At 42.6% G+C, this 132,158-nt stretch overlaps 5 protein-coding genes across 10 annotated transcripts; 4 read left to right on the forward strand and 1 right to left on the reverse strand.

Annotated features, from left to right (window-relative positions):
- Positions 1–9,084: 9,084 nt before the first annotated feature.
- On the forward strand, positions 9,085–85,132 carry myom3 (myomesin 3). Of its 3 annotated transcripts, none has more exons than XR_003872354.1 (37): positions 9,085–9,330; positions 12,018–12,144; positions 25,963–26,067; positions 35,696–35,855; positions 36,393–36,550; positions 37,123–37,215; positions 38,279–38,367; positions 39,432–39,476; positions 43,472–43,612; positions 44,588–44,749; positions 47,257–47,398; positions 53,579–53,778; positions 54,260–54,313; positions 58,749–58,876; positions 61,587–61,770; positions 62,033–62,207; positions 62,518–62,639; positions 65,144–65,331; positions 70,212–70,338; positions 71,245–71,429; positions 71,558–71,672; positions 71,856–72,012; positions 72,316–72,422; positions 72,505–72,549; positions 72,779–72,915; positions 73,940–74,084; positions 74,422–74,481; positions 76,771–76,838; positions 76,976–77,083; positions 79,873–79,960; positions 80,777–80,815; positions 81,741–81,846; positions 82,830–82,993; positions 83,281–83,392; positions 83,540–83,562; positions 83,680–83,735; positions 84,033–84,095. XR_003872354.1 is itself a non-coding variant. In XM_029737665.1 (37 exons), the coding sequence occupies exons 2-37, from the start codon at positions 12,038–12,040 to the stop codon at positions 84,297–84,299; spliced, it is 4,287 nt and encodes a 1,428-aa protein (XP_029593525.1). In that variant the 5' UTR covers positions 9,086–9,330; positions 12,018–12,037; the 3' UTR covers positions 84,300–85,132. The 3 variants fall into 3 exon arrangements, 2 of the variants coding, with proteins under 2 accessions (XP_029593525.1, XP_029593526.1); XM_029737665.1 differs by having other exon boundaries at positions 9,086–9,330; positions 83,281–83,317; positions 84,033–85,132; XM_029737666.1 differs by lacking the exons at positions 9,085–9,330; positions 12,018–12,144 and adding an exon at positions 22,595–22,768 and having other exon boundaries at positions 83,281–83,317; positions 84,033–85,132.
- A 738-nt stretch (positions 85,133–85,870) lies between these two features.
- LOC115177126 (fatty acid-binding protein 10-A, liver basic) lies at positions 85,871–87,227 on the forward strand. Its single transcript, XM_029737667.1, has 4 exons — positions 85,871–86,045; positions 86,347–86,519; positions 86,820–86,909; positions 87,113–87,227. Exons 1-4 carry the CDS (start codon positions 85,979–85,981, stop codon positions 87,161–87,163), a joined length of 381 nt encoding a protein of 126 aa, XP_029593527.1. The 5' UTR covers positions 85,871–85,978; the 3' UTR covers positions 87,164–87,227.
- A 12,017-nt stretch (positions 87,228–99,244) lies between these two features.
- Positions 99,245–104,120, forward strand: LOC115177128 (serine/arginine-rich splicing factor 10). The gene is made up of 6 exons (XM_029737668.1): positions 99,245–99,449; positions 100,712–100,816; positions 101,766–101,869; positions 102,764–102,953; positions 103,079–103,129; positions 103,307–104,120. Exons 1-6 carry the CDS (start codon positions 99,385–99,387, stop codon positions 103,533–103,535), a joined length of 744 nt encoding a protein of 247 aa, XP_029593528.1. The 5' UTR covers positions 99,245–99,384; the 3' UTR covers positions 103,536–104,120.
- Positions 104,121–112,010: 7,890 nt separating this feature from the next.
- Positions 112,011–116,503, reverse strand: LOC115177129 (proline-rich nuclear receptor coactivator 2). Its single transcript, XM_029737669.1, has 3 exons — positions 116,345–116,503; positions 115,530–115,751; positions 112,011–114,997 (listed from the first exon to the last, which is right to left on the reverse strand). Exon 3 carries the CDS (start codon positions 114,971–114,973, stop codon positions 114,503–114,505), a length of 471 nt encoding a protein of 156 aa, XP_029593529.1. The 5' UTR covers positions 114,974–114,997; positions 115,530–115,751; positions 116,345–116,503; the 3' UTR covers positions 112,011–114,502.
- A 7,054-nt stretch (positions 116,504–123,557) lies between these two features.
- On the forward strand, positions 123,558–130,420 carry cnr2 (cannabinoid receptor 2). 4 transcript variants are annotated; one of them, XM_029737673.1, is made up of 3 exons: positions 123,558–123,897; positions 128,639–128,753; positions 128,943–130,420. In XM_029737673.1, the coding sequence occupies exons 2-3, from the start codon at positions 128,672–128,674 to the stop codon at positions 130,040–130,042; spliced, it is 1,182 nt and encodes a 393-aa protein (XP_029593533.1). In that variant the 5' UTR covers positions 123,558–123,897; positions 128,639–128,671; the 3' UTR covers positions 130,043–130,420. The 4 variants fall into 4 exon arrangements, with proteins under 4 accessions (XP_029593533.1, XP_029593531.1, XP_029593534.1 ...); XM_029737671.1 differs by having other exon boundaries at positions 128,642–128,753; XM_029737674.1 differs by lacking the exon at positions 123,558–123,897 and adding an exon at positions 127,460–127,961.
- The last annotated feature ends 1,738 nt before the right edge of the window (positions 130,421–132,158 follow it).

The following is a 132,158-nucleotide window of genomic DNA, read 5'->3' on the forward strand; positions in this document are numbered from 1 at the left end:
ATGGTTCATTGGATCAGAATAAAACCTTGCACATACACTGCTGCCATCTAGTGGCCAAAATCTAAATTGCACCTTGGCTGGAATAATACATTATGGCCTTTCTCTTGCATTTCAAAGATGATGGTACAAAAAAATACAAAAGAACGGTTGTTTTTTTCTTTGTATTATCTATTGTGTTATATTATACTACATTCCTTTCACATTTCTACAAACTTCAAAGTGTTTCCTTTCAAATGGTACCAAGAATATTCATATCCTTGTTTCAGGGCCTGAGCTACAGGCAGTTAGATTTGGGTGAGTCATTTTAGGCAATCCGTAAGATTAACAGTCTTCATTATAATTTGACTTTAGGCAACTAACAACAATAGGGCTTTGTGTTGGAGACTATTTCTTCCTAAACACAAAGAGGTAGCCCTACCTGTTTGACAGACAAAATTATAGTCTACTATCCATAGACTTTGTCAGCCAAATCCATCGGTGTCAGTGAAAGGCTTGGTGTGTTAATTAAGAGTCTATTGACGCACCCATACGTCAATCTAATTAACAAATAAAAAATCCTCATCAAAATCTGTCAGTTTAAGCTAGAGATATCAGTTTTTTTGCATGGGCTGCGTCTCAGTCCACCACATCCGCCTTCTGCATCTGTGGTGGAAAGTGGCAGAGAACAGATCAGGAGACTTCCCGAAAATTGGTCTTCTCACAAAAATGTCTGTAGCGTGATGGTGTTCCCCGTTTTGCTCTACGACCCCCCAAGTGTCAAGGGGCGGTAACCCGGTACCAGTTGAAAAATGTTATTGAAGTATGGAGGTAATTTTGTGCCAACAAAAAAAAGGGTTTAAAAATGTGTCAAAACCCAAAAAATATTTCCAGAGCTTTCTTACATCTCCTAGATATAGGACACCTTATTCATTATGATACATTTTTTGACTGACTGTTTTTCCATTGATGAATGTGTTATTCGATATGTTTCAATGGCCTTTAGTAGTAAATGCCAAATTCAATTTATGTATAGTTTTATAATTTATGTATAGTTTTATAGTCTACAGGGGTCCTAAAATTCCAAATCAAATATCTAAATGATCCATTGTATGACCATCCTAAAACAATTCCATATGTTAGCTTAGTAGACCTCCCCCACGCACTAAAGAAAATGGCTGAAAGCATAGGCATACCGCTTGTTACTTTAAGATTCAAAATAAATGCTGGACCTGATTATATAAAGCGATCTATAACGACGCTTTAATCCGCGATGCTTTATGCTAGAAACAACGTGTAAAATGCAGGGAAAGACGTGACTCCGATGCACATGGGATATCTTTGATTTAGCTCTATGACATTCAGAGGCTGCGCTACAACCTTCTATTGTGGACTACACAAAAAAATGTACTTTGCTTGGGAAGTAATGTGTGATTCTGTCGCTATCAATTGATGTTCAACATTTCAACAGGCTATTAAACAACATATGACATCTAAATCAGTCAGGAGCAAGCCAGGTAGCCTACAACATTCGCAGAGTACGACCCTGCCTCACACAGGAAGCGGCGCAGGTCCTAATCCAGGCACTTGTCATCTCCCGTCTGGATTACTGCAACTCGCTGTTGGCTGGGCTCCCTGCCTGTGCCATTAAACCCCTACAACTCATCCAGAATAACGCAGCCCGTCTGGTGTTCAACCTTCCCAAGTTCTCTCACGTCACCCCGCTCCTCCACTCTCTCCACTGGCTTCCAGTTGAAGCTCGCATCCGCTACAAGACCATGGTGCTTGCCTACGGAGCTGTGAGGGGAACGGCACCTCCGTACCTTCAGGCTCTGATCAGGCCCTACACCCAAACAAGGGCACTGCGTTCATCCACCTCTGGCCTGCTCGCCTCCCTACCTCTGAGGAAGTACAGTTCCCGCTCAGCCCAGTCAAAACTGTTCGCTGCTCTGGTACCCCAATGGTGGAACAAACTCCCTCACGACGCCAGGACAGAGGAGTCAATCACCACCTTCCGGAGACACCTGAAACCCCACCTCTTTAAGGAATACCTAGGATAGGATAAAGTAATCCTTCTAACCCCCCCCCCCCCTAAAAGATTTAGATGCACTATTGTAAAGTGGTTGTTCCACTGGATATCATAAGGTGAATGCACCAATTTGTAAGTCGCTCTGCTAAATGACTTAAATGTAAGGAATGAACGTGTTATTTAGGCTATATTATTATTATTATTTCAAGGCTATAGCCTGCCATTTAAGAAATACATTGTGAAACATTTGTGACACGCTAGAGGCTGGCAGGAGTGTTCAGCATTTCAACAACACATCAACAACAGCACTTCAACAACATGCCTATAAATGTAGCATTTAGGCTCTATAAAATGAAGGAAAAAAAGTGAAAAATGCTTAGAGTTAAATAACAATTAAACTAAAAATGCCTTATACATTGCCTTTGAATTAACTTTTAGAAACACAAGTTTGGCCAGTATCTGGTTTGAGGATCATACGGTGTGCATACAAGTGCATGAAGGTCTACCTGATGATATGCGGCTGCTGTGTTAAAAAACAAACGTCTTTTTCCTCAATTCGTTGATGATCAGATACTTCAGTAGTAACTGGTTCTGTTGCGCTACATTTTTACAGTTGTTAAAGAACTTTAGCTCTGTTCCAAACATAGACTATCCTCTTTTTTAACAATAGCCTGTATACAAATGAAAATGTAGTGAAAATGTAGGGAAAGAGACTGTAACCATCCTGACAATGTGAGAGGTGGAGTAAGGATATAGGAAACTGTCCAGCCCCTTGGCAGGTTTTGCAGACTTTTATTCTTACTTTGACTGTTTCCCTTTGAACAGATATCAAGACTATTGAAACTGTGTTCACTTGCAACAACACTCTGACAGAAACTCCACTCTCTCTGTCAGACATTCCCTCTACACATCCTCTCCTGCCTCCTTCTCTCCATACCCAAGAAGAAAACAGAGAAAATTGCAGTGATGACCCTCTGGTCTCTTCTAACATACAGTAGTTCCCAAATCTCCATGAACTTTCTCAGCGGATCCCAAAATAGTTTTTTGAATTAAGTGCAAATTGCATTTCAAACTGAATTGAAAAGTGTCACCGCCTGCCCTCGATCAATTGATGCGGTGAGAGTTTTACTCACTTAGAAAGAATTTTCAGGTATTAATAACCTGATGTTAGCTCGTACTGACCCTATCAAAGGATAATGTTTCTGTCAACTTCTCCTCAAAAACAAAACAGCCAGGTGGAAAAGCCAGCATTTGTATTTTTCAAAAAGTGCAACCAGGAGACGATGGGTGGAAAATAAAGAGGTTATCTACGAGAAATACAGTTCCTAATACTTTTTGGCTTTTTGTTGTTTCATAACTTATCATCTTACATATTTATATAAAAATTACTTAATAGTTCCTTTGGGGGTTGAACTCAAACCTTCTGTTCCAAATTTCTTTTTTTGAGAGTGGGCATTTTGATGGGCTCACTTAGCATATTCTCTGATCTGAGGCAAAAGGCAGCCTCTCAAAAAGATACAGCTTGACGGGGGGGGCAAACTCAATTTTCTTTGAAGTAATGAAAATCTTATCAGCTAGCGTTTGAAGACTTTGATGGGCCTAAACAAGGGGAACGGGTACATTTTGGTATCTTTTACAACACACTATCACCCCAATAGTCTCTCTTGGCAGTGGCTATCTTTTTCTCTACTTCCGCACATTAGGTTCCGCTCAGATAAGGTGGACCAATTCAAAACAAATCAAATCAAATTGTATTAGTCACATGCGCCGAATACAACAGGTGTAGACTTTACAGTGAAATTATAACTTACAAGCCCCTAACCAACAAAGCAGATTCTAAAAAAAAATGTGGAGAAGAATAAGAATAAGAGATAAAAGAGCAGCAGTGAAATAACAACAGCAAGACTATATACAGAGGGGTACCGATAGAGAGTCAATGTGCGGGGACACCGGTTAGTTGAGGTAGTATGTACATGTAGGTAGAGTTATTTCAAGAGAGTAGCAGTGGTGTGAAGAGGTGGAGGTGACTAGATGTTGATATTTTCTTTGACTAGATGTTCTTATGGCTTGGGGGTAGAAGCTGTTTAGAAGCCTCTTGGACCTAGACTATGACTATGAACAGTCTATGACAAGGGAGGCTTTAGTCTTTGACAATTTTTAGGGCCTTCTCTGACACCGCCTGGTATTGGGGTCCTGGATGGCAGGAAGCTTGGCTCCAGTGATGTACTGGGCGGTTCGCATTACCCTCTGTAGTGCTTCGCGGTCGGAGGCCTAGCAGTTGCCATAACTGGCAGTGATGCAACCAGTCAGGATGCTCTCGATGGTGCAGCTGTAGAACCTTTTGAGGATCTGAGGACCCTTGCCATATCTTTTCAGTCTCCTGAGGGGGAATAGGTTTTGTTGTACCCTCTTCACGACTGTCTTGGTGTGCTTGGACCGTGTTAGTTTGATGGTGATGTGGACACCAAGGAACTTGAAGCATGCTCCACTGCAGTCCCGTTGATGAGAATGGGGGCATGCTCAGTCCTCTTTTTCCTGTAGTCCACAGTCATCTGACCTCCTCCCTATTGGCTGTCTCATCGCTGGTGGTGATCAAGCCTATCACTGTTGTGTCATCGGCAAACTCAATGATGGTGATGGAGTCGTACCTGGCCATGCTGTCATGAGTGAACAGGGAGTACAGGAGGGGACTGAGCACGCACCCCTGAGGGGCGCCTGTGTTGAGGATCAGCGCGGTGGATGTGTTGTTACCTACCCTTACCACCTGGGGGCGGCCCGTCAGGAAGTCCAGGATCCAGTTGCAGAGGGAGGTGTTTAGTCCCAGGGTCCTTAGTTTATTGATGAGGTTCGAGGGCCCTATGGTGTTGAACGCTGAGCTGTAGTCAATGAATAGCATTCTCACATAGGTGTTCCTTTTGTCCAGGTGGGAAAGGGCAGTGTGGAGTGCAATAGAGATTGTATCATCTGTGGATCTGTTGGGGTGGTATGCAAATTGGAGTGGGTCTAGGGTTTCTGGGATGATGGGATGATGGTGTTGATGTGAGTCATGACCAGCCTTTCAAAGCACTTCATGGCTACAGACAAGAGTGCTATGGGTTCGTAGTCATTTAGGCAGGTTACCTTAGTGTTCTTGGGCACAGGCAGTATGGTGGTCTGCTTGAAACAAGTTGGTGTTACAGACTCAGACAGGGAGAGGTTGAAAATGTCAGTGAAACCACTTGACAGTTGGTCAGCGCATGCTCGCAGTACACGTCCTGGTAATCCATCTGGCCCTGTGGCCTTGTGAATGTTGACCTGTTTAAAGGTCTGACCTGTTTAAAAGTTACTCACATCGGCTGTGGAGTGCGTGATCACACAGTCTTCCGGAACAGCTGGTGCTCTCATGCATGTCTCAGTGTTATTTGCCTCGAGGCGAGCATAGAAGTAGTTTAGCTCGTCTGGTAGGCTCGTGTCACTTGGCAGCTTTTGGCTGTGCTTCCCTTTGTAGTCTATAATGGTTTGCAAGCGATTCGATCTTAGTCCTGTATTGATGCTTTGTCTTTTTGATGTTTCGTCAGAGAGCATTTCTTATAAGCTTCCGGGTTAGAGTCCCGCTCATTCAATGCGGTGTTAGCGCCAGCCTCTGACTGTGGTGGTATGTAAACAGCTATGAAGAATTCAAATGAAAACTCTCTCGGTAGGTGTGTGGTCTAAAGCTTATCATGAGACTTCTTTAGATATCGTGCACCAGCTGTTATTTACAAAAATACATAGTCTGCCACCCCTTGTCTTACCAGATGCCGCTGTTGAATTTTGCCGGTAGCGGCAACATTATGTACAAAATAAGTTACAAACAACGCAAATAAAGAAACAAAAAAACACAATCAGCTGGGAGCACGTAAAACGTCTGCCTTTTTCTCCGGCTCCATCTTACTTACTTTAGCTTGCACCATTGGAATATATGCATGGCTCGTTGCTAATGAAGTTTTGTTCTGATCTGACAGTTTGATCAAGGAGCAAGCTGGATCCTTTAACTCTGTTTCTCACACAGTTGCCTGATATGATGGCAAGATGCCAACTTTGCCCATGAAATATAACGCTAATGCTAAATTGATGTCTTTCAACAACTACAAAAACAAACACACAGGATGAGGAGCTTCATGTCTGGTTGCCTATGTTTGGTAAGTTTGTTAGGTTGAAGATATAGAGCAATTTTTGGTTTACAAGCAAAAAAGACATGTTCGAGTTATGTTTGTGCATCCTCGCAACCAAAAGCTGTATACGGATGTCGGGATCTTGACAAACTTAGCAGTGAGTGAGTCATGACCATGAAAACACACAAGACGGATGGCTATAGATATACTCAACAAGTATATTATTGTCCTGTTTTTTTGTAGCTCTATTTGTGATACTTTACCTTGCCTCGTTGGCTTGTTAGCTTGCGAGGTAATCAAACCTCAAAAGACATCTGTGATGTTGTAATGTCGACAATAACCATCTGATTACCTGTTTTCTGACTTCCATGAACTGCACCTGAATTTGGATGTGATCGTATTTACTTCCATGCAAACAAACCGCTTTCTGATTCGGAACTGTGCTTGCAACTTTTCATGACGTGTCCGGGAAATGGGTCTTTGCACTGGCAGTCAGTGCCGTTTACGATGAGGGAAGACAATAATTTTTTCATGAGCATGGGCTTATTTCTATTACAGCATGTTGGATAACTGTCATTCATATTCCATGCACCCAGTTCAATGTAACATCGATAGTGACACTCAAATTTTCCCTATACCCATCATTCGGTCGCTACAATCTAGCCTATGAATGAAAGTTTACAACGTAGGTTCACACAGGTCGAGAGAAACATTTGAGATGACAGACAGTGACACATGGACAGATAGTGACACATTCAATACCGGCTTTCACACTCTTACCTGCATCTAGCTTATCTAGGGTGTAATCATTAGTCCAACAGTTGCAAACAAGAGTTTCTATTGGACAAATTCAGGTATTTTTATCGCTGTTTCGTTTGCTTCTGTTTAAGAAACGTTTTCAACAGAATCAGCGGAATGAATACACCCCTGATCAAAACAGCCACATTGTATTCATTCTAGCCTCTATGCACTCTCCTCCTCTCACCTTTTCCCTTCATTTGTGGACTTCAATGTACAACATATCAGCTGTATGTGACCAGGCAAAAAAAACTTTCCAAACCAAACCATATCATAACTGCTACACGCAGCCTACATCGTTGCCCCCATATTAGCTAAAGTAACGTCCTAGTCAACATAGCTAATATAACTAATGTGTTAGTAAACCCACTACAATCATGCAGTAGCATTACAGTGTACAGTCAGTAAGCAGTTACACCAGCGGGCTTGAGGAAGAGGAGGATGTTGAGTGTCATCTTGACAGCGGATGGGTGCCATATTGGAGAGAGTTGTAAAAGAGGGGAGATGTAGAACCGCTAACTCCTTTCTCAACACGGTCTCATTAGAATGTCCAAATAGTGGCATTTAACCATTGTAGCTCTACAGTACGCCACTGTAAGCTGACATATTAGTTGTGTCACCTAAATTGACATATCACTTGTATGTCACTATAATGGTGTATTTATAACATTACTGATTGACTGATCACTGATTTGTACGGTAAGGGGAGCTAAATTCTCCATTACAACAGTAACTAATAAAGCTGGTCTCTTCAGCTGCTTTGTTCTGGCAGTGGCAGTCCAGTTATTCTTAGTCAGAATGTCACTGGTGGTATATGATGAGACGAGGGGGCTGGCAAGTCCAGCTTGCATTGTTTACTGATATACCAGAGGCAGGTGTGGACGCTAAATGCTTTAAATAACCCCCCAACCCGGCACACAAAGAGATGGCCTTGGATGAAGCCTGTTAGTGTCTTTTTAAACCCTATCACACAGCGTTGAACTATCTTAACACACGCACGCATACACGCACAAATGCACACACACACGCATACACTAAAACACATGCATACGTGCATGCGTGCGCACACACACACACACACACACACACAAACACTAGAGCTGGGACGATAAATCAAAAATGATCGACACAGACCATAGCGGTCGCAGGCATTTTGCTGATATCGTTCAGTAGTGAAATGTTATAGTGAAATAGATTTTATATCGCCCAGCTGCCATCTCTCTCTCTCTCTCTCTGTCTGTCTCAGCCAGTCTGAGCTCCATGTTTAATAGTGTAGAACAGTGTGCAAGCTTCAAGGACTAATCAGAGATCACTGTAAAAGGATAAAAGGAGACAGAGAAGGGGGGGTGAGGGAGGAGGGGAAGAAAGAGAGGAACTTGGATCAGGGGAGAGACAAAAGTGAGACGGGGAGTGGAGAGGGGAGGGAGATACGGGCAGGGGAGGGGGGTTGATAGAGAAAGAAATCAAGGACGGAAAAGTAGTCTGCGAGATAAAGGGAGAGGTTTGAACGGAGGAATGGCGTGACTGGATCTCAGGTGCAAACACAGTCACTAATAACCCTATAGCCCTTGTTTTTTGAGAGGGTGTTCAAGGCCAGTCTTTCAATAGAAGAGGCTCTGTCTTTACCCATCTCGCCCTTGGTCTCAATTATGAGACAATACCATTATGGGGCCAGATGAAAAGGAACACAGAGAATGGACTAGCCCCCACCCCCCATTTTCTGTGAATGTTCAACTACCAGTAAGTGTAGGATGATCTTGTTATATAGACACATTCGTTATAAAAAGTCAACCATATATTCACACTCACCCCAACATGACAGTTACTGATCAGACAGTTGGTGGAATACCTTAGGCATCGTTTCCCCTGTGGCCATTCCAGCTGTCGCTTTCAGCTGCCTAGATCATACAGTCCACTCAATCCTCACTCCTATTGTGTTGTTCTGTTGTTGCTACTGTGGCATCCTTGGCCGCAGATCTGCAGTGCTGACTGTAAGTCTATCTGGCTGGATGGCATTGACCGGTGTGGGTGGGGGTTTGGGGGTTAGTGGTGGGGGCACCGGAGGGGACGTGTCAGTAGTCTATATTTACCACCTTGAGTGCATTGTGTTTGGCCACATTCTCTTTGTGAAGGACACTTGGTGTCCAGGGCCAGGTTCACCTTCACTGCTCATACAGGGAGAGGCAGAGCGAGGAGCACGGGAGACAAAGAATAGAGGTACTGTAAAGAGAGGTGAGACAGGGAGATTAAGAGAGCGTGAGACAGCAATTGAGAGAGACAGACAGTGAAAGGTGACAGGGGACAGAGAGAGAGAGAGAGAGAGAGAGAGAGACGTGTGTCCTTCATGCTCATCTTGAGGGCCTGTGGAGTATAACCCTTTCTTCAAAGACAAACGTAAGTTGCTTTTTAATTCATCCTTACGGTACACCGTGATGTCATGATGTAATCACTTCTTATTTTCTTTCCAGCGTAGTCTCATCCACAAGGACGTGTTAAGGATACATTACAAGGGTCATAAACATCACATTAATATATAGTGAAAACCAATACTGGGAAAGTAACCCAATGACAATTAGCGTCTGGTGACTTAATAAGTAAGGGAGAATGATGGACTTTTAATTAAGCCAATGGCAGTGGTGCAAAGTACTTTAGTAAAAATACTTTAGAGAACTACTTAAGTCGTTTTTTGGGGGGTATCTGTACTTTACTATTATTATTTTGGACAACTTTTACATTTACTTCACTACGTTCCTAAAGAAAAGAATGTACATTTTATAATTTCCCTGACACCCAAAAGTACTCGTTACATTTTCAATGCTTAGCAGGACTTGAAAATGGTTCAATTCACGCACTTACAGTATCACGAGAACATCCCTGCTCATCCCTACTGTCTCTGATCTGGCGGACTCACTAAACACACATGATTCGTTTGTAAATGTTGTCTGAGTGTTGGAGTGTGCCCCTGGCTATCCATACATTTTAAACAAAACAAGAAAATGGTGCCATCTGGTTTGTTTATTATAAGGAATTTGAACTTATTTATACTTTTACTTTTCATGCTTAAGTATATTTTAGCAATTGCATTTACTTTTGATATTTAAGTATATTTAAAACCAAATACTTTTAGACTTTTACTCAAGTATTATTTAACTGGGTGACTTTCACTTTTACTTGAGTCATTTTACACTTTACTTTTACTCAAGTGTACTTTTTCCAACACTGGCCAATGGGATGGCATATGTGTTCACAAAAATGTTTGACTATGTTTCAGTGTTTGTATTATTTCTTAATTTTTCCTCAAATTCATGTGGTAGAACGTCATCCTCTTCCTCCATGGAGTAGTCTCAACGGCCTCCATATGCAAATAATTTGTGTTACTATACTGCTGAGCTTTGCATAGTCTAGGAAATTTCCCTTTGTCTCCATGAGATAAGTCTTTTTTAAATTGAACCTTTATTTAACTAGGCAAGTCAGTTAAAAATACATTCCTATTATAAAAGACAGCCTACTGGGGAATAGTTACAGTGGCTTGTGAAAGTATTCACCCCCTTGGCATTTTTCCTATTTTGTTGACTTACAACCTGGAATTAAAATAGATTTTTGGGGGGTGATACCATTTGATATACACAACATGCCTACCACTTTGAAGATGCAACATATTTTTTCTTGTGAAACAAACAAGAAGTAAGACAAAAAAAAAAACTGAACTTGAGCGTGCATAACTATTCACCCAATTTTAGTCTTCTCTGACCAGAGTACCTTCTTCCATATGTTTGGAGAGTCTCCTACATGCCTTTTGGCGAACACCAAACGTGTTTGCTTATATTTTTCTTTAAGCAATGGCTTTTTTCTGGCCACTCTTTCCGTAAAGCCCAACTCTGTGGAGTGTACGGCTTAAAGTGGTCCTATGGACAGATACTCCAATCATATCTCAAGCTGGTTGAGTGTCAAAAGAGTCTCTACTTTTGGCAGCCTTCATAAATATAAGTTGAAATGACTTTCTCAGGACGATTAGGTAAAGCTCACGTGTTGTTCAGACAATCCATGATCTATCAAATAACAAATAATTCATCCCCATGTTACTTTGTCTTTTGTCATCAGAGAGTTGGACTGTGCAGTCTACTTCAAGACATAGGGGAAATTGCACTGTGAGCAGAAAGAACATTACTCTCCACTTTCTCCACAGGGGTCCCGGGTATCCAGGGGTCCCGGGTATCCAGGCACGCACCAGCTAAGACAGATGCATTTTAATATGCTGGAGGTTGACCTTTTTACCGCCTGTGTACAAACAACCATTTAGTTTTGCACAACAATGAGCCATGAAGGGAAACCAGTGAGGATGCTATCCTGTTGAGGCGTTTGTCATTAGCCACTTGCTAACATCAGACCAGCTGGCTCACTGCAATGTAATTCTAAGAATTAAAGCATTAGACACAAGCCACTCGCTAATGTTAGCCCAGGTCGTCCAATGTAATTTGAACAGACCAGAAGGAAAAACAAATTAGGATGTTTATAATGCTAACGCGCTAACACTGGTAACAGTTGCTTGTGGGAGTGGGTGAAGGAAGCAATCACTCAGGCTCTGGCCTGGTTCTGTTGTTTGGGCGAGCTGCAGTGTCGGCCTCCCCCTGAGCAGAGAGTGATTAATGACTGCTTGGGTGGCAGGCAGCGGCATGGTGGCAGACCTGAACTAATGAATTAGAACCCGCTCAATGGCCCACAAAGGGCCAGTTCATTTAACAGAGGCCTGAAGCACACTTTTCTCCATGCCACCTGCACCTGTCTTTACTTCAAACACAAACAACACATTGGATTGTGTTGTTGTTGTTGTGCTAATATGATATTACATGTTTTGGATGCATTTCCATTGACACCTGGCTATTTGAGATCCACCATGAGCATAATTACTACGGTCATAAATGTACATATTCCTCACAGTGAAAGTGAAAAGAGATCTCTGTAGCATTCCTTTGCGAGTCTCCAACATGTCAACCCACAGAGTGGTCCTACTGTGCAATGTTAGATGATGCATCCTCCTCCCTTCATCCCTCCCTCATCTCTCCTACCTCCTTCCTCCACAGGTGTTGGTCAGGGGTTCACCATGGCAACCAAGACGCTGATGACACGGATCCAGGAAGAGCAGTCCCACCAGATGTCCCATAGCATGGCACTGGCCTCGCAGATCAAGAAGAAAACCTTCACCTCCAGGTAAAGGCACCCTGGCACACACACACCCTGCTTCCTCATCATAACGCAGATCATGTTCATCCAATGCTTTTTATAAAAAATTTGATAGAATAAAGAATTTCCAGAAGATATCTAGTTGAATATGGGGTTCTGTATATACACTATATATACAAAAGTATGTGGACACCCCTTCACATTAGTGGATTCGACAATTTCAGCCACACCTGTTGCTGACAGGTGTATAAAATTGAGCACAAGGCCATGCAACCTCCATAGACAAACAATGGCAGTAGAATGGCCTTACTGAAGAGCTCAGTGACTTTCAACGTGGCACCGTCATAGGATGCCACCTTTCCAACGAGTCAGGTCAACTGTAAGTGCTGTTATTGTGAAGTGGAAACGTCTAGGAGCAACAACGGCTCAGTCGCGATGTGGTAGACCACACAAGCTCACAGAACGGGACCGCTGAGTGCTGAAGCGCGTAATGCGTAAAAATCATCTGTCCTCAGTTGCAACACACTACCAAGTTCCAAACTGCCTCTGGAAGAAATGTCAATACAAGAACTGTTTGGCAGGAGCTTATGAAATACGTTTCCATGGCCAAGCAGCTGCAAACAAGCCTAAAATCGCCATGCACAATGCCAAGTGTTGGCTGGAGTGGTGTAAAGCTCTCTGCCATTGGACTCTGAAACAGCGGAAACGCGTTCTCTGGAGTAATGAATCATGCTTCACCATCTGGCTGTCCGACAGATGAATCTGGGTTTGGAGAATGCTACCTGCCCCAATGCATAGTGCCAACTGTAGAGTTTGGTGGAGGAAGAATTATGGTCTGGGGCTGTGAAAGTAAATCTTAACGTTACAGCATACAATGACATTCTAAACGATTCTGTGGTTCCAAATTTGTGGCAACAGTTTGGGGAAGGTCCTTTCCTGTTTCAGCATGACAATGCCCCTGTGCACAAAGTAAGGTCCATACAGAAAAGATATGTCAAGATCGGTGTGGAAGAATTTGACTGGCCTGCACAGAGCCCTGACCTCAACCCCATCGAACACCTTTGGGATGAATTGGAATGCCGACTGCGAGCCAGGCATAATCGCCCAACATCATTGCCCAAACTCACTGATGCTCTTGTGGCTGAATGGAAACAAGTCCCTACAGCAATGTTCCAACATCTAGTGGAAAGCCTTCCCAGACAAGTGGAGGCTGTTATAGCAGCAAAGGGGGGAGCAACACCATGATTTTGGAATGAGATGAACGACAAGCAGGTGTCCACGTACTTTTGGTCATGTAGTGTATCTCACACTTACTTTATGGAAAATGGCTTGCATGGGAGTAAAGTACAGTCAATATTGACCATCCAAGTATTACTGTATGTTACCGGATATGTGCATAGCTAGACAGATGAAAAGTGCCTGTATATAATGGAGCCCTGGTTTGTTGTGGGTTGTGGGATGACATTAGAGCTTTTAAATAAGGACATGGAGCGGGTAGGGCAGTTATTCTGAGCTCATTGAGACAGCAGAGCATTGACGCAGTGTGTGTCCGGGAGTGTGTGTGTGTGTGTTTGCTTAAGAGCAGTATTAGAGCTACACTTACATGCACAAACATGCGGTACACACAAGTCCATGTGGATAAAGTAGCCTTTGCATTACACTAATATACTGTATGGAGGCATACACATTCACATACACATGTCATTGAGACCCTCTCCAGAAAGAGAGACACGTTGCCGCTTTTATTGATTTACCTACGGATGGGCAGTCAACCTTGTCTGCCTCTCCCTGCCAAAGTTAGCCTTCAATCCCCAGAACAGCCCCAATTCACCACAGAGCTCACCCATGCTCATATAAACACACACCAACCAAACAACATTGACTCACAGACTGCCCACACACTCCGCACACAAATTCTGCACACACATGTACAGACAGATGACTCACAGACAGACACACACACAAATATGCCATACCATTATGTGTATGGCGCCATAAGGCTACCGTTTTACAGGCTCCTAACCAATTGTGCTATTCTGTGTGTTTTTTTTGCGTTATTTGAAACTTATTTTTGTACATACTGTTTCTGCCACCGTGTCTTATGACCGAAAAGAGCTTCTGGATATCAGTGCAGCGATTACTCACCTCGTACTGGACAAAGATTTTTTTCTTTAACGAGTCGGACGGGAAGGATTTTCTTCAGACACCGCACAAGGCCCAAATCCCCATAATTCGCATAAAGAAGAGATGGAGATATCGGGGAGGTAAGTCGGGGTGCCTTGTAAGGATCCGACGGTGAGTGGGTAATCCACCTCTACCATCAGTCCTATTAGCCAATGTGCAATCATTGGATAATAAACAGGATGAGCTCTGATCAAGACCATCCTACCAACGGGACATTAAAAACTGTAATATCTTATGTTTCACCGAGTCGTGGCTGAACAACAACATGGATAACATACAGCTGGCTGGGTTTTCCATACATCGGCAAGATAGAACCGCTGCCTCCGGTAAGGGGTGGCAGTCTGTGTCTATTTGTAAATAACAGCTGGTGCACAAAATCTAATATTAACGAAATCTCTAGGTTTTGCTCGCCTGAGGTAGAGTATCTCATGATGAACTGTAGACCACAGTATTTACCAAGAGAGTTTTAATCTATATTTTTCGTAGCTGTCTATTTACCGCCACAAACCTATGCTGGCACTAAGACTGCACTCAACAAGCTGTATAAGGCCACAAGCAAACAAGAAAATGCTCATCCAGAGGCGTCGCTTCTAGTGGCCGGGGACATTAATAGAGGGAAACAAATCAGTTTTACCTAATTTCTACAAGCATGTTACATGTGCAACCAGAGGGGGAAAAAAACTCTAGACCAATTCACTCCACACTCAGAGACGCATACAAAGCTCTCGCTCGCCCTCCATTTGGCACATCTGACCATAACTCTATCCTCCTGATTCCTGCTTACAAGCAAAAACTAAAGCAGGAAGTACCAGTGACTCGCTCAATACAGAAGTGGTCAGATGACACAGATGCTAAGCTACAGGACTGCTTTGCTAGCACAGACTGGAATATGTTCAGGGATTCTTCCGATGGGATTGAGGAGTACACCACATCAGTCACTGGCTTCATCAGTAAGTGCATCGATTGCGGCGTCTCCACAGTGACCGTACATACATACCCCAAGCAGAAGCCATGAATTACAGGCAACATCCACACCGAGCGAAAAGGGTAGAGCTGCCGCTTTAAATACACATTCACATACACACTCTAACCCAGACGCTTAGAAGAAATCCCGCTATGCCCTCAGACGAACCAACAAACAGGCAAAGTGTTAATACAGTACTAAGATTGAATCGTACTACACCGGTGCCGACACTCGTCGGACGTGGCAGGGCTTGCAAACTATTACGGACTACAAAGGGAAGCACAGCCGCGAGCTGCCCAGTGACACGAGCCTACCAGACGAGCTAAACTTCTTCTATGCTCGCTTCGAGGCACCAGCTGTTCCAGATGACTGTGTGATCACGCTCTCCACAGCCAATGTGAGAAAGTCTTTTAAACAGGTCAATATTCACAAGTCCGCAGGGTCAGACGGACTACCAGGACGTGTACTGCGAGCATGCGCTGACCAACTGGCAAGTGTGTCTTCACTGACACGTTCAACCTCTATCTGGCTAAGTCTGTAATACCAACATGTTTTAATCAGACCACCATAGTGCCTGTTCCCAAGAATACTAAGGTAACCTGCCTAAATGACTACCGACACGTAGCACTCACGTCTGTAGCCATGAAGTGCTTTGAAAGGCTGGTCATGGCTCACATCAACACCATCATCCCAGAAACTCTAGACCCACTTCAATTTGCATACCGCCCCAACAGATCCACAGATGACATAATCTATTTTGCACTCCACACTGCCCTTTCCCACCTGGACAAAATAAACACCTATGTGAGAATGCTATTCATTGACTACGGCTCAGCGTTCAACACCATAGTGCCCTCAAAGCTCATCACTAAGCTAAGGACCCTGGAACTAAACACCTCCCTCTGCAACAGGATCCTGGACTTCCTGACCGGCCACCCTCAGGTGGTAAGGGTAGGTAACAACACATCTGTCATGCTGATCCTCAACACGGGAGGGCCCTCAGGGGTGCGTGCTCAGTCCCCTCCTGTACTCCCTGTTCTCCCATGACTGCATGGCCAAGCATGACTCCAACACCATCATTACGTTTTCTGATGATGCAACAGTGGTAGGCCTGATCACCGGCAACGATGAGACAGTCTTTAGGGAGTAGGTCAGAGACCTGGCAGTGTCGTGCCAGGATAACAACCTCTCCCTCAACATGATCAAGACTAAGGAGATGATTGTGGACTACAGGAAAAGGAGGACCGAGCAAACCTCCATTCTCATGGACGGTGCTGTAGTGGAGTAGGTTGAGAGCTTCAAGTTCACTGGTGCCTACATCACCAATGAACTATCATGGTCCAAACACACCAAGACAGTCGTGAAGAGCTTCCTGCCATCCAGGACCTCTATACCAGCCTGTGTCAGAGGAAGGCCCTAAAAATTGCCGAAGACTCCAGCCACCCTAGTTATAGACTGTTCTCTCTGCTACCGCACTGCAAGTGGTACCGGAGCACCAAGTCTTGGTCCAAAAGGCTTCTTAACAGCTTCTACCCCCCAAGCCATAAGACTCCTGAACAGCTAATAAAATGGCTACCTGGACTATTTGCATTGAGCCCCCCACCCCCATTTTTACGCTGCTGCTACTCTCTGTTTATTATCTATGCATTGTCACTTTGCCTCTACCTACATGTACATATTACCTCAATTACCTCGACTAACCTGTGTCCCCGCACATTGACTCTGTATCGGTACCCCTTGCATATAGCCCCGCTACTGTTATTTTGTTGTTGCTCTTTAATTATTATTATTTATTTTTTTTTCTTATTATTTCTAAATACTTTCTTAACAGTAGTTTTTCTTAAAACTGCATTGTTAGTTAAGGGCTTGAAAGTAAGGATTTCACTGTAAGGTCTACACCTGTATACGGTGCATGTGACAAACACATTTTGATTTAATGTGATCATACTTCGTAACTATTGTGTTGTGTTTCTACAGAAAGGAATAACCAGCCAGTGGTCCAAGTTGATTGGTGTTTATTCTGATGATAGACACAAGGAAGCACATTAGACATGCAGGACAACAGTCTGTTGGGTGTGGCAGGTAGCCTAGTGGTTAGAGCGTTGGCTCAGCAACTGAAAAGTTGCTAGATCAAATCCCTGAGCTGACAAGGTAAAAATCTGTTGTTCTGCCCCTGAACAAGGCAGTTAACCCACTGTTCTTAGGCCGTCATTGTAAATAAGAATTTGTACTTGCCTAATGAAATAAAGGTTGAAAAATATGTATTTTGATGGCTGTAGATTTGTGATTCAAAGCATGCATGTCAATATCAGACTGGGTATTTTGTATTCAAACATCATAACAATGACAAAAAATTTACAAAATACAATAAAGGGAAGTACCTGACGATAAACACAAGGAAACACATTAGATTTGCAGGCTGTAGATTTGTGATTTGTCTGTTAGCATGGAAATAACTATGTATTACCAGGTAGCTAACGTGACCATTACAATTAGAGCATGCTAGCTAACTCGTTCTTATAGCAATAACATATAAAAGCCCCCAATATCTAACAGATACTATACACAGTATAGTGGTTAGGGCGTTGGGCCAGTAACCAAAAGATTGCTGGATCGAATCCCCGAGCTGACAAGGTAAAAATCTGGCATTCTACCCCTGAGCAACGCAGTTAACCCACTGTTCCCCAGGCACCGAAGACGTGAACGTTGATTATGGCAGCCCCCCACACCTCTCTGATTCAGAGGGGCTGGGTTAAATGCAGAAGACTGATTTCAGTTGAAGGCATTCAGTTGTACAACTGACTAGGAATCCCCCTTTCCCTGTATACACATCCGGAGATATACACTACCGTTCAAAAGTTTGGGGTCACTTAGAAAAGTCCTTGATTTTGAAAGAAAAGGACATTTTTTGTCCATTAAAATAACATCAAATTGATCAGAAATACAGTCTAGACATTGTTAATGTTGTAAATGTCTATTGTAGCTGGAAACGAAAGATTTTTAATGGAATATCTACATAGGTGTACAGAGGCCCATTATCAGCAACCATCCCTCCTGTGTTCTAATGTCACGATGTGTTAGCTAATCTAATTTTATCATTAAGGCTAATTGATTATTAGAAAACCCTTTTGCAATTATGTTAGCACAGCTGAAATCTGTTGTACTAATTAAAGAAGCAATAAAACTGGCCTTCTTTAGATTAGTTGAGTATCTGGAGCATCAGCATTTGTGGGTTCGATTACAGGCTTAAAATGGCCAGAAGCAAATAACTTTCTTCTGAAACTCATCAGTCTATTCTTGTTCTGAAAAATTAAGGCTATTCCATGCAAGAAATTGCCAAGAAACTGAAGATCTCGTACAACGCTGTGTACTACTCCCTTCACAGAACAGCGCAAACTGGCTCTAACCAGAATAGGAAGAGGAGTGGCATGCTCCGGTGCACAACTGAGCAAGAGGACAAGTACATTAGAGTGTCTCGTTTGAGAAACAGACGCCTCACATGTCCTCAACTGGCAGCTTCACTAAATAGTACCCGCAAAACACCAGTCTCAACGTCAACAGTGAAGAGACGACTCCAGGATGAGAGTTCCTCTGTCCAATGTCTGTTCTTTTGCCCATCTTAAAATCTTTTCTTTTTATTGGCCAGTCTGAGATATGGCTTTTTCTTTGCAACTCTGCCTAGAAGGCCAGCATCCCGGAGTCGCCTCTTCCCTGTTGACATTGAGACTGGTGCTTAAAGCTGCAATATGTACATTTAGGGCAACCCAACCCGTTCTGTTATTGTCATTGAAAGCAAGTCTAAGAAGCAGCAGATATGTTCTATGTGCACTATTTCTATGCTTCCCATTATGAAGTTTTGTTTTTGAGGCTTTTATTTTCATTTTTTTACACCAGCTTCAAACAGTGTAAAATACAATATTTTTGCAGTTGCGACACAACATAATAATAATAATAATAATAATGAATTACAATTGTAGAATGCTTTTCATTAACAGATGTAAATCACAAAGTTCTTTGCATTGAGAGCAACCATTAAAATAAAAAAGCTTTAAAAAAAGAGCTATAAACTTTCAAAGATGTGGTTTAGTACTATACAAGATACAGAAAATAATGAAGGAATCGACAAGGACAAAACAACAGAACTCTAAACTAACACATAAGACCAACAACAGACACCACATGCTCTTGAATATAGAGTGGGTAATATCAATCGTAGAAATATAATTAATATATCCTGTCCCTTCAGACCACCGCAGTTTAGCTGGTACACCATTGAAATTTTAATTTAATTGAACATTTCACTTCTAATTACTACCACAAATATGGCATCCGGTCCACCCACCATTAAATGTTCTATTCTATTATCTATATTTCTATGATTTCAATAGGTTTCTTATGGAGGATTGACAGTATAATTTAAAACAACAGACATTCCCATTCAAGTCAACATTCTCTGTTGTGTGGACCTCCATCTTTGTGGTACCATTTGAAAGTTGAAATGTCCATTTTATTCCCATTTTAGTACAGTTATCAACCAAAACACGACACCCACCCTGTATTCAAGACCATGTTGTCTCAACCGATGGCGGGCACAACACAAAAACCTCAGATTATGTAAAATAGGGTTTAAGATACAACATATGTGAGTTTACACCTTTTTTGATCATTTACATTTAAGGTAAAACAAATCACAGCATTTTTATTTTAAACAAATGTTTTAATGAAAATATAAAATACTCTGTAAGCTTTTAACCAATATCAATCTCAACCGTTTATCTGTTCCAGTAATGAAGACATTGATGTGTCGTGCTATGGTGAGGTATGCAAAATAGGTCCACTTTGAGCACCTTCATCACCAAAAAGTCACTTTCTGAGCACTTCTACAATGGGCAAATATGTATGGAATGTTTTGTTCAAATCAATACAAATGGATTCACCCCGTAGACAAAACACACTGACACATACTCACAAGGACAACCTAACTAAAGCATCAGCTGTCCACTTAGACTATCAATAAACTAAGTGCCCTCTTATACCCCTATAAACAGTAAAGAGAACACTTGGTGTTTAGGAGGCAAGTCGAGACAATAAAGTTGGAAGGCATCTTAAAGTAGAGCTGCTAACTTTTGCTCAACATTTATCCACAAGGGTCCATTACACTCTAACAAGAGCAACTATAGCTGCATTCAGGAGATATTTTGAGAGATAATGCTTATATCAGGTCTTATGTGGGCTGCTTGGCCTATTTTGGGGGTTTTGAATTGCCCCACACTACAAAACATTTCTGAAAGTCAGAGTTTATTTCCCCCCACAAAGTGAATACAGCCAGCTAATATATGTAGCCATATTGCTTCAGGCACTCCTTTCAGAAAGAAAGCCTACTTGTGATGACAATGCAAATTGTTGTGACTTCCCCATTTTATTTTGCTTATTTGCTGGGACAGTTCCCCATTTCACAGAGCTCAGAGACAGCAACTTCTGCTTTTTCTTTTGTTTGGTTCCTGGACCGGTTCCACAGCGTGCAGAGAGAGAGTGATAGGGTGTTGTTGAATAATGTAGCACGGAGCCTAAGGCTGGACAATATCACTCTGGCTCTGGTCCACTAAGCACACACAGTAAATATAGGCCTGCTCCTTCAGAAAAGTGTGTGGTTTCGAGATTGATATCATTACTCCACAAAATGTTGCTGAAAAACAACACGAGGGGGGATAAAACACACTAGCAAAACTTTACAGAGTCATAGTGTAAATTCATAGATGATATGCTTTCAAAGGGATCAATATTCATGCATCTCTTTCCAGTATAGAACAAGATACATGGGCATCCTATGAGATACACGACATGACCAAAAGTATGTGGAAACCTACTCGTCCAACATCTCATTCCAAAATCATGTGATTAATATGGAGTTGGTCCCCCCTTTCCTGCTATAACAGCCTCCACTTGTCTGGGAAGGCTTTCCACTAGATGTTGGAACATTGCTGTAGGGACTTGTTTTCATTCAACCACAAGAACATTGGTGAGGTAGGGCACTGATGTTGGGCGATTAGGCCTGGCTCGCAGTCGGTGTTCCAATTCATCCCAAAGGTGTTTGATGGGGTTGAGGTCAGGGCTCTGTGCAGGCCAGTCAAATTCTTCCACACCGATCTCGACAAACAATTTCTGTATGGACCTCGCTTTGTGCACGGGGGAATTGTCATGCTGAAACAGGAACGGGCCTTCTCCAAAGTTGTTGCCATAAAGTTGGAAACACAGAATTGTCTAGAATGTCATTGTATGCTTTAGCGTTAGGATTTTCTTTCACTGGAACTAAGGGGCCTAGCCCGAACCATGAAAAACAGCCCCAGACCATTATTCCTCCTTCACCAAACTTTACAGTTAGCACTATGGTAGCATTTTCCTGGCATCCGCCAAACCCAGGCTTGTGTGCAGCTGCTCGGCCATGGAAACCCAATTCATGAAGCCCCCAAAGAACAGTTCTTGTGCTGACGTTGCTTCCAGAGATAGTTTGAAACTCAGTAGTGAGTGTTGCAACCGAGTATAGATGATTGTACGCGCTACGCGCTTCAGCACTTCAGCTGAGACGTTGTTGCTCCTAGACGTTTCCACTTCACAATAACAGCACTTACAGTTGACCGGGTTGGCTCTAGCAGAGCAGAAAAGGTTGACGAACTGATTTTTTGGAAAGGTGGCATCCTATGACGGTGCCATGTTGAAAGTCACTGAGCTCTTCAGTAAGGCCATTCTACTGCCAATGTTTGTCTATGGAGATTGCATGGCTGTGTGCTTGATTTTATACACCTGTCAGTGTGGCTGAAATAGCCTAATCCACTAATTTGAAGCGGTGTCCACATACTTTTCTATATACATAATCGTGTAAAAAGCTGTATTCAAGTCTTTCCAACATAGAACAAGCCACAAGGACATCCTAATACGTAAAATATACCAGTAAAAAGATGTGGGATCTTAATTTGAGCCAGTTTGCTACAGCAGGAAAGCAATCCTGCAGCAACAGGAAATGTGAATTATTATGTGGATTATAATTAATAGACCTTTTTTGTAGGGGTTGAAACATTTTTCGTTTGGTCATATCAGGTCAGATTTTTGGGGGTGGACATTATTAACTTTAGAAGCCTTTTTAAACCTCATGTACACTACATGTTTGCATTTCCTGCTGTGCAGGACAATTCCCAGCAACAAAAGAGTGATCAAATGAAGATCCTACAGTATGGACTCATTAGCAGTCCTGTCTTAGAGATCTACCCAATGGCTTTCACTGTTTTTCTCTTCACGCCTCAGAGACATTTAACAACGTCTTGTTGGCTGTACCGAGACAAATACGCCCTCTGCACCTGGTCTCACACCTCTCTGTAACAGGGTAAAAATGAGCTATCCAACCAGCCTAAGGCAAGTCGATGGAATAATAGCTTGTTTACACTAGTACCCCAAGGACAAATTTGATCTCATTCCTTTTGTTCCCTCATCCAGATTGCAGACCTGCAGGTTAGTCTAATTTAATAACTCCAGATGAAACCGTAACAGTAGAAATTGGGCCCTGCTAAATATGAAGGCAGATTTGAATTGAGACAATAAGGGTGGCTAGCTGTGATCCCTACTAAACCCTCATTGGTATCTGCTGGGTATTTGATTTGATTTGATTTTATTTGGATCTCTTTTAGTCCCCATTTGGACTAATCTTCCAAGAGTCCTTAAATATTAAAATACAATTTATATACGAACACATTTTCACATATAACACACTATTACAAACATACATAATATACTAACGTAATAAAAATAAATAATCAATCTAAAAAATATGAATTCTTCATCTACTGTAATCCCACAACATTTCTGTGTATTATATTTAAATTGTTTTAAAATAATGTTTAAATGTATATATTGAAAGGTTTCTGGTTTGCTCAGTTAATTTATTCCATTTCTTTATTGCTCTAAATCGAAATGTTCTTTTGCCTATTTCTCTTTTCTGTCTGGATAACGCATAGATGGTGGACAATCTATTCCTAGTATTTACGGAATGTCTGTCTCTTACCAACTGATTGCCGTTGTGAATTGTACTTGGCCGTTTTAAATGATGTATATTATGAAATAAAATAAGCATGTTTTTTTCAATTATCTTGTCGATTGATGACCAACCAAGAACATTGCGTATGACTGCAACAGAAAAACCATATCTCCACCGTAAAACAATCCTTGCTGCTTTGTTCTGTGCAATCTGCAGCCTCCTAATTTCACTTGATGATGCATTTCCCCAGGGCCTTTGTGTGCTCATGTGGAACTGCTACTCCTCTGCCCACTGTTGTGCCACTGCAGTGTCAAATCAAATCAAAATGTATTTGTCACATGCTTCGTAGATAACAGGTGTAGACTTATTTAATAGGGAATCAGTGAAACGCTTACCGATGGGTCCTTTTGTGTGTTTGCGTGTGTGTGTGAATGACATTGGCCTAGCTCTAGATAGCTGAGAGGCACAAGAGACACAAAGAACACTTTTGAATTAGAACAACTACTGCGTTTTTCTGTCACGAACAGGCACAGAGCCGTGGCTACTGGCGCATCCCCTGAAGGTCCATGACACCATTTGTTTTTTTAAAGAAAAAATTGTTACATGGGAAATGACGGCATGTGATCATGCAACAGCAATTGAATACAATGCTGCTGCGTCTTAATTAAGCACATGTCTACACAACATGCACTGGATTCAAAGCCAGAGGTCCACAAACAATCCTTATGATTAGTGACCCTGTCGCAATTGTTAAGAGCTGGGTTGTATTCATTAGTCCACACCGTATCAAAGTGTTTTGAAACAGAAAAATAATTTAAAAAGCGTTTCCTATTGGACAAGTTCTGGTTGTCCCTTCCTGTTTTATTTTGTTTTCTTTTGTTAATTGCCAAATGAATATGACCCTGGGGTCAAAACATTGGCTGTTCGTTCCTCCTGGCTCTACAACCTCCCCACAACAAAACAACATGGCTTTTATGCATCACTGAAAAAGAGGAACAAAGCCGATTAGAACTAGTAGAACAGAAGGCAGCAGGTGATTATAACATTACTCTCAGTTGAGAGAAAACAGGTCAGCCACAGTATTGCCTGACTAGATTTCAGCTCGGTTAGGACCCCCATGGGAGCACCCATCTCAACCAGATATCACGTCAGCTGCAGTTACTGGCTGGGTGGGTGTTTTGTGAGAATTTTTATTCATGATCCATAAAAACAGGATGAACTCGCAGGGATGTTTAAAGATTCCACATGATGCTCATTTGTCATAACTGAAAAGGCCACAGAGAAGATTTATGCACAATTGCTACAGCTGCCATACTAAATCAAATCAAATCAAATTGTGAGGTCTATACAACAGGTGTAAACCTTACCGTGAAATGCTTACTTACAAGCCCTTAACCAACAATGCAGTTTTAAGAAAAATAAGAGTTAAGAAATTATTTACTAAATGAACTAAAGTAAAAAGAAAGTAACACAATAAAATAACAATAACGAGGCTATATACAGGGGGTACCGGTTAATCGAGGTAATTGAGGTATTATGTAATGTACTGTAGGTAGGGGTAAAGTGACTATGCATAGATAATAAACAGCGAGTAGCAGCAGTGTAAAAAAAATGGGGGGTAATTGCAAAAAACGAATATTGTATAATCTCGTTAGAATGTTACCGTGGTAATAAATCATCAGACAACTGATTTATTGTTCTTATTTTACCCTCTTCTTACATTGGTATGGAGGTTCCCGGGTTTAGCACTGCTGTGTTCCCTTAAAATTGATATGACGAAAGGCCCTGTATGTGTTACTTAAAAGCAAGAGATAACAACTTCAAATCTTACATTGAACAGACTTACACAATGCATCCGGAGGTGATATCACAAATTATTTTACAAACCATTCAATAGCGACTACTGACGAGTGAATACAATGCTGCCTCTTAATTCCCTCTCTACCTTTATCCTGTATCTAGTCGCTGATCCAAATAAAGGCCTGTAGTCCACTCTAGGCTGTGGAGCTAGTCAGGTGGTCTTAGTTTGGCCAGCGACATTGACATCGTTATTCACAGAGGTTATCAGTCTCTATTATCAGGCTGAACTTCAGCTCTATCTCAGCTGTTAATATTGCCTTTGTTTCTATTCAGCTGTTATTCTCAACAGCTTGTTCTGTTGGTAAGTAATCAGAGTCCAGAGTACTTTGACAATTGCTGAGTGTCACAGGAACAGGAAATACTAAAGGCAAATGTAAGCAATGTTTCCGCATTTCATTTGACATTTTAATTTTAAAAGCCAAAGCCATGTCCCCAGTAAAAAAAAATATGGTTGAATAAAACAATGTGCTTTTAATTTAGTTTTGTTCTTTAATAAAGGTCACCTATGAGCGGATCTCCCTCTGGTTGTGTGGCCTCCCCTGGTGGTCAGATTCAGAATTGCAGGACAGTTGTAACTACACCTGACTTGGGGCTAAGATTTACTGTAGATGTCTGACACCCTCGTAAAAATGACACCATCTAGCTTCAGATACATGAACCCTGTCCCACAACTCTTGTCGGACAAAATAACCTATTTTTTTCTCCTCATGATTTATTGATAATTTATTGAATTATCTGATTTCTACTTTGATTAAAATACCCAATGAATCTAATATGTTGTTGTTTGTTCTATGTCCCTGTGATGCACCAGTGATGAGGAGGCTTCCTACTCTGAGTTCTATCCCATCATTCCCGGTGATGTGATGTCGGTCAAGGAGATCCTGAACATCGGCAAATTCCCACGGCATAGGACATGGTATGTTGAGAAGAGTTACGCAGGTGTTAGGGTGTCTGATATATACAGTAATACAGCAAGCCTTGTCCGATCCAGAATGGCCCATAGGGCATGATCCTATGTCCTGTTCCTGTTTCTGAGGTAGCTTCATGTACAAGCACACCCCCCTGCATAGGACGCTAGTCAATATCATACAATTGGTACAATTCGTAACAACAAATTATGGTTCTAAAATGCATTTATGCACCAGCTGTTGAAACAAGAGCACCCTGAGGTAAGGTCAATTAATGTTATTATGAAACAATGTGTCAAATTGATGGCAAAGTCAGAGTTGAGGCAACGTTCAAACTGAACCGTCTCAATCTGCAACACCTCAGCGAGCACAAAGCAAAGACATCGCTGCTGCATCTTCTCCTGACTAATTCATCCCTGCCTGGTAGTGTTTCCAGGCTTATCTCTCCTGTGTAGAGCACATCCAGAGTGAGGCGTGGTTGGTAGTCCAGCAGTCTAGGTCGCTGCCTTCAGAATACATGTACCGTTGCTCACATGGGTTTGAATCTGACCCACTGCACACTCTTTCTTTCTACTTTTCCTGTTGCAATCACTTCTGTATTTAAATCCCAGCCCCCGTCCCCGCAGGAGGCCTTTTGCCTTTTGGTAGGCAGTCATTGTAAATAAGAATTTGTTCTTAACAGACTTGCCTAGTTAAATAAAGGTTAAATAAAAATATATATCCAATCAAATAGAGAATAGACTCAGAACATGACTGCAGTCAGCACAGTCTCTGACTCTCTGCGGACAACTATCTGTATGATACATAGCGTAGGCCTCTAAGTTAGCAACGTCAGCTATAAAAATCAATGGGACGCCATGAAATGCCAAAGCCAAAGCAATCTCTGCATCCTCCCACTCCACCGTCCATGAAAAGATGAGCTCAAGTTCCACTGGCGCTGGCCCTTAGTTCAAGGGCCATCCTTCTGAAGCATCAGAGATTGACGATAAAACAAAGATTCCAATCATGCCTCTTTTTTGATTTTCACTCTTTTTTTTCTCTGTCATTTAAAACTCCAGCTGCTCTATGACCTCATATACTGGCTCAATAAGTTTATATGTGATGCCAATAAACTGAAAATAATCCCTGATGACAATTTAGTTGAGGGCTTATTAACGAGCAAAGACGTTATAGAGGAGGGAGGGAAGAGAAAAGAGCTGCGGAGGATGTGAATGGGATGAAGTAGGTTGCATCTTTAATTTAAAGATTATATCACAAGCTTGGGGATTTCATTACCAGCTGTCATGGTAGAGAATGTTATACATCTCAAAATACATAGGGCTCCAGACTGGAAGGTTTAGGTCACAGTAAACAGGATGGGAAGGGGGAACATTGCGTCTCATAACGCCCTTATCCAGGGGCACCTTGCCCTGTCCCTATTGTTCATGTGGCTGATATTGTGATTCGATGTGATTCAATGTAGGTCGTCATTGTAAATAAGAATTTGTTCTTAACTATTTTACTTCAGCTTGAAGCTGGGGTTTTGCTAAGCCAATCTAAAAGGAGTTCGATTTGGCATCTCCAAGTATAATGTAACTGGAAAAAATGGTTGAAACAAAACATCAAGACCTTTGAGATCAGGTCATGCCATCACAGTACAAAGTTTAAAGTATGAAATAACTGATCTGTGACAAACCAAAAAATATGCTTGTTTGATCTATTCAAAGCATGTCAAAGCAGTACGAACCACGAAAAGTAAACGCACTGAAATGAACTCTTACACAGTGCTATGAACTCTGGTTCCTCTCTAACAGGAAAGCCAAGAAAGTTTAAGAAGCAATCTGGCAGTCACTGGCAGTGATGAATAGAGAGATCGAGTGAAGAGGACCTTTTCTCCTTCAGAAAAGAGGACAAGTGTTTGACAGCAGGAAGATAGAGATGCAGACTGAGAGGAAGAGTGAAAAAGAAAGGAAAGTTGTGGATCACTTGAGAGAAAGCCCATGCATCTGACAGCAGTAATACGCCTCAGCTGTGCAGACGTGCCCGCATCTCGTAGTCATCTGAGTGGCATGCTCTTTCATGCCCTCTCGTCCTCCCATCAAGTGGAGTGCCAACCAGACCTCAGCCTGCTAACGTGCTTAGCTCTAATTCCAAGGCCCAGGCTCACCTTTTTATTTCTCTGCCTAGTAATCCCTTTCGCTCAGACATTAACAAGGTCTTTCTCCCTTCCAAAGTATATTTGCTGCATGGGAACCTAAAGCCGTTCCACCCAGGAGAGGAGCCGGATAGAAAGGGGATATTTTTGGGAGGAGAGAGTAGAGACTGGTGAAATCCTCCTTGAGTGAATTTGGAAGGATATGTGGGATGGATTCTAAACCCCTTCATGGATTCGTTGAGTCTATTTCTGGGACACCTGAACGAACACCCCGGGGATATGAGATTGGCATGACATTTGTTTTGATTCGATAACAACGTGAACACGATGCTCTCTCTCTCTGTATCTCTCTGTCTCTAACCCCCAATTAGAGGTGTGAGATTCTTGTTTATTCTGGTTTCACCTCTCTCTATTTCCCTCTCTCCCTCGCTCTTTCCTGCAAATCCAACCCTCCTATCTGGGAGGATAGCGTAAATTCAGGACAGTATGTAAATGTGCTGGATGACTCATAGGACTTAGCTCTTTTGTGGGGAGCTCAATACACTTCCAACACTGTGAAATGATCTTGAAATGTCCACTTGGAGCAGAGTAAGCCATAACACTGCAGTTTCAGATGGATGTATTTATTGCCCAGCCCTGACTGACAGCCACACAAAATCATCCCCGCAGCACTGAGTGTGTGTGTGGCACGTGGTTGTGTGCCACGTGGGTGTGTGGTACACGTGTGTGTGTGGCACGTGGGTGTGTGGCACGTGGGTGTGTGGCACGAGTCTGCACAACGGTTTGTGTCAAGAACTGCAACGTTGCTGGGGTTTTCGCGCTCAACAGTTTCGCGTGTGTATCAAGAATAGTCCACCGCCCAAAGGTCATCCACCCAACTGTGGGAAGTATTGGTGTCAACATGGGCCAGCATCCCTGTGGAATGCTTTCAACACCTTGTAGAGTCCACGCCCCGACAAATTGAGGCTTTTCTGAGGGTAAAATGGGGAGGGGGGTGCAACTCAATATTAGGAAGGTGTCCTTAAAGTTTTGTACACTCAGTGTATATGCATGCATGCATGCATAAATGACCACTTTTACAATCATGCATGTGAGAATAAGTAAAGTGTAACTGATGTGTGTGTGTTCACACTACCAATTTCAGAGGACTATCACTGTCAGTCAGTCAGTCAGTCAGGCAATGGGACACCAGGATGGAAACCCCTCTAGAGATCAGAGGGAGCCTAGGAGTGTGGGTGTGATAAAAGGCAGATGGAGACCTTGATCGGGGCATGTGTGGGGCGGGATGGGCCACCAATCAAAGTGAATAACTGAATATCAACATTGCATAAGAACCAGGGCAATGAAACAGCAGTTGTACAACTGAATGCCTTCATCTGAAATATGTCTTCCAAATTTAACCCAACCCCTTTGAACCAGGGAGGTGCGGCAGGGGCTGCCATAATCGACAGCCACGTCTTCGGTGCCTGGGGAACGGTGGGTTAACTGCCTTGCTCAGGGCAGAAGGACAGATTTTTACCTTGTCAGCTCAGGGATTCGATCCCCAAAGCTCTAACAACTATACTGTGTAAGTGTACGGTATCTGTTAGATATTGGGGGCTTTTACATGTTACCTGCCGTCTTGACAGTACTGCAGCACAGCTCAGTAGTGATTTTCTTGAACTAAAGCTATAGACCAAAAGGCTATACACTGAGTGTACAAAACATTAAGAACACCTTCCTAATATTTGAGTTCCACCCCCTTTTGCCCTAAGAACAGCCTCAATCCGTCGGGGCATGGACTCTACAAGGTGTCGAAAGCGTTCCACTGGGATTCTGGCCAATGTTGACTCTAATGCTTCCCACGATTGTGTCAAATTGGCTGGATGTCCTTTGGGTGGTGGACCGTTCTTGATACACACGAGAAACTGTTGAGCATGAAAAACACGGCACCGTTGCAATTCTTGACACTAACCGGCTCCTGGCACCTACTGCCATACCTCGTTCAAAGGCACTTAAATATTTTGTCTTGCCCATTCACCCTCTGAATGGCACACATATACAATCCATGTATCAATTGTCTCCAGGCTTAAAATCCTTCTTTAACCCGTCTCCACCCCTTCATCTACAATGACTGAAGTGGATTTAACAATTAACATCAATAAGGGATCATAGCTTTCACCTGGATTCACCTGGTCAGTCCCATGTCATGGAAAGAGCAGCTGTTCATAATGTTTTGTACACTCAGTGTACATCCAGCATATTGAGCATCATTTTCTTATTGATCTTGATTATTAGAGGCCAATCTCTCACCAAATCTCCAGGATCTGACAGCTATCTAGAAAACCTGATCATAAGCAGAAATAAGGTTTGTCCGATTTTTTTTACTCTACCCCAGGAGATTTTCCAAGGCTACTGTTAGCTAATGTTGAATCGAAACATGCTTTTGTAATACTTCTGCAATGTCTCATTTATCAATATTGCATTGCTGCTATTGTTTTTGTTTCATGTGTGTTGTGGTTTTCATTGTTGGTCCGTGGTGTGTAATGAGGAGCAAACAGGCGCTGTACTTGACACATTTACGAAATTGCTTATTCTAGTTACTAATAAGCATGCACCCATTAAGAAAATGACTGTAAAAACGATTGAATCTGTGTGGATTGATGAGAAATTTAAACTTGCAAATTGAGAAATCATGTGACTAAACTGAATAAAAAGAAGAAGAAACTACACTATGAAACAAAGATTAATGACATAAAGAATGATAGTAAAAGCTTTGGAGCATCTTAAATTACATTTTGGGAAAAAAGGCAAACTCAGCTCCATCATTCATTGAATCAGATGGCTCATTCATCACAAACCCGACTGATATTGCCTGCTACTTTCATGATTTTTTCATTGGCAAGATTAGCAAACTTAGGCATGACATGTCAGCAACAAATGCTGACACTACACATCCAAGTATGTCTGACAAAATTATGAAAGACAAGCATTGCAATTTTGAATTCCATAAAATGAGTGTGGAAGAGGTCCAAAAAATATTGTTGTCTATCAACAATGACAAGCCACCGGGGTCTGAGAACTCGGATGGAAAATTACTGAGGATAATAGTGGATGATATTGCCACTCCTATTTGCCATATTTTCCATTTAATCCTACTAGAAAGTGTGTGCCCCCAGGCCAGGAGGAAAGCAAAAGTCATTCCGCTACCTACAGTAAGAATAGTAAAGCCCCCTTTACTGGCTCAAATAGCCGACCAATCAGACTGTTACCAACCCTTAGTAAACTTTTGGGAAATAATGATGTTTGACCAGATACAATGTTATTTTACAGTAAACAAATTGACAACAGACTTTCAGCACGCTTATAGGGAAGGACATTCAACAAGCACAGTGCTTACACAAATGACTGATGATTGGCAGAGAAATTGATAATAAAAAGATTGTGGGGGCTGTTTTGTTAGACTTCAGTGCGGCTTTTGACATATCGATCATAGTCTGCTGCTGGAAAAACTTATGGCAATGGCTGCTATATTGTGGATAAATAGTTACCTGTCTAACAGAACACACAGTGTGTTCTTTAATGGAAGCCTCTCCAACATCATCCAGGTAGAATCAGGAATTCGTCAGGGCAGCTGACTAGGCCCCTTACTTTTTTCAATCTTTACTAATGACATGCCACATGAGTAAAGCCAGTGTGTCTATGTACGCGGATGACTCAACACTACACACGTCAGCTACTACAGCGACTGAAATGACTGCAACACTTAACAAAGATCTGCAGTAAGTTTCAGAGTGGATGGAAAGGAATAAGTTAGTCCTAAGTATTTCTAAAACTAAAAGCATTGTATTTGGGACAAATCATTCACTAAACCCTAAACCTCAGCTAAATCTTGTAATAAATAATGTGGAAATTGAGCAAGTTGAGGTGAATAAACTGCTTGGAGTAACCCTGGACTGTAAACTGTCATGGTAAAAACATATTGATACAACAGTAGCTGAGATGGTGAGAAGTCTGTCCATAATAAAGCGCTGCTCTGCCTTCTTAACAGCACTATCAACAAGGCAGGTCCTACAGGCCCTAGTTTTGTCACACCTGGACTACTGTTCAGTCGTTCAGCCACAAAAAGGGACTTGGAAAATTGCAATTGGCTTAGAACAGGGCAGCACAGCTGGCCCTTGGATGTACACATAGAGCTAACATTAATAATATGCATGTCAATCTCTCCTGGCTCAAGGTAGAGGAACGATTGACTTCATCACTACTTGTATTTATGAGAGGTATTGACATGTTGAATGCACCGAGCTGTCTGTTTGAACTTCTGACGCACAGCTCGGACATACATGCATACAAGACATGCCACCAGAGGTCTCTTCACAGTCCCCAAGTCCAGAACAGACTATGGGATGCGCACAGTACTCGCCTTGGCAGCAACTAATGGGGATCCATAATACAAAATGACATAGAGACCTGTAAATTAAGCCTGCAAGGTTACTAACCTCCGTAATGACTACAAATGACAATCCCAACAAGTTCTCACAATCTCGAATCAGATTTAGATGTTCATCCGTGTTTCTCAAACGTCAAATTTCAAAGTTGTTCGAAACGTTACATTTCGAAGTGTTTAAGGTTAAGTTTAGGAATGAACTCCTCATTTTTAGGGTTAGTGTTAAATTTAGGCATTAACTTGAAATCTTAAGGTTAGGCATTAACTCTGTTATGGTTTAGGATAGGCAGATCTTAAGGTTAGGCATTAACTCAGAATGGTTAAGGTAAGGGTTAAGGTTAAGGATAGGTTAAAACTAAAATCTCAAAAACAACTTTGTATCTCTGGATCCGAACATGCAACTTTTTGGCACCAGAGGTAAAAGCTTAAAACAAAAATGTTAAAAATGATTTTTTATCACTGGATTCAAAAACGCAACCATTGGCAACAGAGGCAGATTAATAAGCATATCAACCATCCCCATCCACAAAGCCTTAGCAAAGCCAAAACCTACTTGAAGGTGATATATTGTATTTTTGGGGTGGGCATGATCAGTGCGTTTGTCAGCAGACAACAAGAAAACATTTGTATTGAGTCTATATGAGTGCAACACAATAGAACTACAGTATTGGCAAACCTACAGGACATGCACAATTTCTACAATATCAGTGATCTACAGTTCCTTGCAAAAGTATTCATCCCCCTTGGCGTTTTTCCTATTTTGTTGCATTACAACCTGTAATTTAAATAGATTTTTATTTGGATTTCATGGAATGGACATACACTAAATAGTCCAAATTGATGAAGTGAGATGAAAAAAATAACTTGTTTAAAAAAATTATAGAAAATTAAAAACGGAAAAGTGGTGTGTGCATATGTTTTCACCCCCGTTGCTATGAAGCCCCTAAATAAGATCTGGTGCAACCAATTACCTTCAGAAGTCACATAATTAGTTAAATAAAGTCCACCTGTGTGCAATCTCAGTGTCACATGATGTCAGTATATATACACCTGTTCCGAAAGGCCCCAGAGTCTGCAACACCACTAAGCAAGGGGCACAAGCAAGCAAGCGGCACCATGAAGACCAAGGAGCTCTCCAAACAGGTCAGGGACAAAGTTGTGGAGAAGTACAGATCAGGGTTGGGTTATAAAAAATATCCAAAACTTTGAGCATCCCACAGAGCACCATTAAATCCATTATAAAAAAATGGAAAGAATATGGTACCACAACAAACTTGCCAAGAGAGGGCCGCCCACCAAAACTAACGAACCAGGCAAGGAGGACATTAATCAGAGAGAACACCATCCCCACAGTGACGCATGGTGGTGGCAGCATCATGCGGTGGGGATGTTTCTCATCGGCAGGGACTGGGAAACTAGTCAGAATTGAAGGAATGGTGGATGGTGTTAAATAGATGGAAATTCTTGAGGGATACCTGTTTCAGTCTTCCAGAGATTTGGGACGGAGGTTCACCTTCCAGCAGGACAATGACCCTAAGCATACTGCTAAAGCAACACTTGAGTGGATTAAAGTGAAAACATTTAAATGTCTTGGAATGGCCTAGTCAAAGCCCAGACCTCAATCCAATTGAGAATCTGTGGTATGACTTAAAGATTGCTGTACACCAGCGGAACCCATCCAACTTGAAGGAGCTGGAGCAGTTTTGCCTCCTAGAATGGGAAACAATCCAAGTGGCTAGATGTGCCAAGCTTATAGAAACATACCCCAAGAGACTTGCAGCTGTAATTGCTGCAGAAGGTGGCTCCACAAAGTATTGACTTTGGAGGGGTGAATAGTTACGCACGCTCAAGTTTTCAGTTTTTTTGTCTTATTTCTTGTTTGTTTCACAATAAAACATGTTTTGCATCTTCAAAGTGGTAATCATGTTGTGTAAATAAAATGATACAAACCTCCCAAAAAATCTATTTTAATTCCAGGTTGTAAGGCAACAGTATAGGAAAAATGCCAAGGGGGTGAATACTTTCGCAAGCCACTGTACAAGGAAATTCTTGAGGGAAACCTGTTTCAGTCTTCCAGAGATTTGAGACCGGGACGGAGATTCACCTTGCAGCAGGACAATGATCCTAAGCATACTGCTAAAGCAACACTCGAGAGGTTGAAGGGAAAACATTTAAATGTCGTGGAATGGACTAGACCTCAATCCAACAAAGAATCTGTGGTATGACTTAAAGATTGCTGTACACCAGCGGAACCCATCCGACTTGAAGGAGCTGGAGCAGTTTTGCCTTGAAGAATGGGCAAAAATGCCAGTGGCTAGATGTGCCAAGCTTATAGAGACATACCCCAAGAGACTTGCACCTGTAATTGCTGTAAAAGGTGGCTCTACAAAGTATTGACTTTGGAGGGGTGAATAGTTATGCACGCTCAAGTTTTCTGTTTTTTGTGTTATTTCTTGTTTGTTTCACAATAAGAAATATTTTGCATCTTCAAAGTGGTAGGCATGTTGTGTAAATCAAATGATACAAACCCCCCAAAAAATCTATTTTAATTCCAGGTTGTAAGGCAACAAAATAGGAAAAATGCCAAGGGGGGTGAATACTTTTGCAAGCCACTATATTATAAGATTATGTATATGTAAGGTGTCCATATTAGGACCATAAAAATATCATTTTAAACTGGGTGGTTCGAGCACTGAATACTGATTGACTGAAAGTTGTGCTATATCAGATCATATACCATTGGTATGACAAACCATTTTTTTTACTGTTCTAATAACGTTGGTAACCAGTTTAAAATAGCAATAAGGAACATCAGGAGTTTGTGGTATATGGCCAATATTCCACGGCTAAGGGCTGTATCCAGGCACTCCGTGTTGCGTCGTGCTTAAGAACAGCCCTTAGTGGTATATTGGCCATGTACCACACCCCCTCGTGCGTTATTTCGTAATTCTATTTCTATGATTAGGACAGCCTCATTGTCACAAGGAGTTGGTGTATGTACTGTATGCACGTTTGCCAATAGGCCTTTTCTCAGTGGCTTTCTAACAGGGAATCTCTTGGTTCTCTGGTCCAATAGGGATGTCCTGAAGGAGACCATGGCAGCGGATGAACAGGGTCTGAGAACTGGAGAGAAGTGGACCCTGTTTGGAAATGAGGCTGAGAAAGTGGAGGTGGAGGTGCTCAGGGAACAGCGTTATGTCCGCCAACGCTGTGACCACATGGCCTTGCGTAGGCAGGTAAGAGTCTGCTCTGATCTCATCCCATACAGATATACACGGACACTCCGAACACTGAATTATATTGTGAATTCAGTAGGGCCAAATGTATAAAAACAGTTGCCCAGTTGAAAATCAACATGGTCTCATTTAACCATTGTAGTTTTATGTCGCCAACGCTGACATCCCTACATTTCCCCATGGCTTACTGAGAATTAAGTTTCTTTGCCTTATGTCAGTTGACCAGTAATCAAATCAAATTAAACTTTATTTGTCACATGCACCAAATACAACAAGTGTAGACCTTACCGTGAACTGCTTACTTACAAGCCCTTAACCAACAGTGCAGTTCAAGAAGAGTTAAGAAAATATTTTCCAAGTAAACTAAAGCAAAAACAAAATGGATTAAAAAGTAGCATAATAACATAACAATAACGAGGCTATATACAAGGGGTACCGGTTCCGAGTCAGTGTGCGGGGGTACAGGTTAGTTGGGGGTGCATTTGAATACCAGCTATAAGTGCATTTGGATACCAGCTGTGTCTATCTGTGTTCCAGGCTGAGCAGAAGGCTTCCATCCATTTGAAGTATCTGGAGGACCTGAGTCATAAGGCCCCAGACTTCCCTATCCCACTGAGAGCCCACATGGTGTGGGAGGGCATGGGGGTCAAACTCTCCTGCACCATCCAGGGATGCCCACCACCTAGGGCCACCTGGTAAGCACTCACACTTAAGGCTAATGACCTCCATTGAAAATCTCTGAAGGCGGATAGGTTACAGTATGCTTATTATGTAGCTACACAGGTTTTGCCATGTCAACCTTTGATTCCTGAGTTGGAATAATGCTCTGATATTTGTGGGTGAAATTACCTCATTTGCTTCGGTATTAGCCTTGGCAATGTGTGTAACCATCACCCTTGATAAGCAGATGCACTAAAAGACTAGCTGATGAAAAGAATATGTGTTCAGTATTCATGCCTGAGCATAGTCAGAGCTGTGGACCAGATGACCTGCGGCTTATGAGTTGAACAATCCCAGATGGGACGCATGCATCCCAATGAGCTCCGAGAGTCTTGACTCGACTGAGACGGAGCTCAAGAAGAAATGTGAGATCAAAAGCCATCTATATGCTAAAGGAGTCATGTTAATTGTTGCGTAGCATAGATTAGCATAATTAGCAACGGGCAGGAACATTGAAAGCATAACAGTGGTCATGTTTACATTTAATTGGGATTTTTGTTAGTTTATACCTAGACATTTGGACTGTTATTAACTCTCTCCTTCCCAGGTATAAGGACGGGGTACCCCTGAGTGCCTATGGCCAGGCCTGGAACTACAGTCTGAAGCAGAAGTTTGGCCTCAACACGCTGGAAATCAGAAGGTAACCGAAAGGATTTTGAAATGTATGCCTTTAGCACACTGCTGTTCAAGACGTTGTAGTTACTTCCACTCCCCTCTTCCATTTCCTCCCCCTTCCTTCTGAGTGAATGTGAGAGTGAACTATAGTTTCTTCAGAAAGTATTCACACCCCTTGACTTATTCCACATTTTGTTGTGTTACAGCCTGAATTCAAAATGGATTAAATCGGGGGGTTTTCTCACCCATCTACACACAATACCTTGTATTTTAGTGCCTTGTTGCAAACAGGATGCATGTTTTGGAATATTTGTTATTATGTTGATCCATCCTCAGTTTTCTCCTATCACAGCCATTAAACTCTAACTGCTTTAAAGTCACCATTGGCCTCATGGTGAAATTCCTGAGCGGTTTCCTTCCTCTCCAGCAACTGAGTTTGGAAGGACACCTGTATCTTTGTAGTGACTGGGTGTATTGATACACCATCCAACGTATTATTAATAACTTCAACATGCTCAAAGGGTTATTCAATGTCTGCTTTTTTATTTTTACCCATCTACCAATAGGTGCCCTTCTTTGCAAGGCATTGGAAAACCTCCCTGGTCTTTGTGGTTGAATTTGTGTTTGAAATGCACTGCTCAACTGAGGGACCTTATAGATAATTGTATGGGTGGGGTACAGAGATGAGGTAGTCATTCAAAAATAATGTTAAACACTATTATTGGACACATGCAAGTCCATGCAACTTATTATGTGACTTGTTAAGCACATTTTTACTCCTGAACTTGTTTAGGTTTGCCATAACAAAGGGGTTGAATACTTATTGACTCAAGACGTTTAAGCTTTTCATTTTTAATCAATTTGTACAAATTTCTAAAAACATAATTCCACTTTGACATTATGGGGTATTGTGTGTAGGCCAGTGACAAACATCTACATTTAAACCATTTTAAATTCAGGTTGTAACAATACTTTCTGAAGGCACTGTCCATGAGAATGTTGACATGTCTTGTGATTTAGCTTTGGGCTCAGCCTGGAGTCAAGATGGTGGCACAAACACATGAGTCATCACCCTTCCCCATCCCCAGGTGCTCTGTTGAGGATGCTGGGGAGTACAAGGTGGTTGCCAAGAGTTCTCTAGGTGAAGCTACTACCATTGCCACCCTGGTGGTCAACTGTAAGTAGCTGCTGATTCTGACAACTGTCATGGACATGGTATTCCTAATATGGACACCGTACATGCAGATTGCTCCTCTGCCTCAAATTCAGATAGATCATGTTAAATTGGTAACCATGTCACATTTCCCCCTTTCCTACTCCATTCTAGTCCATACTTGTTTTACTCAAGTGAGACAAGGGGACGCTCATTCATACTTCTATGGGATATAAATCACCATTCATCCATACCAATTATTTCCAATTAATCTTGATCCAATTTCCATCTGCAGTGATGGTTTGCACCTAGATGACTGGCGTTCTATCCCATATCAATAGCCTACACCTTCAATCTAAACTGATTAGTCCAATACATTACATGCCATTACGAGTGAAAAAAAAACAGGTGTAGCCTAGCGCTTAGAGCATTGGGCCAGTAACTGGAAGGTCGCTGGTTTGAATACCCTACCAGACAAGGTCAGAAATCTGCCAATGTTCCCTTGAGCAAGGCACTTAACCCCAATTTGCTCCAGGGTCGCTGTACTTCTATGGCTGACACTGTAAAACAACACATTTCACTGCCCCTATAAAACATCTTATTATTAAATGGGTTAGTCCGCGTGTTAACTAACCAAAAACCCACGGTGTCTGCAGTCTACTGCCCACATTAACAGAACGTCAGACCATTCGCTACACCACCACAACAACTCTGTAGACGGAAGGGATGTTAATAATATTACAAGAGCAATTCATTAATTCAACTGTGAACCTTTTCCCCAAGCTTCTTAATGGCCTAGAAACAGTCTGAGGGTGCCCTGACAATACCGGGACACTCCTTCTACTCGTAGATCAATTAAATGGTGAAGGGGGGCCAAGCGCTCCTATTCACCTATCATCCATATTTCACATGCTCACGTTCTCCTTTCGATTGTTTGAAATAGGCTCAAGGGAATATTAGTTGTGACGTGTATAAAAGTGGCTTCGCCAGGATTGATTTGTCTCTCTTTCTCCCTCCTTTCCCTCTCTCTCTCTGCACTCTCCCCACCCCTCTCTCTCTCCTCCTTGTCCCCCCACTCCACGATTCAGCATATCAAGGAGCCGAGGCCGCAATCGAGCAATCCAGGACCCCATGTAAGTATAACGCAGCGTCTAATGAAAAATGTCCTTTTTAATTTCTCTGCCGCCTTTTGAAGTTCACTCTCTTCTCTTCCGCTAAGACTAAGACTGAGCCTTTGAAGACACTGACAACTCTGATGCTCTGCTGCATGCGCTCTGAAATGGTTTGGCTGACTGGATACAAGGATGGATTGGATGGCAAGGGGATGCTTATGGTTCATCGGAGTGCGTGTTGAGAGAGTGTGTGTCGGGTGTGTGTGTGTGTGTGTGTGTGTGTGTGCACATGAGTGTTCACATGTGTGCGCCTGTATATAAAGAGGTTGATTGGGAGGGGTAGGTGAACAAATCGCTGCCATTTCAGCGCCAGTCAGAGTCATGTATATTTCAGCACAGAGAGAGAGAGTGTGCGATTTCTTCACTTTTTGCTGGCAGCTTAGGAGCATTATACATATAGTCTATTATTCTCGTTATTCTCCAGATATTGAGCAAGTAGAGAGGCTGGTTGCACCCACAGGGAGACCATGCAGAGTAGTGATTAGACACTGACTAATAACCAACAGCTTACTTATCTAGATTGTTTAGCACTGCTCTGTTGCCTTAGTAAATGACTTGCTCTTCCTAGATTGTGTCAGCATCACACACAACTGGATCAAACTGTTATTGACAATATCACACACTGTTTAAAGTGGTGTGCAAGTCACAATCAATGGACTCAGACAGTGGTGTCCTCTGCATGTTTGAAACGAAATAGCAATCATTCTGAATGAAGCTTTATCAGCATGTAATGCCATCCATACACACTGGCTGAGGAGAAAATGGGATTTGAATTGCAGAATGACATTAGTGTGGTGCTGAGACTTCATTTTGTCATGTGGAGCAGGGAGACGGATACTATTATCCGATGTGGATTACTCCCTAAAACAAAGCGCAAACCCAGCACATTTATCATAATCATGATGGGGACATGCAGGGAATGACTGAAACAGAGAGAAAGTTGAGGAGAGATGGGGAGTTATTAAATTGATGTGCATCCGAATGATTGCCCTGGCCTGTTATTTAGAAAAAGATCATTATGGAAACATGTCGGCGACCTTTCAGATCTGTTGGTGGGAATGGGAGCTGACAAGGCCTGGGAGTTTTCAGTTTTACCTCACAATTAGGCGAGACCCTGTTTTGTCGACGGAAAAGGGGAGCTCCGAAAAGGAAGAGTTTCGTGTTCGTAAATGAGCTTTTATTGTATAAATACATTGTGAAAGAAATTGGTGTGTTTTTCACTATTTAATCATGGCATGGGGTTGTTCAATGACAGACATGTATTTGTTTAACATCTATAACTTGATGGTTTTGTTTCAAAGAGACGAATAATCATGTTTTTTTGCTAAATGCTATACATCCGTCTCACTCTCAGAGAAACAAGTAGTACTGATAGGTTTTACACAATCAAATGTAACAAATAACTACATTGTTTATAAATTACTGTACGTATGAAACATACAATATTCAAAACATGTTTTTAAAAACATTAATCTATACAGTAATATGAGATCTGCATATAAAACATTTACATTTGACATTTTAGTCATTTAGCATATGCTCTTATCCAGAGTGACTTATAGTTAGTGCATTCATCTTAAGATAGCTAGGTGAGACAACCACGTCACAGTAAACTATACAGGATACAAACATTCCATTCAAGCTACATAATGGATATATAGCGTTTTGCAAAAAAAATAAAAAGATTCATACTCATCTAAAATCTGAAAACAGTAATATTTTACACACATACGAAGGTACCCATAAGCAATCATTTATGATGAAAAAACACAAATGTGAAACAAACTTTTCATACAGTGCATTTGGAAAGTGTTCAGACCCCTTGACTTTTTCCACGTTTTGATTTATTACAGCCTTATTTTAAAATTGATTTAAAAAAAATGATACATCTTCTCATAAATCTACACACAATACCCCATAATAACAAAGCAAAAACATAAAAAATTGAAATATTATATTTACATAAGTATTCAGACCCTTTAATCAGTACTTTGCTGAAGCACCTTTGGCAGCGATTACAGCCTCAAGTCTTCTTGGGTATGACGGTACAAGCATGGCACACATTCTTCTCTTCAGATCCTCTGAACCTCTGTCAGGTTGGATGGGGATCGTCGCTCCACAGCTACTTTCAGGTCTCTTCAGAGATGTTAGATCGGGTTCAAGTCCGGGCTCTGGCTGGGCCACTCAAGGACATTCAGAGACTTGTCCCGAAGCCACTCCTGCATTGTCTTGGCTATGTGCTTAGGGTTGTTGTCCTGTTGGAAGGTGAACCTTCAGCCCAGTCTGAGGTCCTGAGCGCTCTGGAGCTGGTTTTCATCAAGGATCTCTCTGTACTTTGTTCCGTTCATCTTCATCTCGATCCTGACTAGTTTCCCTGTCCCTGCCACTGAAAAACATTCCCACAGCATGATGCTGCGACCACCATGCTTCACCGTAGGGATGGTGCCAGGTTTCTTCCAGATATGAAGCTTGGCATTCAGGCCAAAGAATTCAATCTTGGATTTATCAGACCAGATAATCTTGTTTCTCATGGTCCGAGAGTCTTTAGGTGCCCTTTGGCAAACTCCAAGCGGGCTGTCATGTGCCTTTTACTGAAGAGTGGCTTCCGTCTGGCCACTCTACCATAAAGACCTGATCAGTGGAGTGCTGCAGAGATGGTTGCCCTTCTGGAAGGTTCTCCCATTTCCACAGAGGAACTCCAGAGCTCTGTCAGAGTGAACATCGCATTCTTGGTCACCTCCCTGACCAAGGCCCTTCTCCCGCGATTACTCAGTTTGGCGGCCAGCTCTAAGAAGAGTCTTGGTGTTTCAAAACTTATTCCATTTAAGAATGATGGAGGCCACTGTGTTCTTGGGGACCTTCAATGCTGCAGACATTTTTTGGTAGCCTTCCCCAGATCTGTGCCTTGACACAATTCTGTCTCGGAGCTCTACGGACAATTCTTTTGAACTTGTGGCTTGCTTTTTGCTCTGACATGCACTGCCAACTTTGGGACCTTATATGAACAGGTGTGTGTCTTTCCAAATCATGTCCAATCAATTGAATTTGCCACAGGTGGACTCCAGTCAAGTTGTAGAAACATTTCAAGGATGATCAATGGAAACTGGATGCACCTGTGTCTAATAGCAAAGGGTCTGAATTCTTGTGTAAATACGTATTTTTTTTGAATGTTTTTTTAACCTGTTTTCATTATGGGATATTGTGGGTAGATTGATGAGGAAAACAATGCATTTAATCTATTTTAGAATAAGGCTGTAACATCACAAAATGTGTAAAAAGTCAAGGGGTCTAAATACTTTCCCAAGGCACTGTATAATGTCTCAAGAATAATGTACCTTTTCAGAAATGGTCAAATGTTTCTCTCAATCGCATGTCTCTCATTAATCCTATGTTACCCCCTTGTGAGGGAGGCCTTTTCAGGAACAAGGGTGCATGTGTGCGAGAGAGGGAGTAACTGTGTGTGTGTGTGCGTCCTTCGTGCTTCTGTGCGTGCGTGCGTGCATTCCTGAAGATGAAAAAAATATCCCCCCTTCCATTACTAGTATATGCCAGTTGGCGTATCTGGGCCTTCGTCCAGTTAATTAAGGTTCCTCTTTGCTTTCTGCATTTTCACTCTGCTGCCACAAGTGAGAGAATCTGAGGGAGAGCAAAGCTTGTTACTCATTGCTTGCTGAGAATAATGGGATAACGCTAGTGTTCTCCATAGTACGCTGATGGCAAACCTCAACTTCATCCGACATAACGTCATCATGAGGCTGGAGATGTTGGGAAAATTAGTTCTCATCTCGGTGGATTATTTCCCATCTATATGTTTGTTCTTGCTTATTTCTCATCTTCTTTTTGCCTTCTCCTCCTCTTCTTTGCCCCAACTTTCCCACCTCCACCTCCCTTTCCCTCTTTCTTTTCATCTGACTCTTCCTCCCACCCCCACCCCTACTCCTCCTCTTCCTCTGTAGTTGCAATGCTGGAGCAGGAGGCTCTGTTTGATTTCAGCTTCCCTCCGACCTGGGCGAAAGAGGGGGAGAATCTGACCCTGCAGTGTGCCTTCTCCTCGCCCCTGCTGCCCTTCCAACAGGACGTGGCCTGGTTCAGAGATGGTGAGTGGAAGTGGGTATTAGCTTTGTCTGTTATGTTTGTGCGGTCTTGTCAACTCCTATTGACAATGACTATAGGAGTTGGCAAGACAGTACAAACAGATCTGGGACCAGGCTAGTATGAATCCTTCCCCAATATCAACTAGCATTGGCATTGTTGGCTGTATCGTCTGAACTGTACACAAGCCATACTTCATACACTGTGTACAAAACATTAGGAACACCTTCCTTAAATTGAGTTGCATCCCCTTTCACCCTCAGAACAGCCTCAATTCGTCGTGGCATGGACTCTACAAGGTGTTGAAAGCGTTCCACAGGGATCCTGGCCCATGTTGACTCCAATGCTTCCCACATTTGTGTCAAGTTGGCTGGATGTCCTTTGGGTGGTGGACCATTCTTGCTACACATGGGAAAATGTTGAGCGTGAAAAACCCAGCAGCGTTGCAGTTCTTGACACACTCAAATCGGTGTGCCTGGCAACTACTACCATACCCCATTCAAAGGCACTTAAATATTTTGTCTTGCCCATTGACTATCTGAATGGCAAACATACACAATCCATGTTTCAATTGTCAAAAGGCTTAAAAATATTTCTTTAACCTGTCTCCTGCCCTTCATCTACACTGATTGAAGTGGATTTAACAAGTGACATCAATTAGGGATCATAGCTTTCACCTGGATTTACCTCAGTCTTATGTCATGGAAAGAGCAAGTGTTCTTAATGTTTTGTACACTCAGTGTTAATTCAGGTGAATCTCCAAAAGCCTTCCCACTGGGCACAGACGTCAATTCAACATCTATTCCACGTTCGTTCAACAGAAATGACGTGGAAACGACATTGATTGAACCAATGTGTGCCCAGTGGTCTGTTTTTTATTGCCTCAGCTTCTTTGTATTATTCTGATGCACATCACTTGCTAGAAAACTGGTATAAATGAAGTAGGACCCGCACACAGGAATGCCACCTCACTTCCACAGGAGTCCAACTGCGCCAGTCCAGCAGGGTGGAGCTTCAGACTGCCCTTCGCTCCGCTTCCCTCACCCTGAAGGGCGTGCACAAGGAGCAGGAGGGCATGTACATGGTGCGTCTGCGTACCTGGGAGGGGGTCAAAGAGCATAAAGCCTACATTTTTGTCAAAGGTAGGTTCTGGGATGTTTCGTGTGTATCTGTGGGTCTGGCGTGAGGTTGCATATTCACTATAACATTCACAATAGCAACTCTGAGTTTGGAGTGTTCATAGTTTTTCTGGTGAAAATGTGGCCACCATACCTTTGGTGGCAGTGGTGAGATTTCCGTGCCAGTAGGGGCACCATACCAACATCAAGGCAATAATAAGAAACCACAATGCCAAGAGCAAGGCAGCTGACAGCTGACATGCTATGATCTTCAAGCAACTAGCCAACACTACAATCAAGTAGCTTCTTCCCAAAGCTGCCTGGAGGCCTTGAGATACGTCTGGGTCCCACAGGTGTCTGTGGTTGGGTTGAGCAGCACTGTGTTTTGAAACAAACCTAACACTTCCACACTTAATTTAAACCCACCAGATTCACAGTCACTTCACAGTCCCGTACACTGAATGTTTCATGACTCCAGTCACCCACACCTCCCCAGCCCCTTGTCCCTCCTCTCTCCCTCATCCCCACCACTGCAAACTCCCAGCCAGAGTAAGACCTCAGTATCATTAACAACCATTGCACTGCATTGTACTTTCTGTCTTATTAAAAAATCTTGGTCCTTAACTCCTGCTGGAGTTAGAATCATTAGGGAGTGGAAGTGGAAGTGGATTTTTTTCTGAATTTGCATTACAAATGGGAGGTAAGAGAGAAGAGACAAGGGCCGTGTTTGGTTTAGTCTTTTAGCTTATCAGAGGGAGAGATGGAGGGAGGGAGGACAGAGGGAGAGAGGGTGAGAGACACACATAGGGACCTCTTCACCACCGACTACAGCAAAGTAAAATGACAGACTGAGTGTGTCTAGTAGTTCAACACGGTCTCAATAGAATACGTCAAAATAGCGAGATGTCTGACATTTGACCGCAAGGACATTTATGAACAGTCATACTGATACCTAGGCAATTGGTCGCGACTCATTGGCCTTAAAGGTGAGATCTGCGAAAGGTGAAACAGCGCCACTGGTCGCCCAAGGCAGATTTGTTATTGTTTTGTTTAACAAACGGAAGAGATGAGCATCCAACGCCGTGTTAAAAAAAAACACAGTACCTACTCCGCTATTGTTGTAATATCGCAAACGGACGTGGCAGTTCCACCGCAACGGATTCCAACTTCAATGTCTCGCACTTGCAGCATAAACTGTAAGAAAGTTGGAAAGACATTTCTCCACTCTTTTGTTGGTGCCAAAGCAACAGTCTCTCAAGCCTCAGAGAATAGAAAACGGGTCTAACACACGTCACATCTTATCTCTTTAATCCTCTTAACATAATTCCCTCGTTCCTTCTCTCTCTCTCTCTCCTATCTCTCACTCCTATCTCTCTGTCTTTATCTCTCACTCTATTTTTCCCAGTCTCTGTTTAGTGCTCTCCTTTGCGCTGTCTTTATAACTAATGCAGATTTGATGACCTGTTCATCTTACCTCCAGACAACGCACCTTGCTTTGACATGGCTGCTCCAGACAGACATCGTGGGAGGGTTTAATTGCACTGCTGTGGATTACATTACCTTGCTGGCTTTTAATCCTCCCTCTCTACCTCTCCCCCTCTAATTTTTACTCCTTACACTTTCTCTGTCTTTCTCTTTCTCCTTTTGTTCCCCATCTCCATTTCCCTCTGCGTTTCTCTCCATGTCCCTGTCTCCCTCTCCTTCTCTCCGTGTCCTCTCCCTCTCCAGCCTTTTAATTCAATTTCAATTTAAGGGGCTTTATTGGCATGGGAAACATATGCTTACATTGCCAAACCAAGTGAAATAGTTAATAAACTAAAGTGAAATAAACAAAACAGTAAACATTACACACAAGTTCCAAAATAATAAAGACATTTCAAATGTCATGTTATGTATATATGCAGTTTTGTAATGATGTGCAAATTGTTAAAATACAAAAGAGAAAATAAATAAACATAAATATAGGTTGTATGTAGAATGGTGTCTGTTCTTCACTGGTTGCCCTTTTCTTGTGGCAACAGGCACAAATATTGCTGCTGTGATTATACACTGTGGTATTTCATCCAATAGATATGGGAATTTATCAAAATTGGATTAGTTTTTTTGAATTCTTTGTGGGTCTGTGTAATCTGAGGGAAATATGTGTCTCTAATATGGTCATACATATTTGGCAGCTCAGTTTCCACCTCATTTTGTGGGTAGTATGCACATAGCCTGTCTTCTCTTGAGAGCCAGGTCTGCCTTCGGCGGCCTTTCTCAATAGCAAGGCTATGCTCACTGAGTCTGTACATAGTCAAAGATTTCCTTAATTTTGTGTCAGTCACAGTAGTCAGGTATTCTGTTTAGGGCCAGATAGCATTCTAGTTTGCTCTGGTTTTTTGTAAATTCTTTCCAATGTGTCAAGTAGTTATCTTTTTGTTTTGTCATGATTTGGTTTGGTCTAATTGTGTTGCTGTCTTTCTCCCCCTCTCCCTCTCCCTCCCACTCCCCTCCCCTCTTCTCACGCCTTCCCCATTCCCTCCCCTACTCAGATGCGTCTGCAGTAGTGTCTGGTGGTCCAGGCTCTCCTCTGGACCTGAAGGTTTCTGATGTACAAAAGGACTATGTCTTCCTCACCTGGGAGCCTCCCAGTGCTGATGGAGCCTACCAAGTGGAGGGTTACTTTGTGGAGAGGTACTTTTCGACTGTAACACCGGTGTTTCACTAGTGTATACACCGTTATGTTATACTAGGGAAATTGTGTTTCCATAGCTAGGGCTGACAGTGAGGACTTGTGAAGAGCAGAATCACCACCACTGCATAATCAAAACAATTGCTCTGTGAGAAGGTGTTAAACTTCACAGTTAGCCATTGTTATTTAAATGTAAAGAGAGGCCTTTAGGGCTATGTATGAATACCGTACAAAGGACATAGGTTGAGTACTCATATAACCTTTTCACACTACCGAGCCAAGCTGTAAGATCAAATAATCAAATGGATGAGTGATGGCCGTGCGGCATAGGCAAGATGCAGTAGATGGTATAGAGCACAGTATATACATATGAGATGAGTAATGTAGGGTATGTAATCATTAAATAAAGCGGCATTGTTTAAAGTGACCAGTGATACATTTAATACATCCAATTATTAATTATTAAAGTGGCTAGAGATTTGAGTCACTATGTTGGCAGCAGCCACTCAATGTTAGTGATGGCTGTTTAACAGTCTGATGGCCTTGAGATAGAAGCTGTTTTCAGTCTCTCGGTCCCAGCTTTGATGCACCTGTACTGACCTCGCCTTCTGGATGATAGCGGGGTGAACAGGCAGTGGCTCGGGGGGTTGTTGTCCTTGATGATCTTTTTGGCATTCCTGTGACATCGGATAATGTAGGTGTCCTGGAGGGCAGGTAGTTTGCCCCCAGTGATGCGTTGTGCAGACCGCACTACCCTCTGGAGAACCTTATGGTTGTGGGCAGAGCAGTTGTTCTGCCCACAGGATGTTCTCAATTGTGCATCTGTAAAAGTTTGTGTGTTTTCGGTGACAAGACACATTTCTTCAGCCTCCTGAGGTTGAAGAGGCGCTGTTGTGCCTTCTTCACCACGCTGTCTGTGTGGGTGGACCATTTCAGATTGTCCGTGATGTGTATGCCGAGGTACTTAAAACTTTCCACCTTCTCCACTACTGTCCCGTCGATGTGGATAAGGGGGTGCTCCCTCTGCTGTTTCCTGAAGTCCACGATCATCTCCTTTGTTTTGTTGACGATGAGTGTGAGGTTATTTTCCTGACACCACACTCTGAGGGCCCTCACCTCCTCCCTGTAGGCCGTCTTGTCGTTGTTGCTAATCAAGCCTATTACTGTAGTGTCGTCTGCAAACTTGATGATTGAGTTGGAGGGGTGCATGGCCACACAGTCATGGGTGAACAGGGAGTACAGGAGAGGGCTGAGAACACACCCTTGTGGGGCCCCAGTGTTGAGGATCAAGTTTGGAGGGTACTATTGTATTAAATGCTGAGCTGTAGTTGATGAACAGCATTCTTACATCAGTATTCCTCTTCTCCAGATGGGTTAGGGCAGTGTGATTGCGATTGCGTTGTCTGTGGACCTATTGGGGCGGTAGGCAAATTGAAGTGGGTCTAGGGTATCAGGTAAGGTGGTGGTGATATGATCCTTGACTAGGCTCTCAAAGCACTTCATGATGACAGAAATGAGTGCTACGGGGTGATAGTCGTTTAGCTCAGTTACCTTAGCTTTCTTGGGGACAGGAACAATGGTGGCCCTCTTGAAGCATGTGGGCACAGCAGACTGGGATAGGGATTGATTGAATATGTCTGTGAACACACCAGCCAGCTGGTCTACGCATGCTCTCGGGACACGGCTAGGGATGCCGTCTGGGCCAGCAGCCTTGCGAGGGTTTACACGTTTAAATGTTTTACTCACGTTGGCCACGGTGAAGGAGAGGCCACAGGTTTTGGTAGCGGGCCGTGTCAGTGGCACTAAATTGTCCTCAAAGTGAGCAAAGAAGTAATTTGTCTGGGAGCAAGACGTTGGTGTCTGCGACGGAGCTAGTTTTCTTTTTGTAATCCGTGATTGACTTTAGACCCTGCCTTTAGACCCTGTGTTTGAGCCGTTGAATTTGGACTCTGCTTTGTCTCTATTCTGACGCTTAGCTTGTTTGCGGAGGGAATAGCTACAATCTTTGTATTCGGTCATGTTTCCGGTTGCCTTGCCACGATTAAATGCAGTGGTTCGGGCTTTCAGTTTTGCGCGAATGCTGCCATCAATCCACGGTTTCTGGTTTTAATATTCACCGTGGGTACTACATCACTGATGCACTTGCAAATAAACTCGCTCACTGAGTCAGCATATACGTCAATGTTGTTGTCTGAGGCTATCCGGAACATATCCCAGTCCACGTGATCGAAGCAATCTTGAAGCGTGGAATCCGATTGGTCGGACCAGGGTTGAACAGACCTGAGTACGGGCATTTCCTGTTTTAGTTTCTGTCTATAGGCAGGGAGCAACAAAATGGGGTCGTGGTCAGATTTACCGAAAGGATGGCGAGGGAGGGCTTTGTATGCGTCGTGGAAGTTAGAGTAGCAATGATCTAGAATGCTGCCAGCTCGAGTCAAACATTCGATATGCTGATAAAATGTAGGGAGCCTTGAATTCAGATTAGCTTTGTTAAAAGCCCCAGCTACAATAAATGCAGCCTCAGGATATATGGTTTCCAGTTTACATCAAGTCCAGTGAAGTTCTTTCAGGGCCGTCAAAGGTATCTGCTTCGGGGGATGTACACGGCTGTGATTATAATCGAAGAGAATTCTCTTGGTAGATAACACGGTTGGCATTTGATTGTAAGGAATTCTAGGTCAGATGAACAAAAGGACTTGAGTTCAAGTATGTTGTTATAATGACACCACGAGTCGTTAATCATAAGGCATATGCCCCTGCCCTTCTTCTTACCAAAGAGATATTTGTTTCTGTCGGCGCGATGCGTGAAGAAACCGGGTGGCTGTACCGACTCTGATAACATATCCCAAGTGAGCCATGTTTCCGTGAAACAGAGAATGTTACAATCTCTGTCTCTCTGGACGGCAACCCTTGCTCGAATTTCATCTACCTTGTTGTCAAGAGACTGGACATTGGCGAGTAGTATACTCAGGAGCAGTGAGCAATGTGCCCATCTACAGAGCCTGACCAGAAGACCGCTCCGTCTGGCCCTTCTGTGGCGCCGTTGTTTTGGGTCGCCTACTGGGATCCGATCCATTGTCCTGGGTGGTGGTCCGAATAGAGGATCTGCTTCGGGAAAGTCGTATTCCTGGTCGTAATGTTGGTAAGTTGACGTTGCTCTTATATCCAATAGTTCTTCCCGGCTGTATGTAATAATACTTAAGATTTCCTGGGGTAACAATGTAAGAAATAATACATAAAAAAACAAAATACTGCATAGAAGAACGCGAAGCGAGGCGACCATCTTTGTCGGCGCTATCTTGATGGCATCGGAGAGGAAGGCAGCCGTTTAATGCGTCCTCGACCGATTGTGTTTTTTTGTTTGTTTATTTGCGTTGTTTGTAACTTATTGTTTTCCTTATTTTGTACATAATGTTGCCGCTACCGTCTCTTATGACCGAAGATAACTTCTAGACGTCAGGACTGCGATTACTCACCACGGACTAGCAGAATCCTTTTTTCCTTTCACGACAATGACAAGCCCGACGCAAAGGATATACTGCTTCCTCAGGAACAGGCCCAGATCCCCGCGATTTGTGTGACGAGGAAGCAGAGAAAAAGGGGTCAAAGTGCAGGCTGCCTTCTGAGAATTCGTAGGCGATCGAATAAACCCCCACTTCCCTCCATTCTGATAGCAAATGTGCAATCTTTGGAGAATAAAATCGACGAGCTACACAGAAGATTAAACTACCAACAGGACATTAAAAACTGTAAAATTGTATGCTTCATGGAGTTGTGGCTGAACGACAACACTATCAACATACAGCTGGCTGGTTACACGCTATACTGACAGGATAGAACAGCAGCGTCTGGTAAGGCAAAGCGCGGCAGACTATGTCTTTTTTGTAAATAACAGCCGGTGTACAATATCTAAGGAAGTCTCGAGCTATTGCTCGGCTGAGGTAGAGTATCTCATGATAAGCACACTATCTACCTAGAGAGTTTTCATCTTTATTTTTCGTAGCTGTTTACATACCACCACAGTCAGAGGCTGGCACTATGCTCGCTTAGAGGCACCAGCTGTTCCGGAAGGCTGTGATCACTCTCTCCACAACCGATGGAGTAAAACCTTTAAACAGGTCAACATTCACAAGGCCGCAGGGCCAGACGGATTACCAGGACGTGTACTGCGAGCATGCGCTGACCAACTGGCAAGTGTCTTCACTGACATTTTCAACCTCTCCCTGTCTGAGTCTGTAATACCAACATGTTTTAAGCAGACCACCATAGTGCCTGTGCCCAAGAACACAAAGGTAACCTGCCTAAATGACTACCGACCCGTAGCACTCACGTCTGTAGCCATGAAGTGCTTTGAAAGGCTGGTCATGGCTCACATCAACACCATCATCCCAGAAACCCTAGACCCACTGCAATTTGCATACCGCCCAAACAGATCTACAGATGATGCAATCTCTATTGCACTCCACACTGCCCTTTCCCACCTGGACAAAAGGAACACCTATGTGAGAATGTTATTAATTGACTACAGCTCAGCGTTCAACACTATAGTGCCATCAAAGGCTTCTAAACAGCTTCTACCCCCAAGCCATAAGACTCCTGAACATCTAATCAAATGGCTACCCAGACTATTTGCATTGCCTCCCCCGCTGCTCTTTACACTGCTGCTACACTCTGTTGTTGTCATCTATGCATAGTCACTTCAATAACTCTATCTACGTGTACATACTACCTCAACTAACCGGTGCCCCCGCACATTGACTCTGTACCCCCTGTACCCCCCTGACTCTGTACCCCCCTGTACCCCCTGACTCTGTACCCCTTGACTCTGTACCCCCCTGACTCTGTGCCCCCTGTACTCCCCTGACTCTGTACCCCCCTGTACCCCCTGACTCTGTACCCCCTGACTCTGTACCCCCCTGACTCTGTACCCCCCTGTACCCCCTGACTCTGTACCCCCTGTACCCCCCTGACTCTGTACCCCCTGACTCTGTACCCCCCTGTACCCCCCTAACTCTGTGCCCCCTGTACCCCCTGACTCTGTACCCCCTGTACCCCCTGACTCTGTACCCCCTGTATATAGTCTGGCTATTGTTGTTTTACTGCTGCTCTTTAATTACTTGTTACTTTTATCTCTTATTCTTGTTCGTATTTTTTGAAACTGCATTGTTGGTTGGGGGCTTGTAAGTCAGCATTTCACTGTAAGGTCTACACCTGTTGTATTCGGCGCATGTGACTAATAACATTTGATTTGATTTGAACCTGGCCTGCTTACCTGTACGTTCAGTCTAAACGATAAGAGTTATCTTAGACATAAGCTATCTTTGTTTACTCCAAATCAACAGCACACAGCAAACAAGACTAAACTGTTGGGCCACAACTTACTCGGATGTGTGTGAGGAAATTGGATCAGGGAGATAAAACCCCAGCCAACTTTGATGTAGTATCCATTTGGCAAAGCCCAAAGAAGATGGATGATATGCGTGATAATAATTCAACATGGAACACAGCGTTAACTGAATCAAAGTCCTCCCATAGGTAACAGGTGCTCACTAATCACTGAAGCTGATCGATGCGCGGGCGTGTGTGTGTGTGTGTGTATGCATACTTTCATCATACATACACATCTTCTCTATTTAGCATGTAGAGGGCACATTAAAATACTAATGTTAGGTCTCACTGTGATGTATTATATGAGATATATATATATATATATATATATATATATATATATATGCATCAGAGAAAGACATCAGAGAGACCTAACCTTCCAGTCGCCTAGCAACACATACACAGCTTAATGTTCTCTCAAGCTATTTGCTTTCTTTGTTTGCTTTCCCAGGTGGCATTGCTTCTTGTTCAGTATTGATTTATCAGAATTCAATGGCTGCTTTTCTTCACATTTTCTTATAAATGAGTTGTGAGACTTGTTATTTTGAGATGATGTATTTGGTTTGAAAAATGATTGTCCTTTGTTGGCTGAAATGTGTTTTTCTTTTATGCAATCGAAAATGTTTACAAATGTATTTTATAATGGCAAAATTAGATTTCATGGAGAAATAACGAAAATGGGGAATGTTGCGCTAAAAACTATTTTGAAAGTCATAAAGTTGTGAAATACATTTTTTAAAATCTCTGATCTTTCCCTTCTCGCTCTCCCTCGCTCTCTCTCTCCCTAATCCTAGGTGTGACATTGGTAGTGGGCAGTGGGTGCGTTGTAATGACACCATTCAGAAGGCATGTCACTACCCTGTGAGAGGTCTGAGTGACAGCACCATCTACCAGTTCAGGGTGTGTGCCGTCAACCAGGCAGGTGTAGGACGCCCCTCTAAGGCCACCGAGCCTGTCATCACCACCGACCCTTTAGAACACACCAGAACTATGGGTAATCTGCACACTCAGATCTACACACAGCAAACATACTCTGGGTAGAGGTCATTAGATAGCAAGAGACATAACATAGGCTAAATAGAACACATAGAGTGTATATAACACATGCGTGTGTCTGTGTGTGAGCTAAGTTCATGCACGAGAACATACAGTATGTGTGTGTGTGAGTACGTGCGCCCATGTGTGCTCTGTGGGTGGGGGCTATGAGAGAGAGAGAGAGAGAGAGGAGCGGAGAGGAGAGGACAGATGGGTGCGCTGGTCAGATGCTGTGGATCATTAGAAACAGATGAAGCACAGCCAGAAGGTTGGCTTGCCTCTGACTGTTTCCCCCAGCTCTCTCTCTCTCTCTCTACTTCTCTCTCTGCTGAGCCCTGGCATGCTGGCATCGTATGGACGGTGTCTTCCATGTTATCTACTCACTGTGCTATCATGCATTTCATTTCTTTATTTTTCTCTCTCTTTTTCTTCTCAACCAGTTATCAAGGTGGACAGAGGTAGAGAGATCACCATCACCAAAGACCAGCTGGAAAGTGAGAAACCACATACATCATTGTAGTATTATTACTAACAGTGTTCGTAGCTATGGTACTACAGAATTTGCTTACCCTAGACCGAATAGTTACGATACAGTATCACTGCATATTTCTGCTTTCCCCTTGGTATTCTTTTGACATTTGAAAACACATGTTCTGTAATTCTATACAGTTTAATAATTTTTTTTTGTATATGGAGGGGTATTTTGAAAACACAGTATAAGTGGAAAGTGATTTTTTGTTTTTCTTGTTTTGGTAAAAAATGATTTTTTTGGGGGGGGGGGGGGGTGGAAACAGTTAACTTCAACACTTTTGCCATGGGGTAGAAAGAAAATGTTGCCGTTTAAAATGGTAACATTTGTCAACTTCCTATTCATTTCCAGCACCACCCCAACATCAACATACAGTGGGGGGAAAAAGTATTTGATCCCCTGCTGATTTTATACGTTTGCCCACTTACAAAGAAATGATCAGTGTATAATTTTAATGGTAGGTTAATTTGAACAGTGAGAGACAGAATAACAACAACAAAAAATCCAGAAAAACGCATGTCAAAAATGTTATAAAATTATTTGCATTTAAATGAGGGAAATAAGTATTTGACCCCTCTGCAAAACATGACTTAGTACTTGGTGGCAAAACCCTTGTTGGCAGTCACAGAGGTCAGGCGTTTCTTGTAGTTGGCCACCAGGTTTGCACACATCTCAGGAGGGATTTTGTCCCGCTCCTCTTTGCAGATCTTCTCCAAGTCATTAAGGTTTCGAGGCTGACGTTTGGCAACTCGAACCTTCAGCTCCCTCCACAGATTTTCTATGGGATTAAGGTCTGGAGACTGGCTAGGCCACTCCAGGACCTTAATGTGCTTCTTCTTGAGCCACTCCTTTGTTGCCTTGGCCATGTGTTTTGGGTCATTGTCATGCTGGAATACCCATCCACGACCCATTTTCAATGCCCTGGCTGAGGGAAGGAGGTTCTCACCCAAGATTTGACAGTACATGGCCCCGTCAAATGATGTGGTGAAGTTGTCCTGTCCCCTTAGCAGAAAAACACCCCCAAAGCATAATGTTTCCACCTCCATGTTTGACGGTGGAGATGGTGTTCTTGGGGTCACAGGCAGCATTCCTCCTCCTCCAAACACAGCGAGTTGAGTTGATGCCAAAGAGCTCCATTTTGGTCTCATCTGACCACAACACTTTCACCAGTTGTCCTCTGAATCATTCAGATGTTCAATGGCAAACTTCAGACGGGCATGTATATGTATTCTTGAGCAGATGGACCTGCAGGATTTCAGTCCTTCACGGCGTAGTGTGTTACCAATTGTTTTCTTGGTGACTATGGTCCCAGCTGCCTTGAGATCATTGACAAGATCCTCCCGTGTAGTTCTGGGCTGATTCCTCACCGTTCTCATGATCATTGCAACTCCACGAGGTGAGATCTTGCATGGAGCCCCAAGCTGAGGGATATTGACAGTTCTTTTATGTTTCTTCCATTTGCGAATAATCGCATCTCACCAAGCTGCTTGGCGATGGTCTTGTAGCCCATTCCAGCCTTGTGTAGGTCTACAATCTTGTCCCTGACATCCTTGGAGAGCTCTTTGGTCTTGGCCATGGTGGAGAGTTTGGAATCTGATTGATTGATTGCTTCTGTGGACAGGTGTCTTTTATACAGGTAACAAGCTGCGGTTAGGAGCACTCCCTTTAAGAGTGTGCTCCTAATCTCAGCTCGTTACCTGTATAAAAGACACCTGGGAGCCAGAAATCTTTTTGATTGAGAGGGGGTCAAATACTTATTTCCCTCATTAAAATGCAAATCAATTTATAACATTTTTGACATGGGTTTTTATCAATATTTTTGTTGTTATTCTGTCTCTCACTGTTCAAATAAACCTACAATTAAAATTATAGACTGATCCTTTCTTTATCAGTGGACAAACGTACAAAATCAGCAGGGAATCAAATACTTTTTTCCCCCACTGTATGTGAAAATGGCGCGTTTCTATGTTTTGTAGTAAAAAAAGATACACGTTTCCAATGACATCATCAACCAATTAGCAGACAGGCAATGCCTACTAACAATTGGTCAAAATCACACTGTGCACACCGTTGTCATTGGAAACACTTATCTTTCACTATCTTTTTTTACTACAAGACCCCCGTGGCAATTTTGCCTATGGTATTTAATACACTGCTCCAAAAAATAAAGGGAACACTTAAACAACACAATGTAACTCCAAGTCAATCACACTTCTGTGAAATCAAACTGTCCACTTAGGAAGCAACACTGATTGACAATAAATTTCACATGCTGTTGTGCAAATGGAATAGACAACAGGTGGGAATTAGAGGCAATTAGCAAGACACCCCCAATAAAGGAGTGGTTCTGCAGGTGGGAACCACAGACCACTTCTCAGTTCCTATGCTTCCTGGCTGATGTTTTGGTCACTTTTGAATGCTGGCGGTGCTTTCACTTTAGTGGTAGCATGAGACGGAGTCTACAACCCACACAAGTGGCTCAGGTAGTGCAGCTCATCCAGGATGGCACATCAATGCAAGCTGTGGCAAGAAGGTTTGCTGTGTCTGCCAGCGTAGTGTCCATGGAGGCGCTACCAGGAGACAGGCCAGTACATCAGGAGACATGGAGGAGGCCATAGGAGGGCAACAACCCAGCAGCAGGACCGCTACCTCCGCCTTTGTGCAAGGAGGAGCAGGAGGAGCACTGCCAGAGCCCTGCAAAATGACCTCCAGCAGGCCACAAATGTGCATGTGTCTGCTCAAACGGTCAGAAACAGACTCCATGAGGGTGGTATGAGGGCCCGACGTCCACAGGTGGGGGTTTAGCTTACAGCCCAACACCGTGCAGGACGTTTGGCATTTGCCAGAGAACACCAAGATTGGCAAATTCGCCACTGGCGCCCTGTGCTCTTCACAGATGAAAGCAGGTTCACACTGAGCACATGTGACAGACGTGACAGAGTCTGGAGACGCCGTGGAGAACGTTCTGCTGCCTGCAACATCCTCCAGCATGACCGGTTTGGCGGTGGGTCAGTCATGGTGTGGGGTGGCATTTCTTTGGGGGGCCGCACAGCCCTCCATGTGCTCGCCAGAGGTAGCCTGACTGCCATTCGGTACCGAGATGAGATCCTCAGACCCCTTGTGAGACCATATGCTGGTGCGGTTGGCCCTGGGTTCCTCCTAATGCAAGACAATGCTAGACCTCATGTGGCTGGAGTGTGTCAGCAGTTCCTGCAAGAGGAAGGCATTGATGCTATGGACTGGCCCGCCCGTTCCCCAGACCTGAATCCAATTGAGCACATCTGGGACATCATGTCTCGCTCCATCCACCAACGCCACAGACTGTCCAGGAGTTGCACCACAGACTGTCCAGGAGTTGGCGGATGCTTTAGTCCAGGTCTGGGAGGAGATCCCTCAGGAGACCATCCGCCACCTCATCAGGAGCATGCCCAGGCGTTGTAGGGAGGTCATACAGGCACGTGGAGGCCACACACACTACTGAGCCTCATTTTGACTTGTTTTAAGGACATTACATCAAAGTTGGATCAGCCTGTAGTGTGGTTTTCCACTTTAATTTTGAGTGTGACTCCAAATCCAGACCTCCATGGGTTGATAAATTGGATTTCCATTGATTATTTTTGTGTGATTTTGTTGTCACCACATTCAACTATGCAAAGAAAAAAGTATTTAATAAGATTATTTAATTCATTCAGATCTAGGATGTGTTATTTTAGTGTTCCCTTTATTTTTTTGAGCAGTATATAACAACGTCATGTTTCTTCATATCTTCCATCATGTAATAGGTTTGTGAAAGCAATGTACTTTGTTCCATTTGGTGGACTATTCTCTATGGTGTCCTAGTAAATGCACATTATAGCCCAGGGTAGTCAGAGTGCTTCTCTCTGAATAGAGATCCTAACATGACCCTGATGTAGCTCAAAGAGGGAGGAGGAGGCAAACACCATGGAAACACCAGGGAATGGTGTACTATTATGATGAGAAATAAAGTACTATCTCAGCCTCAGACTGCCATACTCTCTTTTTCGAGGCACCCTGGTACAACTTTAGGTTTCAATTCATCAATAACTGTGTGTGTGTGTGTGTGTGTGTGTGTGTGTGTGTGTGTGTGTGTGTGTGTGTGTGTGTGTGTGTGTGTGTCATGACACAGTCTGTGCGTTTCTCAGAAAAAAACATATTTTATATCTGACCCTTGCTTGGTCATGTGATCCAATGCTCTGGGTCTTGTTTAGCAGGGTACACCGTAGCAAAACTATTTGCAATGGAAAATGAAAATATGTGTTCCTATTGGACAAGTTCAGATAGTATACCTCCCCGTCTCAAAATGTTTTCTCCTTCTGACCATGACCCTGTTGTCTTTACTATCTTCTACACCCATCCTCCCTTCTTCCCTCTGACCTCAGGTCAGATTAAAGTCCCATTCCCTCCCACTGGTGTCCATGCCTGTGAGGTGAGTGACAACTACGCCGTGCTTAGCTGGACTGAGCCGGAGCCCAGAGGCAAGGAGCAACTTACCTTCTATGTGGAGCGGGTGAGTTAAGGCCTGTGCTCCTACTCATACACACAATACAGAGAAACACACACACACCTGTTTTACTGTTGTAGCCTCGGAGCCAAATTAATGAAGAGCTCTGACCATTATGCTAATTAAAGATTAAAGGGGAGGGGGAAAAACACTTATATGGCTGCCGGTGTCAGTTTAGGTGGGCATCGGTGCACTCGTTAAAAACTGAGAGACCTTGAAGTTGCTCTCTTGTCACTAGTTAATTTGCTTTCTCATGAACTAACAACAAACGTTCCTGTGATGTGCAAGGAATGATTCCAAGAGACCATTCCCTTAATGTCAAATAGAACATACCCAGAACGCGGTTACCTTGTTCTCAGAACTTAAGATATTAAGTGTACAAAACATTAGGAACACCTGCTCTTTCCATGACATAGACTGACCAGGTGAATCCAGGACAAATCTATGATCTCTTATTGATGTCACCTGTTAAATCCACTTCAATCAGTGTAGATGAAGGGGAGGACATGGTCCCGTGTGGCTCAGGTGGTAGAGCATGGTGTTTGCAACGCCAGGGTTGTGGGTTCAATTCCCACGGGGGACCAGTACAGAAAAAAAACAATGTATGAAATGTATTCACTACTGTAAGTCGCTCTGGATAAGAGCGTCTGCCAAATTACTAAAATGTAAAAAATGAGGAGACAGGTTAAAGATGGATTTTTAAGCCTTGAGACAACGATTGTGTATGTGTGACATTCAGAGGCTGAACGGGCAAGACAAAATATTTTAGTGCCTTTGAACGAGGTATGGTAGTAGGTGCCAGGCGCACTGGTTTGAGTATGTCAAGAACTGCAACGCTGCTGGGTTTTTCACGCTCAACAATTTCCTGTGTGTATCAAGAATGGTCCACCACCCAAAGGACATCCAGCCAACTTGACACAACTGTGGGAAGCATTGGAGTCAACATGGGCCAGCATCCCTGTGGAACGCTTTCGACACCTTGTATAGTCCATGCCCCGACGAATTGAGTCTGTTCTGAGGACACAATGGGGTGGAACTCAAATATTAGGAAGGTGTTCCTAATGTTTTGTGTATGTTCTAGACACATTTCATTGGAACGTTGCAAGATATTTAGGTATCCAGTTTTCTGTTGGGTGAGGAGAATATTCCATCAAAGTCCCACCAAGCATACACAGAACATGGTGTCCATGTTCTCAGAACATAAGATGTTCTAGACAAGTTAAATGAGAACGTTGCAAGAACATTCATGTGCCCTCCAAATCTTGTACACGTCACTTATTGATGCCGAGCCAATCAAGGCCCTGATTGGTGAGCCACTGACCCATTCATAGCTCTTTGTCTGTTGGCAATGTTAGGGATACTCACTCACACAGGTGCTTTTAACATAGTGTTTTCAACTTACATATTTAACACACATGATTATATTGTGCATGTTCATTTATGCAGTAATTATTATTCAACATGTGCTGACCTGGGATTTGAACTCACATATGATCAATAAAATGTTTTCTTGAGTGTACTTTTAACAGAGCTGAGATTTACTTCAAAGTGTATTCACCAAACCGGTTGTTTCAGATCTACATAAGTGCTTAGGGAGGGGGGTTAGGGTTTTGTCTGGACAGGGCCTCTGGCCCAATAAGCACATGTCCTAAAGACATCGAAACGTTGATGGAATATTCTCCTAACCCTCGAAAACTGGACGCGTTAATGTTCTTGCAACGTCCCATAAAACACGTCTAGAACATTAATGTTGTATAATCTGATACATTCTGTTTGACATTAAGGGAATGTTCTCCTAACCTTAACACCAAAACATGCTGAAATGTTTCTCACAAGGTTTTAGCTAACAGATAGAATGTTCCCCTAACTAACGGAAAACTGGACAACTGGACATTATTACCTGTAACATTACAAAAACGTTCTCTCTCCCCATAATTGTTAGCTGGGTCAAAGCTCTCTCTCTAGGCTTTGGGGGTGATTAAAAGTATAACTTTTGGTTTTCTAGGTTCACGGTTGTGAATTAGCCACAGTTTTTCTTCTGGTTTAGTTTTAACGTCAAGGAGGTTTTATAGTACATGTTGTGGGTGTGTTCGTACATGGCCACCAAACTATAAAGGACACAAGCGGTCCTATTTTGATGAATGTCTTACAATGACTAAAGTTTGTCAAAGTTCTGGTTTATCAAAGTCCTGGGGGGGGGGGGGGGGGATCATTCATTTTACATCTCCCCCAAAGTGCCCCAGTTCTTCAATATCAACCAGGACTCTGCATGCTAGATGCCCAACAGCTTGCAATTACAATAATGAGAAGAAAAGCGGCAAACTGCCACAGGAAATTGCTTTTTATTGGACTTTTATAAGTAACTCTGTAATAAAACTGTCCAATCCATCAAAAGCATCTGAAATTACCAAGATCTCCCGCTTCTGTTCTGCCCAGGAATATTCAAATATTCAAATATTCCTGGGCTTGCCCTTGGGCTTGCGCTTTATAATCGCTGATCTCCTTTTAACACTGGGTTTTATTCAAATGTACATTTTAAAAAGGATTAAAAGATATGGGAGCCAAGTTAATGGAGCAGGAGAAAAGATAAATAATAGTGAGAAACAATTTGATTAATCACTGTATGTCTGTCTTTCTGCCTACTTCTCTTTCCATCTACCTCTGTGTCTCTTTCTGCCTGTCTCTCTCTCTGTTCGTACTTCCTTCTGTCCATCAGTCCATTGCAGGTAAAAACAGCTGGCAGCTGGCCAGCATGGACATCACGGTGGGCTCTCCCAGGTTCCCCATGTTTAACCTACAGAAGGGGAAGTCCTACTGCTTCCGGGTGCGCTCCGTCAACAAGTTTGGCGTGAGCGAACCCTCAGAGCCGAGCCCGCCAATCTCACTGGGACAACCCCAAGGTGAGAGAGAGGAATAAACGTATTCTTTCTTTAATGTTATACTAGTTCCATTGATATGGATTTGTGTATTCTCTTATAAATAAAAAACAGTTCTAGGGTTATTCTACAGGGACAATGTTAATCATTTTCATCAAGGTTGGTTCTTCCTTCAGTACCTTATCTATGGAAGAAAGTTTTTCAAACAGGGATGGCTTTAGATAGAATGTTTTTTATTTTCCTAAGAGTGTGCCAATCAGCTGAGCTCACTGTGTTATCCTGTTAGCTGCTCCTGCTCCAGCCACCTCCGTCTTGGCCATCCGAGACACAGATTCTGCTGTCCTGCTTCAGTGGCAGGAGCCCAAGGAGAAAGAGGGCATTCTGGGATACTACCTGTACTACAGCGAGGCTGGGAAGCAAGAGTGGAGGACGGTCAACAACAAACCAACCACCAACACCACGTACAGTGCTGAACTCACTGTGCCATTTAAATGAACTGAGCTCCTCTTTTTTGAAAGCTGTTTATATTGTGCATTGGATAAATGTTGTAGTTTACTCTCTTGCCACTAATTCTACAACAGAACATGATGGGACAGTTTCCAGGACACAGATTAAGCCTAGTCCTGCTCCATTGACATTTCCAGTTAAATTGCTTTTTACTCCATAGAACCATCCCAATGTAGAAAGAAATGCTTAGGCATTAGGGCTATATGAATAGTCAAATTTGACATTGCAACACCTAGGCCTAAATGAGGTGTTTTTTCCTCTCAGGTTTACAGTCCATGGTCTGAAGTCGAAGAAGGAGTATGTGTTCAGAGTGAAGTCTGTGGGGCGAGCTGGGAACAGTATCTACTCCAACGAGTCTCCCCCTATCCTGGTGAAAGCAGCTCTCAGTGAGTACCAGACAAAAACTGCTGACTGACCCACAATGGTGGACATGCTCCTGGGACATATTCATTAGGGCAAACTGAAATAATGAAACAAATAGAACTAGTGTTTCTTATTGGACAAGTTCAGATAGTTGCTCCCTTTTTTCCCCGTCTGTTTTCAACGAATCACGGAATAGTAATTAACTAGGAAGTCAGGGCACCACGGAAAATTTTTGTTTTTAGAGTGTCAATTTCACGAATATATCATATCTTATCGATTACAGTCTTCTAATAATGTATTATTACCTCATCAGTCATATTCTGAATGTCGCAAACCCTTGGATATCTGCACGAACTCTAGCACAGATCATGAATCAACGATATACAAATTGGCTTAATTATTTATTTACTAACTAACTTAATCAATCACAGAATTACATAAACACACACACACAATAGGTCATACATTGGTTATAGAAAAGTCCCTAGTGGGCTAAGCCGATATTACAGCTTGGTAGACAAAGGAAAGGGGTGGGAACAGTTCAAGAGTAGGAAGCTCTGAGAGTATTCACTGTAATACAGTTGATAACTACACTCATAGAAATTGCTAATACTTTGAACATGAACAACCATTCATTCGAAATTAAATTGCAAATGTCATATTTACGAGTGTATGCCTTTGCTGTCCCTCTCTGCGATCGCTGGTCTGTCTGCTGGATAGTCAGATGACAGAAAGCCTCTGGTTTGTCCACCAGAGATCAATGTCTGTTGTAGGTTGTTATAATGGATACTTCAGAGTACCATTAGGAAATGTTCTCAGATCGGATGCGTTTACCAGACTAAAGTATTTAAACAAATCCAGCTTGAGTAATTGTTCTTTAGTTTGTAGATTTCTTAGCCAATTCAACGTGGGAATGATCTCCACGTTCTCTGGTCTTGTCCTTTGGTAGAGTTGCCAACCATTTCAACATGTAGCGACAGCTTCCATGTTTTCTGGTCTTGTCCTGGAGTTGTAGTTTAAACCACTTCACACACCAGCGTCACCCGGCATGTTTTGGTCTCTAGAGTGATAGCCATTCCAACGTGGGGACCTCGTCTGGCATTATCTTGACTCTAGTTTGTAGATTTCTTAACCATTCGAGACGTCCAGCTTACCGTGGGTCTCTTTGGCATCGAGTAGTACTTCTTCTCTGTTGAAAGTTTCAGAGTTCCAGCCATTTCAACGTGGGAACTCCCGTCCCTGTGTTTTTGACTAATGTACATTTTGTCAGAAGTCCTTTATAAGCACTCGCCTTGGAGGGCGGTTCCATGACACCTGATGTAATGTCTGGGCTCACAGGGGCGTTCTAAACAAGTATCTCGTTTAGAAGGCCAACATCACATTACATCTTCTCACAAATAGTTTCATATTCAGTCATATATTTTACACAACCATCAGACGCAAACCCCATAATTGAGAAGTGGACACAAAGAAAGACACAGTAATGTGTGTTTCCTGTCCTTCATAAGGTCACCAAATGAAACATACTCGACATGACTGTCCCTTAAGTGTCGACGGACCATTCCCACATTGTCAAACATAGAAATATTTTTTAATTCTCAAATTTTGGGGATTAGGAGTTTTGTCAAGAAGAATGTCTTTGTGCTCCCTCAATACTCCATGGCAGCAAAAAGAGTTTCTCCCAGGAATTTACGACCGTTGTAAAACCTGTGGTGGGAGAGAGATTGAGAGGGGGAGGGGTCACGATATACACCCAAAAGGGCCACGTCATGACACAGGGAAATGTGTTTATACCTGTGAATGCTTTCGTAGTGATCTCTTATTTACACTTTCACTGGCTAATTTAAGTGATCATGTAAATAAGTTGGGGTCCATTTTCTTTTTCAGTCAGTCTTTGTTAGTAGCCAAGGCTTGTTTCTCTGTATTCTCCTTTCTCTTCATCAATCTATTCCTGATCTCAATTCACCATTAGTTCATAACAGCCTCATGAACCCATTACATGATGACAGGTATTAGATATAATGGGTAGGCTCCTGATTTATTTTGGTTTGTCCACAAACACAGTGAAATGCATAGACTTGTGATGAGGCAGGAACCTGATCAATAACTACGGACTCCTCTCACTGCTGTCTCACCCTATAATAGTATGTCTGATAATAATAATAACATGCACTCTGCAGGCTGCTACACTGTAATGACCGCTCATTTTAGCTTGCCACTCACAGTGATGCCAGATTCCGAATCTGGACTCGGATCAGTTGATGTTATAGCTGAAGTCCAATACTTTGTGTCTGGAACCCTGTGTGGCCTTAAATTAACTGACCTGATACATGGAAGTGGCCAGAATAGAATAGAATGGAATGGAATACAGAAGAATAGAAGCTGATTTGCTATTTATTCAAAACACTATCCATCTAAACTATCTATGTAAATGTAAATGTAATACTTTTTTTGTTTGTCTCTGGGCAGCTGGAGGAAAAGTATAGCATGCCCAAATTTTCTTCTCAAATACATCTCCCCTTCCCAGTCGCCCCATCCCCTTCCTCTGCCATTGCCCTGCTGCTCTGCACTGGCTCTGAGATGATTCTCACCTGGAGAGCCCCTGCTAACAATGGAGGAGACCCTGTACGAGGCTACTACCTAGACCAGAAGGACAAAGAGTTGGACGCCTGGAGAAAGGTCAACACCAAGCCTGCCAAGGAGAGGCAGCACAAGGTGAGGAAGAATCTGGTGCCAGTACCCAGGTTTCACTGCCGTTAGAATGTTGGGTCACATTTGACATGACAAAGGCCCTCTACCAGAGTAATGTTAAGGGATAAACGCTGATGCTCTGTATATTATCTTGTAAATAACTGACGACTTTTATCCCGCTTATACTACAGTTGCCAGAGAAAACAATACAGAAGCACATATTTACCGGTAGAAATTACATGTTTTAATTGATAGTAAATTCATTCTTTTTCATCCTCCCACCAAACCTGGTCATTAGTTCTATCGGTTAGGTAGCCAAGATAGCAGGAGGAAGATAAACTTCTGAGCGGAGTTCCCACATCCGGTTTTCAGAACATCTGGTTGTTGGCAACTCCACTAAGGCTAGTTTGCCAAAGACATGACCCAGTTGTCCATTCTTTGCGATTTTTGTCCTTAAGGAGACACTGTTCATTACAGTAGAGGAGATCACATTTGCATATCAAACACTAGGCTAGAAGCTACTGTGGCTAAATAGTTTGTTGCTAGCAAATCTGCCAATATGACAAACAAATTCAACAATACCAGTTGGTGAAAACAGCTGGTCAAACTACAAACACGTGGGAGGATTTGACATCATAGCTTCAACTGCGTCATGAAGAACCGGAGAAATGCATGTTCATCCCTCACCACGGTAGATCATCAGATGCTGCAAAATAATTATATGCAAAAGCAAATGAATGCTATCTAGCTAGCTAAGTTTTCCCTCGCTGGACCGGCGTTTACAATGTATCCTATTTCGGTTTGCTTGGCTGTTTTGGCTTTCTGTAACTTTGTAGCAAGTATGGTCTGCTTGGTGCAATGGTTTAGAATGGGGAAAAAGGCGCCCATTGTTGGAACTACTTCAGAGGTGTCCAATATCTTTTCCAACTGTCCTGTATATCTACATGTAATGCCCACTCTAGAATGCCTTCCTAGCTAATTATTCAACAATGCCATGGTATAACTAAAATGTAATAACCAACAGGGGCACAACTTTCACATTCTGAAATTGCATTTTTGTCCCCTCTGGAATACACCCCATTAGAACTAACGTCTTTGTATCTACGTAGAAAACAGAATTAGTGGTGGTCAGAGAGCTGAACATAAGGCTCCAGGGGAGGTATACTGGAGGAAAAAAACACATTCCCTCTCCTACCTTAGCTGTGTTACTAGGCAACGAGTGGTGGTGCCAATGGAGACTAATGGAAATTGTCACCTGTCTCTTTTTGCAAAGGAAATGACAGGTGTCCTGTAATTTTATGGCGTGCAAAAGAGTTATAATTAAGCAATAAGGCCCGCGGGGGGTGGGGTATATGGCCAATATACCACGTCTAAGGGCTGTTCTTAAGAACAACGCAAAGCGGAGTGCCTGGTCAAAGCCCTTAGCCGTGGTATATTGGCCATATACCACAAACCCCCGAGGTGCCTTGTTGCTAATATAAACTGGTTACCAACGTAATTAGAGCAGGAAAACGGTCTGATAGTCCACGGCTGTCAGCCAATCAATATTCAGGGTTCAAACCACCCAGTTTATAATGTTGTTTTTAGAGTCAACAGAACAAAGCAATTCAAAGTCTGCCATACTGCAAAATAGTTCAGAAGTTTGGAGCAAACCGTGCTTTTTCACTAACCTGGGTCTTGTTCAGGAGGCAGGGATGTAATGTCCAATAAGAAACATTTGTTTTCGTCTTCTATTGCAAAACATATTGCTACGGTGGTGTGCCCTTATGTCCAAGGTATTTAACATTGATCTGCTTGCAGGCATTAATGAAAACACAGTGGTCACATGCAGTGCCCTCTGTTGGGCGAATCCAGGCCCTACAACTGCCCAGTCTTCCAATAATAGTTCCTCCCATCTCTGAGTTCGCTTTTTGCTCTTATTTTTACAAGCTGCTCACTTGCTGCCTCCATGTAAATTAGATTCATTAGAATATTGATCCAAGGCGTCATGCTCGGGACACTTTGGTCTTCCTGCTTGTGTAAGTAAGCCAATGTAAATTATTTTACCCCCTGAATCCTTTCCTTTCACCACCACTGGTTTAGCAGTCAGGCAGGCATGTCACCTATCCAGCCTCATTAGAAGAATGTCTGAGATATGAACCCTTAGGATTTTTAGTTATCTCACTTAGTTTGGAATTCCACCACCATTTCGACCGCAGTGCCTTTACTTCCACTGATTCAGAATCAGGTGAACTGATTCCATCTGGTGGCAATAAGTTGAATCGACAGACACTTTGGGACGAACGCACCTTATCCCCTACCCCCGCTATTCTTCACCGCAGAGCTCCAAGCAGCACTGACTAGGTATTGATTTGATGAAGAGGCTTTTGTTGTACCTAAGTAGGGCTAGCCTAGTGACCAATCTATAAATATAGGAGGCATCGTCTTTCGATGGTGTGATTCCTATCACACTTAAATAAGCCCCTCAGGTTTGTCTATTGGTAGCCATTGTCCAATGGCTCAGTCCCCCTAAAGCAGAATAACTTCATAGGCGATAAGGACTTTAAAGGCTAAGTGGCTGTGAATAAAGGGTTGGGATCGATGATGTGAGTCCCCTTCCTAAAGCCAGCCAAACTACACTGGCAGAATTTATACTTTGCTTTACAGTATGTGGCTCAGTTAGGATTAGCCGAGTTGTTCTCAACTGTACAATGTACACTACCGGTCAAAAGTTTTAGATCACCTACTCATTCAAGGGTTTTTCTTTGTGTTCACTATTTTCTACACTGTAGAATAATAGTGAGGACATCAAAACTATGAAGTAACACATATGGAATAATGTAGTAACCAAAACAGTGTTAAACAAATCAAAATAAATGTTATATTTGAGATTCTTCAAATAGCCACCCATTGCCTTGATGACAGCTTTGCACAATATTGGTATTCTGTCAAACAGCTTCATGAGGTAGTCACCTGGAATGCATTTCAATTAACAGGTGTGCCTTGTTAAAAGTTAATTTGTGGAATTTCTTTCCTTCTTAATGCGTTTGAGCCAATCAGTTATGTTGTGACAAGGTAAGGGGGTATACAGAAGATAGCCCTAATTTGGTAAAAGACCAAGTCCATATTATGGCAAGAACAGCTCAAATAAGCAAAGAGAAACGACAGTCCATCATTATTTTAAGACATGAAGGTCAGTTAATACGGGAAATTTTCTTGAATGTTTCTTCAAGTGCAGTCGCAAAAACCATCAAGCGCTATCATGAAACTGGCTCTCATGAGGACTGCCACAGGAAATGAAGACCCAGAGTTACCTCTGCTGCAGAAGATAAGTTAATTAGAGTTACCAGCCTCAGAAATTGCAGCCCAAATAAATGCTTCACAGACTTCAAGTAACAGACACATCTCAACATCAACTGTTCAGAGGAGACTGCGTGAACCAGGCCTCCGTGGTCGAATTGCTGCAAAGAAACCACTACTAAAGGACACCAATAATAAGAAGAGACTTGCTTGGGCCAAGAAACACGAGAATTGGACATTAGACCGCTGGAAATTTGTCCTTTGGTCTGGAGTCTAAATTAGAGATTTTTGGTTCCAACCAGTGTGTCTTTGTGAGACGCGGTGTGGGTGAAGGATGATCTCCGCATGGGTATTTCCCACCGTAAAGCATGGAGGAGGAGGTATTATAGTTTGTGTGTGTGTGGGGGGTGCTTTGCTGGTGACCCTGTCTGTGATTTATTTACAATTCAAGGCACACTAAACCAGCATGGCTACCACAGCATTCTGCAGCGATACGCCATCCCATCTGGTTTGTGCTTAGTGGGACTATCATTTGTTTTCAACAGGACAATGACCTAGCACACCTCCAGGTTGTGTAAGGGCTATTTTACCAAGAAGGAGAGTGATGAAGTGCTGCATCAGATGACCTGGCCTCCACAATCCTCTGACCTCAACCAAATTGAGATGGTTTGGGATGAGTCGGACCACAGAGTGAAGGAAAAGCACCCAACAAGTGCTCAACATATGTGGGAACTCCTTCAAGACTATTGGAAAAGCATTCCAGGTGAAGCTGGTTGAGAGAATGCCAAGAGTGTGCAAAGCTATCATCAAGGCAAAGGGTGGCTACTTTGTTTAACACTTTTTTGGTTACTACATGATTCCATATGTGTTATTTCATAGTTTTGATGTCTTTTTACAAATAAAATAAAAACCCTTGAATGAGTAGGTGTTCTAAAACTTTGACCGGTAGTGTACATCACATCAATGGAGTTGAGTAGAGACGAGAGTGTACGGACTGTATCTCTGACTACATCGAGTCGCTGTCAGTCGATAGTTCTAAAAATGTAAATACGGAAACCCTTACCGTGTACCTATGTTTGTCCTCTGTAGCTCCGTGCCTTTCTTCATTTGCTGAAATCCATAATTTCTTATAAAACGTTAATCAAATGCAACCACTGACTGTTTCCTCGTCTCGACTGACAGCGTCTCGATGTAGTTGGAGGTACACTCCTTCCACAGTCGTCGCAACCCAACTCCACCGACTTGTCCTTAAGTGTGGAGTTGAGAAACCCAGCTAAATTAGGATGTGAGAGCACAACCTCAGATTTAAGATATAATCTCTGAGAATATGCCCGAGGTAATCCAGATACTGTGTTGCATTATCTTTAAAAGGTACCTTTTTTGTTTTGTCCACTGTTTGTCCATGCAAGAACTGATGTACTGAAACTCAAAGCTAGCTGACCCTTGTTTTCTCAATGACCAGGGTATTGTTCAGTAGGCACCAAACAGAAAACCTGACCAATAAGAAATGCTCATTTCTGTTGCAATTTTTTTTTCTCAATGTTTTTCTAAGGTGTGTCCTAATGAACACAACCCTGGTTGTAATTTGTACAGTAACTGTTCATTTTGTGTTGTCTTATTTACAGGTCTGTAATCTGGATGGGGGGCATTACTATCAGTTCCGGGTTTTTGCTGCCAACGTGGTTGGTGTCGGTAAACCATCTGAGCCCAGTGAGGCTTTCCTGTGTGAGGAGTGGACCATGCCTGAGCCGGGTGAGGATGATGCAATCATCATGAAAACACACACACTCACTTCCGCATGCACATACACACGGACGCACACACACATGGTCGCTGTACACACACGCAAAGAGTACGCACACACACACACACACACGTTTACTCTCTAAAACACACACACATTCACACGTTTGCTCTCTAAAACACACACACACTCTCTCTCTTTCTCTCTCTCTACTCACTCTGCCGTTCGGTAATGGAGCAGTTCAGGGCTCAGCCGTGGCCAGCTGTGTTGGCCCCATGGTCTTTCTCATATAATGCTGCCTGTTGGGATATTCATATTGGAATTGGAGAGAGCCACACACCATTTATCCCACACAGACCATTAATCCAGCTGAATCCAGCCGGCTCTCCCCGTGTCGTAAATCATTTAAATGTGACTGAAAATCGTTACGCAAATTAACTACCGTGCACTGGCACTAAGAACGAAGGGGTAGATTAAGCAAAATCACTTTACTTGTTTTTTAAATGTTATTATTATTGTTTGTTCATTTCTTTATGATGGCCTGTTCTGTCATGGACAACTTGGCTGTTTATGGGTGATTATAGAACACGGGAAAGGGATAAATATCAATATTCTCCCTGTTTTAGCATGATTTTAAATCATGTGCTTGAATAAGCATGCATGTTGCAATGTGACCAATAGAAAATTCCAAAAAGTGCAGACCCTGCCCACCTAGCACTCCAGTCAGGATGAACCAAACACTGTTTTCAAATAGTACTTGTACCCAGACTGGTTGGTATATTTCTAACACAGTAGACACTTATCAATCCATGTACTGTATAGAATGAAAGACTGTATGGCTTGATACAGATAAACAAATGTGTTTTTTTCCATATTTCTCTCTTTGTGTTATTCTAACCCCACTCATCCTCCAGGCTGCCCTTATGACCTGGAATTCAGGGAGGTGAGGCAGAACTCTCTGGTCCTCCTGTGGGCAGCGCCTCTCTACGAAGGACAGCAAGGACCAATCACAGGGTACCTGGTGGAGCTGAGCGAGGGCGACCAATCACAGAGCTGGACTGCTGTGAATGAAGAGCCAATTGCAGATACCTTTTTGAAGGTTGGTGAGATATACTTGGTTTATGTAATAAGGATATAGATACATTGAAATAGAGTTAGTATGTTCTTGTTTTTGATAAGATGATAAAATGTATCAAATATTTCATTTTGGTGTGATTGTGTTCCCAGGTGTCAGGTCTCCAGGCAGGTCGGACCTATCGTCTCAGAGTGTGTGCCTTCAACAAGGCTGGAATGGGCATCCCTTCTCTGCCCTCTGAGCTTATCAGAGCCCAGACCCAACCAGGTGAGTCATTTTAGGGTTTTAGTTAGCCTGGTTCAAGGTCTGTTTGTGTTTGGCGTAAAAATGACCACAGGAGTTGGCAAAAGAGCACAAACAGGTCTGGGACCAGGCTTGATTTTAGCAATACAGGTCCCTGATGAACAATATCACCAGAATGACTTTTGATTCATGTTCTTTCTCCATCAGGCACCAGAGACATAGAGATTGGTGTGGACAATGATGGCTTCATCTTCCTGGCCTTTGAGGCCACTGAAATTACGGAGAAGAGCACGTTTGTCTGGAGCAAGAACTACAAAGAGGCTATTGAAGCTGGGAGAGCCAGGGTACTGTGGGAGAACAATAGGTACTGCAATGTTGTGTGTGTGTGTGTGTGTGTGTGTGTGTGTGTGTGTGTGTGTGTGTGTGTGTGTGTGTGTGTGTGTGTGTGTGTGTGTGTGTCTTTTACAGAGAAAGAAAAAAGTGACCTGTAGAGTTGAGAGAGGGCATGTAACCCATGAAAGTCTTGTTTACAATGCAAAATGTACTCCCTTTTCACTGAGCACTATGGTCCCATTCAGGCCTACTGAGTCCCCTGGTCTGTCCTTTAAGCCCACTGTCCTTCTAGCCGTCCTTTTAGCTAAGTGTCCTTCCTTCTGTCCCTCCCCAGGTCCATCCTAACCTTCACAAACGCCACTAAAGAGGACCTGGGCCTGTACACAGCAGAGATGAGTGACAACCCAAACATCTCTTCCAGTTTCACCTTTACTGCGGAAGGTACTTTGTACTCCAAGCTAAAGAAGACCTGCGCAAAAGATTGCTGCTCCCTGTAATTCTCCCTCTCTTTCTTTTCCCATAGATCTGGACAGACTGACCGAGCTCGGCTGGCACATCTGCCACCCATGTAAGACTTAGTTACTGTAATAATACAAGTCTCTATCACGCTAAAACAATCGATAGTATTCCTTTTCAAATAGAAACAGGCATTATAATATATTGTTCAACATCCCAATTTCAACAATCTATTCCCTCAGATGTTTTCTTGGGTAAGCCCTATTTTTCAATTCCTGTCGTTGTTGAGCGCCCTTCCTAGATTATTTTGTTTGCTGAAGCATTGTTCCCTCCTCCTACAGTGATAGCCCTGCGCTCCAAGTGGCAGGTGGAGGTGTCAGAGAAAGGAAACGTCCGTCTCTGGATGCAGACTGAGAGCCTGAGCAACGCTGCAGAGCTCCGCCTCATTCTCAACGACAGAGAGATCTCCAGTACTGCAGTAAGGAACACTTCAAAACACAGCCTATATGTTCTAATCTCAGAACCCAGAACTAAATCTTGTGCCTGCTAGTTGTCAGGAGAGAGTGTGTATGTCTCAAATGAATACTAAAACTAGCTTGGGTGTCAGAATGTTCCTGCTTTAAGCGATGGTGCAGTGATGTATGAATAGGAAGACGATGGCAAGTTGGTTAAAACAGAAATTGACCGATCCAGGCAAGTTATAGCATGTCTCCCAGAGGTGTGTATAACGCATAAGCTACTGCATTTTGCATACACACATTTATTTCTGAATATATGCAGATGGTTATCTGTTCCCGGATGCAATTTCATTTCCAGTGAAAATCTCCATAAATCAACGAAATGTAGATGTGCCACAAAATAGCTAAATGTTTATATTTTCCCATTCAAGTTTGCATTAGTAAGAGGTATTGACTGTATAGAAAGAGAAAGTCATCACAAACAATCCCAATTAAAAAGGTTTACACACACCATCATACTTGCAATTTCATTTAAACACACATCACCTTCATAAAGATTTTCACCAGAATATGCATAGCAATATGATAGCAATGTTGATTTGTTACGAAATCAACCTAAAAAATAACCACAGGTTGGAAGTCTACTGTCGGCAGAGGTTGTTGCAACAGATGTGGATTTTCCATGGGGTTAAACTGATTTTACACAACTTGCATGGTTTTTGGACTCAGTGTCTTGCACGTGGTTACTCGGTATGGAATAGCATGATTGCATCCATGCACGTGTGTTTACGTGCACGTCAACACTGCTAAGGGTTTATTACCAAATGACTACAGATGAGGATTTTGTGAATAAACCAAACCCCATTTCCCCCATTTTAGCCCCTTGCCTTGATTTGCTCAAATCGACATGCAAGTCACACTTGTAGAAGTTATTGTAAAAGCGTGGTTTCTGTGAGGTGTGCGTGCCTGCGTGTATGTGCACATGTATGTACATATGTGTACATTCATGTGCTTGTGTGCGTCCTCTCTCTTCTCTCTCCCTAGGCCCATAAGATTAACTTCAACAAGGCCAGTGGGCTGATAGAGATTCTGTTTGACCAGCTGTCTAAGGAGGACGAGGGCTCCTACACAGCTCAGCTCTGCGATGGCCGCGCCAAGAATCAGTTCACCCTGGTGCTCGTGGACGAGAGTGAGTCCATCTGGTCACCCAAACTCATTACCAGGATGTTCATACTACTGAACCGAGCTGAGCTACACCATGCTGTGATGAGCTGGCCTGTTTTCGCATCCACCATAGTTGCTGGAAGTGCTGAGCCAGCACAGCTTGCTTCAGATTGGCACAATAGTGTAAAAATGGCAGCTTGCTATTGCTATGAACTCTAAAGAGCAGTAAATGTTTGGCATGGCTTGATATATAGATTTGTTCCAATCGATTTGGTTATTGCATTCAATGTTACTGTCTTATAGTTACTACATATCCTCAGTGTGCTAGTAGGGATGTGACCCTGTGGTTGTGTCTTTGACAGAGTTCCGTCAGACACTGGCTCAGTCCATAGCCAACAGAATGGACTACAAGAGAAAGTCAGGTGAGTGTCCCCCTATTGGCCCCTAGTTCACCCCTGACCTCTGGGCTGGATCCAGTGCTTAATTTTGTAAATCGGGAGGTCCTGGAACACATAGGGAGTGCAGGCGGGGGTTATCCGGGGGGCTCTGAGGTACCGGAACTCATTGAGAAAAAAAGTGTCAAACACTAAGTGGCAGTGTAGCAGAGTAAACAGCCAAGTAGCCTACTGTCTATGGTGGTGAAACGGACAGCACTCTCCAAAGCATTTTAGACGTCACTGCAGTATGCCCACATACTTGAGTATAGCTGCGGGGCTTACGCAAGTCTGAATTTCTTATAGCCTAATTTTCCAGACATCAATGTACAGCAACATTTTTAGACGACACTGCAGACACATTATGCATTGTCCACACATACTCAGCTGTGGGGTTGACACGACCAGAATCTCATATCATTTTCAAGACATCAAATGTAGCAGTAGAACAAATATCACAATGTTGGAATATAACTTCAAATAAGATAAATCAGTGTATGCTAAATCAGAACACACATATGACAATATATAGGCCTTCCTGTGTGCTAATATGAAGCACATATTCAGATTACCTTCACAGTACCGAACAAGTTTGTAAAGGGAAAAAAATGTCCTACCTTAGTTTTCAAAACCTCCCGCAATGACTCTCCCCATGTCAAGTCCATTAAACTCCTAAGAGTCCATTTCTTGCTCAAAGCCATGAGCGGGCCTGTGGCTGGGACAATTAGCTTCCTTCTAAGAATTTTCTGAAGACTCTGGCTGTAGTGTCTATTATTTTTCATTTTGAGTGTTAAGTATTTAACATTTTTATTTAACCTTTATTTAACTAGGCAAGTCAGCTAAGAACAAATTCTTATTTACAATGACCCTAACCCGGACGACGCTGGGCGAATTGTGCACTGCCCTATTGGACTCCCAATCACGGCCGGTTGTGGACCAGGGTCTGTAGTGACGCCTCTAGCACTGAGATGCAGTGCCTTAGACCGCTGCGCCACTCGGGAGCCCTAAAAACTATTACCTGGGTATTCTCTTTAGCCTTGTCTATAAGGCTTGCTGCCACCAAATGTGCCTTGGTTCGGGCATGTTTAAAAACCTTTTTTTCTGAGGGCTTTTGTTTTGTTTTTTTTTACATCTGAGGCAGAGGATGTTAATTTATTGGACATCCCACCCACTCTTTTGCTAGTTTCATCCCTCCCAGTCATTTCTAGACCCAAGCTCCCTAGCTTTTTGCATGTTGTACAGCCCAACTTTTAATTCTACATGACAAGCCAGGGGTTATACATTTGATTATTCTTGAACTGCACCTGCTCTGAGCACTTCGTCGGTGGATGCACTGCCCCCCTCCCCCCAGCTCCCCGTCTCCCTCTCCCGCTGAGTCTGATTCGCTAGTAGGCCTACAAGCTAGTGGAGGTGCCGGTGGTGATGCTGAACTGGCGGGATTTGCAGCGCTGCTCGCTAAGGCATCGCCATCAGGAACAGTTTGACCCTCACTGCTCTCCTCCGGCACTGACAGTTCTCTGGCTCGTTCTGGGTTCGATTCACCATCTTTTTCTGGATTTTTGGACTTGAAAAAATGACGTCAAATTCGATTGCCTTTTCTTTTCCATTTTTTATTTGGCTTCGCACGATTCAAATTCAGTAGGGAGACGACCAGCCTAGGCTATGTAACGTGATTACATAGGGACCTCTTCACCAGCTGACCACCACTACCAAGACCTGTGTCAAGAGCAGTTACTTACCCCACCGGCCCTCCCCATATCTCTATGTACAAATAAGAGAGCAGGTCTGGAATCAGTGTGGCAGGATAGGATGATTACACAGAAGGATCACCATGCTTTTACATGATGGTGTTTTTGGGGGGCGGGAGAAATTACGAGAAGGCAACTTAATTTAACGCTGATTGCTTTTATTAGAATGTCTGCAGTGCGAACAGTGAAACAATTAATAAATCATGTCGCGAGAGGTACCGGATCGGGGAAAATAGGTGCCGGAACAAACAAAGTCAAATCTGAAAGATGCCGGATCCTCTCAGAGAGTTTCTTCCATCCGGCTGACCAAAGTCCATGTAGGATGTGTTTTTATTTACTGCCAACAGTAGATAAAGATCTAATTTCTGTGTGAAATACTCCTGCCAAATAGGCAGCTATAACTTTAGAACATAATATATAATGCTGCCACACCAGAATATAGCGAGTTTCATTGATTGACTGCCAGCAAAGACAGCCGCTGTATCTCTGGTCCAGTGGGCGCAGTTAATCATTCGTTCTGTTTTTCAAGGACCCTATTTTCTGGAGTTTTTGTCATGGACCGTGACAGAGGACTGTGAGTTTATAATCAAATGCAAGGTAATATATAAATATCCAATATGTCAACTTTGTTATGAAATAATCACATGGATTCTGTATTCTGATATGCATGTGTGTTGTTCTGAATGTATTCAGTGTTACTGTATCATTAGAATCCTGTGTCATTCTGGGTCCAGGTGACCAACGTAAGCAAGGATACCACTCTGAAGTGGTTCAAGGACGGCGTGGAGACTCCAGCTGTGTATGACCAGCAGACTGGAGTCAGCACCATGACTGTGCAACAGGTACACATACCAGATCCAGTCCTCATAGGGCTGGTTTCCTGAACCCAGATTAAAATGAATCCTGGACTAAAACACTTTCAATGGAGATTCTCTACTGTGAATGGCTTTAATACAGGACTAGGCTGAATCTGGTTCCAGGGAACTGGCCCATAACCCCACTATTTAGCGCACAACTGGATATTTGACCTGGTGACCTTCCGGCTACAGATCCGCCTCTCTAACTATTAAGCTACCAACCACCTCATATTTGCAGTATAGTAATGTACACTACCGTTCAAAAGTTTGGGGTCACTTAGAAATGTCCTTGTTTTTGAACGAAAAGCAAAATATTTTCTCTATTAAAATAACATCAAATTGATCAGAAATACAATGTAGACATTGTTAATGTTGTAAATGACTATTGTAGCTGTAAACAGCTGACATTTAATGGAATATCTACATAGGTGTACAGAGGCCCATTATCAGCAACCATCACTCCTGTGTTCCAATGGCACGTTGTGTTAGCTAATCCAAGTTTATAATTTTAAAAGGCTAATTGATCCTTAGAAAACCCTTTTGCAATTATGTTAGCACAGCTGAAAACTGTTGTCTGATTAAAGAAGCAATAAAACTGGCCTTCTTTAGACGAGTTGAGTATCTGGAGCATCAGCATTTGTGGGTTCGATTAGAGGCTCAAAATGGGCAGAAACAAAGAACTTCTTCTGAAACTCGTCAGTCTATTCTTGTTCTGAGAAATGAAGGCTATTCCGTGCTAGAAATTGCCAAGAAACTGAAGATCTCATACAACGCTGTACGAGATCTACCTCAATCAGCACGACTAACCGGTGCCTGTATGTAGCCTCGCTACGGTTATAGCCTCGCTACTGTATATAGGCTTTTTACTGTTGTTTTTATTTCTTTACTTACCTATTGTTCACCTAATACATTTTTTGCACTGTTGGTTAGAGCATGTAAGTAAGCATTTCACTGTAAGGTCTACACCTGTTGTATTCTGCGCACGTGACAAATAAACTTTGATTTGATTTGACTACTCCCTTCACAGAACAGCACAAACTGGCTCTAGCCAGAATACAAAGAGTAGGGGAGGTCCCAGTGCACAACTGAGTAAGAGGACAAGTACATTAGAGTGTCTAGTTTGAGAAACAGACGCCTCACAAGTCCTCAACTGGCAGCTTCATTAAATAGTACCCGCAAACACCAGTCTCAACGTCAACAGTGAAGAGGCGACTCCGGGATGCTGGCTGTCTAGACAGAGTTCCTCTGTCCAGTGTCTGTGTTCTTTTACCCATCTTAATCTTTTATTTTTATTGGCCAGTCTGAGACATGGCTTTTTCTTTGCAACTCTGCCTAGAAGGCCAGTATACCGGAGTCGCCTCTTCACTGTTGACGTTGAGACAAGTGTTTTGCAGGTATTATTTAATGCTCAGTCCCCTCCTGTACTCCCTGTTCACTCATGACTGCACGGCCAGGCACGACTCCAACACCATCATTAAGTTTGCCGATGACACAACAGTGGTAGGCCTGATCATAGACAACGGCGAGACAGCCTATTGGGAGGAGGTTAGAGACCTGGCTGTGTGGTGCCAGGACAACAACCACTCCCTCAACGTGATCAAGACAAAGCAGATGATTGTGGACTACAGGAAAAGGACGAACAAGCACGCCCCCATTCTCATCGACGGGGCTGTAGTGGAGCAGGTTGAGAGCTTCAAGTTCCTTGGTGTTCACATCACCAACAAACTAACATGGTCCAAGCACACCAAGACAGTCGTGAAGAGGGCACGACAAAACCTATTCCCCCTCAAGAGACTGAAAAGATTTGGCATGGGTCCTCAGATCCTCAAAAGGTTCTACAGCTGAGAGCATCCTGACAGGTTGCATCACTGCCTGGTGTGGCAACTGCTCAGCCTCCGACTGCAAGGCACTACAGAGGGTAGTGCGTACGGCCCAGTACATCACTAGGGCCAAGCTTCCTGCCATCCAGGACCTCTATACCATGTGGTGTCAGAGGAAGGCCCTAAAAATTGTCAAAGACTCCAGCCACCCTAGTCATAGACTGTTCTCTCTGCTACCGCACGGCAAGCGGTACCGGAGCGCCAAGTCTAGGTCCAAGAGGCTTCTAAACAGCTTCTACCCCCAAGCCATAAGATTCCAGAACATCTAATCAAATGACTACCCAGACTATTTGCGTCCCCGTCCCCCCTTTTACGCAGCTGCTGCTCTCTGTTATTATCTATGCATAGTCACTTTAATAACTCTACCTACATTACCTCAATTACCTCGACTAACTGGTTCCCCCCCCACATTGTCTCTGTACCGGTACCCCCTGTATATAGTCTCGCTATTGTTATTTTACTGCTGCTCTTTAACTACTTGTTACTTTTATTTCTTATTCTTATTTGTATTTTTTAAACTGCATTATTGGTTAGGGGCTTGAAAGTACGCGTTTCAGCTGTTGTATTCGGCGCATGTGACTAATACAAATTGATTTGATCATCACACACACACAGAATGTGTCAGAGTGTCTCTACAGTATGAGTGTTTATAGATCATTGCATGATTACCCACCGGGTACACACTGGTTGAATCAACGTTGTTTCCACGTCATTTCAATGAAATTACATTGAACCAATGTGGAATGGACGTTGAATTGACGTCTGTGCCCAGTGGGTAGGATTGTCTGTGGTCAGAAAGTCAAACGTGTTTTGGGTATTCTCAAACCCTGTGTGTGTGCGAACGTGCCTGCGTGTGTCATAGTGATTGACTGTTTTCTCTCTGGTGAATCTCAGGTGACTAAGAAGGAGGCGGGACACTACAAAGCCGTGGCGTCTGATGGTAGAGGACAGGATGTCAGCACACTGGAGTTACTACATGAAGGTGAGACATCATGGCACTGTCATGGACAACCATAGACATGGGCCCATATTTGTAAAGCAATCAGTTTTGCTTCGTAGATCCTAACGAATATGAGGACTTGGACTGGGGGGACCTGATCCTAGATCAGCACTCGCACTCTGAGAAGCTTTGTGAATACGGGCCACGGTCTAGCCGAAATATCAGTGAAATGTTACAGTATGTTGTCTCTCAAGTTACATTGTTATGAGGCAATTTCAAAGTGCATTATTGTTGTGTCTCATCATTATTCTGAAGATGCAGAAACTGAGACTGCACATAACGTAATATTATCCTCCATGTATTATGCATAAAGGTTAATGAACATTATTAACTGGGTGGTTTGAGCCCTGAATGCTGATTGGCTGAAAGCCGTAGAATACTTATCACAGGTATGACAAAAAACTACTTCTTACTGTTCTAATTACGTTGGTAACCAGTTTATAATAGCAATAAGGCACCTTGGGTGTTTGTGGTATATGGCCAATATACCACTGCTAATGGCTGTATCCAGGCGTTCATAGAATGTCCTATATGGACTTTGGTCAGCCGGATGGGAGACACTTTTGTTGACTCTTGTTGGCCCCGGCTGGAACACTGTAGACCAATCACAGCGCTTAGGGACCCAGCCCAGAGGTCAGAGGTGAACCAGGGGCCAATAGGGGAACACTCACGCGTTGCATCATGCATAAGAACAGCCCTTAGCTGTGGTATATTTGCCATGTACCACACCTCCACAGACCTTATCGCTTAAATAGAGCCCAATGTCTGGAGACATAATTATTCTGTCTTTATTTACAGAGTATGACAAGCTCCTCCAACTCCTGAGCAAACAGTGTGGTAAGTTCAGCATGGATTTCCTAATACTATTACGCCAACATTTCAGTACCGAAACAGGAGTGACTTCTCAAGCATTCTATTAACAATTTTTGGATGGGAACAACAAAGTCATTAAATGATGAAGGATCGGACCCCTTTTTTTCAATTTTCGCCTAAAATGACATACCCAAATCTAACTGCCTGTAGCTCAGGCCCTGAAGCAATGATATGCATTTTCTTGGTACCATCTGAAAAGAAACACTTTAAAGTTTGTCTAAATGTGAAAGGAATGTAGGAGAATATAATACAATAGATCTGGTAAAAGATAATACAAAGAAAAAACAACTGTTTTGTATTTTTTTGTACCATCTTTGAAATGCAAGAGAAAGGCCATAATGTATTATTCCAGCCCAGGTGCAATTTAGATATTGGCCACTAGATGGCAGCAGTGTATGTGCAAAGTTTTAGTCTGATCCAATGAACCATTGTATTTCTGTTCAGAAGTTTGTATCAAGACTGCCCAAATGTGCCTAATTTGTTAATTTATTTATTAATAACTTTTCATGTTCAAAACTGTGCACTCTCCTCAAACAATAGCATGGTATTCTTTCACTGTAATAGCTACTATAAATTGGACAGTGCAGTTAGATTAACAAGAATTTAAGCTTTCTGACAATATTAGATATGTCTATGTTAATCGCATTAGCCTACGTTAGCTCAACCGTCCCGCAGGGGACACACCAATCCTGAAGAAGTTTTTAACTTCTTAAGTAACAACGACAAAACCCACATCCTGACTACAGGTTAGAATCAAAATACAAAATGTATTGGACCAAGACTACAGTTTAGACAGCCTGCCCTGTCAACTGTCAATATCCCAACAATAACATTCTGTCACAGAGTATCATCTCTCTGAGTTTGACTTTTTCCTCTCTCTGTGGCACAGCACTGTCTGCAGGCCCAGTGAGGATTCAATGCACTGCTATGGGCTTCAAGCTCTACTGCTCTCTCAAGTACTATATCAGCTACATGAAGACCAGCTGGCACTTCAAGTGAGTTCCCTCGCCTCGCCTGGCCTCTGTACTCTGCCCTGCCACACGGGCTGTGCTCCAGGCCTACTGTTTCCACTTTGTATACATTATGCAGTCAGCCTATGCTACACAGAGTAGGGTGAAGTTGCCCCTAGGCGCTGAGCTTGGGTCAGTTTAGCATTTTCCCCACTAATTGTTAAGGTTGGGATTGGGGGAGGGGAAGTTGATCCTAAATCTGCATCTAAGGGAAACATCACACCAGAGCATGATACAGGGACTGGACTTTTATCGCCACCTGCTGGCAGCTTTTATGGTACGCACCAACCACCAACCCTGGTTCTACAGAGTTATGGAGCAGGCAGGCTTTTGTTCTAATCCAGCATCAACACACCTGATTCAACTAATAGACTAATCATTAAGACTTTGATTAGTTGAATCAGCTGTGTTGGTGCCTGTCTGGAGCACATGCACATCCTGTACCTCTCCATTACGAGAGCTGATGACAACCCAACATGGGAAAAACACATGAATTTCACATGTGAACACAGGTGGAGTGTTCCAAAAACACGTTTTTATGTGATCATATGTGATCTTATGTGAAGTTAATGTGACAACATGTAACTCAACATGTGATAACATGAAACTACACATGTGAAATCGTGATTTTTCACATGTGATTGTTCTGTAAGAGCACTGCTATAGCAACATGGTTTGTTGTCTGATTTAAATTCAGAGTTGCTTTAGCATTTGTGTTTTTCTTCACATCGCCCCACAGCTTCCTTAGTGAGACAGTCTGAGCCTTTAATCCCAAATCCATCTCATCTCACCAGTTTGAAAAAGACCAAACGTAAAGGCTTTTACGAAGAAACTTAAAACTGAACAAGTAAAGCTTTCAGACATAAATAGTCATGGCCATGTGTGGAAGTATCTTTTGGTGGATTATAGAAAAACAATATTCTATTCTATTGAATTGTATTATCATATTCTATTTCATTGTGTACCAGGGAGAGTAGGATTGACCAGTTGGAGAGGTGTAAGCCTGGCAGCAGTATGCAGAAGCTGTGGGTCGAGGTCTTTGCGCCCACGGAGAACGATAAGGGGAAGTACACTCTGGAGATGTTTGATGGTCAAGAAAAGCACACACGCTCACTAGACCTATCTGGACAAGGTTAGTCTGGCCAGCCTGATTCACTCAAAAAGCAGTATTGTCTCAAAGCAGTTAAGAGAAATAGGCTTCATACAGGGATTTTACTGTTTCAGATTCATGTCAACGTCTTCACAGCTAGAATGTAAACTTCAGAATTGGACTATTATTACTCAATTATAACTAAATGGGTCTGCAATCTTGATCTACATTCATATCTTCCAAGACAGGCAGTTAATGAATATTACATTCTTCCTAAATACATTTCAGTATACTATATTTAATTATCTCTCTTTTTCTCTCTTTAAAAGCCTTTGCTGATGCTCTGTTGGAATACCAGAGGTTGAAGTAAGTGCAGTACCATATTGATGGTGCGCGCCCAGCATGGCTTGCAGTGGTAAACACTAACACAAACAATTGCAGGTACTATTTTCTATCACTATTCTCACATTGGACAAACAGAAAACTGTTCTATATTCAATATTGATGAGTTGACATATAGTATGGTAATGGATATGAAACCATTTGCAAATGTATTTACCAGTTTTACCCTTGCTCTTTGCTACAAAGGCAAGTGGCGGTTGCTGAGAAAAGTGAGTAGCCTACTCTTTCATTGTTTCTTAATAATTGTATTTTCTGTACACTGGAATGATTGAATAAGCTTCTTATGGATGATTAAAAGGGAGTAAATGTCCTTCTCATTGCTTCAGATCGGGCCAGGGTGACCAAGGGCCTGCCAGATGTGGTGGCTATCATGGAGAATAAGGTAGGCTAACTTTGGGAAATAATACTGTCCTATTACGTGGTTACCATGTTCACTAGTACTTCACTATCCTTTTACGTCCAATTTTTGTGATTGTACTGTTAGACCGACGAGTAGAAGTGCTGATCTAGGATCAGTTTAGCCTTTTAGATCATAACGAATACAATTAAATGGACAGGGGGGACTGATCATAGATCAGCACCTTCTCCAAGTCAACAGTGATAAGTGATATTTGGTCATTGTTCATATTTACATTGACTGTTGTGAGTCATGTCATCTTTATTTCCCTCTCCTCCTCAGTCTCTGTGTCTGACCTGCTTCACTGATGGCGACCCTGCCCCAGAGATGTTCTGGCTGAGGAACGACAAAGGCATCGTCTCGGGGGGCCAGTTCAACATCGCCAACGAGAATAAGTGCAGCACTCTGACTGTAAACAACGTGACTAGCGAGGACACGGGCAACTACAGCATCTTTGTGCGCAACCAGTACGGCACTCAGACGGTCAACGTGACCGTGAGCGTGTACAAGCACGGCGAGAAGCCCCCGCCCGATGCAGTGGAGATGTAAGGAAGGAAGGAATGAAGGAGTGCTGGTTTTGTTGCACTAAGAGAGGATTCCAACTGGGCACAGACGTCAATTCAATGTCTTTTCCACGCTGGTTCCACATGATATGGAAACACCGTTGATTCGACCAGTGTGTGCCCAGTGGGTTGTATTTATATGGTGGTTGAGCCAGTTAGTTTTCATGGGGTTAAATTAGAGTTAATGAGGAGTGAAATACAAGAAGCAGTTCATTTGTGGCATTGGGATGTAGCAATGACTAAGTTACATGTGCAAGAGGGAATGCAGTCAATTTGAGGTCCAGTCAACACTGCAACAACCTGTATTCTTGTGTCATTAGACTACCAATAAATATCCCAAGTGTCAGCAACAATTTTATGATGTCGCCCCTTTCTTTCTGGAGCAATTTAATAATAGGACATGTGAGCAGGGACTAGAAAGCTCTGAAGTAGGATTCGTTGGCCAAGGCGAGCACGTTAAATGTTAATTTCATGCCTTGACAGCAGCAAACTTGATCCGAATTCCAATTATCTCCCATGTTGTATTTCACTAGATATGTCATGTTAATCATGCACATGGAGTAGATTACATAGGTGCACGACACGTCAAGTGCGTTTTTCTATATCAACCTAATTTATGTTCTGACCTCCGTGTAATAAGGCAATAATCTCACTCGTTCAGTCTGCACCTGCAGCTTAAGTAGGTCTATTAGCCTGTTAGCTCTCCACATACAGTATTTGTCATATCTGCCATATCGTGTGTCACTGCAATCGCTTGTGTGCTGCTAATAAAGTCATTTGATCTTGGTGGCTTGACACGGTTTCATTCACCTCAACAAACTTCTGATGTTGTTATTGTTTGCACTGTTTGAGATGTCTGCCAGAGGGATTCGTCATTCAATGATTATTAGAAACATCTCATAAAAGTGTGGGAAACTATTATGCAAGCAAAGAGTAGCCACAACACGTCTCCTGAACTGATAGAAGAGCTTTTGTCCAAGGTGTCATTCACCCATCGCCTGGTTAAACAGTGGAGTAGATTGTTTTTAGGAAGATTCCACAGGACATCAGACCTGGGTTAGAATACTATACAAACAGTTTCAGAGTTTGCATTAGCCTGCCCGGAGTGCCATATGGTCTGGTTTGCACTTTTGCGACGATTTTAGCGGTTCCATTGTACTAGGCACGCTCGATAAAGCCCAGCTAAAGTATTCAAAATGATTTCATATAGCAATTTAACCCAGGTCTGCATTTAGGACAGTATTGCAAGAAGTGATCCCCCGAAACAAACTTGAGATCTGCGTGTCAGAAGTTTCAGAATCTATTGGGATGAGTAAAACCCATGCATATGTCATTTTATGGCTATATTTTATGGCTATGAGATAGCACAGCTCGGACGAAACGTACTCTTCCCCATCCCAAGGTAACTGGAAGTTGGGGTCATGCCAGACAGAGATGTAAGTGAACTCTGGGTTGTTCAAACAATGGGGGACATTACTTCAGAGGCTGTGTTACTGATTAGACACAGAGGCACAGAGCGGAGCCCCTTCTACCTGCTGATATAAGTAGCTGTGGGGAACACAGTGCCGTCTCTACATTTGTGTTGAGCTTCGCACAGCTGTCTCGGGCTCTTATTGCCCATTTTGGTGAAGGAGGAGAAACCGGACCGGTACAGACACAGACGACATGGCCTTCAGTGGAACATGGCAGGTGTATGCTCAGGAGAACTACGAGGAGTTCCTCAGGGCCATCTGTGAGTTTCCTAAAGATTCATTACATTGCACGTATGGGGTTGTTTAGGGCTGAATCTGAAATGTATTTGCTTGATTGCTCGTGTCCTCTTTCTCAAAACTCATTGGAGGCTAGAAGATTAATGGTACCTCCCCTCTGACCTTCTCATCTCATGAGTTTTGAAAAGGAGAGAGGATGTAAGGAATCAAGGAAATACAAGATATTCAACTATAGATTCCCAACTATGACCCAAAATGAAAAGGTAGGGTGCCTTCATGGGTCCAATCCTAAGCTAATGAGTCATCCTCCTGCCCATCCATCAGCACTCCCAGAAGATGTTATCAAGCTGGCCAAAGACATCAAGCCTGTGACTGAGATCCAGCAGAACGGCAATGACTTCGTCATCACCTCCAAAACTCCTGGCAAGTCCATTACCAACTCCTTCACCATCGGCAAAGAGGCCGACATCACCACCATGGATGGCAAGAAGCTCAAGGTAAGTAATCACAATTTACCTGACTGTGGTGAATCTATACATATGAAAGTATTGATTGATTCACTGACATATTGTTAAATTGACAGGTTTCATCTTTGAATTGAAGTCCAGTAATGCTTGGTAGTTTAAAAGTTCTGTCTCGTGGATGTTCTGTCTTATGAGGGAGGGGGGTCAAGACGATCGTCTTGTATCTGCAGTTAGTGTATGTCTTGTTCAGTCTTCCAAGTTCCTTAGCTCATCTGTCCTCACTCGTTATTGCTACACATTACTGATCACCTCTCTCTTCTCTGGCCCCTACAGTGCACTGTCAAACTGGAGGGAGGGAAGCTGATGTGCAACACAGATAAATTCACACACATCCAGGAGCTCAAAGGAGGAGAGATGGTTGAGGTAATTTGACCTAATGTTGGTAACACTGAAAAATAACACACTACACATCTGTCAGTACAGTGTGTCAAGTATAAGCATGTACAGTTGTGACATACGGGGCACAGGTCAAACAAGCTGGCTATCTCTACTTTATGTGGTTTTATTTGTATAATAGTGACCTGACCACAGTAACTAAACACTTTTCACTACCTCCCCCATTTCAGACGCTGACAGTGGGCTCTACGTCACTCATCAGGAGGAGCAAAAAGATGTGAACCTGGAATGGTAGCAGGCAGGGGGCAGTCCTTGGCTATTTAAATAAACTTGCTTGACGTAAAACGTGTGGTTTATTACGTGTGCTGTGAACATGCAGCTGTGCATCTAATAAAAACAGTGAACACTGATTGATTAATAGAAACCACCGGTCAAAAGTCTTAGAACATCTGCTCATTCAAGGGGTTTTCTTTATTTTCACTATTTTCTACATTGTAGAATAATAGTGAAGACATCAAATCTATGAAATAACACATATAGAATCATGTAGTAACCAAAAAATGTTAAACAAATACAAATATATTTTATATTTGAGATTCTTCAAATAGCCACCCTTTGCGATATTCCTGCACGGTTGGAACTAGAAGCACAAGCATTTCGCTACATTTGCATTAACATCTGCTAACCATGTGTATGTGACCAATACAATTGTATTTTATTTTATTTGCCTTGATGAAAGCTTTGCACACTCTTGGCATTCTCTCAACCAGCTTCAACTGGATTGCTTTTCCAACAGCCTTGAAGGAGTTCCTGCATATGCTGAGCACTTGTTGGCTGCTTTTCCTTCACTCTGCGGTCCATCTCATCCCAAATCATCTCAATTTGGTTGAGGTCTGGGGATTGTGGAGGCCAGGTCATCTGATTCAGCACTTCATCTCTCTCTTTCTTGGTAAAATAGCCCTTACACAGCCTGGAGGTGTGTTGGGTCATTATCCTGTTGAAAACCAAATGGTTGTTCCACTAAGCACAAACCAGATGGGATGGTTTATTGCTGCAGAATGCTGTGGTAGCCATGCTGGTTAAGTGTGCCTTTGAACTGTAAATAAATCACAGACAGTGTCACTAGCAAACACCCCAAAACCATAACACCTCTTCCTCCATGCTTTACGGTGGGAAATACCCATGCGGAGATCATCTGTACACCCACACCGCATCTCACAAAGACACACTGGTTGGAACCAAAAATCTCTAATTTGGACTCCAGACCAAAGGACAAATTTCGAGCGGTCTAATGTCCATTGCTCGTGTTTCTTGACCCAAGCAAGTCTCTTCTTCTTATTGGTGTCCTTTAGTAGTAGTTTATTTGCAGCAATTCGACCATGAAGCCCTGATTCACACAGTCTCCTCTGAACAGTTGATGTTGAGATGTGTCTGTTACTTGAACTCTGCGAAGAATTTATTTGGGCTACAATTTCTGAGGCTGATAACTCTAATTAACTTATCCTCTGCAGCAGAGGTAACTCTGGGTCTTCCTTTCCTGTGGCGGTCCTCATGAGAGCCAGTTTCATCATCACGCTTGAAGGCTTTTGATACTGCACTTAAAGAAACTTCAAGAAAATTTCCCGTATTAACTGACCTTCATGTCTTAAAGTAATGATGGACTGTCGTTTCTCTTTGCTTATTTGAGCTGTTCTTGCCATAATATGGACTTGGTCTTTTGCCAAATTAGGGCTATCTTCTGTATACCCCCCTACCTTGTCACAACACAAATGATTGGCTCAAACGCATTAAGGAAAGAAGTTCCACAAATTAATTTTTAAGAAGGCATACCTTCTTAAATATGCATTCCAGGTGACGACCTCATGAAGCTGGTTGAGTTAATGCCAAGAGTGTACAAAGCTGTCATCAAGGCAAAGGGTGGCTATTTGAAGAATATCAAATATAAAATACATTTTGATTTGATTAACACTTTTTTGGTTACTACAAGATTCCATAGGTGTTTTTTCATAGTTTTCATGTCATCACTAATATTCTACAATGTAGAAAATAGTAAAAAGAAAGAAAAACCCTTGAATGAGTAGTTGTTATAAAACTTTTGACAAGTAGTGGAGATTTCACATATGATTCAAAATACACAGTCTATAATTTCACAGTGCCCTTTCAAGTCGGGTACATAAACTCATTTCACATTGTGAAACAAACCACTGAATCGCTAATACATAATTTACATTCATGATGTACAACTAAAAGAAAAACCTGTATCCTGATTCAAATGAATGTATGTACAGGCGCTTACCTACAGATTTCACATGACTGGGAATACAGATATGCATCTGTTGGTCAATGACCTTTATAGAAAAAGGTAGGGGCATGGATCAGAAAACTAGTCAGTATCTGGTGTGACCACCATTTTCCATAAATGTTGTCACACTCCTTTTCAATGGCTGTGCAAAGTTGGTGGATATTGCCGGAAACTGGAACACGCTGTCATACATGTCAATCCAGAACATGCTCAAAAGGTGACATGTCTGGTGAGTATGCAGGGCATGCTCAGCTTCCAGGAATTGTGTACAGATCCTTGCGACATGAGGCCGTGGATTATCATGCTGAAACATGAGGTGATGGCGGCGGATGAATGGCACGACAATGGGTCGCAGGATCTCGTCACGGTATCTCTGTGAATTCAAATTGTCATCAATAAAATGCCATTGTGTTCGTTGTCTGTAACTTATGCCTGCCAATACCATAACCTCAATGCCACCAATTTCACGCTCCTTCAAAATCTGAGAGAAATAAGCTTTTTGTGTGTATGGAACATTTCTGGGATCTTTTATTTCAGCTCATGAAACATGGGACCAACAATTTACATGTTTCATTTATATTTTTGTCCACTGTACGGATACATTTTTTTAGCTGAAACCTTCCTCAGCGTACATGGTCATTACTAAATACATAGGTGGCCACAGGTGTTCAGACTGATGGGCAATATTGGCCAATAAAACCAAAGCAGTTTAGCCACTATTTGTGATTATCACCTGAGTTGTGATTATCAGTTGTGATTATCACCTGATGACTTCAGGACAGGCTGATCTTTCCATTGAGTTGCTCCAGTGGGCTTGCTCCGGGAAGTACGCCGGATGGCCCCACTGGGCACAGATGTCAATTCAACGTCTATTCAACGTAATTTCATTGAAGCGATGTGGAAACAATGTTGAAGGGGTCTGAATACTTCATGAATGCACTGTACCTAGTATCAGGCATAATTACACGTGGCCATTGACCAATTTTATAAAATGACTACAAAATAGAGTTGATGATTGAAATAATTAATACTGGGGTGTATCCATTACGTCTTTCAATGGAAACCGGTTACCGTTTTAAGAACCAAAAGGACGCAAACAGAGCAAACAGAACAAAATGGGGATGGACCTCCCTGAATTTGTCCAATACAAACTCTTGTTTTCGTTGCAAAACGTCTTCCGTTTGGAGTAAACGGTTTCTGTTGCAAATCTTTTTGCAACAGACAAAATGATTTGCAACAGAATCAACGTAAGGAATAAACCACAGCTGTCAATGAAGTTTGACTGGCCATCTTCCATTTGTGCTTCCGATCTTCCCCCTTTTGCACATTAGTTTGACTAATCTACAACGGCTTATCATTTACTGTATGTGATTGTGAAGGAGAATGAATGGGCACAAGCCAAGGTAGAGAGACTGCTAGGGAACCACCTGCTTGAACAACCAAGCTTCCCCCCACTAAGGCTGCGTTTAGACAGGCAGCCCAATGCTGACATTTTTCCCACTAATTCAGGGGTGTCCAACTCATTCCATAGAGGGCCTAGTGTCTGCTGGTTTTTGTTTTTTCCTTTCATTTAAGGCCTAGATAACCCGGTGAGGGAGTTCCTTACTAATAAGTTACCTTAATTCGTCAATCAGGTACAGGAGGAGCGAAAAGGCCCTCCGTGGAATGAGTGACATACACTAATTGGTCTTTTGACCAATCACATCAGATCTTTTTCAAAGCTGATCTGATTGGTCAAAAGACCAATTAGTGAAGGAAAAAAAAGATCAGAATTGGGCTGCCTGTCTAAATGTAGCTTAAGGTGTGCTGAAGGACAACAACCACTAACAGGAGAATGCAAGAGGCCGGTAAGTAATGCAATGAAACTGAGTTATTAGCAAAACATTCTCAGCCAGGTTTTGGACTGATAAATTATATGTAGAATAAAGTGTAACCATTCAGTAGTATTCCATTTGCACAACACTGAAACCATGAAGGGCAACTAGTTCATCCACACTGGAACAGACATGATTTTCATCTTACACAAAGTCCCATATTATACAGTATATTATGGAATGAGCAGAGTTTGTTTTTTTTCCTACCCAAAATCACAAATGCATGAAAAGGATTATTTTGTTCCCCACTTTAGAAACCATGCATTTTTACAAGTTATTCCAGTAAAACAGACCTGCTAAACAATGTCTAAAATAAATGTACAAACATTTAGGGTGCACACCCACTAACAGTATCATAACAATAAAAACCTTGCAAAAAAGGGGATGAGTATCCACAATCAAATACTTGATAGAACATGTACATAAAAGAAAAGCTATATTCTGGTTCAAATGAATGTGTGCAGTCATTCAAGTCAAGATGACAGACAATGCTTACACCTGAAATGATTACTTAGATGAGGCTCCTAAAGTCCAACTTTCACTAACAACCAACAAGGGAGTGAAATATCTAACACATTTTCAAAACCCATCAGACCGTTTTAATGGGATAGTTTGAAGACACACACACCAAAACCTCACATGCACTGGCCCAGCACACACAGGCTCGCTAGGCCTACACAAAACACTTCTTCAGTATCATGCCATTCACATATTTATTTGTGCATGCCGCCACCTACTGTGCGGTAGTGGATCGTGTTACAGATTGATCCGAAAAATGCATAATGAACAGAAATGCACCACCAACCAACCCTACACATACAGTACCTTTCAAAAGTTTCAAGAGTGTCCTCAGGTTTTCGCTCCTTCCTTGTATTTGAACGATGAATTAAGGTCACTAATTAGTAAGAAACTCCCCTCGCCTGGTTGTGTAGTTCTTCATTGAAAGGGAACCAAAAACGATCAGGCCCTCCATGGGATGAGTTTGAGACCCCTGACATACAGGTTTATTCTAAAAAGGTGCTTATTCAGGCAACAACCGACCATGTGCAAAGAGGGAGTCCGATTGGAAGCCCAATAAACAACCAGTTAATGTGTTCTTCTTCTTATTATTATTATTTGAGTATAAGGGTGGTTGGTGTTCAATATGTTGCATTACCACCCCCAACTGGACTATAATATTAACTTCTTTTTTTTTTAGCTATTATACAAACAAATCACCCTTCCAACTAACCCTACACTCATTAAAAAAAAAACTACCCCATTCCACTACTTTGACCTTATCTATGCCTGCACCATGCCAACGGCCTGGGAGGACGGGACACCACCAGTCAACACACCCTGTAACTCTAATGAAAGGCAAATCTGGTATACCCAAATACTTCTCTGCCCCATTCATGCATTGCCAAAGAAGGGTTTTTCTACTCTCTCCACCTATGGTAATCAAACAACGTGATTGGTCAATTGAACATTTAATCTACATATTGGTCAAGTTTTTGTAATTGATTGACCGTGCTCCTCTGCCCAGACGCATGCCAGATCTTACAAGGCCTGGATAGGTATTTTAAGTATCCACTAATCACATATGTTATAGCAATCTGTCAGTCGATGACACAGTCGGTGACGTGGTACGCAACCATTGGTTGACGCGTGAAACGTCTGAGCAGTAAAACACGACCATTGACAACACATCATTTTTGTATTTGGTTCATACAGTTAGATACAGGACTGTATCTGTGCGATTATGGCATCTGTGACAGCATGAGCAGTCCCATTGAGGCTATCTCCATTTCAAAGGCTTCAATTTTCTTCTTCTTTTGTTTTGAAAAAAGTGTAAACCTAATATTGGTTTACCGCCACCTGCAATGCCGGAGAACTGAACCAAATCTTGTGATTTATTTATTGCAGCCAAACGATGGCGACGATATATACTGCTCAAAAAAATAAAGGGAACACTAAAATAACACATCCTAGATCTGAATGAATGAAATAATCTTATTAAATACTTTTTTCTTTGCATAGTTGAATGTGGTGACAACAAAATCACACAAAAATAATCAATGGAAATCCAATTTATCAACCCATGGAGGTCTGGATTTGGAGTCACACTCAAAATTAAAGTGGAAAACACTACAACACTACACACTACAGGCTGATCCAACTTTGATGTAATGTCCTTAAAACAAGTCAAAATGAGGCTCAGTAGTGTGTGTGGCCTCCACGTGCCTGTATGACCTCCCTACAACGCCTGGGCATGCTCCTGATGAGGTGGCGGATGGTCTCCTGAGGGATCTCCTCCCAGACCTGGACTAAAGCATCCGCCAACTCCTGGACAGTCTGTGGTGCAATGTGGCGTTGGTGGATGGAGCGAGACATGATGTCCCAGATGTGCTCAATTGCATTCAGGTCTGGGGAACGGGCGGGCCAGTCCATAGCATCAATGCCTTCCTCTTGCAGGAACTGCTGACACACTCCAGCCACATGAGGTCTAGCATTGTCTTGCATTAGGAGGAACCCAGGGCCAACCGCACCAGCATATGGTCTCACAAGGGGTCTGAGGATCTCATCTCGGTACCGAATGGCAGTCAGGCTACCTCTGGCGAGCACATGGAGGGCTGTGCGGCCCCCCAAAGAAATGCCACCCCACACCATGACTGACCCACCGCCAAACCGGTCATGCTGGAGGATGTTGCAGGCAGCAGAACGTTCTCTACGGCGTCTCCAGACTCTGTTATGTCTGTCACGTGCTCAGTGTGAACCTGCTTTCATCTGTGAAGAGCACAGGGCGCCAATGGCGAATTTGCCAATCTTGGTGTTTTCTGGCAAATGCCAAACGTCCTGCACGGTGTTGGGCTGTAAGCACAACCCCCACCTGTGGACGTCGGGCCCTCATACCACCCTCATGGAGTCTGTTTCTGACCATTTGAGCAGACACATGCACATTTGTGGCCTGCTGGAGGTCATTTCGCAGGGCTCTGGCAGTGCTCCCTCCTGCTTCTCCTTGCACAAAGGCGGAGGTAGCGGTCCTGCTGCTGGGTTGTTGCCCTCTTACGGCCTCCTCCACGTCTCCTGATGTACTGGCCTGTCTCCTGGTAGCGCCTCCATGCTCTGGACACTACGCTGACAGACACAGCAAACCTTCTTGCCACAGCTCGCATTGATGTGCCATCCTGTATGAGCTGCACTACCTGAGCCACTTGTGTGGGTTGTAGACTCCGTCTCATGCTACCACTAGAGTGAAAGCACCACCAGCATTCAAAAGTGACCAAAACATCAGCCAGGAAGCATAGGAACTGAGAAGTGGTCTGTGGTGTCCACCTGCAGAACCACTCCTTTATTGGGGGTGTCTTGCTAATTGCCTATCATTTCCACCTGTTGTCTATTCCATTTGCACAACAGCATGTGAAATGTATTGTCAATCAGTGTTGCTTCCTAAGTGGACAGTTTGATTTCACAGAAGTGTGATTGACTTGGAGTTACATTGTGTTGTTTAAGTGTTCCCTTTATTTTTTTGAGCAGTGTAGTTTAAAGCCATTTACTAACGATGTGCAACCCAATTTGAAGAAGACAATGCTCTGATCATTGGCTGACCGCTCCCAACCCATAGGAATCCCCACCCAGATGACTACTTTAAAATAGCTGAAGCCCTCAAAGGCAATGTCCATGCTAAAACGTGTTATATACATCTAGAGTAATGTTTCTAGCTCTTAAATGATTAGACTAGCACAAAGCGGCTATTTTGAAAAGTGTATATAAATGTTCTTTATCAGCCTTCTGTAATTTGTCTACCCTAAGTGATGTGTTCATAGCTGTGGGAAGGAGGGGTGGTGAGGGTGCTGCAGCACCCCTGATGAATAAAAATTATTATAATAATAATATGTACCAGTCAAAAGTTTGGACACCTACTCATTCAAGGGTTTTTCTTTATTTGTACTATTTTCTACATTGTAGAAGAATAGTGAAGACATCAAAGCTATGAAAAAACACATATGGAATGGGGTAGGAAGCAAAAATATATTTGAGATTCTTCAAAGTAGCCACCCTTTGCCTTTGACAGCTTTGCACATACTTGGCATTCTCTCAACCAGCTTCATGAGGTAGTCACCTGGAATGCTTTTCCAACAGTCTTGAAGGAGTTCCCACATATGCTGAGCACTTGTTGGCTGCTTGTCCTTCACTCTGCGGTCCAACTCATCCAAAACCATCTCAACTGGGTTGAGGTCGGGTGATTGTGGAGGCCAGGTCATCTGATGCAGCACTCCATCTCCCTCCTTGGTCAAATAGCCCTTACACAACCTGGAGGTGTGTTTTGGGTCATGTCCTGTTGAAAAACTAATGATAGTCCCACTAAGCGCAAACCAGATGGGATAGCCATGCTGGTTTAGTGTGCCTTGAATTCTAAATAAATCACTGACAGTGTCACCAGCAAAGCACCCCAACACCACCACCTCCATGCTTCACGGTGGGAATCACACATGCAGAGATCATCCGTTCACCTACTCTGCATCTCACAAAGACACGGAGGTTGGAACCAAAAATCTCAAATTTGGACTATAGGACAGATTTCCACCAGTCTAATGTCCATTGCTCGTGTTTCTTGGCCATAGGACAGATTTCTAAATAATTCTAGACCATTGGACAGATTTCCACCAGTCTAATGTCCATTGCTCGTGTTTCTTGGCCCAATTAAGTCTCTTCTTCTTATTGGTGTCCTTTAGTAGTGGTTTCTTTGCAGCAATTAGACCATAAAGGCCTGATTTACACAGTCTCTGAACAGTTATACAATGGTGCCGGAGGAGATGGCTGCCGTTTTACGGACCCCTAACCAATTGTGCTATTGTGTGTTTAGACAAACTACGATCACGTATGTCCTACCAACAGGACATTAAACTGTAATATTTTATGCTTCACCGAGTCGTGGCTGAACAACGACATGAATAAGATGCAGCAGGTGGGTTTACATACACTTAGGTTGGAGTCATTAAAACTCATTTTTCAACCACTCCACAAATGTCTTGTTAACAAACTATAGTTTCGGCAAGTCGGTTAGGACATCTACTTTGTGCATGACACAAGTAATTTTTCTAACAATTGTTTACAGACAGATTTTTTTTTGTTAACCTTTATTTAACTAGGCAAGTCAGTTAAGAACAAATTCTTATTTTCAATTACAGCTTAGGAACAGTGGGTTAACTGCCTTGTTCAGGGGCAAAACGACAGATTTGTACCTTGTCAGCTTGGGGATTTGAACTTGCAACCTTTCTGTTACTAGCCCAACTCTCTCACCACTAGGCTACCCTGCTGCCCAAATCACTTACAATTCACTGTATCACAATTTCAGTGGGTCAGAAGTTTACATACACTAAGTTGACTGTGCCTTCAAACAGCTTGGAAAATTCCAGAAAATGATGTCAAGGCTTTAGAAGCTTCTGATAGGCTAATTGACATAATTTGAATCAATTGGAGGTGTACCTGTGGATGCATTTCAAGGCCTACCTTCAAACTCAGTGCCTCTTTGCTTGACATCATGGGAAAATCAAAAGAAATCAGCCAAGACCTCAGAAAAAATTGTAGACCTCCACAAGTCTGGTTCATCCTTGGGAGCAATTTCCAAACGCCTGGAGGTACCACGTTCATCTGTACAAACAATAGTACGCAAATATAAACACCATGGGACCACGCAGCCGTCATACCGCTCAGGAAGGAGACGCGTTCTGTCTCCTAGAGATTCATGTACTTTGGTGCGAAAAGTGCAAATCAATCCCAGAACAACAGCAAAGGACCTTGTGAAGATGCTGGAGGAAACGGGTACAAAAGCATCTATGTCTACAGTAAAACGAGTCCTATATCGACATAACCTGAAAGGCCGCTCAGCAAGGAAGAAGCCACTGCTCCAAAACCGGCATAAAAAAGCCAGACTACGGTTTGCAACTACATATGAGGACAAAGATTGTACTTTTTGGAGAAATGTCCTCTAGTCTGATGAAACAAAAATATAACTGTTTGGTCATAATGACCATCGTTATGTTTGGAGGAAAAAGGGGGAGGCTTGCAAGCTGAAGAACACCATCCCAACCGTGAAGCACAGGTTGGCAGCATCATGTTGTGGGGGTGCTTTGCTGCAGGAGGGACTGCACTTCACAAAATGGATGGCATCATGAGGCAGGAAAATTATGTGGACATATTGAAGCAACATCTCAAGACATCAGTCAGGGAGTTAAAGCTTGGTTGCAAATGGGTCTTCCAAATGGACAATGACACCCAGCATACTTTCAAAGTTGTGGCAAAATGGCTTAAGGACAACAAAGTCAAGGTATTGGAGTGGCCATCACAAAGCCCTGACCTCAATCCCATAGCAAATTTGAGGGCAGAACTGAAAAAGCGTGTGCGAGCAAGGAGGCCTACAAACCTGACTCAGTTCCACCAGCTCTGTCAAGAGGAATGGGCCAAAATTCACCCAACTTATTGTGGGAAGCTTGTGGAAGGCTACCCAAATGTTTGACCCAAGTTAAACTATTTAAAGGCAATGCTACCAAATACTAATTGAGTGTATGTAAACTTCTGACCCAGAGGGAATGTGATGAAAGAAATAAAGCTGAAATAAATAATTCTCTCTACTATTATTCTGACATTTCACATTATTTCCCTCAATAAAATGCAAATCATATTATAACATTTTTGACATGCGTTTTTCTGGATTTTTTTGTTGTTATTCTGTCTCTCACTGTTCAAATAAACCTACCATTAAAATTATAGACCGATCATTTCTTTGTCAGTGGGCAAACGTACAAAATCAGCAGGGGATCAAATACTTTCCCCCCCCCACTGTACAGTACCTATTTTTCAACATTTGGAAAAGATGCCTTTTCAACGTCCTGGGGGGGAAAAAAAATGTTTTGGTCTTACCTAGGGCAGGCAGAATGGCAAGGACCGGCCCTGCGAGTAACCAGTTATGTTCAACACATTGCAATACATCAGGGTGTATATATCAAGCACACTGGTAAAACACTGGTGTTGCAGTAATGAACATTTACCAACAGATGGCATCAACGTGCCATTGTACACCCATAACAAGGGCTGGTCCATTTTTAGCCCAGTGGGCCTATCAAATGTAGGTCTTCAGCCTGTCAACATTGCATTATTTGGCTAAAAATAGGTAGCGTCATACGAGTCATCCTGATCTTGCGAGCTTACATTCTGTTTCACTACACGGATATCAGCATAGCGAAACAGAATGGTTCGTACGAGGCTAAATAAAATGGGCTGGTGGCTTCGAGGAAAAAAATCTAAGGTCGATTTCCAATCCCAGTCTACCCCTGCTGCATACCTCTCCAGATTACTGGAGACCAGGGGCCATCACTAGTTACCACAGCCACAGACAAAAACCCAACTATTTCTACATTTTCTCTTAAAATCTGATTTTAAACCTAACCCTAAACCATTTTTGTTTTCATAAATGTTTACGATATAGCCAATTTCAGCTACTTTGGGCTGTGTTATCGTTATAGTGGAAACCTGTCACATTTGTGGCAAAAATATCCATATAATTTTTCCAGTAATTGTCTTCAAAGCTGATTCGTTCCATCACTCACAGCCCAAGATATGAACACTTAATATTCATCCGATGTCTGCCATGCTTCTGGATGACGTTGTTGATGCTCACGCTTGTTCCAATGTGCACTAAGGTGTTCTGATCCCCCGCACTCGTCGGCCACAGAGTCCAGTGTGCGCTCATAGCGAAATGCTCTGAATTTATGAATGGACAATGTGACAATACTCTGAATTTACAAATGCCCAGAGCGCACTCTGAGCGCCTCTGGCACTCCAGGTTGAATTTAGGAACACACCCTATGTGAGGTTTTGTGTTATTTCTTTTTTTATTGAACCTTTTTAACTAGGCAAGTCAGTTAAGAACAAATTCTTATTTACAATGATGGCCAAACCCAGACGACGCTGGGCCAAATTGTGCGCCGCCCTATGGGACTCCCAATCACGGCGGGATGTGATGCAGCCTGGATTCGAACCAGGGAGTGCAGTGACGCCTCTTGCACTGAGATGCAGTGACCACTCGCCATAATCTTGCCTAATTAGCGGGCCGGCCGTGGTTACTCATCATTTAACATCTAAACACTCCTTGCCCAAAATGCCAGATGAACAGGCCACCCCTGGTGGGCAGGGCTAAAAGAATGGTATTTGAGACTGCGCGCTGGCCTCTGTTTGCCGATAGATGAGACCACCTCGCTGCTTTTTGCTACAGCTAGAACAAGTCCTATAGTTTACTGATATTAAATTATATTCGAAATTTCAACCGGAATAACAATATTTTACAATGGCTAGGTACATGAGACCCCCTAACCCATCACTCTTCATTAGAAACATCTCCGACGAATCCAGGTAGCTATGATCGAATAATTCGGCCGTGCGAAGTACAGCAACGTTAGCTAGGTTGCTAAACTGTTGTTTACTGATTTTAGCTAGCTAGCATTTACAATGAAAACTTGTAACTAAGTGTTGTCAGTTGCTAGTTGCCTCTAAGTTTGTATATGGTGAGAAACGTTAACTAGTTTAGCTATCCAACTAACGTTATCTGAACAAGTTAGCTGATCTACTTATAGCTTTGATACAAAGCTTAGCAAGCTAACGTTAGCATGTCTGCTAGGCTGCACATGCGTTTGCACCAAATATAGTGGTTTGCACAAAAACAGGAGAATTGTTTGAACCAACTTTGAATAGCCTAATTTAGCTGGCCAGCCATCTACCTGCCAGGTTGCCAGCAGTGGTGGAAAAATGACCCAGTTGTCATAGTAAAAGTAAATATACCTTAAAACGACTCAAGTCACCCAGTAAATCCTACTTGAGTAAAAAAAAATATATATATATGGTTTTAAAAGTATCAAAAGTAAATGAATTCCATAAATAGTAAGCATTTAAAAGTAAGTATAAATCATTTAAAATTATTTTATATTAAGATATATATGTATTTTTTTTACAGATAGCAAGGGGCACACTCAAACTTTCAAAGCATTTGTGTTTATTGAGTCTGTCAGATCAGATGCAGTAGTGATGACCAGGGATGTTCTCTTTAGGTCTGCGAATTAGACCATTTTCCTGTCCTGCTAAGCATTCAAAATGTAATGAGTACTTTTGGGTGTCAGGGAAAATATATGGCGTAAAAAATACATTTTCAAGAATGTAGTGAAGTAAAAATGTAAATATCAAAGTACAGATGCCCCAAAAAACTACTTAAGTAAAAATAAAGTACTACTTAAGTACTTTACATCACTGCTTGACTGTCTGTTTCTGCTCTTTTGCCAACTCCATATCATGGAACTGGCTGAACCAGTACCTGGGCTTAACTTGCATGCATGCCAAACATGACAATGAGTGACAGGAGTTGGCATGATGGCACAAACAGACTGTCACTCAGGCTACCATCTACCTGGCTTGTAGTGCATGAAATACCTCTTGTCCAATGTCACATTTTATACCCCCAGTTCTATGGTAAGTATTAAACCAATTTAGTTGAATCTGAAGGTTCACTTATTGGCCACAGTTGCAGGTTTGAACTTTGAATCACACTGGTTTAATATTTGCCTAAAAGGGTTGTACTTTACTGGCCATTACATTAAATGTCCTGTCATTTCATAACACTTTAGGCCAGAGGAACTACGCCGTGAATTTGGTCGTTATGGGCCTATTGTAGATGTCTACATTCCACTTGACTTTTCTACACGGCGACCAAGAGGATTTGCTTACATTCAATATCCTTTGTACTGATGTAATGTATTAATGAACATGTCTTTCATTCGGTGCATTATTATTATTCACACGTGGGGTCATATTGACAATGTCACACGTCTTGAGTTTGCCTACTGTTTTGAAGTAATTCTTGTATATTTGTCATAAAAATAGGCTATACTGGTTTATGGGAGGGGAACATTAACATTCAAACATAGTAAAATGTGTACAGACATTAATCAACATCTCCTCTCCTAACTAAAATTGCTTCTATTACCCTAGAAATGTTAAAGAAGTCCAGTTCTGGAGAAACCCCAACAAAGAATGTAAAGACTGGTGTAGAGTAGTTTCAAGCCAAAGGGACCATAATGATTTCAGGCGACACGAAATAGTGGGAAAAGAATACCGAGCAAAGTTGAAGCATGAAGATACAAGGAGGAGAAAAGAGGGCACGAAGGCTTCCATTTGTCTACCAAAGAGAGGAACATAAAAGGATGTATTGGGCAAAGACAAGCCGGAAATCAAGTTGTTCTGCCAAGCAGTTAGCGAGTTATGGTCAAGCTGGCGCTCAAAGGTCAAGCATGTTAAAGGTATCAAGCTTAATGTTTTGTATCCTACCAAATAGAACCCTTGCTCTTCACCTCCAAATATTTTGCTCTGTGTTCTCTCTGTACAAAAGGGCAAGAAAATCATATCTGTATGATAACTTTAATTGTGTACACGTTTACTGAAATAAGATTTCAATGTTGCATTTGTATAGCCTTTGTTCTCATTACCTCCCTGAAATTTGAACAGAAGTTTTAGCTTCATGTTGTTTTTAATCTTTTAGGTTACTATTATCCCATGTTGGCACACAATTGACTTAATTAACAATTGAAGCTTCCAGCCTCTTTACTTAATTAAAATACATGTCTCCCCATTCCCACACCCCCTCCACAAGTAAAAGTAAAAAGCCTTAACAGTCTGTAGCACATTCGAGGACGTGCGAGATGCAGAGGATGCCCTCCACAACCTGGACCACAAGTGGGTGTGTGGTCGACAGATCGAGATCCAGTTTGCACAGGGTGACCGAAAAAGTAAGAATGAGTTTTATTTAGGTGCCCTGTATAAGTGCACTATTTACTCCCTACCAATCAATTCAATGTGAAGAATTGAAGTTTCACTGTCGGAACAGTTTACCCAGGAATCTAAGTAGGAAAGTCTAACTAGGCCTACCGTAATTTCCGGACTATTAAGCGCACCTGAATATAAGCTGCACCCACTGAATTAAAAAAATATATATATATTTTGAACATAAATAAGCCGCACATGTCTATAAGCCGCAGGTGCCTACCGGTACATTGAAACAAATTAACTTTACACAGGCTTTAACGAAATACGGCTCGTAACAAAAAATTAGCACTAAACAGTAGCCTACCAAGAAAGTCATTGCTCCAGACCAAGCTCCCGTGCAGCAGCTCTATTTCCTTTTCCAACAGCCAGATCAATCGCCTTCAACTTGAAAGCTGCATCATATGCATTTCTCCGTGTCTTTGCCATGATGAGGATGACAAAATGACTACAGTAATCAGAATGATGGGAAGTTTGAGCGCGCTCTATTTAATCTAAACGGTAAACAAAAAAGTTGTTTGACCTTAACCCGTTCGGCAATTTCATTGGTCTAATGAAAGCTTCATGCCGCCAAAAAACTGAGCACGTCACAATGTGTATTTTTTTTTTTTGTTAAATTTGAAAGCGGGAAAAATCCATATTAGCCGCGTCATTGTTTAAGCCGCGAGGTTCAAAGCGTGGGAAAAAAGTAGCGGCTTATAGTCCGGAAATTACAGTACATCACTTTTAGCGGTAATATCTTGACTCGTCTCTCAGACTAGTGAAATCATTGCCAACCTGCATGCAAAATTATTTTTAAAACCCTTCTTGCTCAACTCCTTGTGTCCAGTATTTCATTTGAATGACTCTTGTCCCTCCAGCCCCCAACCAGATGAAGACTAAGGAGAGCTCTCCTCGCAGAGGGTCCCGCAGCAGCTCCTTCTCCCGCTACGACGACTACGAACGCGGCGATGGCCGACGCAGACGCTCTCGCAGTCGCAGCTACGAAAGGCGCCGGTCGCGCAGCCCTTCCTGCGACCGCCGTCCTCGGAGGTCAGAGAGCCCTAGAGAGTGAGTTCCTCTGCGACACTGAAACTAAACCACAGTTGTCAAGTAATCCTCCCAAGGGGCTTTCATTGCATACCGAAATACCTTTGTATACAGACTGGTTCTTACTTTCACTTTCCTCTCTACAGCTCTCGATCATATGGCAGGCACAGGCGAAGCAGAAGCCATGAAAATGACAGGTAGACCCATATATACGACTCCGTATTCTGACTTACCTAACATGGCACGGTTCAATAAGATTGCATTTATACTGCATAGGCCTATGTGTTTTCAAAACACCATTTGTCAAGTCGGTGTATTCATTAGTGTGTTGACTGTTTGTCCTGTTCATATCCCATCTTCCTTTTTTCTACCAGGTACAGGGGCCCTCCACGTGAACACCACAGGATGCACCACGCACCCCCGTCTCGTAACCGCTCCGCCTCCCGCTCCCCCTCTCATCCCAGATCCAGGCCCAAAGACACAAAGTCCCAGTCCAAATCCCCCAGCCCCGTCAAGGACTTCCACACCTCTTCTGGCTCCCAGAAACAGGCCTGTCGACGCTCCTACTCGAGATCCGTGTCCCGGTCTCGCTCCAGATCCTAGGACCCCACCACCCTCAAACCCTGTTATTCTGTAGCTAAAGATGTTTTTGTTCAACACTACAACATATGAATATGATATCTAGTGAGTGGTTATTACACACCCCACCTCAGTTCATTTGTTGAGTTATCATGATATCTCTGGGCTGATACCATTCAACAGAGCTGGTTGTCCCTACAGATGGATAGTAATTTTTCAATAGTTCTGTTTCATTCACCTCTGAAGAAAATTGGCTGTTTTTTTTTATTTACCTTCATATCGGTTTAATTCTATTATTTGAGAACCCAGTGGAATTAAGTTCAGCGCATAAGAATTGGTCAACTATGAAATGTCAAGGTACTGCTTGTTTTGAGCTAACGGTATTAACCTCTGGCTACAGAAGTTAAGAGTGCAAAAACCCATTTATAAGAAAATAAGTTATAAATCTGGAGTTTGCAGTGATATCTAGCCATCAAGTTTACTGCTATTATTTTTGTACATTTCATGTAACTAAAGTCTGCTTTTTTGTTGTTGTTATTATCCATTTTTACTTTGTTAAATTCTGGCAGCAGAGTTTTCTCTTTGTGGATTAAACATGTTATGTTTTAACTTTTCTTAATCATTTGGGTTGTACAAAGATATCGCTCCGTTGAAAGTACGGGCGAGACACCGGACAGTTTGTTAGGTAGACTTATCTATTACCGGGTCGGCCACTCCCTCCCCAGAACAGCCATTATTCTTCGGCCCATTCTACATGGTGTTCCACAGGGATGATGGACCATGCTAGTGCAATGGCATCACGCAGATTGGACGGCGGGCGGTATGTTCCAAAGATGCTCTGAGTAAACTGAACTCGCTGTCATTTTTCCAGGGGATGTTTTTCTACTCCTGAGTTGTCCAGTATTGGTGATTGTGTACCCACTGGAGCCGCTTATAGGAGTGGAACCCGATGTGGTTGTCTGCTGCAATAGCCCATCGGTGACAAGCATCAACGAGTTGTGCGTTCTGAGATGCCGTTCTGCGTCGCTTTGGTCACTCGTTTTTTTTCTTCTAACATTCAATTGAACAATGTCTCGATGCCTGTTTGCGTGCTTTATACAGCAAGCCATAGTTGTGACTCACGGTCTGTAGGAGCAATCCCAAAAAATTGCGAGTGGCCTGGTGTACCTAATAAGCTGGCCAATGGGTATTGTTGAACAGAATTAAACGTGTCTAAATCTTGAGTTTTTACCTTAACTTTTAATGTACCCTATTGGTAATATTTGTTGTGTGTGTGTAATAAGACAAAGTGTAGACACCTGCTCTACGATCATCTCATTTGAAAACTATGGTCATTAATATGGAGTTGGTCCCCCTCCCATTGCTGCTATAACAGCCGCCACTCTTATGGGAAGACTTTTCACTAGATTTTGGAAGATTGCTATGGGGACTTGCTCCCATTCAACCACGGGCATTCGTGATGTTGGTTGTTTAGGCCCGGCTCGCAGTCAGCGTTGCAATTCATCCCAAGGTTTAATGGTGTTGAGGTCAGGGCTCTGTGCAGTCAAGTTCTTCAACACCCACCTCGACAAAACATTTCTGTATGGATCTTGCTTTGTGCAAGGGAGCATTGTCATGCTGGAATAGGAAAGCGCCTTCCCCAAACTGTTGCCGTAAAGTTGTAAGCACAGACTCGTCTAGAATGTCTATGTATGCTGTAGCGGTAAGATTTTTCTTCACTGGAGTTAAGGGGACCTAGCCAGAACCATTATTCCTCCACCAAACCTTACAGTTGGCAGTTAGCATCTCCTGGCATCCGACAAATCTAGATTTGTCCATCGGACTGCCAAATGGTGAAACGTGATTCATAGCTCCAGAGAACATTACACCATTTCAGCAGACACTTGGCATTGCGCATGGTGATCTTAGGCTTGTGTGTGGCTGCTCGGCCATGGAAACCCATTTCATGAAGCTCCCAACGAACAGTTCTTGTGCTGATGTTGGTTCCAGAGATTTTGGAACAGAGGACAGATGTGCTTCAGCACCTCTAGACGTTTCCACTTCACAATAACATCACTTACAGGTGACCGGGTCAGCTCTAGCAGGGCAGAAATTTGATGAACAGACATGTTGGAAAGGTGGAATCCTATGATGGTGCATCGTTGAAAGTCACAGAGCGCTTCAGTAAGGCCATTCTACTGCAAGTGTTTGTCTATGGAGATTGCATGGATGTGTGCTCAATTTTATACACCTGTCAGCAACAGGTGTGGCTGAAATAAACAAATCCACTAATTTGAAGGGGTATCCACATACTTTTCTATGTATAGTGTATTTACTAAGAATATTACTAGTGATGGGCACCATTATGGAAAATCTATAAGTTGCATTTTTCAATTTGATATTGTTATCGGTTTGTATAAAATACATTGCAATTTGCAACCGAGTGAACGTTAACTTTTCTGTTCACTTCCACGGCTCTGAAGTCCAGACAACTGCTTGTGGATTGCCTTTTGGGCCAGGTGTGTATGTTCTAGCATAAACCTAACCAACCAGCTTGAATACAATGGGAAATCACATCCGGTTGATGGCCCATGAGCAGGCTGCTAAGAGAAGGTCTGTGAGGGTTTTGTGCCTGCAGGAACAGTCGTGGGCTTTTTATCCCTGTTAAATTGTTACTGATCATTTAGGTCGAGGCCAGACTGATCCGTGGAGAACGGACACCAAATTAGAATGGATAAATGTTGGTCAATGCACGCGGGTGGCTGCTTATATTAGTCCTATTTTACATATGTACAAGTGTATATTAATACACGTGAGAATTGGAAATTATTTTTTTTGCATATCCTAACTCTCTCGAAACACCCTTGGAGAGTGTGATGTATAAAATACCCTATTTTCTACAACTCATTTTAAATTTTTGCCTATGCAATGACTACCAGTGGTCATACTGCATTTCTACACATTTTGCATTGAGACAAAGAACATTTTGTATTTTTTAAAGCAAATCACCTGCTATTCTACATATTTTGCCTTGACTTATGCTTTTGGGGGCTTTCCCACCGGAAATAATATGGGCCGTGTGCCCCCTGGTCAGTATTAAGGCCCTGACTTCCACTGCTGTACAGACAGGCAAGTGCAAAGGCTATTTGTATATTGATGGAAAGTTACTAACCATGTTTCCATCCAGCAAGTAAAGTAGAAACATAAAGTTTCAGTGTAATTTTATAAACGGCGACAGCTCATTTGTTTGTTCATCATGATGGGGTCTTTTTGGGTCGGTAAAATAAATTATGCGGGAAACGGCAGTGTAAAATATATTTTTTTATTTCACCTTTATTTAACCAGGTAGGCTAGTTGAGAACAAGTTCTCATTTGCAACTGCTAACTGGCCAAGATAAAAGCAAAGCAGTTTGACATATACAACAACAACAGAGTTACACATGGAATAAACAAACATACAATCAATAATACAGTAGAAAAATCTATATACAGCATGTGCAAATGAGGTAGGATAAGAGAGGTAAGGCAATAAATAGGCCATGGTGGCGAAGTAATTACACTATAGCAATTAAACACTGGAATGGTAGAATGTGCAGAAGATGTATGTGCAAGTAGAGATACTGGGGTGCAAAGGAGCAAGATAAATAAATAAATACAGTATGGGGATGAGGTAGATTGGATGGGCTAATTTACAGATGAGCTATGTACAGGTGCAGAGATCTGAGCTGCTCTGACAGCTGGTGCTTAAAGCTAGTGAGGGAGGTAAGAGTCTCCAGCTTTAGTGATTTTTGCAGTTCGTTCCAGTCATTGGCAGCAGAGAACTGGAAGGAGAGGCGGCCAAAGGAAGCTGCTGGAGCGCGTGCTACGAGTGGGTGCTGCTATGGTGACCAGTGTGCTGAGATAATGCTGGGCTTTACCTAGCAGAGACTTGTAGATGACCTGGAGCCAGTGAGTTTGGCGACGAGTATGAAGCGAGGGCCAGCCAACGAGAGCGTACAGGTCGTAGTGGTGGGTAGTATATGAGGCTTTGGTGACAAAACGGATGGCACTGTGATAGACTGCATCCAATTTGTTGAGTAGAGTGTTGGAGGCTATTTTGTAAATGACACCGCCGAAGTCGAGGATCGGTAGGATGGTCAGTTTTACGAGGGTATGTTTGGCAGCATGAGTGAAGGATGCTTTGTTGCGATATAGGAAGCCGATTCTAGATTTAATTTTGGATTGGAGATGTTTAATGTGAGTCTGGAAGGAGAGTTTACAGTCTAACCAGACACCTAGGTATTTGTAGTTGTCCACATATTCTAAGTCAGAACCGTCCAGAGTAGTGATGCTGGACGGGTGGGCAGGTGTGGGCAGCAATCGGTTGAAGAGCATGCATTTAGTTTTACTTGCATTTAAGAGCAGTTGGAGGCCACGGAAGGAGAGTTGTATGGCATTGAAGCTCATCTGGAGGTTAGTTAACATAGTGTCCAAAGAAGGGCCAGAAGTATACAGAATGGTGTCGTCTGCGTAGAGGTGGATCAAAGAATCACCAGCAGCAAGAGTGACATCATTGATATATACAGAGAAGAGAATATATCTCATATTGAAGTAAATTTGGAGTCACGTGATGATCCATGATCCACGTGGGGTCCATATCATTAGGCAACAGATGAAATAAATGACGAACTTCACAGGGTGGTGAAAGTGCACGGTGATGAGCTTTATGCTGCTTTCCAATAAATATGGAGGGTCTTATTCTGGTGACATGATGATCGGTACTTGATTGCCGTTTGACAAGTAAAAATATTCTAACTCTCATCCATAAACTCATTATGTAGACTGGACAATGCACAAACCGTGCCAAGCCCAGTGTTGGCACATTTGCTATTGAACAAAACAGTTGTGACAAAAATCAGTTGAGTTGAAAATGCGCTGGAAACCCATTGAACTTTAGATTTGTATTAGGTGCATGAAAATTTAAGTGAAACTCTGACTTTAGCATCACATCTGGAGGAAACCTGGCACCATCCCTATGGTGAAGCATGGTGGTGGCAGCATCATGCTGTGGGGATGTTTTTCAGCGGCAGGGACTGGGAGACTAGTCAGGATCGAGGGAAAGATCAATGGAGCAAAGTACAGGGAGATCCTTGATGAAAACCTGCTCCAGAGTGCTCAAGACTTCGGACTGGGGTGAAGGTTCACCTCATAACAGGACAATGACCCTAAGCACGCAGCCAAGACAACGCAGTAGTGGCTTGGGGACAAGTCTCTGAAAGTTCTTGAGTGGCCCAGCCAGAGCCTGGACTTGAACCCATTCTAACATCTCTGGAGATCTGAAAATAGCTATGCAGCGACGCTCCCCATCCAACCTGACAGAGCTTGAGAGGATCTGCAGAGAATGTGAGAAACACCCCAAATACAGGTGTGCCAAGCTTGTAGCATCATACTCAAAAGATTCGAGGCTGTAATCTCTGCCAAAGATGCTTCAACAAAGTACTGACAATTTGCAAAAATGTCTAAAAAACTGTTTTTGTTTTGTCATTATGAGGTATTGTGTGTAGATTGAGGGAAAAACAATTTAATATATTTTAGAATAAGGTTGTAACGTAACAAAATATGGACAAAGTCAAGGGGTCTGAATACTTTCCGAATGCACGGTATGCATATTATGAACAGTATGTGGATAGAATATGTAATAAATCTGAAGAAAACGTAGGATAGAATATTATGTGCAGCAATAGTTGAATAGGATGGCGCCGGAGAACAAGGCTGACGTTTTACGTATTCCTAACCAATTGTGTGTTTTTGTTATTTTATTTGCATTGTTTAACTTATTTTTTAAACTTATTTTGTACATAATGTAGCTGCTACCGTCTCTTATGACCGAAAATAACTTCTGGGCATCAGAACTGCGATTACTCACTTTTTTTTCTTTAACGAGTCCGACGAGCCCGTTGTGAATGATATACTGCTTCCCCAGGAACAGGCCCAGATCCCTGTCATTTGCGTGAAGAGAAGGGAGAGAAAAAGGGTCCAGAGGGCGGGCTGCCTTCTGAGAATTCATAGGCGATTGAATAAACCCCCACTTCTTTCCATTCTGCTAGCAAATGTGCAATCTTTGGAAAATAAAATCAATGACCTACTCGGAAGATTAAACTACCAACGGGACATTCAAAACTGTAATATCTTATGCTTCACGGAGTCGAGGCTGAACGACGACATTATCAACATACAGCTGGCTGGTTATACGCTGTATCGGCAGGATAGAACAGCGGCGTCTGGTAAGACAAGGGGTGGCGGACCAGCTGTTATTTTAGTAAATAACCATGGATTACAGGCAACATCCGCACTGAGCTAAAGGCTAGAGCTGCCGCTTTCAAGGAGCGGGACTCTAACCCGGAAGCTTATAAGAAATGCCCTCCAAACCATCAAACAGGCAAAGCGTCAATACAGGACTAAGATCGAATCGTACTACACCGGCTCTGACGTTAGGTGGATGTGGCAGGGCTTGCAAACCATTACAGACTACAAAGGGAAGCATAACCGAGAGCCGCCCAGTGACACGAGCCTACCAGACGAGCTAAACTACTTTTATGCTCGCTTCGAGGCAAATAACAAACATGCATGAGAGCACCAGCTGTTCCGGAAGACTGTGTGATCACGCTCTCCGCAGCCGATGTAAAACCTTTAAAAAGGTCAACATTTTCAACCTCTCCCTCTCCGAGTCTGTAATACCAACATGTTTTAAGCAGACCACCATAGTCCCTGTACCCAAGAACACTATGGTAACCTGCCTAAATGACTACTGACCCGTGTGTCACAGCATCATTGGACTGAACTTGCTGTCGTTGCAGGCAATCTCAATGCTGTGCATTACAGGGAAGACATCCTCTTCCCTCATGTGGTACCCTTCCTCCATGCTCATCCTGACATGACCCTACAGCATGACAATGCCACCAGCCATACTGCTCGTTCTGTGCGTGATTTGATGCAAGACAGGAATGTTAGTGTTCTGCCAACCCGAATCTCAGTCCGTCTGGGAACTGTTGGATCAGAGGGCTAGGGCCCTTCACCCCAGAAATGTCCAGGAACTTGCAGGTGCCTTGGTGGAAGAGTGGGGTAACATCTCACAGCAAGAACTGGCAAATCTGGTGCAGTCTGAGGAGATGCACTGCAGGGCTTAATGCATGGTTTAAGGTGTGGCCACCTTAATCTGGTGGCCACACCAGATACTGTTACTTTGGATTTTGACCCCCCCCCCTTTGTTCAGGGACACATTCTACTTCTGTTAGTCACATGTCTGTGGAACTTGTTCAGTTTGTCTCAGTTGTTGAATCTTATGTTCATTCAAATATTTACACATTAAGTTTGCTAAAAATAAGCGCAGTTGACAGTGAGAGGACGTTTCTTTTTTTGCTGAGTTTACATATGAAATGGGTACAACCGTATGTAAACAAAGTGACCAGTGTCTATGTACATTGGGCAGCAGCCTCTAAGGTGGAGGGTTGAGTAACCGGGTGGAAGCCAGACTGTGACTGAGTTCAGGCCAGGGTACTGGGTGGAGGCTGGCTTTGAGAGAGAAGCTCTCTTCAGTCTCTTGGTCTCAGCTTTGATGCACCTGTATTGATCTCACCTTCTGGATGATAGCGGGGTGAACAGCCTGTGGCAGCTGAGGTCCTTGATCTTCTTGGCCTTCCTGTGACACCGGGTGCTGTTGGGCAGACCGCACCACCCTCTAGATAGCCCTGCAGTTGCGGATGGTGCAGTTGCCGTACCTGGTAGTGATACAGCCCGACAGGACGCTGTTGCACCTCCACCTGTCTGTGTGGACCATTTCAGATTGTCAGTGATGTGTATGCTGAGGAACGTAGAAGAGTTCCGCCTTCTCCACTGTGGCCTTGATGTGTGTTACATCTACTGTCCATGACCAGCTCCTTTGTTCACGTTGAAGTTACTTTCCTGACACCACTCCGCCAAAGCCTTCACCTCCCTGTTGGATCTCTCATTGTTGGTAATCAGGCCTACCACTTGTCATTAGCCAACTTGATTGAGTTGGAGGCGTGCATGGTCACACAGGAAGTACGGGAGGGGGATGAGCAGGCACCCGTGGGGCCCGTGTTGAGGATCAGCATAGTGGGGGTGTTATTTCCTACCTTCACCACCTGGGGGCAGCCCATCAGGAAGTTCAGGACCCAGTTGCACAGGGCAGGGTGCAGACCCAGGGCTTAATAAGCTTGGAGGGTACCACACCGTTGAAGGCTGAGCTGTAGAAAATATTTTGTACATAGGTATTCCTCTTGTCCAGATGGATACATTGGGATGGTAGGCAAATTGCAGTGGGTCTAGTGTGAAGAGACCCTTAACTAGCCTGAAAGAACTTCATGATGACAGGAATGCTACAGTTACTTGAGGATATCAGTATTCTATGAGAATGGAATTATCAGGATAACTGTTCCAAATAAATACAGTAAGCTGTACTAAAATGTTGGAAATGGTTTGGAATAATGAGTGCATTCAGAAAAAGACAGACACAAAGTAGGGGGGAAAGGGAAGGGATTTTATTTTTTGGGGTTTACTTTTTGATTAGACCAATTAAAAGCAGTGCTTTGAGTTCCTTTTTTAAGTCAAATTCAAATCAAGTCTGGACATGTGGCATAATTTCATATTCATTGGTGACCGTAAACAAATGGGACAAATTAAAAGCCAATTTGTTGAGAAACCCTTGAGTTTCAAATTTAGGACAGAGACTTATACATGTATGAATCATTAGCAGAAACCAACAGAACACATCTTTGTTCAAAAAAAAAAGCAATGCATTTAAAACACAGATCAAAACAAAGGCAGATGAAAACAGGTTGACAATAACATAGGGCCAAATTCAATTATCTTCTGGCAGAAGAACAGCAGATAATTGAAGGTGGTTTTAAGATGCACATTTTTTGGTCAATGAATAACATTACCTAATCACAAAATATAAATCAATGTTGATCAACAACAGAATTTCGCAATGTTGGGTTAAAATGTAGGCACAATCAAGTTCAACAACTCAATTCAGGACACGTTTTCCAGACAGATCATAAGTAGTCCTGAAAAAAAAAAGACTTTCAATGGAGACTATCCATTGAAATAGTTGTTTTAATCCAGGTTTGGGGTCAATCTGTCTGGGAAACCAGCCCCCAGTGGCTGTCTTCAGGCTGTAGCACACCTGGAAACTAAAATTCTGGAACAATTCATACATATCGAAGTCTCCTCAAAAGGTCAAATGTAAGCTACGTTTTTTTGCACACCGCATTTTTTCGCCCTACACTGTGCATAATACAAAATAAAAAAACGTGCAAGATTACTGACATTACACAGTGAAGGGGTATTGACAAATGCTATAGGCATATTCTTTTTTACAAAAATATTCAGTATTTGAAGTCAAGACATGTCCTTAGCATGACTTATACATTCAGTGTTATTACTAAAAATACTTTATAAAGCAGGTTTAAAAACACACTGCTAAATGTACATATGCTACCAGTATTTTTACACATTTCATTATTTACATGGCTCTTTTTCTTTAACTTATTTCAAGCTCGTGAGCTCCGTTTTGTCGTCTCTAAGATGGCCATTACAGTTCCCATTCTGCAAAGAAACTAAAAGACTGCCTCCCCTCAAATTAGAACCTAGAGGGAGATAGTCAATTAACCACCCACTGATATAAAGGGCCTCTCAGCCTGTAACTTATAAAAACTATTTTGATTGCAGTGCAAGAAGAGTAGGGTGCAGGAAGCAGTGAGTATCTGGAGATTGCCGCTGGAGACTTTAAATGTAAACAGATCCACACTGGCCTTGCGCCTAACGTCCTCTGTGCCACGTTACGCACTTCTCTCAACGTTGCACTTCCTTGTAAGAAACTGCCACACAGCAAACAGGGCCATGGCACAGGAGATCGAGGTTGTGAAACTTAGTTCCACGTTCCTGTTGAATCTGGCCCTCTTCTGCATTGTTTACGGTGTGGGGTTTCAGTAGGGAAGGAGATAGTTTGAAAGTGGCTAATAGCAGTACTGATTGCGTTGGAAAACAGTGACCCAGAGGACCAAATTCTCTGTGCCACTCAAGCCAACGTGGTTGATATGGCACTGGTAACCACGTCAGACATACAAGGGAGAGATGGTGAAAAAAAATTACATCAAAAGACATTGGTTTGGTTAAGACAAAACTGACTCATTGATTAATAACCACATCACAAATAGACAAAATAATTGTATGATAGAGCTGCAGGCCTTGGACCAGAACAACTGCCATAGTGCAGAGCGCACAGCGCAATAAAAAAGTACAGGAGTTGAACGTCCAAGGCCTGTGTGCCATGGCCTCTACACTTCAGTTTGAGGTTATACTTGTGACCTGTACTCACTACTACAGCGGATTCCCTCCTGAAAGATAGCTCTGGTTTCCCTGCAGAACAGTGGATTTTACATCCCCCCAAAACCAGAGGGAAAACAGTAAGTCAAACTAAAAAAATATGCTACTATTGTAGATTGTGCTTCAGGCAGCACCAGGTTGTCAGAGGTGAACTCCTTAATGATTAACAGAACTTAACGTGCCAAAGAATTACCGGTCCACAGAAATGGACTGTAAATGAGACTGCATTAACATGTTATTACTAACAGTATCCAACCCTACCGTTTGGGAAGAAAAGCCCACAGACTTGCTATAACGGCCAACAAAAAAACAACAAAACAAAAAAACAAGAGCATGAATACGAAGGATATCCAGTTCATCGTTAGTGACAGAAACAGACTCCAATGAGAGCATTCTCCCCCACCAACAAGGCTGCAGCGCTGTAATACCTGTGGTACTAAAAAAATATATAAAAAAAATATGGGTGATAAACATCTGCAGAGATTTCCCTACAACATGCCTACCCACCCATCGAACACAGTCTAAAATAGCCAAAAGTATATTACAACGCTGGGGCGTTCAAGGCAGGCAGGAGCCTTCGTTCACACGTTGGCTTTGAAAGGTCAGGTTATGGGAGTCCATCTCTAGGCATGCACCTTGAGGAGGCTCTTCAGCTGGAAGGCCATCATCTCCCTGCTGTCACGAGTACCCATGGGGACCCAGTGGCTGGGGGGCTTGGGCAGCACACTGGGGGAGGGTGGCTCGCTGAACTTGGCCCCTGCATAGCTCGGGCCGCCACACTGGGCGGCCAGAAGTGTGTTCAGGTGGGACACAGCGCCCTCCCAATTCTGATCGTAGGCGTTGGCAAAACGGACAGAAGTGTTTTTCTTCTCAGCCGACGCGGCCAGCCGCGCCTCTGGAAACCAGGGGTAGGCTGCGCCCTTGCGGTGGCCATGTTGGTGAGGACCTCCCGCCGCCCCTGAGGATGCTACAGTTGTCACTCCATTCTGATCACGGACAACTCTCTGCTTGGCCCGGCCCAGCTGATGGTTCTTCTTGGGCAATGGGCGCTCTGGGTGTGACAATGGAATGTTGTACCTCTCTCCACCTCCCATACTGTACTTTCCAGACTATGTCACCTGAAAGAGGAATACATTTAAATTAAGAACCAAATCTTTAAAAAAAAAAACATTGAAACAATAAATTTTGAACATTTACAATTTAGTCATTTTGCAGACACTTATCCAGAATTTACAAGTGACTTGCTCAAGGGCATACAGATGTTTCACCTATTCAACTCAGTGATTCGAACCAGCGACATTCCAACGCTCTTAATGCTAAGCTAACGTTACCTGCTGCCTAACAATTAAACATGACAATTGTCCCCCGTTGACAACGCTTTAACAATATGGTTTTAAAAAAATATTATATATATATATATATATATATATATATATATATATATATATATATATATATATATATATATATATATATATATATATATATATATATATGCGTAGTTGATAAGACGGGCAAAATAGAATTAACAGAACTGCTGGAACAACTGTGCATTACTGAAGCTACTCCAATGAGCTCAATTGGGCTACGTGCAAAAGATCAGCCCTTCCCCCACCCGACAGCAAAAACAGTGTAGCAGCCAATGCCTACCTCTTTGTTGTTAGAAAGTTGGATGTGCAGAGATGTTTCCTTCTTAATTTCTCCTTTCCAATTGGGCTCCAGGTCCTCAAAGTAGTCTTCGGTCTACTTCTCGCTGCACTTTTAGGTCCAGCAAGATCTGGAGTTGTCATGTGCCAATGAGCGTCGTTTTCCCGTGAAGCCGAGTAGAACATCAATTCACTTCAGCGCACGAAAATGCTCAAAGAAGCCGATCTAAATAAGACATTTAAAAAAAAATGTTTTAGAAATACTTCGGGTAAAATAGAACGACACTGCTCCAAGTATGTAAACTGTTGATGTTACAAATTGAGAATGGGGCCAGTTGTCTTGTGACAAACATGCATCTTCACAAAGCTAACTACATTCTACAAACTGTCTGGTAAAATCCATAAACTGGTAGCAACATAATGCATATTGGTTTACTGGAAAATAAAGCAGGTAGCTAACTAGCGTCCATGTTTAGCTATGTAAAGCCACCACGTAAACAGCGAATAATGCTTTCACTGGCGTGGAAGACTGCGAACGTCGTCAACAAACGTTACGTTAGCTTGGTGGAGAAATCGAGCGATTGATGTTCACTTTAGCTGAATACATTTTTTAAATACACCTGGATTAACCGTAATTTGTGCTTGTTAACATCACTAAAGTTAGATATGTTCAGGGTTCTTATTATCATTGTAAGTAAATAGCCGTCTATCTAGGTCACTTCTCTGGCAACAAAACAAAGAACGCCACTCATAAGTCATATGGCGTCACAAATTCTAGCTAAATTAACTTAGCCAATTTAGCTAAACACAGGCTCTTACCGACTTCCTCAGGCTTAGTTGGTAAAAGCCCTTTGTCAGAGACTGTTGAATTGACGTCTGAACTCTCTGAATGTAGAAATTGCTATATCTAGAACCGTGTGTACATCTCTATTCCCTCTCGACTGTCTGATTTGCAACAAAATGGAAGCTCGAGCAGGTATATGTAGCTGCGCAAGCTGAGCTCTGACCAATCACAACAGCTCTGTGACTGAAGGACCAATCGGAGAGGCCATACAGAGACGCATTTACGTCTGTTGCCAGACAGTTGACGAGAAAAGACAAACCTCCCGCCCTAGGCTTCCTTTGTTGAGGGTATTTCCAAGAAGAAGTGGTAAAGCATCAAGAAAACCACCATTTACATTCAAATCAAATAAAACAAATCGACATGTTTTTGTCCTTCAAACCTGACCGTCAATAGCCGCTGCTTCGGCAAAAGCTAATACTGGGGTTCCAAATGAACAATTGACAAAATATGTCATGATATGTAGACCTACATTACTAAATAATTTGAGTAGCCTACACTAACCAGGTTTCCATCCAACATTTTTATGCTAAGCTGTTGGCTAGAGTGGACGTGCCACGACCAGAGTGGGCACATTCGCTATGTAATGCAAAATGTGTTGTGACAAAACCATCAGTCGAGTTGGAAATGCGATGGAACCCCGTTTAAATGTGTTTTATTCGGTACATGGGAATTGAACAGCAAAAGTAATGTGTGTGCACTACGTCATCACGCACAGCCTTTTATCAACAACAAGTCAATCTGATGGAAACAGAACTCGTGGGGAAATGCGCATATTGTTTATATGGAGGTTTGAAGAATATTCGCATGAAATTCTGTTGCCATTTGGACGGAAACCTAGTTTGTGAGAGAATCTGTCAGAGATCAATTCCTACTGAGATTACGATATGATTGGCTTCACAATGGTTCAGTATTATGTAATCCAACTCAATAGAATGTCTATTCCTGAATAACAGCATTTCTTAATATATTTATAGTGGCTTGTATTTTTAATTTATTACGATATAATATGGTTTCTCTCTTATTTGGAAAAAAAGAAAACATTTTAACCGGATTTCCTGTAGTAGTGGGTGGGTGGTGATTCATGTGAAATGACGAGAGCAGCAGCAACAGGCTGGGCAAGACTGGGCAAATGACTGTCATCAGTTACCTGCTAACAATGGGCCCACTTATCGGTAATTTGTCAGATATTTGCTCAAGATGGTAAAAAAGTCCCCATAGCTTATTCCCTTTATATGTTTGTTGTTGTGTATTTAGGGTTCAGGATTATTGACCATAGATCATACAGTGAAATACCTTTTACTTGATTGTGTTACACAATTTTGCACTCTCAATAAACCCCACCCCTAACTGCGTCACTGTGGTGGCCCATATGTATATATCATTTTTTTGTTTTGGGGCTCTATAGGCAGCCACTGTCAAGATGTAGGTCTGTTATTAACAGTATTTTCTCACTCAGTATCTGTGTGTTCCATGTTGTCTCTGTTGCTTGATAAGATACTCAAATGACATGCCCCTAAACCTGACCTAATTTTACCATTGCAAATGTTACCTAACGTTAACTTGGCTGGGAACATAGAACAACAATAGTGCAAGTCCTAACATGTTACACTAGAAACCACAAAGCCCGGATTTAGAAACCGTTTCCTGCCATCATACCACTAGGTGTCAATGTGCTGCATCCTCTCTGATAATATACTATCCATTTGTACACAGTGTCTGGTTCGTTTGGGGTAATTGCATTTGCCATTGTCATGGAGCTCTCTCCAAGCCGCCTGACAGTGGCGGTTTATTTCAGGACACGTAAGGAGATCTGCCCTCATTTTACACAATTATAGGAGGATATCTTCTGTTTTCAGAGACGAGAGCAGCACCTCAGACCAGACCTCAAACAACAAACCTTTATGAGGACAATAAATGTGTCTCGCCTGTGTCTGATTTCAGCTTCCATGTTTTACATCAGAGCATGATTATAATCTGTGGTAATAGTACAGTGATAACAGTATACACCGAGTCTGTGACTTATTATAGAACATACTGTTCTAGATTTTGAAGGCTGGGTTTACGTGTTAAATATTTATAGCAGGTCCAAGTCTACGGGATAAAACAATTGTATAATGGTTACAAGGGATGAATTCCAACTGTGCTCGCCAACGTCTAACACTCATCTGTGTCTCTCACTGTAAAATAGTGTTGTTGCAACATTTTGCCTGTCTATCAACTCGTATACCTTGAGTGAGTACCCCGTGTGTACTACACACCCCTGTGACAAGTCCTTGCAAGGGTTGGGCCTCCTCAGGCCAGAAGCTATGTATGGAATTTAGGTCATTGGGAGGCTCTTTTAGGTCACACAGGAGTATAGAGGAGGTACACACATGATGTCACATAACCCAAGTTGTCAAACTCTCCTGATATGGGAACACAAGCTATCCCTCTCACACTCACCCTATTTTGGGCAAGAGGTTGGATGTGTTTGTGTAGAATTAATAATGACTACAAATATATTGTTTAGTGATACATACAAAGAGCTGAAAGGAAAACCAACAGTTGCGTTTTACATTAGGTAATCTGTTGTAAGCAAATAACCACCTGTAACACAATGACTTTGACTTTGTTCCATTCATCTGAAAGGAAGGAATAGGACACGGTCAGACTACACTTTAAGTGAGGGTCATATCAGTGCCTTTTTTTCTCTCTTTAAGAGAGGCTATGAGAGAGTGGGAGGAAATGTTATCTTGAGACAGCACTCAGCATTATGGCCATAAAAGTATGAAACCTGGCCTGAAGCTATTTCTCATTGAATGTATAAGGAGAAGATACTTTTTGTATTTGGTTCTGGGTTCGGAGACTAATGTTATTTAGCTTAATGTATAACATTTAAAATCATTAAATTAAATAACCATAAAAGGTATAGTAGGTGCCAAATGCTGAGCTTGTGCACCTGTTGAGACAATGCCAGAAATGAAAAACTGGAGGAGCTTAGCTGCCTGCTTGTAATCAGATTTCCTCCCTCTGCCCAGCCAAATTGGTCAGGTCACTGACAGGGCAGTGAAGAGGAGGATAGTATACTGCCTTTACATCAGACATGGTTGACTCTGGTGAGTGGGTCAATGCCAGACCAGACCATCTTTTTCAGTCTAAATGCGTTCAATGTATTGTATAACATGTGTGTTGTAAAGCTAAAATAGTAAAACATTAATTATTTCAGATTGCCTATGGGCAAATTAGCTCTTAGAACCTGATTAGAATATATTAATTAACATATTATTAATTTACTATGTCCTAAATGACAGTTTCTTAATTTTGATAGGCTAATAAAGTATTGTAATTTCCTTCCCTGTGGGATTTTTAAAATGGATTATTTCTAGGCAACAGTACGCAACAAACTTCTGCTCGCCTCAATCATGCCACTTCCCCTACAAACTTTTACCATTCTTGAGTTCCTCCAATTGTAGTTGTTACAGATAGTTAGTGTCGCCCCCTCTTGCTTAAAAAAAACATTACATCCTGGTTGTCTCATGCATGACCATAATTTAGATGATGTTGTCATAGTAAAAACTCAGTGTCACTGTGAAAAAAAATTCTGTATTGAGCAATATGTAGGAAATACAACTTTTGCACAACGAGGGCATCTTGACACAATCATGCCACAAGGGAAGAGCATAAAGAACAAATCATATTCAACGGGGGTTTCGAGCTCTCAGTTGTATAAAAAAAACAATGGTACCATTGGCTGCAGTAAAGGCCGCAGTACTTTAGAATCAGTCAAAAGTCTATCATTATCAACCCCTGTGGAGTAAACATAATATTTCATTGCTCTTAACAGGCAATTTCTGCATCACTATTGGCTGGTTTATGGCTAGCCAGAGGTCACAGTCTGTCTTTTCTGTTCATTAACCTTGTTTCTTCACACATCCTGAAACACAGCTCACTCTCACAGTGAGTGCTCTGTCTCCTCCCTAGGCACCATTTTAACTGTTAATGCGCAAATCGGATTGACAAAAGGCAGAAAACATGAACATGTTAGTACTTCGGGGACTGCAAACGGTCTCGTTTACTGCATATTGGGGAAATGAATAAATGTATAAATATATTGGAGAAATGGAAAGGTGAGGTTGGAGAGATGGGGGGTAGCCAACCTCTTCATTCAGTATTGAGTATTGTATGTGTTAGGAGGACATTATTTAAGACATTACAGAGCGATGGCCCACCCTGAAATAAATCTCTTATGACCTTTCCCGTGTGGCTCAGTTGGTAGAGCATGGTGTTTGCAATGCCAGGGTTGTGGGTTCGATTCCCACGGGGGACCAGTACGGAGAAAAAAAAATGCATGAAATGTATGCATTCACTACTGTAAGTCGCTCTGGATAAGAGTGTCTGCTAAATGACAAAGAAAAGAAAAAATGTAAAATGTTAATCATGGCCTGTATGACTTTAGAACCTGTAGAATTTGTAAATGTAAACATGGATAGTAAAATGTAATGCTCAGCTCCTAAATGTTTAATCTATCTCAGGTGACATAAATGTATGGCTTTCCTTTCTTTCTTACTGCATCCTTCCCCAAGCAGTTTCAGTATATTTTCATCATAGACCAGTGTCTCACTCATTCACTGACTGTTTCTGGTGAGTGGAGATAGGTGGAACTCACTGGCTGAGGTCATCAGTTTGGTCCATCTTCCTCACACCACAGCAGAACTGACAGAAAAGAATCTACACCTGCCTTTATTCTTTTAGACTATGATGAGTCCTTTCCCAACAATACAGAGTTACCGCCCCTTTTTTCAAATTGTCGCCTAAAATGACATACCCAAATCTAACTGCCTGTAGCTCAGGACCTGAAGCAAGGATATGCATATTCTTGATACCATTTGAAAGGAAACACTTTGAAGTTTGTGGAAATGTGAAATTAATGTAGGAGAATATAACATATTAGATCTGGTAAAACATAATACAAAGGAAAAAAAACATGTTTTTTTATCCATCATCTTTGAAATGCAAGAGAAAGGTCACAATGTATTATTCCAGTTTAGGCACAATTTATATTTTGGCCTCTAGATGGCAGCAGTGTATGTGCAAGTTTTAGACTGATCCAATGAACCATTGCATTTATGTTCAAAATGTTGTATCAAGTCTGCCCAAATGTGACTAATTGGTTTATGAATGCATTTTCAAGTTCATAACTGTGCACTCTCCTCAACCAATAGCGTGGTATTTGTTCACTGTAATAGCTACTGTAAATTGGACAGTGCAGTTAGATTAACCAGAATGTAAGCTTTCTGCTCATATCAGGTATGTCCATGTCCTGGGAAATGTTCTTGTTACTTCCAACCTAATGCTAATCACATTAGCGCACTTTAGCTCAACCATCCCTGGACACCGATCATGTAGAGGTTAAAAAGTATGAAAAATTTGCTAAAAAAAAAAAAAAAAGGAAATAGTAACAAAATAACCATAACGAGGCTATATACAAGGAATACCGCTAATGAGTCAATGCCTAGGGGTATGAGGTAGTTGAGGTAATTGAGGTGTGCGACCGTACTCGGAAAATATTCAGCCCTCTTCACTTTTTCCACATTTTAGTACATTAATCTTATTCTAAAATAAAAAATACAATTTCCTCATCAATCTACACACAATACCCTACACTGACAAAGTGAAAATAGGTTTTAAAAAATACCTTATTTACATAAGTATTCTGACCCTTTGCTATGAGACTCGAAATTAAGCTTCCATTGATCATCCTTGAGATTTTTCTCCAACTTGACTGGTGTCCACCTGTGATAAATTAAATTGATTGGACATGATTTGGAAAGGCATACACCTGTCTATATAAGGTCCCATAGTTGACAGTGCATGTCAGATCAAAAACCAAGCCATGAGGTCGAAGAAATTGTGCATAGAGCGCCGAGACAGGATTGTGTTGAGGCACAGATCTGGGTAAGTGTACCAAAACATTTCTGCAGTATTGAAGGTCCCCAAGAACACAGTCGCCTCCATCATTCTTAAATGGAAGAAGTTTGTAACAACCAAGACTCTTCCTAGAGCTGGCCACCCGGCCAAACTGATCAATCGGGGGAGAAGGGCTTTGGTCAGGTAGGTTTCTAAGAACCCAATGGTCACTCAGACAGAGCTTCAGAGTTCCTTTGTGGAGATGTGAGAACCTTTCAGAAAGACAACCATCTCTCAGCACTCTGCCAACCAGGCCTTTATGGTAGAGCGGCCAGACGGAAGACACTTCTCAGTAAAGCCCGCATGGAGTTTGCCAAAAAGCACCTAAAGACTCTCAGACCATGAGAAACAAGATTCTCTGGTCTGATGAAACCAAGATTTAACTATTTGGCCTGAATGCCAAGCATCACGTCTGGAGGAAACCTGGCACCATCCCTGCAGTGAAGCATGGTGGTGGCAGCATCATGCCATGGGGATGTTTTTCAGCGTCAGGGACTGGGAGACTAGTCAGGATTGAGGAAAAGATGAATGGAGAAAAGTACAGAGGGATCCTTGATGAAAACCTGCTCAGGACCTCAGACTGGGGCGAAGATTCACCTTCTCCAAGCACACAGTCAAGATAACACAGGAGTGGCTTCGGGACAAGTCTCTGAATGTCCTTGAGTGACCCAGTCAGAACCCAGACTTGATCCTGATCAAACATCTCTGGAGAGACCTGAAAATAGCTGTGCAGCGACGCTCCCAATCCAATGAGTTTGAGATTATCTGCAGAGAAGAATGGGAGAAACTCCCCAAATACAGTTGGGCCAAGCTTTTAGGGTCATACCCAAGAAGATTTGAGGCTCTAATCGCTGCCAAAGGTGCTTCAACAAAGTACTGAGTAAAGTGTCTGAATACTTTTGTAAATGTGATATTTCACATTTTTATTTTTAATACATTTGCAAAAAATGTCTAAGAACCTGTTTTTGCTTTGTCATTATGGAATATTGTGTGTAGATTGATGGGGAAAAAACTAATCAATTTTAGAATAATGCTGTAAGATAACAAAATGTGGAAAAAGTCAAGGGACGATGCTGTTGGATTTGGTACCTCGTTTCATGTTTTAAAGTGACTGTTTAGAATGTATATGTCTGTGTAAGTTTTGTTGCCTTGTTGCAGTGTCACAACTCAGTTGGCACAGTATGTTTCAACATTTGTGCTGACACTTACGCCAATGTCTCCGTGGACCAGTGGAGGCTGGTGGGAGGAGCTATTGGAGGACAGCTGGTATGGAATAAACAGAACGGAGTCAAACGTGGTTTCCATATGTTTGATGTATTTGCTACCGTTCCATTGATTCCATTCCAGCCATTACAATGAACCCAAAAGGCAGAAAGCATGAACATGTTAGTACTTCAGGGACTGCAAACGGTCAGACATCAGTTTCTCTCGCTCTCTCTCCCTCACTCAGTCTCACTCAGTCACCGACTGGTTCTGGGGAGTGGAGTTAGATGGAACTCAGTGGCTCTGTAGCCGAGGTCATCAGTTTGGTCTGTCTTCCTCCTACACCACAACAGAACTGACAGAAAAGCATCCACACAAGGTAAGCACCTGCCTTTATTCTTGTATTATTTTATACTACGATACAGTCCACCCCACAGGGCAAAAACACTGCCTTGTGGTTTCTGAGCATCATAGAGCAAATCATTATTTGCACAATGTTTGAAACTTGTTATGAGAGAAATGCTGAACGTGAGAGCATGATTGTTAGGTTCTGAAGCACAAAGCATGCTCTCCTTAGGATTTTGCATGTATATAGATGTTAGATGATGCTGTCTGATGTTCAGTCTGTGACCCAGATCAGTCTGTGACCCATGTGTTCTGTTTTTTAATAGCATTTATGAATTGGTACCTCATTGCATGTTTTAAAGTGACTGTTTAAAACGCAGTCTGTGAAAGTCTTCTTGCCTTGTTGTAGTGTCACAACTCAGTTGACACACTATGTTTCAACATATGTTCAAATGTCTCTGTGGTCATACTGTAAATCTAAAATATCCCCCATGAGTCCTTACTCAGTAATAGGTATTGTGTACTTTGCATTAATATATGTATGAGTGGTCCAAGTACCTTCGAGGAACAGAAAAGTAGCCTGCTGTGAACTGTCAATCAAAAAATATTTCAGGTCCACACAGAGAGAGGAAGCCTGAGGTGGTGTAATAAGCAGAGTGCATATACTCGGCTGTCATCTCCGTCAAGCAGATTTAGAAATATTGTCACTAAAGTCAATAAGGGTCTCTGTAAAAAGCAATTTACTTCCTATTTCTCCAGCCCCCATATTTCAAAATGTACTTTCATAAAGCATAAATTTGCGCTGAAAAAATAATGATGATCATTCAGAACCTCATAAAATGAAAACAAAATGTAAGAAAAAAGTGGGGCACTGGTGCAATGCCGTAAAAAAAGTGACCTATTTGTCTGGTTTTGAATGTTCTATTTCTATAGACACAGCAGGGCCGTAACTAGAGTTAGAGTTTTAGCGAGGTTCTTTTTGAAAGTTGAAGCTCATTGACTGCATTTCTATACAATTTAAAAACTTTAAAAGGCTATTTGGAGAACAGAAAAAAAACAAAAAAAATGATCCCAGCCATTATCACCTTGGCTGCTGTAGGTTCATTCACCTAAGTCGATATACAAAAAACACAAATCCAACATTTACTTAGAGCTAACTCTGCAAATGGCACTGCTGGGTGATTTAATGAGTCACAGCCAATCGATCAATGACAATCATTCTTAGCTAAGGTGATCATTTTTTAATGTACAATCTGTAGAAACTATGAGAATAGAAAGGTTCATAACGTTTGTGAAACATCACAGCACAGTGTAAAAAAATATATGGCAGCTAGAAATCAAAACTGGATGGTCTTCAGAGATAGATGGGAGGGTAGCTGAAAGCTGGGATGAAAAAACCCAAAAGATAATTAATTTAAAATATACTGTCTGTGAAATGTATGTAGTATGTATAAGCTGGAAGTGGAAGCATAAGTATTGTTGTCCATTAGTTTACTCTAAGTAGGGTAGGGGTGGTAGGGTTAGGGGGGAAACATTTATAAAGGAAAATATAAAACATATATTTAAAATAATATATACAGTTGAAGTCAGAACTTTACATACACTTAGGGTGGTGTCATTTAAACTCGTTTTTCAACCACTCCACAAATTTCTTGTTAATAAACTATAGTTTTGGCAAGTCGGTTAGGTCATCTACTTTGTGCATGACACAAGTAATTTTCCCAACAATTTTTACAGACAGATTATTTCACTTATAATTCACTGTATCACAATTCCAGTGGGTCAGAAGTTTACATACACTAAGTAGACTGTGCCTTTAAACAGCTTGGAAAATTCCAGAAAATTATGTCATGGCTTTAGAAGCTTCTGATAGGCTAATTGACACAATTTGAGTCAATTGGAGGTGGACCTGTGGATGCATTTCACTGGAGCTCTGTCCAAGTTACCATTGGGTTCTTGGTCACCTCCCTAACCAAGGCCCTTCTATCCAGATTGTTCAGTTTGGCCGGCCGGCCAGCTGGCCAGCTCTAGGAAGAGTCTTGGAGGCCTCCATTATGTAAGAATAATGGAGGCCACTGTGTTCTTGGGGACCTTCAATGCTGCAGAAATGTTTTGGTACCCTTCCCCACATCTGTGCCTCGACACAATCCTGTCTCTGAGCTCTACGGACAATTATTTCAATCTCACGGATTGGTTTTTGCCTTGACATGCACTGTCAACTGTGGGACCTTATATAGACTGGTGTGTGACTTTCAAAATCATATCCAATCAATCATCCTGATTCCCTTGATCACCCTTGAGATGTTTCTACATCTTGATTGTAGTCCACCTGTTAAATGTAATTGATTGAACAGGATTTGGAAAGGCACACCTGTCTATATAAGGTCCCACAGTTGACAGTGCATTACCCAAACAAAAACCAATCCATGCGGTCGAAGGAATTGTCCGTCGAACTCCGAGACACAGATCGGGGGAAGGGTACAAAAACATTTCTGAAGCATTGAAGGTCCACAAGAACACAGTGGCCTCCATCAGTTTGGAACCACCAAGACTCTTCCTAGAGCAGTCCTCCTGGCCAAACTGAGCAATCGGGGGAGAAAGGCCATAGTCAGGGAGGTGACCAAGAACCACTTTGACAGAGGTCCAGAGTTCCTTTGTGGAGATGGGAGAACCTTTCAGAAAGACAACCATCTCTGCAGCGCTCCACCAATCAGGCCTTTATGGTAGAGTGGCCAGACGGAAGCTACTCCTCAGTAAAAGACACATGACTGCCCGCTTGGAGTTTGCCAAAAGGCACCTATAAAGGACTCTCAGACCATGAGAAACAAGATTCTCTGGTCTAATGAAACCAAGATTGAACTCTTTGGCCTGAATGCCAAGCGTCATGTATGGAGGAAACCTGGCCCACATCCCTACGGTGAAGCATGGTGACAGTATCATGCTGTGGGGATGTTTTTCAGTGGCAGGGAACGGGAGATTAGTCAGGATTGAGGGAAAGATGAACGGAGCAAAGTACAGAGAGATCCTTGATAAAAACCTGCTCCAGAGCGCTCAGGACCTCAGACTGGGGTGAAGATTCACCTTCCCACAAGTACAATGACCCAAATCACACAGCCAAGACAATGCAGGAATGGCTTCGGGACAAGTCTTTGAATGTCCTTGAGTGGCCCAGCAGAGCCCGGACTTGAACCTGATCGAACATCTCTGGAGAGACCTGAAAATAGCTGTGCAGCCACGCGCCCCATCCAACCTGACAGAGCTTGAGAGGATCTGCAGAGAAGAATGGGAGAAACTCCACAAATACAGATGTGCCAAGCTAGTAGCTTCATACCCAAGAAGACTTGAGGCTGTAATCGCTGCCAAAGGTGCTTCAACAAAGCACTGAGTAAAGGGTCTGAATACTTACGTAAATGTGATATTTCAATTTTTTATTATACATTTGCAAAAATGTCTTAACCTGTTTTTGCTTCGTCATTATGGGGTATTGTGTGTAGATTGATGAAGGAAATTTTTTGGGGCAAATTTTGTTTTGCCCACTCACCCTCTGAATGGCACTCAGTCTAAGTCATGGAAAGAGCAGGGGTTCCTAATGTTTTGTACACTCAGTGTATGCGATCATATCCCAACGTAATCAAGGTTTGAAATTATTCGATTTTTGTCAAATACTGTATCTATTTGGGCTACTTGAGGTCAATTTGCAGTGTACAAATTATTTATAATTATGTTTCGGAACCCCCGACCATCCGCTCAAGAAGAAAATCGGCCCACGGCTTAATGTAATTGGGGACCCTTGTTATAGCGCATAGAGGATGAGGATATGCTTTCCAAGCTCAGTCTGACCTTAATGACCGTGGCCTGGTGAGGCCCAACTCAACACTGTCTTTCTAACCTAATGTACTTCCATCAACAGCTGGAAATGATGACCAGAGGCCATCTGCACGGCTCTTCCCACCAAGCCCACTCATGTGGCTTACTATGACTCACATCATTGTCTCCTTTAATGATTAAAATGTATATATTTTTTTATCTCAGGAAGTCACCACCCAATTCATTCACTTCAAGTGAGAGCCTCAAGGTCAAAGTGACAGATATCTAGAGGTAGCTTTATGTCTATTGATAATGCGTTTGTTTTTTTACCGTGCCTCTTGAGGTGGGCTAGAAGGGATGGATTTTTCTCTGCTGTAAATAGACAAGAGTATTGTTTTGAGGTGATCAAACAGGTCCCAGTGTTTAAATGGTTATGTTTCCACCGAATGTCTGAAGCATGTTTTTGGTGGATTTAATTTTCTAATAATAGGAATATATTTGACCACACAGACCTGTTTCATCGCCTCAAAACAATACTCTCAATTTACAGCAGAGAAAAAAATATCAACGATAATAAAAAAATAGGACAATAATTGGTTTTGAATTAAACACATTCACAAGCCATTTATTAGCACATTTTCTCCATAAAAAGAGCCTGAAAGGATTCAGGAAGGTGGCAATTAGGAGGCAACTTCTTCTCACAACGCATTGGAGGAAAGGGTCAGAGGTTCCTCCCCTTGGACCATCTCCTCCAATGCGTTTTGAGAAGGAAGCGAGGAACGGGAATGCAAAAAGGAAGTACAATTTAAGAGGCACCATTCAGGGAGTTCTGTTTAAGTAATCAGAGATAATGTCTCCATCCAGTGGTCATATTTGGTACTGTCTGATGACTTGTGACCCATCTGAATTTCTATGGGTACATACAGTATGAGAACAATGTTCATACATTTCCCCTCTGCACCTCTAAGTAGATTTCAGAGCTAACCCCTGACCTATAAGAGATGGATGGATGGGACAAGCCTGTAGGGTCCTCTGTAGGGGCCATGATGTCCGAAGACAATGGCAGCACCCCATCACCTCTGGGTATGTATATTAGAATATTGTCATCATATTTTAAATAGAATAACTTATAATACAATAACTGCGTCTCTTTAAATATTAAATTATATTAAAAATAAATATTATTATGATGATTGGTAATGTGAGTTCACATTGGCTGCCATACAACATAAGCCAATCACTAATGTCTGAATTGTATTCCTGTGTCAACAGTCAACCAGTCCTGTGCGGGCCTGAAGTGCTATATGGTTCTGTTTGAGGCGGAGAAGACAGCCATCGGCTCCATCTGTTTCTTGGCCGGACCCTTCACTTTCCTGGAGAATGCGTTGGTCCTGGGTGTGATCGCCGCCACCGCCGCCTTGCGCCAGCGTCCCTCCTACCTTTTCATCAGCAGCCTGGCCCTGGCCGACATCTTTGCCAGCTGCTTCTTCACCACCAGCTTCCTGGACTTCCACCTGTTCCACCGCCTTGACGGCCCCAACGCCTACCTCTTCAAGCTGGGCGGGGTGACGATGGCTTTCACCGGCTCGGTGGGTAGTCTTCTGTTGACTGCTCTGGACCGCTATCTGTGTATACATCAGGCGTCGCGTTATAAAGTGGTGTTGACGCGCCGCAGGGCCCTGTTGGCTCTCCTTGCCCTGTGGAGCGCCACCATCCTCATCTCTTTCCTCCCTCTGATGGGCTGGAGGTGCCCCACAGGGCTCAGCCAGCCCTGCTCGCGCCTCTTCCCATACATTGACCACCGCTACCTGGCCTGCTGGGTCAGCTTCATCCTGGTGCTGCTGTCACTCATCCTGGGCGCCTACGCCCTGATCCTGTGGAGGGCCAATCGGCATGAGGCATCCATGACGGGCCTCCAGGGGGCGCCTACCCGTGGTCAGGCCCGCATGCGGCTGGACATCCGGTTGGCACGTACCCTGGGCCTGATTCTGCTCATCATGGTGGGCTGTTGGCTGCCGACCCTCTCCTTCATGCTGGCAGACGTCTCGGTGCAGCTCACACACGTCCAGCAGAGGGCCTTTGCTTTCTGCAGCACCATGTGCCTGGTCAACTCAGCCGTCAACCCACTGCTGTATGCCCTGCGCTGCCGGGAGCTGAGGGTGGCACTGATGCGGCTGTTGGGGTGCCTGAGTGAGGGGCTGGGGTGCTGCCAGAGGCACGTAGGGCGAGACACGACCCTTACCCTTCCCTTAGGCGAGAGCAACAGCTGTAGCGCGCACTCCGAGAGTGAGGCGCCCAGACTCGTTAGCTGCCGACCGAACACAGTCTCAGAAATGGTTGGCAAGCAGCAGCTGGACATGACTAGAAAATGAGAAGGGTTGAGAGGCTTACTGTATATCAGGGTTATAGCAGTGATGTGAACTTGTGTTTCTTCTGTTGTGTTCGTAGCGATAAGGAGGTAATGTCTCTAAAATGAACTGTGATAACAGGGACTAAAACAAAGATATCGACCATGTTACCATAAATTGTGTTGACCCACCTACAAGCCAAGTCACTCAGAGATAATATTATTTTATTATTTGTCCAAGGGACATAATAGATTTTTTTATTTTTTACAAACCAGTAGAAATGTGAATTATCCCAAATTAACACCTTTGGGAAGACAACGGCATTGTTGGTGTAAATGTAGATAGCTATGTGTATCCTATGCTTGTTTTCACTTGAGTGTTTGTCCTTTAGCGTCCAGAAGAGGATCCTGACGGGTTCCCATCTGCACATAAATACCTGTCCTGAATAGAGGCCCTGTGGATTGTAAACAATGTCCTCCACATGTGACTGCAAGCAGTGTCGAGATCAGAGGTGTAGGAAAGGCTGAGCCTGGGTGGGTCCAAACAGAAAAAAAGAAGAAGTCCACTCAGATTTTTTATTATTTATTTAAATATTTTTTAATGCTCTTTACTCGTCAGTGTTCCAAATGGAACATTGTCTTTTTACCTAAATATGCAAACACTATCAGAATTCATAGCAAGCAGTACACTGGGTTAGTCAGATTTGATTAAATATAATGGAACAGATGACATGGAATGACATCACATGCCAAAAAGAACTAACTGAAAGACACACCCCCAATGAGCAACGAAATGACTGCATTGAGGCATATGTCACTGTGCTTTTATGGCTATTATGCACCATGCCACTACCTTTCATTTGTTCGTTTAGCAAACAAGACAGCTCATAATCCAGTGCCTTTATCACAGTCAACACACCTATATTTTAGCTTTGTGTAGAATTGCAAGAAATTTGCTTTAAAACAGCAACATGCCAAAATGTGTAGAATAGCATGAGATTAGCTATAAACTGCACATTTGTCTCTGTTCCATGGCAAAATGTGTAAAATAAAATTGGGGGCCCAGACAAATTTCTGCAGGCCCACCCAACACGCCACTGGTCGAGATAAGTGGGGCACAGGTCAGAAAGATAGTCACACAACACAGAGACTAGAACACTTTTTTCTATAGAACACTACAAATGGCAACTATAGTTTACAAGTCATTTTAGTAGATCGATCACAAAACAATCACACACAAAGGTAGATGTTTTGTCTTGTAGATAGTCTAAGTAAAATCAAATCAAAAGAACATTTTATTTGTCACATGCTTCTTAAACAACAGGTGTAGACTAACAGTGAAATGCTTACTTACGGGTCCTTTAACAACAATGCAGTTTATTTTTTTTATTTATACGAGAAATAAATACACAGTGAATAACAATAACGAGTTACAATGAGTCAATGTGCATGGGTACTAGTCTAAGCCATTTGAAGTAATGCCTGGGTATACATATATATATATATTTTCATATCCCTTAATTAGTCCATCGATTTCTTCTCTTCAGCTCCCAGTCTCCAGTTAAAGTGACAAACTGCACTGATGCTAAGACAATTGTGTTTACTCTGCAGCCTTTGAAACAAAGTGTGTTTATAGTCCCACCTCCCTCAAGAGGACAATCCTTCTGAACACAGATGACAGCCTGGAGACAGGGAGACTGCCATTTCAGGTCAGAGAACAGTGGGGGGAAAAAAGGACAGACAGCATGGTTTATGTGAGATGGCAGAGACTAGATGGAGAGAGATACTGAGTCACTTCTGGGAAACAATTAAGTACCTTACTGTGATTATTTTTGACCATTTTAATTGAAAACAAACAAAAATAGCTTCTTAGCCAAGAGAAATTTCTCAAGCAAGACTTTTGCTACGACTGTCTGGGAGTGGTCTGAGTGGGGATGGGAAAACTGAAAACTAGCTCTTTTTGGCAGAGAGGTTTCGAACACTCTTTCTTATAGATGGGTTGTCTGACAATGTCACAAATTATGCGCAGGCATTGATGTGGCCGGAACGACTGGGTGATCTCGCTCTCCGTAGCAGAAACGACTGGGTGATCTCGCTCTCCATAGCAGAAACGACTGGGTGATCTCGCTCTCCATAGCAGA

The sequence above is a fragment of the Salmo trutta genome, chromosome 37, assembly GCF_901001165.1.
Source record: "Salmo trutta chromosome 37, fSalTru1.1, whole genome shotgun sequence".
Classification (NCBI taxonomy): Eukaryota; Metazoa; Chordata; class Actinopteri; order Salmoniformes; family Salmonidae; genus Salmo; species Salmo trutta.

Coding starts and splice junctions, on each gene's coding strand:
- myom3 (XM_029737665.1), top strand. CDS start 12,038: ATGGCAACCAAGACGCTGATGACACGGATCCAGGAAGAGCAGTCCCAC. Junction 38,368..39,431: donor TGCCACCCTGGTGGTCAACT/GTAAGTAGCTGC, acceptor TCCACGATTCAG/CATATCAAGGAGCCGAGGCC. Junction 44,750..47,256: donor AGCCTACATTTTTGTCAAAG/GTAGGTTCTGGG, acceptor TCCCCTACTCAG/ATGCGTCTGCAGTAGTGTCT.
- LOC115177126 (XM_029737667.1), top strand. CDS start 85,979: ATGGCCTTCAGTGGAACATGGCAGGTGTATGCTCAGGAGAACTACGAG. Junction 86,046..86,346: donor GGAGTTCCTCAGGGCCATCT/GTGAGTTTCCTA, acceptor CCCATCCATCAG/CACTCCCAGAAGATGTTATC. Junction 86,910..87,112: donor AAGGAGGAGAGATGGTTGAG/GTAATTTGACCT, acceptor CCCCCATTTCAG/ACGCTGACAGTGGGCTCTAC.
- LOC115177128 (XM_029737668.1), top strand. CDS start 99,385: ATGGCTAGGTACATGAGACCCCCTAACCCATCACTCTTCATTAGAAAC. Junction 99,450..100,711: donor AACATCTCCGACGAATCCAG/GTAGCTATGATC, acceptor ATAACACTTTAG/GCCAGAGGAACTACGCCGTG. Junction 102,954..103,078: donor AGGTCAGAGAGCCCTAGAGA/GTGAGTTCCTCT, acceptor TCCTCTCTACAG/CTCTCGATCATATGGCAGGC.
- LOC115177129 (XM_029737669.1), bottom strand. CDS start 114,973: ATGGGAGGTGGAGAGAGGTACAACATTCCATTGTCACACCCAGAGCGC.
- cnr2 (XM_029737673.1), top strand. CDS start 128,672: ATGGATGGATGGGACAAGCCTGTAGGGTCCTCTGTAGGGGCCATGATG. Junction 128,754..128,942: donor CAGCACCCCATCACCTCTGG/GTATGTATATTA, acceptor CTGTGTCAACAG/TCAACCAGTCCTGTGCGGGC.